Source organism: Lissotriton vulgaris, chromosome 7, assembly GCF_964263255.1.
Source record: "Lissotriton vulgaris chromosome 7, aLisVul1.2, whole genome shotgun sequence".
Classification (NCBI taxonomy): domain Eukaryota; kingdom Metazoa; phylum Chordata; class Amphibia; order Caudata; family Salamandridae; genus Lissotriton; species Lissotriton vulgaris.
Genome location: NC_141695.1, coordinates 868112008 through 868256186, shown reverse-complemented (window position 1 = coordinate 868256186; position 144179 = coordinate 868112008).

Below are 144179 nucleotides of genomic sequence, written 5' to 3'. Positions count from 1 at the left end.
GATTCAAAAGACTGGTAATCAGAATCAGGGATCAATTAGGCGTAAAGGTATTAATGCTTGCTTTATATGTGTTTTTCTAATAATGTTGGTTTGGTTAATATTAATTGTTGTTGAGACTTATTTTATGTTTCTTATTAAAATTAATACTACTAATGGCCTTGTGGATTTAAGGGTAAATGTGGGAGAAGATCTCAAAGAAGACCCACAGACTAAGATTAAGAAATTAAACGGAAATGGCTTACACCAAGATGATTCTATTAATGATTTTTCGTTGACTGTTTTTACTAATTTGTTAAATGAATAAGTTAACACTATGGATGTGAGAGATTGTTATGTGTGTATGCAATTACCATCTTCTGTGTAAGTTGGGGTGACCTACCATCACCTTCCCTTAACGCATGGAATTTTGTGTTGTGCACTAACAAGTTTGTTCTATGAAAAGGGTAAATTGCAATACTACTACTCAAATTTTTGATTTAGTGTTTCAGAACTTCCTGTTAGAAAGTATATGAAAACAGTAGTGCAAAGAATGCAGAATAGTTTTGAGAGTTTTCCCATACTACTAAACTGATAGATACTGTATATGCTCATCGAAATAACTTAATATGCAGTTTGCAGAGTGAGGAAATTGAATTCATAAATGTTTTGGAGGATAGATGAGAAAGTTTTAAGAAAAAAGCTCCTTGGGCTCATAGGGAAGGGGATTACAAGCATGGTGAGACATATGCGGCAATGACTCTGGATTGGTATCATAGAGGAAAGCTTTGCTTGCTAAGACAAAAAACTGATTTTAGAAATATTTTTATTGGTTCTAGTTAATGTGACCATCCCTTCCTAATTACGGGAGGTTGAGGACTAAAAGGTGGTACGGATCCTGTGTTTCCCGGAATTTATTATGTGTGTGGTAAAAATGCCTACTATAGGTTACCATCACGTTGCTATTGGTGTTGTTACATTGGAATTGTCTTCCCAAAAATATACCATGTATCTAAGAGTCATGGAACCAATAAAAAGAGTAATAGTGGACTAATTCAGATTAAAAGGGGAATTATTGCAGCTGAAAATGTGGGTGATATTTTTGGAGAATTTATTTCTTCAGTTGGGGTTATCCTAAATTCACACAACATTAGGCAATTGTCTACAGTGATTGATCGTTTATCAACAGACACTGCTGGTGGGTTTTTAATGATTGATACTGAAATGGTGGGTATAAGGTCTATGGTTTTGCAGAATAGACTTGCCCTTGATGTAGTATTGGAGAAAGAGAACAGAGTCTGTAGCATGTTGAAAATTCAACAATATTGTAAATATATCCCGGACAAAAGTTAGAATCTAAAGGGATATATTACTACTATTAGGCATTCACGAGAAGATTCAATGGAACTCAAGGTTGATGGTGCTTGGGAGAAACTTAGTAAGGGTTTCCGTTCTGTTCGAAATTGTTTTTTAACTTTTGGTAACAGTATTTAAGGAAAAATACTAACACCTGGTGTTGCTACTGCTACTGGAATACTAATGTTTTTTCTAATATATAAATGCTGTAAGTGTAAAGACAAGACACTAGAAAGAAAACAAAGCCAAGAGAAGAAATATAAATGGAAGATAGGAAAGGAAATTATTATGAAGTAATGAAAGACAAAGAAAGGGTTAAGTTGAAACAAATGAGAACTACTATTTTCTTGTCAAACCAGATTATATTCAGATTTTTGGATATATGATGGTTTAAGTCGCCATCAAAGGGGGGATTGATGGAGCATGATTTTCTCCAAATTAACCTGCTCAGATTAAACCTCCCTCTGTGTGTAAATTATCAATAAAAGTCATGAAATTAACCAAGAGAACTATTAACATGGTGTATTTATGAAGAGAATTGTGTAAATGTGCAGGAGAAAATGACAAATGAATCCTGTAGGCCGCAAATGATTTCTGCACAGGCAGTAGCAGAGAAAACTAAAGTTAGAGATTTGAATTTTCATGTTCTAATTATAAGGGGTTTGTTTCTCTTTATAATTATTAAAGCTGCACTAAAAATGTGAAGGGTACAAAGTAATTAGAATTTGTTATTAATAAAAGAACCTTATGTGAGTGATACTAATTGCATAAAACATTTGAGAGAGAATATTTGCATTCATATTAGAATAATACGAAACTAAAAGGAATAACGTAATGAAGCTTTTTTATGTGGACAAATAACTAGAGATATGTTTCTTTTTCTTAGACAAAATGGCACACTTTGCAGAGAAGGACTCATTCACTGTTAGAGTTTTTAACTTAGGCTTCAAAAAGAAACGTATTTGTCCTTCGTAATGATCGCAATGATTGTTGTTTTAGGATTTCTTGTCAATGCTATGTGGTGGAGATAACTGCGGAACTTCCTTGCAAACCAGGAAATGTTTAGTTTGTGAACAACTGTTCTAATAAAATGTTGCAAGGACTTACAAGATGTGCAAGAAATTCATAAGGAAGATATTGTAACTTCCTCTGCTGAAGGACGATGACAACAACATGTTTCTAACAAAGAACTTTTTAGAGTCAGGTGCAGTGGAAATGGTGTGACTTAACAACCTACATTTTTGGACCAATGAGAACTGTGAAATGCTTGGACTTTGCTACAAAGTTAGGGATGTACTTTAACAATTTAGGGTATAATTACTAGTGTCAGAATTTATTTGGAGGAAGCGCGATTGATAGACATTTTTTGGCGAGGTGATTGAGGAGATAGCTGTGTTGCTATTTCCATTTTGTATTTTGCTGGCTATTGCTGTCTGAATCCTGACTCTTTAATTTTGCTCCTCATTACTCTGTGAGGTTACCCCAGCTTTCCCTTATGCCCTGAGGGTTAGCTCTTTTGACTATTTGCATGCTGTGCTAATGTTCTTCTAGGTTAGTATGATTTCTCCATAATTGCATTGATCCTATTGCAATGCTATTTTGTCTCTTCTCCTATCCTCTCACTCATGATACGTTAAATTGGATGTTATTGTGAATTGCTTGTTCTCTCTCATGTGAAAATCTGGGATTCACAGCTGCATTGTTTGATTGATCATTCATATAGTTAAGAAATAGATAAAGCAAATTGATAAGTAATCAGAGTCTTTCATTTTATATAAATATGATTAATGCGATTTATATTTTCTATTTTAGTTGTTTGCAGAATATTCCCTTTGTTGTAGGTCCTCATAAGGGGGGGTATTATCTGTCCTAACAATAGTCAGTCTCTAACAACTCTCCAAAGATTCATCGGAGAACCAAGTTGTTCGAGGTATGAGCCAAATTTAGCCTTATCATGAGGGGTTTGAAATTGGTCATTGGCATAGAGAAAATGTTGCCCCTCTTCTAAGTCTCCTTTTATTTAAGAGCCCGCTGCTACTATCACCACTCCGCTATCCTCCCTCTTGCAGTGCCGCCCTCTTGTCTCAAATCTCCTCCTTTTGTCTTCTTCCCTGTATCAGAATCAGTGAGGCCAAGGGGCTCTTAGGTCCGGTAGAGCTCTTTCTTAACTCCATATGGACTTCTCTCAGCCTCTTTGGCCTGCAGCATCCATTGTCCATTTTTTATGGGACTAGGCCGTAGCTCTTTCTCCCACGTGCTTCTGCAAGACCCCAAAGACCACAGCTGTCCTGCATGTCCCCACTGCCTCTTGGCTAACCCTCAAATCAGTTACGCCCACTAGAAAAAGTCAATCCAGGCCCCCTGTAGCCCGAGGTCTCTGGAGACTTAGGAGCACCACTCCTGCTGTTGCTGGTACGCATCTTGATTGGCCTCTGCCCTGCATGGCCACTGACAGGTAACATCCATGCAGCCCTTCTAACCCAGTTGGGATACAAAGACATGGGCAGCTGTGGTGGGATTGATTCACCTAGGGTGTTCTCCCTATGCAAAAACAAGTCAATATTTAGAAAAGCCAATTACACTGCCTTTAACACTGAGGAAATCTTAGTAAGTAGATGAAATATCTGTAATAAATATAAAACTAATACAGAACTTCAAAATCATATAGAATCAGGCCGAAGGTAGGCATAGGAGTTTCAGGGAGAAGAAGAAGGATAGCAAATCCAAGCCCCACACACACATTCAAATGATGAGGTGACACAGTATTCTTGGCCATCACTTCCATGCATCATTATTTTGTGAGGTGTAACCATATAAGCAGCTATGGCGGTCATTTAAAAGTAAACATTTGCACCACCCAGTGACCTCGCAGTTTCCCCCACATGATTTAGCAGTGTGAGAAACACAGGGAGGATAGTCTCAAGAACGCGTGATAATCCTCGCCAAAATAGGCTAACGCAATTCTTCATATCGCCGTTATCATGAGAAAAAAACCCTATGTTAATGGCTTATTCACAACACGGCGGTCACATGCGATAGTTTCCCGATACAGTGTCAAATGTCCGCAATAAAATTACTGTGACTGCGATAAAAACCTAAAGCCGAAAGTGAAAAAAACTGGCGGTGGGCCCAACCGCAATAAAAAAAAATCTGAGATAAGCTGCGCCAGGCCTGCAAATCACACATGTCAGGCAGGAAAAATCACTATAAAAGCAGAAAAAAACCACAAACAAAACCAAAACAACTGCAAAGCAAGATGGAGGGAGCCGGAGCAAGTACGGAGAGCAACGAGAACCCCACAAGCCCCACGGAGAACCAGCCTCGGACCTCGGGGTCAGGGAAGCGCAAGGTGAAGAAGAAAAACAGGATTCTGATAATGGAGGTGATAGAACACCATCAACTACTGTTCGTCACCTCCAATTTGTCATTGGCAACAAAAAATGGAATTTGGCAGTCCATCATGGACAAGGTGAATACAGACGGAGTGCTGAGGAGGACGCCCACAAATGGTTCTCTGCTGAATTAAAAGAACAGAAACTAGAACTCCGCCAACTCGAACGGAAGTGGAGACATAGCTACCTAGCCTCTGACAGAGCACTGTATAAGACAGCCCGCAAAAAATACAAGGACTCAATCTTAGTGGCGAAATCTACCTTCTTTTCAGAAAAAAATTCCAACGCCAAAAACAAATCACGGGAAATCTTCAGAGTCGTCAACGACCTCTGCAATGACACCAGAACAGCCCCCTCCCAACCCGCATCTCAAACGCTGTGTAACCAACTCAACAACTTCTTCAAGGAGAAGATTGACAACATAAAAAACAGCATCCAAACCAACCACCCTGCAGACGAGTCAGACATCTGCAGAAATCCCAACTCCCTACAAGACTTCCCCCCCATTGACCCACCCAAACTAGTGGAACTTATGAACCGAGTAAAATCGGGCTCACCCAACGATTCTTGCCCTCCGCACATCCTGAAAGAGGTCTACACCAAACTCCCTCAGAGTATACTCCCCATCCTGAACACCTCCCTATCACAGGGTACGGTACCCGACTCCTTCAAAAACGCCACCCTGGTCCCTCTCATAAAAAAACCAGGTGCCGACCCCTCCAACCTCGCTAACTATCGCCCCATCTCCCTCCTCCCCTACTGCGCAAAACTTCTGGAAGCATATGTAACCAGCCATTTATCCAACTTCATCGAGATATCTGACTATTTCGAACCCAACCAAGCTGGATTCCGCCAGGCACATTCCACCGAGGCGGTGATCCTCGCCGTGCAGAACACCCTAAGGACCAATGCCGATAACGGAATCCACCAGGCCCTCGTACTACTCGACCTATCGGCCGCGTTCGACACGGTGGACCACACCATTCTATTACACCGTGTCGAACAAGCCGGCCTCAGTGGCACAGCCCTCTCTTGGGTTAAATCCTTTCTGACGGACAGATATCAGGCAGTAAAGCTGGAGAACTTCACAGCCCCCACTCTACCAACCACTTGCGGTGTCCCACAGGGCTCCTCACTGTCCCCCTACTGTTTAATCTTTATCTTAAACCCCTCCTGCACTCCTTGAAAAACAGAAAAGTAATCATTTTTAACTATGCTGATGATTTGCAGCTGATATTCCCCCTCAACTCCCCGGATTCCGTCGAGGAATTCCAAAAGACCATGCTGCACATCCAGAGCTGGATGGATCGGAACCACCTTAAGCTAAACCCAGGAAAGACTGAGTTAGTACTCCCCTGTGACAGCGCACTCAGCTGGGGACCTCACTTCTGGCCACCTTCCATGGGCACTCCCCCTTCACCATCCCAGACAGCGAAAAGCCTTGGGGTCACTCTCAGCGCCGATCTCTCTCTGAAAACCCAGATCGGAACAGTGATCTCCTCCTGCTTCTTTCAACTGAGAAAAATAAAAAAAATCGCTCATCTGTTGTCTCATTCCGCCCTCATCCAGGCAGTACTCGCGCTAGTCCTCTCGCGATTAGACTTCTCTAACTCGACCTACCTCGGCCTCCCCCTCACCATCTCTAAACGCCTGCAGATTGTGCAAAATCAGGCGGCCAGATTAATCTTCAGGAGCAACCGCAGGCAGTCAGCCAAACCTCTGCTGGCCTCTCTCCACTGGCTCCCCATCACTCATCGGATCATCTTTAAGACAGGCTGCATAATTTTCAAGGCTCTTCACGGAAAAAGCCCCAGATTCATCAACCAACTTATCATCAAACATATCCCGACCCGCAAGCTTCGGTCCGCCCACCTATCCCTTCTCAAGGTGCCGACCTTTAAAAAGAAAAGACTTGGCGGATCCAGCTTTGCACACCTCGCCCCAAAGACTTGGAACTCTCTGCCCTTGTCCATCAGGAGCTGCTCTAAGCTGATTGAGTTCAGACGTGCATTAAAGACCTGGCTATTTCAACAAGCGTACTGCTAGAACTCTACATCCTCCGAACCCTCTTCTCTGTTTCTTTAGCGCCATGAAACCCCTGGGTGTCCGTGCGCTTAACAAATTCCGCATAGAAATAGAAATAGAAATAGAAATAGACAATGGAAGAGGTCAAGAGGCGCTGGAATGATGTGAAGTGTAAAACCAAGCAGAAACTCGTCAATAACTAGAAGGCAGCAATGCATACTGGAGGTGGGAGTCCAGCGCTGCTTGAGAAGCTGGATGAGATGGAGAAAATGATGTCCACAGTCATCAGTATGGAGATGGTGGCAGGAGTTGGGGGACCGGACACTGCTCAACATGACCTGACACAACAGCAACAGGGTGAGTAACGACCAGGGACAGGAGGACGGGGAGATGGGCACAAAGGCACACATGCACAATTAAGTATAGCACAGTACACACCCACAATGACTCTGGATCATGTCACCTAGGAACAGCAAGTAGGCCCCCGTTGACTATGTGCAGAGAGGGGGCCCTTTGCACACATTACCAATCTCACAACCAACCCATGCATATGTGCCAAACCCAGCAAAGCTGCGCGTCAATGAGCCACACTGACAATGTAAGTGACACTGCATGACTAATAGCATGGCTGCAGTCAATATATCATGACATGTTGCACACCACAACACTGAGGTGGCTGAGTATGGACCACATCCATAAAGGAGCAGATCATACTCTGACACATCCACATGCACAAACAAACCCTGACGTCAACAACACATCTGTGAACAAACTATGCTCCAGACTCCCAACTCCCACCAAGAGCCCAATATACCCAAGTATGCAACATCTCAGCACTGTATAAGCACAGAAGTCAAAGGCACACCGCCTGATAGGAATAAGGGCCATCAAAATCAGAGCTGCAGGTGCGACTCCTCCACAATGCAGCACACACACATAGCATTCAAAGCACATCAACATTGACAACAATGTGTTAGCCATCATGACATATGCGACCTGTTAATGCTCCGTCCTTAGACCCCTAATTCTCCTGCAAGTTCTCCTTCAGAGGTGTTATCTGTGTCCATGCTGTGTGGAGTAGGTGTGGGGACGTGACGAGGGGCCCGTGGGACTCTGCAGTTTTCAGGTTGGAGCCGTGGCAGTGGAGATTGCAGACTGACTGAGGCAGAGCGGCCCAGATGGGCAAAGGCACGAAACGCACCCCGGGGTCAGGCGGCTGTTGGTGAGCCCCGTGCTGCTGTCTGAGCGCTGCTGAAGGGTGCCGAACATTGCTCTGGACCTGGGCAACCTGTGGATTTGACGAAGCAGTGCACCCTGAAGGATCGGCGGGCTCTGCAGTTCTGTGCTGCTGGAGGCCATCGCTGGGCGGTGTGAGGCGGGGTGAGGCCCAGAACAGATGGCAGATGGTGGACGGCAGCTGAGCGCCCGGGACGAGGCCTGAGCCCGTGGACTGGGCGGGCTGTCGCGCCTGGAGCGGTGGAGGCCGGGGACCTGCGTTTAAGTGCAGGGCGGTACCGGCGGAGGATATGGCGTCCCCTGAGGCCTAACAAAGGCGGGGCCTTGTGCCCTTTGGGACTGCGGTGCTCTCGGCCCTTGCGCGGTGAGGAGCGGGACCCGGGAGGTACAGAGAAGGGGGTGCCCTGACTGACGCCCCATGGCGCCCGGAGCAGTTGCGGTGGAGCCCAGAGGCCTCTTGCGGTAGGCCTGATGGTGTGGTGCTGGGGCCCGGAGTGAAGTTAGCAGTGGGCAGTAGCGGTGAGGTGAAGGCCGAGGGGCACAGCTGCTGTCCCTGCACTAGCCAGCTGGAGGGAGGCCCGGGCCCAGGACCCAGAGTCTGGCCTAACCTACTGTGGAGTTGTGCCCTGCGAGTGCTGCTGGTGCTGGTGGTTGGCGCGGCGGGGCCGTGGGGAGCAGCTAAGCAGACGGCTGGGACAACCTGCTGCGGCTACCCTTAAATACTGGACACGCCTCGGAGGCCTCATGGTTGCTAAGATAGTGGGGCGTCGCACTGTGCCGGGAGCAGCGACTGAGGGGGCAGCCCGCTAACGACAGCGTTTGAGACTGTGCTGTGTAGCCACCGCTTAGAGACACTGAGGCAAGGCCCGCTGGTGTGGGCTGAGTGGTTGTGGCCTGGCGCATTGGGACCTGGGCACCATTTTCGAGTTGCCGCCATTTTGGAGGCTACGGCAGTTGGAGCGGCCCACCCCCGGTGCGAGATCTACACTACACATAACATCCCAGGTGAGGAGCGAGGCCCCCGGGCCAGAAGGTGGACCTGGGGCGATGCTGCGGCACCGGCAAGGAGCTCCGCCCTGAGGCATGAGTGGCCTGCTGCTGGGACTGTGAGCTGCGGCAGCTGCCCCAGGCCGAGGTGTCGGTTGTGGCCTGTCTACTGGGAGCGAGCTGTGGCCTGGGGATATGGAGGTGCGCTTGAGAGCCCAATGGATGGCTGCTACTCCTGTGGCCTGGGACATCTGTGCCGGTGGGTCCTGGGAGTGCCCGGACCGTGTCTTTGAACTGACCTGCTGTGCAAACTGGAGGTGTCATACTGTGCCTAAAGAGGCACCCGAGGGGACAGCCTGCTAGAGCCAGATTTTGTGTCTTTTCCCCACTGGTGAGAACTTTTGTGACTGCGGCCTGATGCGTAGGGTCCTGGGCGCCATTTTAGTGGCAACTCCACTTTGAACAACACTGCAGCTAGAGTGCCATCCACCCGGTGCGAGAGACACGTCACACTCAGAGGGGGCACTGGGCAGCCGAGGAGGTCCAGGGAATACTGAGCTCCCCTTGTTGCAGTGCTGCTGTGCCCACTGGCCTGGGGCCCTGGTGGATCGACGAGACGACCCAAGCGGGGTGGCGCCTAGTGACTGTGGAGATAGCATAACACCCTTGGACTGTGCGGGGAAGGAAGAACTGCCGCTGGTGCAGTCCCTGGAGTTGATGCCCAGCGATTCATGGCACGGACCCTGACGGCGGCGGTGTCTGCCTCACGGAGGGAGCTCCTCCCCTTGTCGTTGGTGCGGCCCCCCGGACTGGTGCAGTGACCCCCTTCCCCTACTGCTGAGGAGAGGCCCGGTCACGGAAGGCCTGCAGCTGACTGCTCACGTCCGCCTGCACGAACACCTGTGGATGCCTACGGTGCAACAACTGGTGGGCCGGCTGCGGGTCAAATCTCAGAATAGACAGCAAAAGGTTGTTGGTCTTGGCACTCCCCAGGGGCATCAAAGTGGTGCCATGGAACCTCAGGCGGCGGACCTTGCGGCCAAAATGGACTCTGTGCTGGCAGCGGTGGAGCAGATTGGCACTACTCTGGAACAAACTAAAGCGTCGCTAGAAGCCCGGATTGATAAAGTTTCGTCAGACTTTACACTCCGCCATGCCGATCATCGTAAGTTGGCGGTGTCGGTTGCCATGCAGAATCAGACAATCCAGGAAATCCACCCGTGGTGCAAAACCACACTATAGTGCTCCAAGACATGATTGACCGGATTCACGTGCTTGAAGACTGCATGGAGGATGCGGAAGGGCGCTCCCGGCGCAACAAGGTCCGGGTGGTAGGCCTCCTGGAAAATGAGGAGGGGAAAAACCCAGAGCAGTGCATCGAGACCTGGTTGTGTGAGCTCCTGCCACGGAGGGTGCTGTAACCAAGCTTTGCGGTGGAAAGGGCGCACAGAGTACCTGCGCAGAGGCCCCTCTCGTTACTCTTCAAACTCCTTAACTACCGTGACCGCGATGTGGTGCTACATGAAACCAGGACCCTAGGGGACCTCACGGTGGGAAATAGCCGGGTGATGTTCTTCCCGGACTATACAGCAGCAGTCCAGAGACAGAGGAGCACCTACATGGCTGTGAAGCGACAACTGCGGGAACTGGAGTTGCCTTACTCCTTACTGTTCCCCTCTCGCTTTCGTGTAGTCTCGAAGGACGGTACCCGATTCTTTGATGCCCCATCAGATGTTTGGGACTGGCTGGGGGAGACAGGACAATGGAAAGGAACGCGACCCAAAGGTCAAGAGGAAAGGGGCTGGCAGGAGAGGAGATCAAAAACGCGCCGCCGGAGGGGGGCTCGCCAGGCCACAGGCCTTGGTCCAGTTGCACCTACCCCAGAGAAGATAAGAATGGAGCGGGAGGAACCTCTGGAGGCAGTGGCGACACTTGGCGCATTAAGCAATGTCCCTCGCCAGGAAACCCAGGCACGCAGTGACCGAGGAACAAGCGGATCGTCATCCCCGTCCACCGTGTTCTCCGAAGACTTGAACATGCCAGAAGTGACACCCCAAACAGCTGACCAGATCATGTGATTAAGCAGTGCCATGGGTGCTTCCTCAGGGCTCATGCCCCTGGGCAATCTGTACACTGTATATCTATAAGCTGCCCATACGCACGCTGTTGAATTGTGTCATGCGTTGAGCGCGTCATTCATTGCCTGATGTAATGTATGAGTATCTTTAAGGCTTGTCTTGCTGGCCTGAGGACAGGACGCACTGCACAGCTGCTGCGTCTGGGGGCCCCGTGGCTGTGATCCACGCCACATCTACATGACTGACCAACCTGAGTTACACTATGCACCTATTGCGAGTACGGGAAGCTACAGATAGGGGCAAAGCATAGATTAGTTGCTGACACCACATGCATCCCACTAGCCACTACGCTACACTAACACTTCATCACTGGTGATTCACCTTGAGGTTTGGACGTATGCCCTGTTGGGAATTCGCCCCACTAGTTGCACTGTTTGCAGTTGTTGTTATGTTTCTAAGGCGGCACACAGACACATCCCTTCCCGGATGGTACCTCTGGTCCCCCCCAAGGTGGCTCCCCTGCCCCCATGCAGATGCGACATACCCGGACACATGACACACACTAACATAGTGACTTGGAACATCCGTGGTATGCATACGCCGTCAAAGCGCTACTCCATCTTTTCCTACCTGCAGCGACACATGGTTGGGATTGCCCTTCTGCAAGAGACCCACATGACCCCAACGGAACTTGATAAACTCCGTAGGCGCTGGAGGGGGCAGATATATGTTACGGTCTTCTCTGCACATGCTCGGGGCACCCTGATATGGGTAAGGGTGGGTGTCCCCTTCACTTGCAAGGAAGCAAAGGTGGACCGGGAGGGCAGGTATTCCCTGGTGCGGGGGCAGCTGAATGGTCAGGAGGTCCTTCTAGGATCAATTTATGCCCCGAACAGAGACCAACCATCCTACCTAGCGCAGTTGACCCAGGTCCTCTATCCATACGCTGGTCTCCCCTGGCTACTTGGCGGAGATTTAATTATGATGCTGGATGTACAATTGGACAGGTCCTTCCCTCCCCTCTGAGCTGCTGCAGTAGCATCCAATACGCAGGGGTTCCAGAGCTGGCTGCGCCACTGGGAGTTGCATGACATATGGCGCGTACAGCACCCATTAGATAAGGTCTATTCCTACTACTCGACAGTCCACGATTTACATGTTCGGTTGGACAGAATGGTGGGCACCCACTCCCTGCTCCCACTTATTGTAAAATCAGAATATCTGGGGAGAACACATTCCGATCATAACCCCTTGTGGTTTCAGATTAGTTGGGAGGCAGACCGCCCCCCTGTCCCCACGTGGAGGTTGCAGCCTGTCGCGCTGGAGGATGCGGAATTCCGCTCCTCATTAGGAACGGCCATTCTCGCTAACTTTGATGCCAATGTGGGGACTGCGAGCAACGCATTGGTCTAGTGGGATGCACACAACGTAGCTGTCATGGGGCATTGCATGGGGGCCATGTGGAATATACGCAAATCGCTCTCTGCCTCCCTGGCGCGCCTGGAAGCTGAGCTCCTACAATATGAGCGGGAGGGGGAAGGTGTGGGTAGGCATTCAAGTATGCTAGGAGACTTTCGCACCAGGCACGCGGCGCTCCTGGAGAGATTACGGTGCCACAACTATGCAGCACACACAGCCAGAACACATGCCAGGGCGGACAGAGCGGGTCTACTATTGGCTTGGCTGATACAGTGGGAGGGGCGAGGTGTCCCGATAGGAGCCCTATGCACATCAAGGGGAAAGATGGTGTACACGCATCGTGAAATTCACAGAGCCTTGACTGATCACTATACGCAACTGTATAGGGCTCTGGGTATCGGCCCTAGGCATGTTTTGGAGGGGTTCCTAGACTATCCGCTTACCCGTGGCCTCTGAGGAGCAGAAGGACTCGCTTGGTGCACCCCTTGCACTAGAAGAGATTGGAAAGGCAATTTGTTCTATGGCATCAGGGAAGACTCCGGGGCCGGATGGACTGCCTGCCGAATACTATAAAACGCACAGGGAAATCCTGACACCACTACTCCACAAGGTAATGCTACGGCGATAGAAGAGGGCACATTCCCCCCTCTATGCAGGAGGCTTTTTTGGTTTCCCTGCCTAAGCTGGATAGAGACCCCACAGTCCTGGGCTCATATCGGCCACTGGCGATGCTCAGCGTGGACTATAAGGTCTTCGCTAAGATACTGGCGGAATGATTGGTGCCGGTGGTCCCTCATTTTATTCACACGGACCAAAACGGGTTTGTACCAGCGAGATCCATCTCCTTGAACCTCAGGAGATATTTCAGAGTGACAGCTGAGGCCTCGAGGGAATTGCCTAGGGCAGGGTGCCTGATATTAGACCTAGAGAAGGCGTTTGATTGCCTAGAGTGGGGTTATCTAGCGGCTGTCCTGATGCGTTATGAGCTTGACCTCGAATTTTTGCAAATGGTTGACCTTCTATACAAGAACCCCATAGTTCGAGTCCTTACATCTCAGAGGCAGTGGCGGGGCACCTGGCAGGGTTGTCCCCTGTCCCCGCTGCTGTTTGTGCTGGCTATCAAACCCCTGGCTGCCGCCATTCGGCAGACACTCGGCAATGGCATCCCGCTGGGAGATTCAGTCCATCAGGTATCGCCTTATATGGACGACCTGCTGGTGTTCGTGAAGGATGTGGGGTGCATACCAGACCAACTGGCTCAGCTGCTGCGCACGTTTGAGGATGTCTCGGGCTTCGAGTAAATGTGGGTAAATCCTGCCTTTACGCGTTCAGCGAAGGGTCCTCGACGGCACGCAAGTCCAATGGAAAGCGGACACCTTCCGGTATCTGGGGATCCAGATATACCGTCGCCTGCCCGACCTATTTGACGGGAATCTCGGGTGAGCGGTTGCAGCGCTCAGGTCTCAGATGCGCGTCTGGGCCACACTCCCGCTGACAACCACGGGCAGAGTGGCCCTTGCCAAAATGGTCATGCTTCCCCGATTCCTGTACTACTTCGTCAACCTGCCTCTGTTCACCCCGCTTCCTTTTTTTCCATGCTCAACAAGCTACTGCGGGATTTTATCTGGGGCACCTCCAGGCACAGGTTGCATTTGTAAAACTCTTCCTCCCAACAGATAAAGGGGGACTGGCTGCTCCCTGTTTTGAGCACTTCTACCTAGCTGCGCAGCTTCAATGGATTGCCCGCTGGTTGGCGGATAGAGGTAGGGAAGGCACGGCCACGACTATGTCAGCATACTCCTTGGCATGCATAACCGGGCTTTTCCATCCACTGGCGCCGATGGAGCGCCCCAATCCTCTTTTGCTGGCGGTGGCATATAAGTGCTACCGAAGAGCCATGCGCCTCACAAGCGGCACAATCCCCTACGTGCCGGCTATTCCGCTGGAGGGCTCTCCTGGCGGGGAGGGGGTGCTCACATCCTGCATGCTTACGGAGTGGCGGGAGAATGACATCCAGACGCTTGGCGATCTCTATAGAGATGGGGTCCCCCCTGGGGGGGTTCTTAATGCAATTTTCGCTGATAACAAAACTGTCCGCCAAATGGGGAGACATGGCGACAGAGCCTGAACAACATTTAACTATGCAGTACCTCCATGTCATGGGGAGGGGCAAACACTTGGTTCGCTGGTTTACAGCATCGCTACGGGCGCATGGGGCGACTGACTTGGGGCCTCTTAGAGGCGAGTGGGAGCTGGATCTGGGAAGGCCACTAACCGAAAAAGAATGGGAAAGGATCCTTAAAAACCCAGTGCGCATCCCCAGAAACATGCGATTCCGCCAGATTCAGCTCTTCATTGTCCACAGGGCTTACCTTACACCTGAGTTGATCAACAAGTACTTCCGTCGTACTGATGCGTTCTGCTCCAGATGCAATGAGATGGGGGCGGGATTTCTGCACACGCTGTGGAGCTGCCCTGGGTTGGGCACCTACTGGAGCGTCATTAGCGAGTTACTTTGAAGATGCAAAAACCGCACTATACCCTTTAATTGGGCAGAGTATATTTTGCATCATTTCATGAGGCCCCCAAAGACAAGGTGTTGTCCCGCTTCCTGGACCTGGGGCTGGTGGTTGCGAAGCGCCTCCTCACGAGGAGTTGGAAGGCACATGACCCGCCATGTGTGCGGGCGTGGACTTCCTCCCTCCAGGCGTGGGCCCGGGCTGAGTGGACCTCCATATGTAGGGAGGAGACGTTGGGGCTCCGGAAGGAGCCCATAGCAGAGCGATGGGAACACATGCTTACTACACTGCAGCGGCTTGCTGGGGAGGGAGGTGCAGGTGATACGGAGGGAACGGGGGACACGCATGGGGATGGGAGCATACCACAGGTCGTTCTCCTGCCAAGGTAATTAGCTATGTACAGTTTTTTGCACCTGCGAGGCACGAGGGCAAACATGCAAGCATACTTGAGGCCCGTGGGCGCGCAAACGTTCTGGAGATGGGGGCGGGGGGGTTAAGGATCCAGGAGGAGGGGGACAGAGGGAAGGAGGGGGGTGGAAGGTGGGTTGGAGTATAAATGGGGTTTGTCCGCTACAGTTAAAGCTTTCTCTTTTTTTTGGTTCATGAAATGCATTATCTGTTTGTAAGCTCAAGCCGGAGGGTTTTCCTTAAACCATGTGGTTAGGCAAGGATTCAGCATGCTGGTTATTGTACACAGTCCCAGTGAATGCATTTGGAAGAGAGTGTCATGGCTCCACTACCTTTGGGTGAATATTCAATGTCTTACTTGCCGCACGCCTTGAACATTGAATACATATCATAATATCTTGTTGTGCTCGTGCATGTATGACTAATATGCCCATACCATCGTGCCTGCATTGATAATGCCTCTACTGTGATATGTAACATAATCTTTTGAAAATGCTAATAAAACAGATTTGACAAAAAAAATACATTGACAACAATGTGGTACAAGCTGAAACACGTTCACAACAGAACAGAGGACACAACTGGTGTCGCTTGTCTGTAGAAAACAGGCGAATCACATTTGGCATAGCAGGGAAATATGAGATGATAATGTACAAGTACAAACACACATCTGTGATGTTGTCGAAATGTCCACTGTATTGCATCAAATAGGCTGCTCCCCCCAAAAAGTCACAATGTACATTGTCATGCAGTCTGTATGTAAACTTGTACAATGCGCAACATACATGTGAACACAATGTTAAACTGCCTCTCCCCTTCACATTACAGAGGGAACATCAACACCTAATTCAGAGCAGACCGAACATCTCTTCACTCATGACGAAGAGGACTTCCACACCTTCGATAATGATGCCCTCCAAGAGCTCATGGACAGCTTTGGCACCCCACCTCTATGAGCAGGGCAGCCAAGCTGCATCGAGGAGACCTCACCCCTGCACAGACCACACTCAGGAAGGACCCACTACCACAGCTGCCTCCCAGAACCCCCACGAACAACACATAACCTTCCAACGCCGTGTGTTGGGGTGCCAGGAGAAGATGGCTGATCAGGTGCGGGTGGGGTTCAAGCTTGTGGCAGCCAAACTAGATGCCATACGTGGGTGTCTAAGTCACATCAGGGGCCACTCACAGTCCCTAACGGACATCCACAGTCTGCTCAATGCTCTCCAATGATCCATTGCAGACATTACTGGAGTCCTGACTCTGGGACAAGAACAACTGTCGAGTCAGAGTGGCTCCACTGATGTCATCCAGGAGTTGGAACACATGCGGAAGATCAGGGAGAACATGGAGCGCACGCAGACCGAAAAAATGTCTGCCACAGCTGCACACCAGCGAGAGGTAGCTGGATTCTTCCATGCCCTGCAGTCCTCCATCATGGCAATGCTGCCACAAGGCCAGGCGTGGATGAATGCTGCTGCTACTACTCCATCAACATCTCCGCCCCCTGAAGTGTCAGTGACACACAGTGCTGCAGACAATCCACCCCGGCCACTGATGGGTCAATGCCACACAGTGATGCAGACAAAACAACATCACCCATATGTGAGGCACATAATATATCAGATAACTAAGATGAGGATGATTCTTACTTAGTGGTAAGAAGGACGCAGTAGCATTCATCTCTGCCATATGGCCTGTTTCTGCTTGGTTCTGTCCTCTGCATTATCACCTTCCAATGTTCCCCGATACACTCTTCGACACTGACCTTGGACCTCGACATGGACTTCCATATTCTGTTTGGTTACCAATGACACAGCAATCAGATTGCGGGCTGAACTCTTCCTCTATCGATGAACTTGTCATTCCCTAAAGGACTCTAGCTGGGCCTCCATGGTGCATAAATGTGAATTGGGGTTTGCATAACCCTGTACTGCTTCAGCTTTAACACTCCACTGAATGTGAATAAAACATTCAAATTCACACAGATATGTCATGTCTATGATCATTCAAGTATGAAAGTATGGATGTATGTAGGGTCAGTGATTCCCCCTTATGTCTATGTTGCTCATGTTGTGGGTCTTGGGTCACAGGGTGCAGCATTGCCGATTGCGGTCCGGGTGGTGGCGACACTACAACAGAAACACACTCAGTAGTTACTTACTTGTCTAGCCCAGAACTGAACCACGCCCAGAGCCCCAGGCTTATTGTTCACACCCCAACACTGGACTGGAATACACCAGCTCACTACGCTTCCACTTACAGGGGGGGGACACAGCTACATGTCCCAGGTCAGCCCGGTAGTGATCTGCTGATCACTGGTCTAGTTGTCAGCATGCCACAGCCACTCCCTGAGGGCTGGTTTACACCCACACCACAGCTACCCAGCACAGGCGTCACAGGACATGTGACCCTGCCAATAAAAGGGGCCTACCACATCATATTCCCCACTTCTGGAGGTGATATGATGGCGTCCGCACCACAAGACTCAATCATAAAGGGTCCATGACCTGTGGTGCACTGGGTTGGTGGCACCTGATGCACTGCAGCCAGCAGGGGCCTACCACCACAGGACGATGACTTGCGTGGCACAGAGTTGGTGGCACCCGATGCATTGTGGCCAGTATGGGCCTACCGCCACAGGACGATGACTTGCATTGCACAGAGTTGGTGGCACCCGATGCACTGCGGCTGGCAGGGGCCTGCTGCCACAGGATGATGACTTGCATTCCACTGAGGTTGGGGCACTGAAGAGCTGAGCTGGTATGCAGCATGTAATGATGGATAAATCTCAATACGCCATCAAGATTCGATTTGTATTGAGAGCCCTGCTGGACTGCCGTGTACACCGAAGGCAGCAGGCAGCACACACATGACTCCGCGGTGCGGTGCCGCAGAGTGAGCTGGGGGCCTGTGGCTAGGAATCCAATTATCGGCTGAGGAGATTGCACTGGCACATGGTGGGCCCTCTTGGAGACACGCGTAGAGGCAGGTGAGCATTGAGGCGTGGGTGCACAGGGGTGGCCAGACATCGCTGGGTGGGGACGGGTCTGAGGACCAAGACTGGGGTGCAGCAGGTGCACAGGATTGCACAGGCAGCACTGGTCACAGCGGTAGCCTCGTGGCTGTGTGGGGGGCGCCTCCCTGGCAGACAATACCCTGCATGCGATGACGAGATGTGCGTGGGTTGGCTAGGTATGTAGCCACCTCATCTCCAGTGTGAATCTGGCCGTTCAAGGTGGTAAGCCATGTGTGTGTAGGCCCATGGACAAGATATGGCAGACACAGAGACACATGTAGTATTTACTTTGGTGGCCATCCCTGAACTGAACCACGCCCATGGCCCCGGCTATTTATTCACGACATACGCCGGCCAAGGCCACTGTTATGAATGTGTTTTTCGCTAAAAGAACACACCGTAACCCAACACCCCCAAAAGGCAAGGCAAAATCCAGCAGTTCCTTAGGGCGAGGTAAGAAAACACACCCAAATAAAGGTAAAATAACATATACAAGTTTATTATTGCAACCTTTTAAAAAGACAGGCAGAATATATCAATCATGGATTCATGGCAGACTCCCACATATCAAGTAAGTAATTAAAATAAACGATTGAAATAGAATGCAATTTGTACAAAGGTAGCAAAGAATAGAAAATAAATAAAAGAGAGAGAGAAAGAGAGAGAGTGTGGTTAGCAACACCTCACCTACTGATTCTGCAACATCCTTGCCAACTCTAGCTGTAGGAAGTCTTTTTCAACAGCCCAGGAATGAGTTTGCTCGGGACCCAAGTTCCAGCACCAATCCACAGCAATACGTCTATTCTCTGGTGAACTTCCATCTGGCCTACGAAAGCTCCTAGCTTTAATATCATTATTCAATGTGGGTCAAAGCTTCTAGAAAACCCTGCCCCTAACTCATTGGAAAAAACTGAGCTGGCTGGTACCAGTCTGCGTCAAGGCCAAGACAGTGGCTGGCCAAGCCTCTGTATTTCGACTTCGGGGCAGAGTTGCACATGCTACAGATATTATCCAGTTCACTCTGGTCGGTGAGGTGCGAAAAACTAGTGAGGAGCAGAAAGACCTTGAAGCACTGCTGTGCATGCAAAAGTAAAGTCATAAAGCAAGATGACATGAGGCCATGTCAAAGCCTATAGTAAGCACTTCCGTGAAGCAAAGTAAAGTCAGAGCAAGATGACTTGAGGCCATGTCGAAGCCAATAGTAAGCACTTATGATATAATATACTGTTCTACTCTGTTATGACTCCCACTGATACAAGGCTGTCCTACATTAAGGCTAGGATATAATAACACACTAAAGTCAGTCTAAGATGGTGGTAGTCGACGGTCATCACAGGGTGCTCAACCACAAGAGTGGCTCTTTTACTACATTCCATCCCATGACCACAGACTATTACCATTAACATACATCAATAAATTGAACCTCCAACTAAAGAAATAACTACGAACAGAAATCTGCATTGAAGCAATAACTCATATGAAAGCACAAGTATGATACGGTGGAAAGCATGTAACATAAAATGAACTTATAACAGTCCATCCCTTGACCAAGGACTGCTATAACATATTGGCTCAAAATCAGCTACTTGGGGACGAAGCATAGATAAGAGATTAGGCACACACTGAATACAGCAACATGGAGATAGTAGAATACATATCGCTAATGCTATACCACCTAGAACAGAGCGAAGTTTACCAAAAATCTGGCAACCACCCAAACAACCAATCCCATCACCCCTTTTCTACATCCTGCTTGACATCCTTGGCTAACTTGTGTAAAGCATCAATGTGGGATTGAATTGACTTAGAATGATCTGAAAGATTGAAGCAACTCATTCTCTCAAAGTCTGAATATCCATGATCATGTTTCAAGAGCAAATAATCAATGGCGACTCTGTTCTGCAATATTGCTTTTCGTGCCCCCCGCACGTCTAATAAATAATCTGTTAAGGCAATCGATGTATGATTAATATTTTTCACCATAAGATATGCTAATTCACTAACAGCTCTAGAATTATAAATTGCTAGGAATGGAATGCCTACTATTCAAGCAGCCAAACTAATATATTCATACTTGTATAATAAAGGCACTTCTGATTTACAATGTTCATCAAGCTGAACAGCTTCTCTCATATTTCCAGCATGAGATGATGGATCTTACAGGAACATCATGAGACTTAACCTAGTAAAGGCACATGGCCCACCTGTGAAATTCACTGGAATATATGTACAAGTCACATTCCCACATGAGAATAGCCACCCTACAGACAACTTGACATGCCTGAAATGACTGACAGCAGATACCACATTTTTGCACTCCATGTTATTTTGCACATTTGCCCAAACATTGTCGTGTCTATGTTGACATAAATTATTTTCCTGCCAAGACATAGAGGATGTATTTTTGTCAAGATGAATCTCAGCACATTCACTGATGATATTAGGGTCGCAAGTTAAATTGTAACAAATGTCACCTTCAGTGATGTTAAATGTTATCACTTGAGTCACTTGTTCAGTTGATACCTAACTATGAGCAGTGCAGTTCCAAAGGTGCCATCCTGAAAGGGCTGGTTGGTGATGGACTTGCGGAAGATGTAGGAATCATGCGCACTGCCCGGGAAGTTTGCAACAACATTGGTGAACAGGCCCGGGTGGTCCAGTTTTGCCTGTACATTGATGGAATGCATGTGGTTTCTGGTGCGGTCATTATGTGCAGTGTCAGCAGGAGGCACAAGTAGTACATGTGTACAGTCAATTGCCCCCAACAGGTGCGTGAAGCCAGCTATGACATAGTTCCTTTGACTGGTCTCCAGTGTTGGAGAAGTGAAGGGGCAGGGCTATCAAGCTGATACAAACCGTGATGCTTACAGGTATGATAAATCCTGCATAATGAGACCGTAACAGAAGTTTGTGTGGGTGTAACCTTCCTTTTCTCTCCCACGAAGGTTACGACCACACAAACTTCTGTTACTGTCTTTTTTTTATGCAGGATTACTCATACCTGTAAGCATTACGGTTCGTCCAAGTGCAATACACTGTACCAGATTACGTTTGTGACTATACGGAGGCTTTACCATTGTCACCATTTCTCCAAGAGGTTTCTGAATACTGACTTTCGGAATATGGAATTGTATTGGGGTGTTGCCTCAGCATATGCAGCTAATTGAATCCGCACGTTGCCCTGATGAAGAGCCCCGTTGGAAATGGAACGCGTTGGCTGAGCTTTCCGTATTGTTGATTGATGTATTTGTAATAAAGAACTGTTTTTACACTCCTGTTGACTACTGGACTTCATGACCGGGCGCACCCCCATTTCAGTGACTACAATCTTGGATCTGGGGCACAGAGGCGTCAAGCAATGGCTGGCATTGGGGTTGGTTGTGCACAAACACTACGAATTTTAACTTGCGTGTGGTGCGGATACAGGGGCCCGCGTCTACTGTTGACTACTGGACTTCATGACCGGGCGCACCCCCATTTCAGTGGCTACAATCTTGGATCTGGGGCACAGAGGCGTCAAGCAATGGCTGGCATTGAGGTTGGTTGCGCACAAACACTGCGAATTTTAACTTGCGTGTGGTGTGGATACAGGGGCCCCCGTCTGCTTTTGTGGACATGCATCTAAGATGTGTGAGGAAGTTTGATAGGGCTGGCTGTGAGACTTCTCCGACTTTGGCAGTTGTTGGTTGGGAGGTACCAGAGGCCAACAGGTGCTGCACAGTCAGCAGCTTTGTCTGTTTAGGGATGTTGGTTCTCCGCTGTGTTGGTACCTTTGGCCTTGCAGTGGGCAATGGCCTCCTCTGGCGTTTAGTCTCTGAGGCTGGTGCGTTTTCAGAACTTCTATTGTCTTGTTCTGTGCTGCCTAGGTGGTAGTCTGGAGTAGCTGGTCCGGGGCGGGGTGAGGGAGGCCTGGGGGTGGTGGCGATGGGTGTAGTGGCCCCTCTTGGGTCTCAGAGCTGCATGATCAGTAGCTCCATGACATGTGTTGATCTTCAGATGTGGCTCTGGGCTGGGCTCCCTTTCATACTGCAGGTTGTCATCCTGCTTAACACCAGTAAAAGGATATTGATAGGGGGGTTATACCCAGATAGAGTTACGGGGACCTGGGTTATCAATTGAAGTATTGGAAGGGGTCCCAGTAATGTGAAGACAATAACCAAAGATATACAAACAATCAAACAGACATAGCTTCAGTCCACATTGTTTTATTCACAATGTGGTGATACGTTGCATATGTTATGCTAATTCACACGATCATTAGTCTGTGGTTATTTACAGTGCCCCAAGGGTGGGAGACAGGGAGGGAGGTGTGATAGTGTTGGGAATTAGGTGAAGGAGAAGGATTCTTAGGTGACAGTAAAATCAACGAATAAAACTTATTTCACAAAGTTACATATTTGTGTACCAAAAAACCGGACCAACAGGTTCATACGAATTCTTTTACACATAAATCATACTCCAAATGTACAATAAATGAGAACAATGGGGTGTGGAGTTGACGGCGAAGAACAATCTGTTGTCGACGTTTCGACCCTCGTACGCGCAGATATGAGTGTTAATCTTGCTGTGGGGTCTTCCTCAGGACGGGGGAGTAGGGGACACGTTACCACCGAGGTGGTATACACCGGACCCGAATAGATGAGGGTTCAGGGTTGATATCGAGAATGAATCGTAGTCTCACTTGAATGCGTGGTGTATTCAGATTCTACAAGGTCCGTTTTGTCATCGATGGTATATATACTCCGTAAGCCGTGATCAAAATACGTCCGGCGTGGGTCGCGTTCAATGGCGCTATGGCAGTGTTTGATTGAAGGGCGGTCGTGGAGTGAATCCTGTGCCGATCTCAGCTCGCCATTGCGACGTATTTTGATCACGGCTTACGGAGTATATATACCATCGATGACAAAACGGACCTTGTAGAATCTGAATACACCACGCATTCAAGTGAGACTACGATTCATTCTCGATATCAACCCTGAACCCTCATCTATTCGGGTCCGGTGTATACCACCTCGGTGGTAACGTGTCCCCTACTCCCCAGTCCTGAGGAAGACCCCACAGCAAGATTAACACTCATATCTGCGCGTACGAGGGTCGAAACGTCGACAACAGATTGTTCTTCGCCGTCAACTCCACACCCCATTGTTCTCATTTATTGTACATTTGGAGTATGATTTATGTGTAAAAGAATTCGTATGAACCTGTTGGTCCGGTTTTTTGGTACACAAATATGTAACTTTGTGAAATAAGTTTTATTCGTTGATTTTACTGTCACCTAAGAATCCTTCCCCTTCACCTAATTCCCAACACTATCACACCTCCCTCCCTGTCTCCCACCCTTGGGGCACTGTAAATAACCACAGACTAATGATCGTGTGAATTAGCATAACATATGCAACGTATCACCACATTGTGAATAAAATAATGTGGACTGAAGCTATGTCTGTTTGATTGTTTGTATATCTTTGGTTATTGTCTTCACATTACTGGGACCCCTTCCAATACTTTAACACCAGTAAAAGGCAGGTGTTAAATCCCTGCTGCTAACGCGCCTTATTGCCTGTCTTTGGATTACATCTCAGATCTGGCTGGACGTTGAGAATATCGCGAAGTGGTGTTTTCATTTGTTTTTGCACGGGAACACCTACTCTGCATATCATCAGAGTTAGTTGTCGCTTTCATCCATGGCGATGTTTTTGCGGCAGCTATCGCTGGAAAACTGGAGATATCGGCCGTTTGCACCAGTTTGAGAATAGGGCTATGACTCTATTGCCACATTTGCAGTGTAAAGTGCTGATAAATCGTCAATAAGTCCTTGAGAGTATGCCCGAGGGTTTCCACAGACAGGGCCTCACCTGGCTTCATCAGCACTGCAGTATTATAGGGTGTAGTTCTGGCTCACCAAGAACTCGTGAGTTACCTGTTCACATTTTTGGGTGGTGGCTGCAGAATATATATATCTTTTGGGCACGAGTCATATCACTTGCTCTATATATGCAGCTTTAGTACATCGTGTGACAGTTTGGTGGTTATAGAAACTGGGATTTTAAGGGTAGACTGGGGCATAAACAGATGGGATGACTTTTGAGTCTAATACAACGAGTGTCCATGGTTCTCATATATGAAATCTTCAAACTGTGTGTGGCTACAAAAATAACTAATACTAATTAAAGTAAAGAAAAAAGGATATCCTTCAAGTATGAAAGATGCCCATCATTGCTGTCCCTTACCGCCCTTGTCATCATCTGGGTCTTCTCACACCAAGGAGATAAGGGTTGTAGCTATCCTCATAAGATGTAAGGTGCTACAAACATAGTGATGCAAGGATGTAATATGCAGTATTGACAGTCAGCTAGTATAAACTGATTTGCAGAGGGATATCCTTTTTTTCTTTACTTTAATTAGTATTAGTTATTTTTGTAGCCACACACAGTTTGAAGATTTCATATAGGAGACCCATGGACACTCGTTGCTGTATTAGTATCATGTTGGGGGTTGTGTTCATGTGAAGTCTATAAATATACCCTAGGACCCTTGTTGTATCTGTATTGTTAATGACTTTTGAGTCACCTAGAAAGCCCATCAAGCTTTTCCATTGCATTACTATTCATTATTTGTGGTATAAGCCCTGTGTTGTAAACCTCACTCCCTCTTTGTGCAGTAGATCTACTAGCAGAAATGCTTTACCTGGCCAGCCCTCTCCAACTGGATTTCCAGGTGACAGAGATTTTTGTCCCACTGTATTTAGGCTTGAATGGTCATCGAAAAATGTATTTGTCAGCCTAGCGCAGGAAAGAACCCAATCTCAGTGACTCGCAGGGAAAAGAACTCACTCTGCGTCAAATTCATAGTTTTTTTGTTTTTGTTTTTCTAAAACAAACACCCAATTAAGAAGTTTGTTTTAGGAAAAAGGATGCACCGGGGCCAAACAAACCTGGTGCCACTAGGCGGAATATTCTTCTGGCAGTGCATTTCTCCCAGTTATATACACAGTTATGGAATCATTACTTTAAAGACCTTCATTGTGGCCCCGCTGCTTCTCTCATACCAGCTCCAGATGGTAAACAAAATACTGAAGGGGGAGTTGGGAGAGCAGCAACAGTACTAAATAAAACCAATGTGACATTATCAGCTCCAATATTACGGACAATCAGTTCCTCCTATTAAGTCAAAACATTCTGTTCAACTCATTGGCAGTGGCACACAAGGCTGTTAGGCAGCGAACTCGATGACACTTCCTACCCTTTGCCTGCTCAGAAAATATTCAGACAACTGTCATATGAGGTTTTTCATTCGGTCATATTTATTACAAATCAAACTGAAAAGTTATCTACTAGAATCATAAAATTAGAATGCAGCGTTAGAATTGATGTGACGTTTCACAAAGTAGGGCAGAAAGTTCAAGATGCTACACAAAAAGTGCCTGGTAATACTGAAAGCAAAATAAAAGCATCAGAAAATATGTGCTCAAGTCCTCATATCGCCTTTAAGCACCTGCTTTTGGGGACGAGAGATCCTTAGCCGAAATCTAGATACGAGGGCCCAGGCCATCCCCCGTTCTCCAATTTCACAAAAAACATTTACGGTTGAGTTTTTGGAGTGGTGAGTACCCGTAAAAATGAGGGGTGCAAAACGTGGAGCCTGCAGGTTGAAAAATATGCAAGTTATAAAATCCAATAACTAAAAATGACAAAGTATAAAGGAATGAAGGGATAATAAATATCTATTAATATGCCTATGAGCCATTCCACCAGTCATAGAAAGAGAGATAAAGGGAAGCATACTGGTTATTGCTTAGATGAACTAAGAAATTCCCTTAACAACTACCTAATTAGCGGGCTGGGTATACTTGGCCAACTAAGGGCCCGAGTGAAGGACAGCGTACTATGCCACAAATGTGGTGTCCGCCAAACAGTCAGTGCCCGCTCTATTGTGAATCAGGCGACAGTCTTGCTTCTGACCAGTGACGTGGGAAGTGGGGTGAGGTGGGTGGAGGTCGCCCCCGGTATCATCACTGATGGGGTGCCATAAATATGTATTTTAAACACATATTTTTGCCATTTTCTCGACCCGGGGGTGACAAGAAATTTTCCGCACCCGGTACCACCTGACCTTGCTACACCACTGCTTCTGATGGTGGTGTACCATCAGAAACCCTGTATTTGTTTGAAAATCTGTTTATTAGCATAGTAATTGGAGCAGTTACATACATATTCGGGCATAGTAATAATCAGTACGTCACATTCATATGTCTGCTCAGTATTCACAAGCGTGTAGTATCCTTGATTTTCCATTTTCGTCTGGAATCATAGCAACTGAACAATCCCCTAACATACTCATTCCCTCCCCCACCCGTTAAACTCCCTCCCGGCACTCCCCTCATATGCTAATAAATGTGTCATTTACATCCTGGTCACCTGTTGCTCCGTGGAGCATAGTGTTTCTGACTTTTCTTCTTTTCTCCCCACACACAGAGGCCGGTTGCCATAGAATTGTCAATGGTACGGGGTTCCCCGTACTCCAGTACAATGCACCATACATCATGAGTGTCCTAAGGGGCCGGACCCCATCATCCTGCCTGTATTGAGTCATCCGTGTCCCCCCCGTCCTCCTTCCCCCCAGTCTCGAAGGTCCCCAGCACCGTGTACCAGTCTAGGGAGGTCAGTGTTTTCCTGAGACCTCTGTGTTCTTCTCGTTGTAATGCCTCGCCCTCTGCCTTGCCCCATCTAATCACCTCTGCTTTCCATAAATCCGGGTCAGGGTGTCTGGGGGACTTCCACCTCATCGTGATTGCTCGCTTCGCTAGTAGTAGGGCCAGGTCTGTGAAACGTGCCGCCACGGTCCTTGTGCGTGTTGACGGTCCCAACCCTAGTAGTGTGTGCTCTATGGTGAGCGATCGGGACAGGGTGCCGGCACTCTCAAGCGAGTCAGCTACGGTGGCCCAGTCATGACCCAACTTGGGGCATTGCCAGAGCATGTGTATTAGTGATGCGTCGTCAGCGTCGCACCGGGGGCAGTTGCTGCTCGCGTCGGGGAACATCATATGCAGGCGATGTGGGGTCAGGTAGGCCCTATGCAGCAGCATCAGCTGAATAAACTTGTATTTGGGGTTTCTGGCTACCTTCTTGGGAAACTGGAGGATGCGTTCCCATTCTTTGTCCCTCAGTGGCCTACCAATGTCTCCTTCCCATGCTGACCTGAGTGTTGTTAGAGGGACCGCCCTCCCCGCCTTTATGCTAGCAGTGAGCCATTTGGTTAGGTGGCCGCCCGTGCCCATGAGGTAGTGCATTGTTATCAGGGGGTTGGTAGTTGGCTCCTGTCCCTCAGGCGCCCAGGTGTGTGTTATATAGTGCCGAAGGCCTGCGTGTAATAGGAATGAGCCTCTAGGGACGCTATGCACAGCCCTGTAGTCTGTAAAAGACAGTAGGCGCCCCTCCGCGAACAGGTCTCCCACACGGGTCACCCCTGCGTCCTGCCACGGCGTCAGCCTGTTCGTTGTCAGTGTACCCGAGCCCAGTGGGATGCCCAGAAGCGGGATCGTGGGGGCATAAGATGTCGTGGGGGAAGTGTATTTCACTGCCTTCCGCCAGTATGACACCGCCAGCCGGAGGAGTGGTGGGGCATTTCTCGGCATGTCCGAATGGGGTAGGAGCAACTTGTGTATGTCCCCTCTTTCATGTTCCCTCTCTGTCATGTTGAGCTCGTGAAGGTTGCGGCCCGCCACCCAGTAGGCCAGCCATTGTAGTTGGCACGCATAGTTGTACGCCCTAAAGTCTGGGAGGCCCACACCACCGGAGGCTGAGGGGAGCTGCAGTTTAGCGAGACCTATACGTCTGCGCCCGTGTCCCCACACAAGTTCCGTGAGCAGTGTGTCGAGATGCCGAAACGTCGCCGCTGGGATCAGGAATGGCAGGTTGGTGAAGTGATAAACTAGGCGGGGGAGCATTACCATCTTGGAGATGGCCACTCTGCCAGCAACAGAGAGGGGCAGTGTCAGCCAGAATTGAATTTGCGATTTCAGTGCTCTCATGGTCCTGCCGAGGTTGCCCTCAATCATCATGTCAGCTTCCCTGTAGATGTGCATCCCTAGATACCGGAAGGTAGTACCTGCTATCTGGAATTCGTGTGGAGCGAAGGGTAGGGGAGTGGAAGAGTCTGTATTCCTGAAAGTGAACCCATATGACTTGGGTTCACTTATAGTAAGGCCCGAGAGCTCCCTGAAGTCCTCAAACAATTGGGGTATAGGGCCCATGTCTCCCCGTATGTCTCGAAGGTACAGTATGATGTCGTCGGCATAGGCGGACACAATGTGTGCCGTCCCACGTCTCAGGATACCATAGCGGGGGGCTTTCGCCCTGAGACTGCAAAGCAAAGGTTCGAGGGCAAGGATAAATAGGAGAGGGGAGAGCGGGCAGCCCTGCCGGGTACCTCTCGCTATAGCTATAGGACCCGAAATATGTCTAGAAGTGCGCACTCTCGCTGTAGGGAGAGTGTACAGAAGCCTGACCCAGGCAACGAATTCGGGCGGTATCCCGAATCTCAAGAGCGTGGCAAACATGTAGTCCCATCTAAGGGAGTCGAACGCCTGCCTCAGGTCTAGTGAGATGCAGCCCTCCAGGCCCGCACCCTCCATGTTTCCTAACATCAGTTGGGCCAAGCGTCTGAGATTCATGGCCGTGCTCCGGCCCGGCACAAAACCACATTGGTCCGGATGGACCAACTGGGGTATATATTGAATTAGTCTCGTCGCCAGCACTTTACTCAAGATCTTCGAGTCAGTGTTTAGGAGGGACAGGGGTCTGTAGTCGGCCAGCTGGAGCCCCTCTTTACCCGGAGAGATGTGATCAATGCCTGCATGGACGATTGCGGCAGGGAGGCAGATCGTAAGGCTTCCAGATAGAGAGTATGTAAACGTGGGGCCAATAGATCTATGAACGTTGTGTAGAATTCGGCCGGGAGGCCGTCGGTCCCAGGGACCTTGTTCCTAGGGAGGGCCCGTATCGCTTGCCTGATTTCCGCTAGTGAGATGTTGCGCTGTAGGTCTTTGCTTTGCATGTCGGTAAGCTGGGGCAGGTCCAGGTCCCCCATAAAGGCCTCATAGGTGAACTCCGACTGGGGCGGGGGGGGGCTATATAGTGTGGTGTAATAGTCTCTGAACGCCGTATTAATCCCTATTTGTGTGGTAGCTGGATTGCCTGCTTGGTCCACAATTTCTAAGATTGGGTGGCATGGTGGGGAATCACGTAGTATCCGGGCCAGAAGGGCACCAGCTCGGTCTGCCTGCGTATGCTGCCTATTTGTGTGTTCTCTGTAATCCAGGAGCCTCAGGTCTTCTAGAAGCTCTGTGTGTCTGATGTGGGCATCCTGTAGTGGGGTGAAATGTGCATTGGTGCCCGCTGCCTCACTCTCCAGGGACGCTAGGGAATCCTCTACTTCCTTCAATTGGTTGATGACCTCTTTCTTTCAGCCCACTCGAGTGGCCATCGCCTCTCCCCTGAGACAGACTTTAAATGCGTCCCATTCGATCTGACGGGTGCTGGCTGTGTTCGCATTCGTGGTGAAGTATGTGTCTATGGCGTCGGAAAGGGACGATCTAAAAACTGTGTCTTCAAGCAGGTCAGGGGGTAGTCGCCAAGCCGGAATGGGGGGCGTAACCTGCCCCAGTGCCAGGTGAGTTCAACGGGGTTGTGGTCGGACAGGGTTTTCCCCATGTGTTGGGCCTGTACAATTGAGGTCGTCAGGGAGCGGGAGCAGAAGACATGGTCAATTCTCGTGTGGAGCTGGTGGGGCGGGGAGAAAAAGGTATATTCCCTCTCCTGTGCGTGTTTGCTGCGCCATGCATCTGCCAAGTCCCAGCCCTCAGCCCAACGTGCTAGAGATTCCGCCTGTTTTCTGCTCTCGGTGGCCAACAGGGGGGGTGTGACCTATCCAGTGTAAGATCGAGTACAGCATTGAAATCCCCCCCAATGATCCAATGGTGGTCAGCCCAGTCAGCCAGCATCCCATTCAGTGTAAGCAAGAATTCTGATTGGCCTGTGTTTGGGGAGTACACACATCCTAACACAATGGCATCCCCATCCAGTAAACCCCGCACAAATACATAACGCCCCTCCTTATCAATCTTCTGTTCTAATGCCTTGAAGGGGACAGAGTTGCGAAGCCAGATTGCCGCCCCCCTGGAGAACGCAGAATAGGAGGTAGCAAAGAGCTGTCCTCTCCATTTTTTGCGTATCTTCACAGTCTCAGCACTGTTCAAATGTGTCTCTTGCAGACAAGCTATCTGCGTCCCTCTACGGTTAAGTTGGGCCAGGATTCTGTGGCGTTTGTGTATCGAGCCCAGTCCGCGTACATTCCAGGTGCACAAATGATATACATTAAGAGGTCCCATAGCCATCTGTGTGAGTTTGTAGAGCGGAGCTTATGAGTGACCATGTTAGGTTCGTCGTGGTGCCAGGTGAGAGTGCCTTGTGAACATATAACCCCTGAACTAAAAGGTTCCCAGGCCAACGGGCTCGGGAGCCAAACAAGGGTGCCCAACGTGGGCACAAGTCAGTGTGTTCCATGTTCAAAACGGGGGAAGCAGGCCTCTGATGGCTATCTCTTGATGGTCTGCTTTGGCATGGTAGCCCTGGATAGGGTGAGCCCTTCTGCAACCCACCATGTATGAGGAAGAGGGGCTGGTTATACGTTACCACTTGGAGAGGATCAATCGTGTCGACAGTCAGAACTCCTCTGCCATCTGGGCCGTGATCTTGGGGAACAGCTGTAGACTGTCCACCGACCCGGAAACCTCAGTGTGGGTGTCGGTGGTGACGGTGCCCCCGTCCCCGGTTGCTCCCGCGTCGTGGGCGGCCAGCGCCTCCTCTGTTAATCGCATCCGTGATGTTGAAGTTGAAGTAGGACCCGCTGTCTGGTCCCCGGGCGGTTGAGTGTTCATCTGTGCGCCTCGCGTTGGGTGTTGTCCGGAAGTGGAAGGATTGCCTCGTCGTCCCTGTGATGTCCTGTGACCCCCACCGTGGTCGTCTGCGAATGGGTCTTGTGAGGCCGGAGGGGTGAGTGTGACTTCCATCCATTCCTCCGCCTCTTCCGGCGAGTCGAAGAAGTGGGATTTATTGCCGTGTAGTATCTTGAGTCTTGCAGGGAATAACAGCGCATATTTCATGTCTCTGTCTCTGAGTTTGCGCTTCACCCCCAGGAAAGTGGACCGGGCTCTCTGTACCGCGGGCGTGAAGTCGGGGTACACCGATATGTTTTTGTCTTCGAAGCGTATAGGTGCCTTCTCCCGTGCCGCTCTTAAGACAGTGTCCCGATCTTTGTAATGGAGTAGGCGCGCAATCAATGGTCGAGGGGGCGCTCCCGGTTGCGGGGGGCACAATGGCATCCTGTGCGCCCGCTCCACGCTGTACAGGGCCGTAAGGTCGTCTTGGCCCACCAGTTTCCGCAACCAGTCTTCGACGAATCGGGTGGGGTCCCTCCCCTCGCTTCACTCCGGAATACCCAGGATGCGGACGTTGTTGCGGCGGGCACGTCCCTCTGCATCGTCCACCCTGTCCCATAGCTGTTTAAGCTGCTTCTCCACGGCCTCCAGTTTCGTGGAATGCTCCGTCTGTTGGGGTATGAGGTCATTTAGTGCTATCTTCTGCTTCGAGACTCGCTCCGCCAGCTTGTGGTGGTCAGCCCGCAGTAGGGATAGGCCGGTCGCCATGCTGTCTATGCGTGATTCTAACGCTTCGCGTGTGGCGCGTATTTCATTGAGGATTAGGTCCAACTTGGAGTCCTGAGATCCTTTTCCGGTCGGCGGGATGATGTCCGCGTTCGAGGAGGCCAGGGGGTCTTCGGAGCCCGTGGACTGCATGTCTGCCGGAGCGCCTAAGTCCTGGTTCCTGCCCCTGTGTCTACACATTGACCTGGTAAGCAGGGCGACGCTGGAGTAGCCGCGGTCGCCGGTCTCCCCTACGCAAGTGTCCACGCAAGGACGCTGGGTTTAGAAAGCGGTGTACCCAGGTTCCACTGGATGCAGGTGATTTTGGCGCAGTCTCCGGGTCAGCCAGGAGTGTTCTAGGTCAGTTTGTGCAGGGGTGACGGCGGTCGGCGGGTCGCGGTGTTGTTACAAGGCGGAATGGGGTTCCGTTGGTGGTCTTGATAGCTGTGAAGTACCTGGCTGTGCAAGGTGTAGGGGGGAGTCCACAGGCCAGGGAAGGCGACGAGGAGGGACAGCTTCAATGGCCAGTATCGCGGTAGGCGCTAGGTTTGCAGGGTGGCGTCAGGGCTCCACAGCGCGAGTCTTCTTCCCCCCGTGTATCCGATGACCCCGGCTCTAATCCGTGAGGTCGCAGGTATAATCGCAATGCGAGCGGACACTGACCTTGGGAGTGGACAGCCTTGCGTACTCCCACTGTTGACTGTCCGCCCGCGCCGGTGTCTGGGGTGTGCCGGTTGCCGAGATCGAGTCCCCAATGTCCTGGACCCCGCTCCGGGGTGCAAACAAAATGGCGCCTGCAGTACCTTCTTGATGCCAGGCCGCCCCGCCTCCCGGCGCGCCGTGCCGTGAGCGGACTTTGCGTGTGCAGTGCCGATACCGGGCCCCGTATCTCACTGGACCCGTTCTCTACACCGGCAGGGGGTCCGGGGTTCAGGCGCTGCAGCTGCGTGGTGATTTGCTGTGGTAGGTCTAGGGTCCCGGCAGGCCAGCGGGTCCCGCAGCGGGGGAGACCAGCGGGTGACCAGAAGGCTGATGCAGGAGGCAATGGGGCCACAGGTGGCGCGGGGGGGCCCCCGCAGTATGTCCCGGTGCCGCGGTAAAGCGTCCGCCGTATCTCCGGGCTGAGGCCCCTTCCGGAGCTAGTCAGTGACCTAGGGTGGGTCGGGCAGTCCACAAATCGAGGCCGGGGCTTCACTCTATGCCACAGGCCGCAGCAGTCATCATGGTCACGGCGCTCTCTCAGTGCGAGCTGTGGAGGAGCAGCGCCCGTCCGCTGCACGCCGGTCGTTCCCGGGGCTTCTGGGCACCGAGTGCAGGTGAGTTGCAGGTCAGGATATCAGGATAATCAGCTAATGATTCGGGCTAAGGACGGAGCTCCGGAGCTACACGTCCACCATGATCGGCACTTGGCCACGCCCCCTCCAGAAACCCTGTATTGACGGCCCGTTGAAGCTGGGGCCATCGGTTTAGATACATCAGGCCATCTGCCCTATTAGATTGGATGGTCTAATGTGCTGTTTCCGTCGGGACCATCACTGCTTCTGTAGATAATTCTGATGGGGCCAGTGGCTTAATTTAGCGGCCCCATCAGAATTAATAAGCCACTTGTGGTGAAGCTCAATATGGTTAAAAGGAAAACAGAGGAAGATTATAAATAAAATTAGGATAACATAAGGGAAAAAAATAGACCAGAGAAAAGAAATAGCGAAAGAAAATCTCACAATTATGCCGTGGATGTTGTAGTAGAAAGTGCCCTGTATTAAATGAAAATTTCTACAAGTGTAAGCGGAGAGGTCATTTTGCAAAGATGTGCAGAGAGTAATTCAAAGAAACTGCTGCTACTTGTGCAAATGATGATACAGAATAATGTTGGTTGTGTATATAAATTATCATATTATGGCCTATTCATCAAGGTAAATCCACAGAGGTAGATTTACCACAATGAAATTTACTCAGAACACTTTTGAGTAACTTTACTACTTTTGGCTATTCGCCATTTAATCAATCAATCAATCAATCATCTCATTTATATAGCGCACTACTTACCCAGAGGGTCTCAAGGCGCTGGGGGGGGGGGGTCTGCTACTGCTCGAACAACCAGGTCTTGAGTTGCTTCCTGAAGGCGAGGTGGTTCTGGGTCAGGCGGAGGTGGGTGGGGAGGGAGTTCCATGTCTTGGCGGCGAGGTAGGAGAAGGACCGTCCCCCTGTGGTGGCTCTACGGATGCGGGGGACGGCGGCGAGGGCGAGGCTGGTCGATCGAAGCTGGCGTTTGGGACCGTAGAAGTTGAGGCGGCTGTTGAGGTATACTGGGCCTTGGCTGTGTAGGGATTTGTGTGCGTGGGTGAGGAGACGGAAGGTGATTCTCTTGTTGACCGGGAGCCAGTGCAGATCTCTCAGGTGTCCGGAGATGTGGCTGCGACGGGGGATGTCCAGGATGAGTCATGCTGAGGCGTTCTGGATCCGCTGGAGTCTCTTCTGGAGTTTGGCGGTGGTTCCGGCGTAGAGGGTGTTGCCGTAGTCCAGACGGCTGGTGACGAGGGCCTGGGTGACCGTCTTCCTGGTCTCGGTGGGGATCCACCGGAAGATCTTACATAGCATGCGCAGGATGTTGAAGCACGACGAGGAGACGGCGTTGACTTGTCTGGTCATGGAGAGGGAGGAGTACAGGATGAAGCCCAGGTTGCGTGCGTGGTCTGTTGGTTTGGGTGCGCTGCCTAGGGCGGGAGGCCACCAGGAGTCGTCCCAGGCAGAGGGTGAGGATCCCAGGATGAGGACTTCCGTCTTATCTGAGTTCAGTTTCAGGCGGCTGTTCTTCATCCATTCGGCTACCTCTTTCATCCCTTCGTGAAGGTTGGCTCTGGCAGTGGTGGGGTCATTGGTAAGGGAGAGGATCAGCTGGGTGTCGTCGGCGTAGGAGATGATGTTGAGGTTGTGCTGGCGTGCGATGTCTGCGAGGAGGCTCATGTAGATGTTGAAGAGGGTTGGACTGAGCGAGGAGCCTTGAGGGACGCCGCAGATGACCTCAGTGGCTTCTGATCTGAACGGAGGGAGGCGGACTCTCTGTGTCCTTCCGGCGAGGAAGGAGATGATCCACTCCAGTGCCTTCTCCTGGACTCCGACGTTGCTGAGGCGTTGTACTAGGGTACGATGGCAGACAGTGTCGAAGGCCGCGGAGAGGTCGAGGAGGATGAGGGCCGCTGTTTCTCCGTTGTCGAGCAGCGCTCGGATGTCATCGGTGACTGCGATCAGGGCGGTCTCGGTGCTGTGGTTGGCCCGGAAGCCAGACTGCGAGGGGTCGAGGGATCCGTTAGTCTCGGGGAAGGCGGCCATCTGCTTGTTGACGGTCTTCTTGATGACTTTTGCAGGAAACGGGAGCAGCGAGATGGGGCGGTAGTTTTTGAGGTCGGTGGGGTCAGCCGATGGCTTCTTGAGTAGAGCGCTGAGTTTGGCGTGTTTCCAGCTCTCCGGGAAGGTAGCAGTGTCGAAGGAGGTGTTGATGATGTCCCGCAGGTGGGGTGCGATGATAGCGTCGGCCTTGTTGAAGACGTGGTGAGGGCAGGGGTCGGTCGGAGATCCGGAGTGGATGGAGTTCATTGTGCGGACGGTGTCTTCGGTGCTGATCGGAGTCCAGGCGCGGAGGGTGGTGGTGGGGGGCGGTGGTTCGGTCGTGGTGATCGTCGGTTGAGTGCTGAAGCTGTTGTGTATGTCCGCGATCTTGTTGTGGAAGTAGGAGGCGAGGGAGTTGCAGAGGTCTTGCGAAGGGATGATGTAGTTGTTTCCGGCGTTGGGGTTGGAGAGCTCTTTGACGATGTTGAAGAGTTCCTTGCTGTTGTGGGCGTTGTTATCCAGTCGTTCCTTGAATGCAGTTTTCTTGGTAGCGCGGATGAGTTGGTGGTGTTTTCGGGTGGCGAGCTTGAGGGCAGTCATGTTGTCCGGTGTTGGGTCTCTGCGCCAGGTTCTCTCGAGGGCTCGGCAGTGCTTCTTGGAGCTCTTGAGTTCGTCGGTGAACCATGGGGCTTTCTTGCTACCGGGTCTGCTGGGCGGGGTCCTCAGGGGGGCGAGCTCGTCTGCGCAGTCGCTGATCCACTTCGTGAGGTTGGTGGCCGCCTGGCTAGGGTTCGTTGTGCTGGTGGGAGGGTTCATGCTCAGGGATGACGCGAGCTGGTCGGCTGTGATCTTGTTCCAGTTCCTGCGTGCAGCCTGTTGCTGGTGGTGGTGGATCGTGGTCCTTGCGAAGCTGAAGTGGACGCAGCTGTGGTCCGTCCAGTGGAGTCCGGTGGCGTGGCTGAAGGCGATGTCCTTGCTGGATGAGAAGACGGGGTCGAGAGTGTGTCCGGCGTAGTGGGTGGGGGTGGTCACCAGTTGCTTGAGTCCCAGGTTGGCGAGGTTGTCCAGCAGGGTGGTGGTGTTGCGGTCGTTGTTGTTCTCCAGGTGGAAGTCGAGGTCCCCTAGGAGGATGTAGTCAGCGGTGCAGAGGGCGTGTGGGCTGATGAAGTCGGCGATGTATTCGCTGAATTGTGTGCGTTGTCCTGGGGGTCTGTAGATGAGGGTGCCTCTGAGGGTGGTCTTGGGGTTGATGTGGACTTGGAAGTGCAGGTGCTCGGCGGTTGCGAGGGTGTCATCGGTGTTGGTCGTGATGCGGATGGTGTTCCTGTGGACAATGGCGATGCCTCCTCCGGTGTGGTTGACGCGGTCCCTTCGGATGATCTTGTAGCCGTCTGGGATGGCGATGGCGATGTCAGGCGCTGAGGAGGCGTTCTTGCATGTTTCCGTGAAGAAGGCGACGTCTGGGGCTGTGGTGTCGAGCAGGTTCCAGATCTCGATGGCGTGCCTGTGGACGGAGCGGGTGTTGAGCAGGATGCATTTCAGGTGGCTGCTGCTGTTGCTCGTCTTGGTTGGTGTAGGTGTAGTGCAGGTCCGGAGGCAGGTGAACTTGCAGGAGTTGCAGCAGAAGGGTCCGTGGGTGCGTCTCGGGGTGGCTCGGTAGCAGCCCGGGACTCTGCCCGCGTTGAGTGCGTTGAGGGTGGTGGCGTCGTACGTCCGGCGAGTGGGCTGGGGTCTGCGGGGGGCAGGGGTCCTGGCGCTGGGCGCGGTCCAGGCGCGGACTGGCGCAGACGGGCTCACCTTTGGCGCACCTTCGGCGCTCAATCGGTGCTCCCGCTGCGCGCGTCCGCTGCGCGGTCGCTGAGGGGGCGACATAAGAGGGGAGCCGGGAGGGCGGGTCAGCTGGGAGGCGGGGTCGCGTCCACCAATGGACTGGCGAGGGGGCGGGCCGCAGGCAGGAAGCGGCGGGAAAACGGGATCGGGTAGAGCGGGCGGCCCTGCGGCGGCTGGGGCGCCGCTCTCGGCATCGGAGAAGAACAGGCACAGCAAGGCGCCCTGGAGCAGGAGCGCGGAGGAAGCGAGGGGGCAACCAGGCCAGAGGCACGTGTACAATTACTCAAAAGTGTAGCTTACATGCCCCAACCCCTGAAATTGGTGGTGGAGTCAGTAAAAACATCAAATGCATCCGTAAAAGACCAGAAGGGATTTACAACTATGTTGGATGTTACGCACACTTGGCAGACACCTTGCAATAAGGGCAGAGAACACCCTATGGTAAAATGGTGGAAAAAAGATTAACGCTAATTATTATTCATTTATTTTATTTGAAAAAATATTTTTATTTTAAGCATTAATGTTAATGAATTTTATGCATTTATTTTAAATGTAGCACAATATAAAATATGGTACATGACTAATACCTTAATTTTAAATTAAAAAATGATTTTTTTGAAGATTAAATTAAATTAAAATACAAGTATAATTCTGACGTTTAATTGTTTAAAAAGCTCACTTAAAGTAAAGTACATTAAGCTACAAATTCAAATTCAGCTTTATTTGGTGCAAGTATAAGCCACCAAACAAGCATAGTATTTGAGCAAAACATTCCTACAACATCATAATTAGGATTATTAAGAATGACAGTTTGTATATATACAGACTAAAAAAATAACAAAACATGATACTAATGCATATACAATACATAAAATACACAATACTATTATAAAACAGACTTAAAGGATTGGAGACAAATCGAATTTCACGCTAACAGTTATGCAAAAAAATAATTCATTCTGATTAAAAGTGCTTGTGCTTATTAGTGTATAAGGGTACATAAAGTGCACAGTGCTGTGCTTGTCTTTATAAAATTTCTCTAGTCAATATGGTAGATTGGGAACTTGTCAGATTTTTGCAGAACGAGTATAAGGTGTTGATATGCTAAAAGATCATAAGTGCCTGAGTTTACATAAAGTGAAGGTGCCTTACCTTGTCAGGATAAATACTAAACGCAAGTGACTAACAGTTTTCACCACATTTTCATATTGCAATACATCCAGGTATGTGTAATCCTTTCTTTTTCTAATTGCAAGTTGCACATATCGGATTAGAGAGTTTATGATTTTCGGATTCCCCAGACAAATAAAATTAAAAGCTTGTTTAAAATTAAAAAGCATATTTGATAAGAAAAGGGGTTTTAAAATTCGTTTCCGGATGTCCCTAAAAAAACTACAAAACAGAATAAAATGCAGCGTGGATTGAGGAGTTTTTCCGTCACACGGGCAGTTTGGTAATTTATGATGCCACTTTTCCATTTTTGGGAATGCTACTAAAAGATGTAATGCACCCATCCTTAGCCTGGTCAGATAAAATCTGTTCTGGATGTTTCTTACCAGCACAAGATATCGCTGTAGGGTCGTCATGAGCAGACGTTCACAGTAAGAAACAACGCTGTATTTTTGGGTGGCAGCCCTATCTCTTTCATTTTCCATGACGTTTAAATATCTGAGCTTCAGGTCGCTTTTACCGAGCTCTTGAATAAATATAGGATTCTTTTTGTCAATGTCAACTTTACAACATGTTAGCAGATGAAAGATGTGCTCCAACCATGGTATTTTTCTGCTAAGGTCAAGCAGTAAACAATCCATTATTATATCTTTAGTAAACTTTGTTTCTTCTTTAGCCCATATCCCTCACCAGAAAGTCAGGCTAGCCATATTTATCGTGTAGCTCAGGTATGGGACCGACAATTCTTTATGGACTATATAGTTCCGCTGTTGCTCTAGGGACTGCCAACAGACTTTTAAAAAAGTTCTTTTCTTGAGTTTGTAGGGAGGCAGTGTTAGCACTCCCCCAAATCACAGCCCCATAATAGACCCCTGAGATGCATTTACTCCGGTACAAGGCTAGGATTTCTCAAATGGGTTTGTTTCCTAGTTTCGCGGAGAATCTAAAAATACTCTCTGTGATTCTTAAAAATGTCATGTTACATGATTCAATATGCGTGTTCCATGAGCCATTCCTGTTAAAAAGCATCCCCAAGTATGAAAAAGATAAAACTCTATTAAAAATAGCCCCGCCATCTGGTGTTGTCTATTCTTAGATCTGTTGCTCCCACATGTCATGACAAAAGTTTTTTTTTCATTTAGCTGTAAGTCTTTATCGGTCATGTATAATACAAAATTATCTATTAGGAGTTTCAAGCCATTTGCTGTCCTAGAAATTAGGATGGCATTGTCTGTGTATAATAATACAGGTGTGGGGTGCGTTCCAACTTTCGGGGCATCTGCAGTTAGATTTTGTAAAAAGGGGTCTATGTTATTCATATAAAGGGAAAATAAAAGGGGTGCTAACACGCATCCTTGTCTGACACCGCGCATGACTCTAAAATCCGGTGTACATTCCCCCATATTACCAAATCGTACCCTGGTAGTTAAGGAGGCAGATATATAATTATAGCAATGGGTGCGCCTAGTCCTTTCAGTGTTTGCCATAATTTATGGTGGTTGACTAGGTCAAAGGCGCTTGTGAGATCAACAAAGCATAGATGTAGCACCCCTTCCTTTGCTAATGTATACTTCCTGTAGGAGAGTAGGGTCTGCTATCCTATGGTCACCCCAATTTTTGCTTTTTTGCTTCACTGGTTTTCGACTTACTGAGGCTGTGGGCCTGCTAATCAGACCCCCAGCCTGCTGTTCTCTCTCTAAATTTGTAAAACATGTGCTATAGGTACATACCACAATTGGAAATGGACTCCTTGTCAGCCCCTGTACCATGCACTATAGGTGCTCAGGGCATAGGTGCCACCAAGGCCTACCAGGGGCTGAAGCATAGCTTTTGCCACCCCTGGCTGGTTCTTAAATTGACACAACTGGCTGATCACTCAGCTGGGGCAAGTGGGTGTAATCACCCCTTGCTTAGATATAGTATACCTATATCTAAACCTATATCTGGACACATATAAACCTGTGAGTCACTCCTATGGAAGGCCTTATCAATTCTGGAGGCAGAATGCGTGGTTTAATGTGAGATGGAGCTCTAGCATGAGCTGAGCCTGTCTGCAGCTGTCTGGAACAACTCCCTAAGCTGATCCGGGATAATGCCATACCATATACTATTAAGTGCCTTATAATCCTCGCGGTTATTTAGCAACTTTGGTTTGGCTTTATCAAAACATGTCGTGTAAGGTGTCATACGAATTGGAATACTACCCCCTCGCCAGTTCTGGTGACGGGGGTAGCATTCCACCCTTCTAGAGGGAGAAGACATGTTACTTTACTGAAACGCGGTTGATTTTAAAAGAGCCTCGGATCCACAAAATGGATGCCTCTGCCACAGACACGGGTCTGGCCTCCTGCTGCTGACCGAAACTCAGCAGATGGTGGCCTGGACAAAGGGTTTCCTGTCGCAGGGCGGTGTTACACCACCCCAGACAGGAGATAGTGGATTGTAGCAGGGAGGTTTTAAAGAAACCAGACACTGCCTGGGGAGCACAAGGCTGCCCCTTGCATAATCCGGCCAAACCGGTTCTGGGGCATACCAGCCCCAGTCCCAGCGCGGCCTGGATCAAAGAAAAGGGGTGTATCCACCCCCTTCCTAGGTCCCACCCATAGGAGGGGACCTAGCAGGTAATCCAGCCCACCAGATTCGAATAAGAGTGGGAGCAGTGCCAATGCAACTCAGATTATCCTGAAGAAACATAAGAAACGAAACTCTGGCCCCTTCGACATCCTACTCAACGTAGAAGACTGAAGAATCTCCCTTGTGGTCAAGGAGTGACCACCCTGTGCAAACAGGTACCATCCAGCACCTCGACCCTTGCTTTGTTGCAGTTCCCGCTGGAACTCGAGCAACAGAGATCAACGAGATCAAGCTTGCCTGCCTTCCTCCAGCCCGATCCACAGTCCCTGCAGAGCTGAGACCCGTGGAGGCGACCGGAAGCGTGGGGCACGCCATCTTGAAAAGGCCACAAGACGCTGACCGTGCAGCCCACGAGTGACCCTCGAAGCTGTACACCGGGGTTTGAGAAGCCCCAACCCTGAGCTAATCTTGCACCAAAGCTCATCCCTCCACACTCGACGAGTGCTGCATGGGGCCCTTCTGCTTGTGTAGGTTTGACGTATTGGCCCGGTCACTTGCCAGCTGGCTTGTGGCCCCTGCGCTGCTAAAAACCTTAAACCGACTTGCTTTTCTGGTTGCTCTAGATTTGCACCAGCTCCTGTGAAAAGGAGCCCCCACTCTGACCCTTCTGGTCTGAGTGAGAAGCAATCTCTCGGTTCCGCGTGGATTGCTTTTGCCAAGTGCTGTTTGCTCCAATCTTGAAGCCAACGGTGCTGATGGCGAGAGCCTTCGTGGGACAGATCGTGACCTGCTCCTGGACGTCGCAGATGCCCCAGAGCTCACGTGACAGCGAAGAGAAGCTCCTCGACAACCATCTGATTGCGCCCGACATTGCCTGGTTCCGTCCTGGTTCCACCCTGGTCACTGCTGAGTGATCCAGACTCTGTCCCCTCTGCTTTCAGATACTTCTCAACTTCGATCCACCCTTGGATCACACCGGACACTTCTGCTTCCCATCACCTGCAGCATCTTCAGCTCCAAGCACCAAGAGCTTGCGTGTCAAAACCCGACGCCACTTCGACCCTGTGCACCCGCTTCCTGTGGGTGAGGTAACATTGCAACACCGGTGTTCCCACACTGGTACACACCTCTAGGGTCTGTGTCTTAAGTTTGGTTCCTCTAGGTTCAGCGAAAGTATCCTTAAACTCTCTTTGTGTAACTTTTACGCACCATTGACATTGCATTGGTGCAAGCCGCACTTTACGTGCTGCACCCAAATCCCGCGGGCTTCTCCCGACTTCAGCATTGATAGTCCAGACTGCTCCCAGCGATTCCCTAGGCCCTAGGCCTAACCACTGTTCGATTGGTATCTCTTATACCACTTTTTTAATATATGGTTTGAGTGGCCACCCGCCCTCATCCATAATTGTGCAACTTTGTATGTTATACTGTGCTTTTGATTTAACGCTTGTGCTCCTTTGCTCATAAAGAGTACTAGGGATTATTTAAGAAATAAACACATATATTTTTATAATATATACTTGTGTGGTGTCCTTTCATTTGGTATTACAGGATTGTATGTGGTAAAACAGCTCGCTTAACACGACCTCTTAAGTTAAGCCTTTAACCTCTTCGCCGCTAATGACAAGGGTAACTCGTCATGGACTTTCCATTGATTTCAATGGAAAATGAATGGAAAGTGGCATCAGTACCTTAGCAGCCAAGTGGTTAAGGCTGCTTAGTCCATGCTACCCCTAGGATAGCTTGTCTAACAAGGTTGACTTACAACCAGACACCATAAGGGATTGTTTGGACTGATACAAGGTGGTTCCAGAATTGGAAACGTCACATATCAGGCCAACTTCTCACACTTCCCTATTAGTAATTCTAAATTTAAGCATTGTTCCACCGTCCCAATACCTCTTCTGAAACCATACTGTGACTCTGTTAGAATTTTTTGTTCACTGGCCCATATTTCAAGCCTTTCTAACATTATACGGCCCATCACTTTAGTAGTGGAATCAAGAAGAGATATAGGGCGGTATCAGTTTGCATTCCCTCTGTCCCATTTTTTAAAAATGGGTACGATGATGCTTTTGACCCAAGTGGCAGGTAATATGCTCTTCAGAGTGGCATTAAAAACATTCAATAAGATTGGAATCCAGAAATCTGTATTATGTTTAAAAACATCAATAGGGACCCCTTCCGGGCCCATGGCTTTACCGTTGGCACTTTTTTGCAACGCCAATTTAATTTCTTATGGTGTTATTGGTGAGGTTCCGACTGATTCTACTGTTAAAAAATTGCCCCTTTTACCATCATGCTACTTTTAAAGCATCTGGGTTAAAAATACTCCCAAAATGGGATACCCAGCCTTCTGGGGTTACCACTATGTCAATTTTTACTGCATTTTTCTCTCTAAAGTAGGGATGATTGATGGTTTTCCAAAAGAGAGCTTGATCGTTCAACTCTGCTGCTTGGATTAATTTTTTTCTCATGCCCCCTCACGTAGCTCCCTTTTACTTTCTTTCAAGGTGTTTTTATAGTCTTTCCACACAATACTGATCCTAACACTATCTCTAGGTTTTTGTTTTAGTGCCAATTTCAGTTCCCTATTCAGCCTAGAACATTCGTGGTTAAACCGTCTGGGGTAAAGATCACACGTTTTCTTTCTCCTTTTAGTTGGTAGATCACCTTCAATTGTAGTTGTAAGGTTATAGAAGGTTGTTATAATTGCCATGTCAGAGGAAGAACCATCCAGACAGATATCTATATCTCTTTGTGTTTTCCCCAAGAGGTTTTCCATGAATGTGGCTGTATTCACTCCCGACCACTTTATTAAGATAGCATTATTCCCTTGAGTATTGATTTCAGTGTCCATTGTATTCCCCCGTACTTTTGGTGTCAGGTTTAGTCTCAATGACACAATTAAGGGGTTATGATCACTAAAAAGGCTAATGTTACTTTGAATTTTTTCCACCAGATCACGACAGTTAGATGATACAATGAAATGGTCTATGTTTGAAGATGACCTTCTCCCTACAAAGGATTGTATTTTTATTTCACCATCTAAAAACTGGGGGTTTCTAGGGCTACTAGATCATATTTGTGCACAGCGTTATTGATTGCCTCCCCATACGTGTCATCTGAGAAATGCGGGATCCTGTTGCCAAATTGGTCACCATACCCACAGGGTTCTCCAGCTTCATTTGCACACTTAACACAGTTAAAATCACCCGCCCAAACTAAAATGTAATCCACTTCATGTCCCTTCAAAAAATTGTCCAAGTCGTTATCTAATAATTTGATTACATTACACTTAGTGTTATAAAAAATATTATTTTAAACGTTTATTACAACAATGGCCTGTTTTGCTTTCAAATAAAAATGCAAAAGCTGATAATATTGTGATGAAACACATGTATTCCTTAAAATCAAGGGTGAGTTGACTGCGATTAATGTAGCTAGGCCACCTTTCGCTCTACCCATCCTAGAGGGACTAGCATTTGTGCAAATGGTTTGATAGCCATTTACAAAAATAGGCTCAGTACACCATGTTTCTTGGATTAATACGACCACACACCCATTCAGCATTTTCATCCAGTCCTCATCGCTAACCTTATTTTTGATTCCAGCGACGTTCCACATCATGATATTTAAAAACTTACTGAGATACATGGTAGGACCATCTATCGTCAAGTTACTGGTGAGTGGGTGTTCATTATTACCAGTACTGGGCTTTCCAGAACCTCTGTGTTGGGAGGTGCAGTTGGATTAACATTTTCCAGATTAGAAGTTAAATTGATCATGTGGGCAGTGTCCTTAATACTATGCAAATGCTCTTCTATTCCATTCTCATCAATTTGTATTGTTAAATCAACATCTGGGGCCCTACGGTTTACAATATGGTCCATATTCTAAGACACATAATCAGCCCTGTCCCTTCTATGTCAATCTATTTCACTCCATCTTCTCAATGGTAGATACCTGTTATACAAGGGCACGTTTAACATGGAATTATAAATCATATTTGTGTTATTATTGCCTTCGGCAACTCACCCACCAGTTTGCTACTTCGAAAAGTTACCACTACACAGTCTCCAGGGCATGACTTTCTAGATTTACCCACCCAATTTACTCACCTTAACATGATAATGTCCTGATATAGAATATGTGCCCAACATTAGTGTTAGCCGAAATCCAGTGAACCACCTGTTTTTTTAATGTTTCATACGTTTCCCTCTGATTTGCAGCTAGTTTCGGGATGTTATCTATACTACTATTATAAAGGAAGAACTTTGAACCTTTGAGGCGGGTAAACTCGGGAACCACAGCACCAATCCAAACACCCGATACATCGTTGGAATTGGCAGGGTCTGTAGTTGGACATAGGCTATATAAAATAAAAAAATATATGTTATTTAAAATATTTACCTAAAAAAAAAAGTAGTTCCTTGGAAACAGCGCCGGCCGGCCGCGACGTGCGTGCTGACATAGGAGCCAGGGAGGAGCGGCGGACATCAGCGCGCGGAGGAGCGGCAGACAGGCGGGGAGGAGCGGCGAGGAGCGGCGGACAGGCGGGGAGGAGCGGTGATCGGCGGCTGAGGTAGGTGAAATACAAAAGCTACAGGCGGGGAGGAGCGGTGAGCGTAGGTGAAATACAGGCGGGGAAGAGCGGTCAGTGTACGTGAAATACAGGCGGGGAGGAGCGGTGAGCGTAGGTGAAATACAGGCGGGGAGGAGCGGTGAGCGTAGGTGAAATACAGGCGGGGAGGAGCGGTCAGCGTGGGTGAAATACAGGTGGGGAGGAGCGGTGAGCGTAGGTGAAATACAGGCGGGCAGGAGCGGTGAGCGTAGGTGAAATACAGGCGGGGAGGAGCGGTCGGCGTATGTGAAATACAGGCGGGGAGGAGCGGTGAGCGTAGGTGAAATACAGGTGGGGAGGAGCGGTCAGCATTAAATGAAGCAAAAGAGGTAGAAAACCGTGCATTACAAAAGTGAGAATCGTGAGCCAACAAAATACAAGAGCTAGCAAACGGTGCATTACATGAGGAAAAAGTGACACGTGCAGGTTACAAAAGCGTACAAACGAAACATAGAGGTATAATACTGCAATATATGAAGGAAGGCTCCGGGGTACCCACGGACATTACAAAAGTGAGTGCATTACAAAAGTGAGAATCATACAAAAGTTAGAATCGTGAGCCAACAACATACAAGAAGAGGTAACAAAGGTGCATTACATGAGGAAAAAGTGGCGGGGAGGAGCGGTGAGCGTAAGTGAAATACAGACGGGGAGGAGCAGTGAGCATTAAATGAAGCAAAAGAGGTAGCAAACCGTGCATTACAAAAGTGAGTGCATTACAAAAGTGAGAATCGTGAGCCAACAAAATACAACAGCTAGCAAACGGTGCATTGCATGAGCAAAATGTGACGTGTGCAGGTTACAAATGCGTACAAAGAAAACATAGAGGTATAATACTGCAATATATAAAGGAAGGATCCGGGCGACCCACGGACAATGCCGGGGCGGGCGGGGGTCCTGAAGCATGATTGCTACAGGACAAGGTCAGGACGGGCTGCTAGTTTAAGATAATGACGTATGGAGTTGCCTGGGGTGTTATTTTCTTCTTCAGCTGATCTGTTCCTCCTGATTGTTGGCAGAGTTTTAGGGACTCTTGTCGGGTGGCGAGTACCATCTTTATCTAACCAAAACCTTGTGTTTGCTGTATTGTCATGATTTCCTTTGATGTTATTACAGTATTGAGTGTCTCTCTCTGTGTAACTGTGCCAGTTATGGTGACGGGGTCTGTTTTTCCTTTTACGCTCTCTTTTATATTTTAAGCTGACAAGGTGAGTGAGGCAAGGTGTCTTGCTTGTGGATTTAGAAGGTCATGTTTTGATAACCATGTCTGTTAAAAACGCCATATCTTTTTGCAACAGCTTGATTTCAGACATTAAGCGTCTTTCAATGCTGTCCAGTTTACCATGCAGTTTCGTAAATAAAATCCCAAGATCTTGAGGCTTCTGGTTTTTAGAATTACATTCCCCTTTATTTGTCCCAGAGTTAATTCTTCCATTTTTTGTTAGTTTTTTTGGTTTAGTCTTTGATGTGGGCTTAGTTGACTGCCTCTCCACTGGGCTTTTGGCAATTAAGACCAGTTGTTTCTTATTTTTCGCCGGAGGGGATACCGGGGATGTATCATTAGTTAACACTGAAATCTCCAGAGATGAGTTTAAGACGCAAGGGTTAGAAGATCCAAGGGCATTTATGATATTAGTGTTGTTTATTATAAGTATTTCTGTCTCCTTGCCCTTTCCACTCATGTTGCACTGCAGGGCTCGAGGTTCAGTTTCACCTTCTGGTACATTCTCCCTTAAAGCAGCATTAAGTGCTGTTTTTGTTTCTGCCAATTGCTCATCTATATGCACGATTTCACTAGTAATTAGGCCCACAGCGTTTTTTAAGTACTTTGTTATGGGTGCGTTCTTTGGAGAAGAAGTGGGGAAGTGTGGCTCAGGGGTTAGAGGCGGCAGACCCAGAAGCTGAGATCGGCCCTGGACCAGGGTTCAATTCCCCGCCCCGACGGGGTTTGGGCTCAATAATTCCACGGACTTGATAATTCTCACTCCGGTGCCTACTCGGCTCACGGGTTCACACTCTGCGACTCTGGGCAATAGCTTGCTTAATCTCCACAATGGCCCCTAGCGGCGGGATACCTGGCTTTCACCTTGTGGATACCCTGCCGGGGTATCTCACAGGGGAATACCAGGACGGGTTCCCTAAGCAAGCGCATAGATGCCTGCGATGTGGGCGATTTGCGCTATATAAATACATGTACATTTACATTTGTGTGCATTTTCCCCCCTTCTAGTGGTAACTTCCTTTTACCCATGGTTCAATTATACTGCAAGCTAATGCAACGTAGGTTTCTCTTACCGGGTTTTTCGACTTCCACACAGCCAAGGGGGGTGGCCCTGCCCTGCCTCGCCCGGGCGCTGATGGGCACAGACAGCCCGCCCTTGGCCTGGGCTTTACCAGGGCACACCTACACCCGGCCCTGGCTGCGGGAGCTCTCACCAGATCTTAAGCACCTCCTGGCACATGCAATTCTGTCAGCGGAGAGCCCGCCACTAGGACTCCTGGGAAATGGAGTTTCCTTCTACCCAGGTCTCCGTGTCTGTTAGAAACGGGACCCTGGCCGGCCAAGACTCGCGTCGAGGTCAGTCAGGGATCACCGTTTCTAAAGTCAGGGCAGGGGAGTCACACACCAAGGCAACCCCCACTCGCCCTCTAGGTAGCGTGGCACGAGCAGTCTAGGCTAAACTTGGAGGCGGTATGAGTTAAGTATTTGCGCACGCACCCCAGCAACAACACCCAAGGCCCACCACAAAGAAAGACTCTACACAAGGATATATATCAAAAATAGCCTTTGTATTTATAATAAACAAAACACATTAGATAACACACGCAAACTGTACAATGTGCCAGAGGCACGGGCAGAATTTACAAGGGGAATTATGTACAGGACAGGGCCACATGGACCACTGTCCGGGGTAGGCACTTGTCAGAAAATAATACTGGTAGATATACACTTATGTCGTAAACATAGAATGATTAGCACCAAAATTATAAATGCAACACACATCCAGTAATCACTGGAAAAGTAAGGACCTCCTACGCAACCCTAAAACACTGTAGGAAATCACGCAGGTAACTAGGACCTAAGGAAGGAATACCAACGCCTAAGCAGTTTACTCTTAGCAAAGGGAAGGAAACCTAACATGAAATGAACCATCAACAATCTACTATGCAGGTCACATCTAGCATAATGGAATAAACATAAACAATCCTCTCTGCAGGTCACATTTAGCAAAAGGGGATAACCATAAGAATACCTAATGAGGTTACTTTTAGAAAAGGTAGGAGGAATCAACATTTCTCTATGCAGGTTACTTTCAGCAAAGAGGGATAACCATAAGAATACCTAATCAGGTTACTTTTAGAAAAGGTACAGGTTAGAACTCATGTGCAAGAATTACATAACAAGAAATTACAATGCGCGGGGTGCACAAAGCACAATACTCAAAAGTGTCCCTCAGGCCAACTGGCCTCGAAAGGGGCGGAATGCCCTGAGTCTCAATGTCAGGGAAGCTGTGCAGGCAGCACAGAACACAAAGCCTAAACGTGGCAACTGTCCACTAAGTGCTGGACAGTTGTTAAATAAGATGCCCAACGTTGGAGCCAGGAGGGCTCAAGAACAAGGTGGGGAGACACAGTGTGGGAGCCTCGGGGCTACAACCAGCTGACTGCCTGTGTCTCCCAAGAGCCTCTCTCAGGGCTCTACAACAATCCAAAATGGCACTTAAAAGCTCAGTGCTCTAAAACTCTGTGGGCTGGAGCCTCGCTAGGCTCAAAGAACAAATGTGGCCAATGAGCCTCTCAGGGCTCGTAAAACAATTGCCCTCTCGAGCCTCGGGGCTCGTCAACAAATGCGGCCGTCGTTGGAGTCCCTCACGGGGGACTCGGGATCCACACAAATGCCCCCTGAAGCCCTCGGGCTTCACAAAGTAGTGCGAGCCAAATCGCGCTACGGGGGAGGGGCGGACACCGACAATGTGTCCCGACGCCCCTCTCCCCTTTAGAGGCACTCACCGGGTCTGGCGGCTGGAGGCGTCTCCTCGGCGGCCGGCGCCAGGCTCTCCTTCACTCGGGGAGCCTCGAGGACAGAGCCGGCTGCTCCACTCGCGCTCCGCCTGGCCTCGTCTCCTTTCCCTCCGCCTGACTTCCGCCGGGGCCGCCAATGGCAGCGCGGCCCTGGGGGTCAGGAGGCGGGACTTCCGGGTCGCGGAAGGCAGCGGCCCGGCAACAGCTTTCGGTGCTCCTGGGCTGCGGCGGTGATTCCTTGGAAATGCCGGGTGGGCACCGGCTCGTAATTAAATAAATACCACGGGGCAATGCCGGGTGGCACCGGCCTTCTAATTAAAAATACAGCGAGGTGGCACTCGCTAATGCCGCAAAATCGGCAATCTCGGTCCCAATGCCGGGTGGGCACCGGCCATGCAAAATAAAGCGCTCCCAAGCGCTCGGGGACAAAGAAGAAGCGCGCTCAGCGCTGGAAAGCTAAGCAAAGCGCTATTGAGCGCTGGGGCACCAGAAAAGCGCGCCTAGCGCTACAAATCAAAGTCCGGGCGCCTCCAGGCACAGGAAAGCTCCAGCAGGGTCTGGAGGCAGGCAGAGGGGCAAGGCAGGGCCAGAGCCAGCACACTGGGTCTCCAGGCAGGGAGACAGCCAAGTGGCGGTCCTCTTGGCCCTTGCAGCAGCAGCAGCCCCCTCTGGCAGGATCCTGGAAGGAAACCACAGACAGGACAAATTGTATGGGGACACAGCCCCTTCTTATACAGGAAGACCCCTTTGTCTCAGGGTGCAGGGTGGGGGGAAAACCAGTCGCAGCTGGTTCTGAAGTACTCTGTTTACCTCAGCCACCCTCTCTATTCACTGGCAGGGCTAGGGCCATCAGTCGCACTACAGGGGGTGGAGCCAGCATTGTCCGGGGAAAGTCCAGGCCCATCAGGGACCAAGTGCACTCCTCCCAAGCCATCAAGCATGCTGATCTCACACTCACCACCGGGCAGACCCATCCAGCCTTCCTGGAGCCAGGCTCACCAGCCAGCTCCAGCCAATCACACTGCAGACATATTTTACAGCAATATGCCAAGTCCCAGAAATGGCATTTCTACACATGCCACATTCACGCAACATACATCATTGAAAAGCATTCATTCCCACGAACACGCACATACCAAATTCGAGCATGCACTCCCCACACATCAGGAATTACTAGGGACACAGACATTCCCCACGCATCCCTATGGGAGAGCAGGCCAGCCTAACTACATGCACGCACTTTACTCTGGGACACAGAGAAAAAGTGCGCACAGACCAGAAAATCATACATACATATCACAGATTAAATGCAAAAAGATTAGGGGTGAACCTGCCATAAGGGCCAAGTCCAACACAACCCCCTACCAGCCAAAACGCAGGGCAGACCAATCACCACCGGGATGGACTTACCTGCTTGGGGCGATAAAACACGGACGCGGGCCCGCAACTGCAGGGACACCCTCCTGTTTTACGCCACTGTGAACCCCTGGGGTTCTTTCTAAAACTATGGTAGGGACTCACTGGATTACCCCACTGGTACTCTCCAGCTGCCCTTGGCGAGGACCAGGCCCTAGGCCACCCAGGTGCCACTGGATCCTGCCAACTCACCAAGTGGGGGGTAGTAACCCCTGGCACATAACAGCCATGCTCCACTCTTCCTGTCTGCAAGACAGGGCTAGACTGCCACTGGTTCTCCAGCCTAGGGTCTACAACCTTAGGTGGACCAGGAGTCTCAGGGAAGGCTCTCCTCCCCTTACCTCTTCTCCTAGGGTTCCTCCTCCTCCTGCGAGGGGTACCCTCTAAACACCATTCTCCCAACCTAGGGTTTAACCCCTCAGGTGGTACCGGGGTCAGAGGTGGGCTTTCCCACCCTCTGCACCCCCTTCCAGAGTCCTGCTCCCTCCCAACCGGGGCGGCACCTCTGGAAAAAGAACTGGTCAGGACACTGATTACAGTGTTCCTACCCTTCAGGTCAGGCAAACCCTGAACCTGGACCTCCAACCTCCGGTCTAGAACCTTTGGTGGAATCACTGCCTGGCACTCCAGGACTTCTGAGGACTCACAGGTCACTCCCAAATCACTCATTTCACTGGACTTCTGTACTCTCCCTACTGGAGCAGTACTGCCAGACTCCACAACTACAGAAGCTCCGCTCACAGATGCTCCAGGTCCTCCACACACTAGGAGATCTCCCTCAAGTGGACTAACAGGAAAGCATAGGTCCTCACCCTGGTGTTCCCTAAAGAAACCATCCAGGCTCTGAGGCAGGGCTTCGGGCATCTGGGGACTCTCGGTCTCACACTCACCTCCGCTCCACTGAGACAGACAGCAAGCCCCTACACCCTCCTCACTATACTGAGACCTAGCTGGGCTACTCTCACCCTCCTCCACCACGCTGGGTTGGAGAAAACCTGACCCACTATTATTGGAATCACTCACTAGCGGCGCCAAGGAACCTCTTGCACTCTCCCAGCGCTTTGCTTCTCTTGCAAGCTCACAAGGCTTAACCAATCCACACCCCAACAGGTGTTGGCGCATCTCTTGACAAACAACACTGAGCAACTGCTCTTTGACAACTAGGTTAACCAGCCTATAATACTCAGGTTCCCCGTGAACCCTTAACCAATCGATCAGTGCATCCTCACAAGCATCTGAATACTCCTCCCAATCCTGGTGAGGCAGTCTCCTAAGGTTCCTAAACCTCAACCTATTCTCCTCCTCTGGAGAAACAGGAACCATACTCGGGGAACTGGGAGTGGGACTGTCAACACCAACACTTAAAAAGCTGCCACCACTGGACTCCACCCTCCCTGGGGAATCCAGACAATTACACATGCACTCAGGGGGTAACCTACTCTCTTGGGCTACCTTCTCCCTGAACAAGGCCCTCTCTTCCTTCCTATCCAACCACTCCTCTGGGGACAGGGAAAGGGATGGGGCGCTGGTACTGACACTGGACCCAGCAAGGGACTCCCTATCTATGGGGTCATCACTCTCTGCTGACATCCATCCACTGTCATCACCATCCAACTCACATTCATCAACAGAATCTTCTGGGCCCCCCCACAGACTCACCACCCTCATGGCGTGCGGCCCGGGCCCTATCTCTCTCACTGTGCTCAAGATCCCACTGATCCTTTTGCCACAGGATCAGGCTGTCCCTAAGCTGGGACTGAGTATCCAACTCACTCACCTCTATGCCTCCCTTTTCGCAGAATCTGACCAGCTCTAATCTACTGTACCTAAACAAACTACAGAGATCAAAAACTGGCTCCATTTTGGCGGACGTTCTCGGGAAAAGTTTGACACAGGGAACCTGGGGGTCTGAGCTAAACAGGAGAATACAATCACACAATTCAGCAAGATTCCTATCTCAGAGAACTTGCACTCCACTGTCCAGTTAACCACACACTCATTCACACACAACCCTCCCCTCGGACTGGTAAGGCAGTTTCTACCACCCCTGATTCTCTCAACCTGACCACTAGCGACACAGGTACCAGACTCTGGGAGCAGGGCGGGGAACAAGGTACTGGACAAAATACAAATGACACCTTTCAGGAGAAGCAAAACTGAACTTCCCTAAAAAACAATAATTCCCAAAATGCGGTTATCTAAAAATGTAGAGCTTTGAAGTGTGGCCTGTCGCCACTGTGGTACAGCGCAAACACAAATTCTTATCCTCACCGCTTGCCGCCAATGTTAGAAACGGGACCCTGGCCGGCCAAGACTCGCGTCGAGGTCAGTCAGGGATCACCATTTCTAAAGTCAGGGCAGGGGAGTCACACACCAAGGCAACCCCCACTCGCCCTCTAGGTAGCGTGGCGCGAGCAGTCTAGGCTAAACTTGGAGGCGGTATGAGTTAAGTATTTGCGCACGCACCCCAGCAACAACACCCAAGGCCCACCACAAAGAAAGACTCTACACAAGGATATATATCAAAAATAGCCTTTGTATTTATAATAAACAAAACACATTAGATAACACACGCAAACTGTACAATGTGCCAGAGGCACGGGCAGAATTTACAAGGGGAATTATGTACAGGACAGGGCCACATGGACCACTGTCCGGGGTAGGCACTTGTCAGAAAATAATACTGGTAGATATACACTTATGTCGTAAACATAGAATGATTAGCACCAAAATTATAAATGCAACACACATCCAGTAATCACTGGAAAAGTAAGGACCTCCTATGCAACCCTAAAACACTGTAGGAAATCACACAGGTAACTAGGACCTAAGGAAGGAATACCAACGCCTAAGCAGTTTACTCTTAGCAAAGGGAAGGAAACCTAACATGAAATGAACCATCAACAATCTACTATGCAGGTCACATCTAGCATAATGGAATAAACATAAACAATCCTCTCTGCAGGTCACATTTAGCAAAAGGGGATAACCATAAGAATACCTAATCAGGTTACTTTTAGAAAAGGTAGGAGGAATCAACATTTCTCTATGCAGGTTACTTTCAGCAAAGAGGGATAACCATAAGAATACCTAATCAGGTTACTTTTAGAAAAGGTACAGGTTAGAACTCATGCGCAAGAATTACATAACAAGAAATTACAATGCGCGGGGTGCACAAAGCACAATACTCAAAAGTGTCCCTCAGGCCAACTGGCCTCGAAAGGGGCGGAATGCCCTGAGTCTCAATGTCAGGGAAGCTGTGCAGGCAGCACAGAACACAAAGCCTAAACGTGGCAACTGTCCACTAAGTGCTGGACAGTTGTTAAATAAGATGCCCAACGTTGGAGCCAGGAGGGCTCAAGAACAAGGTGGGGAGACACAGTGTGGGAGCCTCGGGGCTACAACCAGCTGACTGCCTGTGTCCCCCAAGAGCCTCTCTCCGGGCTCTACAACAATCCAAAATGGCACTTAAAAGCTCAGTGCTCTAAAACGCTGTGGGCTGGAGCCTCGCTAGGCTCAAAGAACAAATGTGGCCAATGAGCCTCTCAGGGCTCGTAAAACAATTGCCCCCTCGAGCCTCGGGGCTCGTCAACAAATGCGGCCGTCGTTGGAGTCCCTCACGGGGGACTCGGGATCCACACAAATGCCCCCTGAAGCCCTCGGGCTTCACAAAGTAGTGCACGCCAAATCGCGCTACGGGGGAGGGGCGGACACCGACAATGTGTCCCGACGCCCCTCTCCCCTTTACAGGCACTCACCGGGTCTGGCGGCTGGAGGCGTCTCCTCGGCGGCCGGCGCGAGGCTCTCCTTCACTCGGGGAGCCTCGAGGACAGAGCCGGCTGCTCCTCTCGCGCTCCGCCTGGCCTCGTCTCCTTTCCCTCCGCCTGACTTCCGCCGGGGCCGCCAATGGCAGCGCGGCCCTGGGGGTCAGGAGGCGGGACTTCCGGGTCGCGGAAGGCAGCGGCCCGGCAACAGCTTTCGGTGCTCCTGGGCTGCGGCGGTGATTCCTTGGAAATGCCGGGTGGGCACCGGCTCGTAATTAAATAAATACCACGGGGCAATGCCGGGTGGCACCGGCCTTCTAATTAAAAATACAGCGAGGTGGCACTCGCTAATGCCGCAAAATCGGCAATCTCGGTCCCAATGCCGGGTGGGCACCGGCCATGCAAAATAAAGCGCTCCCAAGCGCTCGGGGACAAAGAAGAAGCGCGCTCAGCGCTGGAAAGCTAAGCAAAGCGCTATTGAGCGCTGGGGCACCAGAAAAGCGCGCCTAGCGCTACAAATCAAAGTCCGGGCGCCTCCAGGCACAGGAAAGCTCCAGCAGGGTCTGGAGGCAGGCAGAGGGGCAAGGCAGGGCCAGAGCCAGCACCCTGGGTCTCCAGGCAGGGAGACAGCCAAGTGGCGGTCCTCTTGGCCCCTGCAGCAGCAGCAGCCCCCTCTGGCAGGATCCTGGAAGGAAACCACAGACAGGACAAATTGTATGGGGACACAGCCCCTTCTTATACAGGAAGACCCCTTTGTCTCAGGGTGCAGGGTGGGGGGAAAACCAGTCGCAGCTGGTTCTGAAGTACTCTGTTTACCTCAGCCACCCTCTCTATTCACTGGCAGGGCTAGGGCCATCAGTCGCACTACAGGGGGTGGAGCCAGCATTGTCCGGGGAAAGTCCAGGCCCATCAGGGACCAAGTGCACTCCTCCCAAGCCATCAAGCATGCTGATCTCACACTCACCACCGTGCAGACCCATCCAGCCTTCCTGGAGCCAGGCTCACCAGCCAGCTCCAGCCAATCACACTGCAGACATATTTTACAGCAATATGCCAAGTCCCAGAAATGGCATTTCTACACATGCCACATTCACGCAACATACATCATTAAAAAGCATTCATTCCCACGAACACGCACATACCAAATTCGAGCATGCACTCCCCACACATCAGGAATTACTAGGGACACAGACATTCCCCACGCATCCCTATGGGAGAGCAGGCCAGCCTAACTACATGCACGCACTTTACTCTGGGACACAGAGAAAAAGTGCGCACAGACCAGAAAATCATACATACATATCACAGATTAAAAGCAAAAAGATTAGGGGTGAACCTGCCATAAGGGCCAAGTCCAACAGTGTCGATAACAGGCAGCGGTGGTGTGTCCCTCGTCAAGCCAGTAGGGTTCAAACAAGACCATGAGCTCCCATAAGATACATATTAAAACTAATAAAAGTGATATACAACATTATTTAAAAGTAATGTCTTTTTTGCTTCTGACCTCCTGTTTTTGACTGTGGGCTGCATTTTGTTTTTTTCTGGTTTTAGAACTGCTGATCAGTGCAAACGTGCAAGTGCTCCCTGGGTAAATTGTGATAATAATTGGTTATCCATCATTGGCATATTTGATTTACTGGTAAGACCCCAGTAAAGTGCACTCTGTTTGCCCAGGTCCTGCAGCTCTAATTGTGCCACCCACATGAGGAGCCCTGCAAATATGTCTCAGGCCTGCCACTGTAGTCTATGAGTGCAGATTGTTAACTGCGATGTCAACAAGTGGCAGGCCCAAACCGTACCTTTTACTACACCTAAGGTATCCCTACGGTAGGCCCAAGATGGTCCCCTGGGAAGTGTGCAGTGTATTTAAAAGGTAGGACATGTTCTGATGTGTTTTACATGTCCTGATAATGTAATACTGCTATTTCGTTTTTCACTATTGCAAGGGCTATCTCTCCCCAGGTTGTCGCAGAGGTGAGTTATACCCTCTTATAAGTGTAACTTTCAATTGGGAAGAGACAAAGACTTAGAGTTTGGGGTCCCTGATCACAACATTTAAAAATAAATGTTTTAGTGAAGTTGGTTTTTAAATTGTGTGTTTGAAAATGCCACACTCAGAAAGTGGGCATTCTCTTGCTTTACCATTCTGAGGTGTGCCCTGACGTCCCATCACCAGGCAGATGGGTCTTCTAGATCTAGAGTTGTGGGAGGAGAATGTGTCTGTAGCAAAGTCAGGGAAAGGTGGGGTCTTGTGCACTACATAGACTTTCCTGTGAAGTTTGACCACTTCCAAGGTAGAAACTGGTTTAAGTACTGAAGCTGTGACACCATAACTTCAGAACACTTCTGGACTAAAAGGACATTCAGCCAAGAAGAAGAGCTGGAGAAGCTGTAGGAGCGGAACTGTCACTCTCATTGTCGCTGTGTGGTGCTGGCCAACTGTTTGCTGGTTCTATCTTAATCAGTGAAAGGACTGGATTTTTGCTTTCTCTATTCTGCTTGCCAAGGTTCTCCAAGGGCACGGGTGTGCTTGCCTCCTGTTAAAAAGTCTCAGGTGTCAGGTCCTTGAATCCTCAGAGTCGTACGATGCTTAAATGGGTTCCACCTCCCGACAGCCCCAAGGTCTGAGTGAAACAACAGACACGTTGGAGTGATCAGGCGAGGGAAGGGGAAGGATGGGAACAGCAGGGAGGGAGACCTGTAACGAGAACAAGGCACCATGAGACAAAAATGTGCACACCAAAGTATATGTGTAAAACTCTTTTGAAATGTATAAAGTTCATTCACTAATAACACAAGGCTTAAATACCTGTAAAGGAAAATAATGCAGAGATACTTTGTAACAAGAATTTCCACAGCAGAGCAGGCACTAGCAACCTATGGGTGGAATACGATATGTCAGCCTGTCACACAATTGTATCATTGGTATACTACTGTAGTCCTGAAGCATAGTCAAACATACTATTTAAGTTCACCATGGCTTTTAACAGGGGGAGGGGAGGGGGGCAATTGGAGCTGGTCCAAGGTCATGCTCTACAAGCCCCTGTAGTGTAAAGATAAATAAACAAACATTGTTATAATCCCAGTTTATGAGCTAGAATACGACCCATCTTCCTCAGGGTTATTCTCACCTCAGAGAGAAATGATTGGAAAAGTGCAACAAGAGATGGTCCGGAGCCGGATACCGCAAATACCAATAGGTACAGGATAAGATAACAAAGTGCAAAGTTTGTACAAGTTATCCCTCCATTACCACACCGATCTGCGCCCCTTAGAAGGGTTACTAACAGAGGAACGCTTGTACAGTCCCGCAAGAACCTGTAAGAAGGTTCGTCCAACAGGACTAAACAGCACAAATCAAAAGGGCAGTAGTCCTAAATTAAATGTATATAGAATATTCCATGCAGGACAAGAAGTCGGAATGCAAACTATAATGGCAGCCCCTCAGAAATCGCTCAAACAGTCCTGCATGAACCGGAAATGGTGGTTCGTCCAACAGGACTGTGCAGCGACAAAATGACCCAGGTAGGCAGCCAACAATACCCAGAGAGCTATCCGATAAGAACAAAGGAAAGATTGGTGCATATGCACCCCTACCAGGAAACAGTCATATGCCGGTAACGCGCTGACGTCAGGCTCATACCTGGCCTAGCGGATCATGGGAAATTAAGTTCCTTTCCCAATTACCACTGATACGGCAATCCCTATGGCTCATGGCAGTGTTCTCAGGTGGCCCCCACCATGCGCTACAACAGTACATCCCTCTCCTGAAGAACACTGACAGAGACATGGTTTTAAAGGGTAACGTATGAAGAGTGTAGTGTGCCGAGGAGCATGAACTCCCTTAGCTGGCTCCCACAAATTCTCCTCGTTACCATACCCCTTTCAGGCCACTAGATACCACAACTTAGTTCGATAGATTTTGGAGTCCAGAATATCCCTTAACTCATACTCCTTTTCATCATTGACCAAGACAGGCACAGGGCCCTCCTTAAACTTGGAGCGAGATGGCTTAACGGATGACGTGTGAAAAGCAGGGTGAATCCGTAAACTAGAGGGCAGAGCCAGTTTGACCACCACTGGATTGATTAGCTTAACAACCTTATAAGGGGCCTATGTACTTAGGATTAAAGACACTATATCTTTTTAACCTGATATTTTTGGTTCAGAGCCATACATAGTCTCCTTTCCTGTATACCTGTCCTGGTTGCCTGTGTTTGTCAGTATATGCCTTTTACCTCGTTTTAGCCAACCTCAAATTGCTCTGTGCTTCCTTCAAGGTGTTGTGAATATGCGTAACCCTTTCATTTACCTCAGGGACTGACGTGGAAGGAGCGGGGTGCAAAAAGGGGGTAAAATTGGGATGAAACCCATAAGTGCAGTAAAAAGGGGCATGTTTCGTGGAGCTATGTGTAGAGCTATTATACGCTATTTCCGCTAACCGTAGTCTGGCTAGCCAATCTTCCGTAGTGACCTCCACGTAACACCTAAGATACTGTTTTAGAGTTTGATTCACTAGCTCCGTCTGGCTGTCTGGCTGGGGGTGGAAGCTGGTAGATGTGTTAGATTTTATTCCCAATGCGGAACACCACACCCTCCAGAAGTTGTCTGTGAATTGACCCCCCCTATCGGAGACTCAATCAATCAATCAATTAATCATTACATTTGTAATGTGCACCACATACCCGTGAGGGTCTCAAGGCGCTGGGGGCTGCTACTGATCGAAGAGCCATGTCTTGAGTAGTCTTCTGAAGGCCAGCAGGTCCTGGGTCTGCCGTAGTTCGGCAGGGAGCGGGTTCCAGGTTTTGGCAGCGAGGTAGGAGAAGGATCTGCCGCCGGCGGTGGTTTTCCGGATGCGTGGCACTGTGACGAGGGTGAGGTTGGCAGATCGGAGGCTGCAGGTGAGGGTGTAGAGGCTGACTCGGTTGTTAAGGTATGCCGGTCCGGCGTTGTGTATGGCTTTGTGTGCGTGGATGAGGAGTTTGAAAGTGATCCTCTTGTCAAGGGGGAGCCAGTGTAGGCCTCTTAGGTGGGGTGCGATGTGGTTGCGTCGGGGGCGTCGAGTATCAGTCGTGCAGTGGCGTTCTGGATGCGTTGCAGCCATCTCAGGAGCTTGGTTTTTGTTCCTGCGTAGAGTTCATTCCCGTAGTCAAGTCTGCTGGTGACAAGGGCCTGGGTGACGGTTTTCCTTGTGTCGGAGGGGATCCATTTAAAGATCCTGTGGAGCATTCGGAGGGTGTTGAAGCAGGACGCGGAGACGGCGTTGACTTGCTTGGTCATGGAGAGGGTGGAGTTGAGGATGACCCCCAGGTTGCGCGCGTGGTCGGTGGGTTCTGGGGCTGTTCCTAGCAATATAGGCCACAAAGAGTCGTCCCAGGCCGATGGGGTGGGGCCGAGGATGAGGACCTCTGTCTTGTCTGAATTCAGCTTCACCCTGCTGTCCTTCATCCATTTAGCGATGGCCTTCATTCCTCTGTGGGTGTTGGTTTTGGCTGTGTGGGGGTCTTTGGTGAGGGATATGATCAGCTGGGTGTCGTCGGCGTAGGAGATGATGTTGAGGCTGTGCTGTCGTGCGACGTGGGCGAGTGGAGCCAAGTAGAAATTGAACAGCGTCAGGCTGAGGGAGGATTCCTGTGGAACGCCGCAGATGATCTTGGTGGTCTCGGAGCGGAAGGGTGGGAGGCGGACACTCTGGGTTCTGCGGAGAGGAAGGATGTGGTCCTGGCCAGGGCCTTCTCTTGGATTCCGGCGTTAAGGAGGCCTGCTGTTAGGGTGCAGTGGCATACCGTGTCGAAGGCTGCTGATAGGTCCAGGAGGCTGAGGGCGGCTATCTCTCCTTTGTCCATGACGATCCTGATGTCATCAGTGGAGGCGATGGGCGGTCTCGGTGTTAGGGTTGCTGCGGAAGCCGGATTGGGATGGGTCCAGGATGTTGTTGTTTTCGAGGTATCGGGTCAGCTGTCTGTTGACGATCTTCTCCGTCACTTTTGCCGGGAAGGGGAGCAAGGAGATGGGCCGGAAGTTCTTGAGGTCTTTGGGGTCCGTATTGGGTTTCTTCAGTAGGCCTTTGATCTCGGCGTGCTTCCAGCTCTTTGGAAAGGTTGCTGTCTCGAAGGAGATGTTTATTGTTTTTTGCAGATGGGGTGCGATGGCTATGCTGGCTTTATTGAAGACGTGGTGAGGGCATGGGTCAGATGGGGATCCGGAGTGGATTGAGTTCATGATCTTGATGGTGTCTTCGTGGCTGATGTTGGGCCAGGCGGTCAGACGATTGATGCGGGAGGGGGTAGCAGGGGTGGTGGTCTCGGTGGTGGAGGTGGGGGTGTAGGTGTTGAAGCTGTTGTGGATGTCTGTGATCTTGCGTGAAAGAAGGTGGCCAGTGAGCCGCACAGGTCTTGTGATGGTGGAATGTTGCTGGTGTTCGAGCTGGGGTTGGAGAGTTCTTTCACAATGTTGATGAGCTCTTTGCTGTTGTGTGCATTGTTGTCTAGGTGGTCTCCAGCTTCTCCAGCTTCCGACAGGTGTGCTTGGAGGTCCGGAGGTCTTTGGTGAACCATGCGGCTTTCTTGTTAGTGTGATTGGTTGCGGAGGTCTTGAGTGGGTCTAGGGTGTTGGCGCAGTCGTTGATCCACTGTTTGAGGTTGATGGCGGCGGTGTCGGGGTCGGTGGGGTCTGTAGGTGGTTCCAGGGCAAGGGTGGTGGTCAGTTGGTCCTTGGTGATCTTGCTCCAGCGGCGGCGGCGTGGCAACTGTTGGGTGTGGTGGTATGTGGTGGGTTTCCTGAAGGTGAAGTGGACTATGACCTTTGGTAACCCATGTAGCCTGACAATGTGCATTAACAATAACTGGGCCAACATGCTAGCTGAGGGTATTTGTTTGCACTCAATGAAGTGGGCCATCTTAGTTAGAAAATCCACCACCACCAAGATGACAGTATGTCCATTATCAATGGGCATTCCCAGCACGAAGTCCATGGAGATGTGTTCCCAGGGTTGGTCCGGAGTAGGGAGGGGTTGTAGCAAACCCGCCTTTCTACCATGCATGGGTTTCATCTGGCTGCAAATAGCGCATTCCGACACCCATTTGGTTACATCTGCTTGTATGGTGGGCCACCAAAACTGGCATAGTATTCTTTCCAATGTCTTTTCCCTGCCATTGTGTCCTGCACAAGGCGCATAATGACACCACTTAAAGTCTTGTTTTCTTAGGGATAGGATGGGCAAAAAAAGTTGTTTTTTTCCTTATGGGAAGTCCCTTGATCATCTTCCAGTCAGTGTTTTTTCCAGCCAGACCTTACATTTGTCGTGGAGAACATTCTGAGCGATACTTCAAAGAAAGGTCTCCTTACAGGTCGCTCCAATCACGTTCTGGGGGCTAATGATAGCATTCCTAGTACTTTCTTCTGTTTTCACGGGTGTGGATTGACGGGATGGAGCATCCGCTTTCTTGTTCTCCTTTCCGGGGCGATATGTTACCAGAAAGTTGTATTCAGCAAAAAACAACATCCATCGAAAAAGGCGAGGTGTTAGGTGTCTTGCGGCAGTCATGAACTGGAGATTGAGATGGTCTGTATAAACTGTCACTATGTGCCGGGCCCCCAGGAGGAAGTGTCTCCAATCCAAAAAAGCCATCTTAATGGCTAGCAGTTCTTTCTCCGTCATAGCATAGTTTTGCTCTGCCGGATTGAGTTTCCTTGACATATAAGTTACCGGATGTAACTGACCGGTGTTAGTGTGACGTTGGGAGAGAACAGCTCCTACTACAGAATCAGAAGTGTCTGCTTCAACGATATACGGTTTTTCCGGGTCAGAATGTACTAGCACTGGTGCTGATACAAAGGCTTGTTACAAGGGCTCAAATCCTTTTTGGGTTTCTTCCGCCCACAAGAAGGCCACCTTCTTTCTCAATAAACGTGTCAGGGGTGCCCCCAGATCTGAGAAAGGATCAATAAACCTGCGAAAGAAATTGGCGAACCCAATAAAGCAGTGTACATCCCGGACATTTACAGGAGTCGGCCACTCCTTAACTGCGAGAATCTTTCGATCGGACATCTCCTGTCCCCACGGGGTTAGTATTACCCCTAAAAATTCCACTGACGTGACAATGAACTCGTATTTACTGATCTTGCAGTATAGGTGGTGTTCTAGCAGGGTCTGTAAGATGGTACGTACGTGTTGCGTGTGTAGTTCTCGGCTTGAAGAATAAATCAAAATATCATCGATATAGACTATGACGAACTGTTCCAGATACTCCAGCAGAACGTTATCTAAGAAGTATTGAAATGCCGCAGGGGTGTTACATGAACCAAATGGCATCACCATATATTCATATAACCCGGGGGTGCCGCTCGCAGAGGTTGCTTTTGCTCCTGGATTTTGACCCTGACTTTGTTGCTTCCACAGTATTAACCACGCTCAGCTGAGTGCCTCTTCCCGCCCCCTGCCTGATTGTCCTGAAGAGTTTTTTACCTCTCGCGGCCCCCGCTTCGCGGGAGCCGCTCGCAGAGGTTGCTTTTGCTCCTGGATTTTGACCCTGACTTTGTTGCTTCCATAGTATTTGCCAGCACTCGTGTCCTGAAGGCTTCAGCTTTGGGATTTTGCTGCAGTGAGAGGGACGGGACTGCAAGCATGCTCAGCTGAGTGCCTATTCCCGCCCCCTACCTGATTATATAAAACTAACTCAGATCTCCGCTGCGCTGGACACGCGCGGGCGCGCGCCAGGAGAAGCCCGGGATAAGGGCGGGACCGTCTGAGGCCATCCGAGGCCGATTGAGGCTGGGCTGGGCCACCCTCCTAAGCTCCAGATCTAATTTGTGAGACTTGAGGCTTTTTATGGTTTAATATTTTTATATATTACTGATTTTAGGGCAATTACATGTGGTTTATTATATATTATTTAATATTTAATATTTACTTGGTTAATACTTTTTATACCTGCTCATTTTAATCATTATCCTAATTTTTTGAGCACTTCGGCCAAATAGCGCTTCACTCCTGGAAAGGAAGAAAGGCTATGCCCAGCACTATTGGGGGGTCAGTGACTGGTACGCTCGACCAGTTTATTACTAGGGCGGCAGTTGTATTGAAACACGAGATTGCCTTAACTGAGAAACGCCTATCTCTAGACCCTATCTTTTCTAAACGCTCATCTTTGGGCACCATTAGGTCTGCGGTTACACAGGAGCAGCACTTAGCTAAGCAGGCCATGGGTGATGAGAGTCCCAGAACAAGTTTAATATTGGTAGGCTCTGAGGGATCTGTTGCTTCCACTCCTCTGAATAAATCTAAAGTGAATATTCCTTCTGTAGATAACAGGCAGGGGAATACAACAGTGCTACTTTCACCTAGACTTCCCAGTATAAACACAAATCAGACTGCTGAGCCAAAAGCGAGTAAAGGAATTAAGGCTCAGCAAACATTGGGGAAAAGAAAGCGAGGAGGAGGCCCCCAAAAGGGAAGAACAGCGAAAATAACCAACATTTCTAGACAGACTCCCTCCTTAACTAGTAATGAGTACCTCCCTAACTCCACTGTGGATAAAAGTTCCCAAAAGTCTGTTCAGCCAGTTGCTAAACGACCAAATGATGGTCTATTTGATCAAATTGAACAACTAGTGAAATCTTTGTTGTTACCACTTTTGGAGAGAATAAAGTTAATAAACGTGAATTTGGGAAAACTAGAAAAAGTTGTCACAGCGAATTCTAGCATGCTTGAAAAGGCCGTGGAGAGTTTCCAGGGCCCCAGTTCCATAATTCACCAAAACCAGGATCCCGGTCCAATGACGATCAATGCTAAGGACTGCCCCCCAAACGTAGTTAGCATTGTTGGTAGCGATAAAAATAGGAAAACTGATCTCAGTTCCGAGCGTCTCACCGAACTGAGCAATCCTTCTTATCCTATTAGGGTGGGTGATATAGTGTTGGGTAAAGAGGAAGGTAACCACTGTGTAATCAGAGAAAGGGCAGATGAGACAATGTCAAAAGGGATTAAAGCCCAAGGTAAAGAGGGTGGGAAAAAGCATCTCCCCGTATCAACCTACCTCCTGAATCCGTCCCGTATATGGTAATTTTGGCTGGAGTCCCGGGGATTAATGAAGACAAGGTGGAATCTCATAGAGAGCTGAAAAATAAGGTTATACACTGCCTCAACAGGAATAGGTCACTCCCAGCCTACACAAATGCAGAAATTGTACACGTAAGGAGGGTGAGTTGGGTGGGTTGTAGATCGAAAGATATAGAGGGGGGCTGCATAATTGTAAATTTTAGAGATCCTAGGGTGGTCAGGTTTATTTGCTATGAAGCAGGGTTAGGAGGGGTGGGGGAAATGCAATCAATAGGTTTAAATTATTTTTATACGCAAGTATCCCCTTCCCCAATAAGCTTCCCCAACTATAGTCAAGAAAAGAGACCATATAGACAGAATCTTGAAGGTAGAACTGAGTTCTACCCCCCCTGGCCAATTGCTATGAAACACTTGCGGGGTTGGAAGGGGTAGACTGACTTAAGATTAATACTAAAGGGTCTATAGAGGTCCTGCACCTGTGTAATAAAGGGTCGGGAGGAATAAAAAGTAGGGTGCAGGAAACTGATGCAGGACTGAGGACTCCTGATAGAGATCCCCTTATGGAGGGCATGGGTCTAATTTTGCCATCCGGACCCCCATTATCTCTAGGCGAAGGCGGTTTGGTGGATGTAGTGGGAGTTCGACTGGATGAACGAACACCAGAAAGGAGGGTTCCTGGGTCTCCGGGTTATGGAGCATCAAGTGGAGGAAGGATGCCCAACATGACCTTGACCCCGGTTAATAGTCATAAAAAGGTTAATCCCACAGATGACAAATATATATTAAAAAGTATCTCCTGCAATATTGCAGGCTTACAGAGTAAAACCTCAATAGCAGAATGGTCGGGACTAGTGGAAGATCATGATATCCTGATTTTCCAGGAGACTTGGGCTGTGGACTCCATCCACCGCCCTGGGTATTTACATTTTCACAAATCGGCGGTAAGAGCTAAAAAAGGTAGACCCTCTGGAGGACTATCCATTTGGGTTAGACAATCACTCCATTATAGAACACTCAAAGTACTGGTAGAAGGCCCTGATATTCTTGTTATTAAATTAAAACGGCCCAACCAATTAGATTTGCTTGTTATTAATGTGTATGTGAGAGGTCAACCTGGAGGGAGTGGTTCGGCAACCTTCTTGGAGCTTGACTCCTTTTATAATTCTGTGGGGTTGGACTGCCATGTGATCGTAGCAGGGAACCTTAACTGTTCGGTTGAACCCCTAAACCATGGAGGCGAGTCTCTCTTGGCAGAGGAAGATGCTCTTTGGAACATTCCCCACCTTGACTTGAAACCTATAAATAAGTAGACAGAAGCAGCCCTACAGCGTATGGGCTTCTGCCTGGAGTGAGGCTTGAGAGCAGTAAATGGACGTTCCACTTCCGACAGAATTGGTAGGGCTACCTTCGACAAAGGCATTTGTTCAAGTCGAATTGATTATATTTTATTAAGGATAGAGCATTGGTCTATACTTGATGATATGACAATACTTGATCGACCAGAGAGCGACCATAATCCACTTGCATTGAGTCTTAAACTAGATGGGGGGGACCAAGAACTATAAACAAATTGAGATAGCCACTGCTGATGCCCTGCTTATAAATGATAAGCGCAGGGTACGGTGGGCCAAGGTCATTAGTGACCCCATGACACTAGAAAAGATCATCCTGGAGGTATCACTTACTTTGGGTGCCCTGAGATCACTCCCCACACAGGAAGATAAAGTTGGGAAGACAATAGCATTCCATGAACAGCTCTTTATGGAATTGAAATCCCATTTTTCTAAAAGTTGTAAAGTTAGAAAATGTCCAACACAAAAGTCTGGGAAAGCGTGGTATAATAAACCATGCCGTGTAGCCTATGGCTCACTGATGTCAGCAATTAGGTCCCGAAATATCGTAGATATCAGGAAGGCCAGGTAAAATTATCGTAAAACCCAAAGCAAGGCCAAGAAAGACTGGGACGACCAGCACTGGCAAGAGCTTTTTGAGGCTAGCAGGTTGAAAAACCAGACTAAGTTTTGGCATATTGTGCAATTGGGAAATTCTGCGTACTTTGAAGTCCCAGAAAACCATGTGTAACCTTATGATTGGGTAGAGCATTACCAGACTCAGTTTAGGGGACTGGAACAGGAGAGCGAACCTACTTTTGGTGATATAGCTCCCTTGTCAATGCTATCTCCCCAAACTCTATTGTTTATAGAGAAAGATGTAGAGGACGCATTGAGAAAGGTGCAAGGTGGTAAAGCCCCGGGAATGGACTGTAATTTGGCCGACCTTTTTAAACATGATCTAACAAACTGGGTGTCTTATATTTCTTTTCTTGCTAATGCAATTGTGAGGGGTATTCCGGACTCTTGGCACGGGGCTGAGATCCTGCCTATATTTAAAAAGGGAGATCGCTCAATGCCAGGGAACTACCGTCCAATAAGTTTGATAGATGCCGTCCAGAAAATTATTGCAAGGATGGTGTTGGCAAGAATCCAGTCCTGGATGGAACTAGAGGAAGTGTTGTCTTCCCTTCAAGCTGGTTTTAGATCTTGTATTAGCATGATCGAGCAGGTTTTTAGATTTACTTTAATTTATTGGAGGGTTGTTTGGCTGGGTGGTGGCACTATTTTCGCTGCTTTCGTAGACCTTAAGTCTGCTTTTAACTTAGTCCCCAGAGTCAAGTTGTGGAGGGCCTTAAGAAATATGGGGATGCCACAGGAGCTTTTATATTTGGTAATTAAGTTGTATGAAGCAAATTTTGCACATGTTCGGTGGGGTAAACAAGGGCAGGTTACGGAGAGATTACCCGTGTCCCGGGGGGTACGTCAAGGGTGTGTACTAGCGCCGACCCTGTTTTTGTGGTTCATTAACAGGGTCGTGCAGTACTTTGAAGCTTGTCCAACTGATGCTCCCGCTTTGGGTGGCATGAAGTTTCCGTTACTTATGTTTGCGGATGACACCCTAATCCTGTCAAAAACTCAGAAGGGCTTGCAGGTAGCATTAAACAAATTTGAGGAATTTTGCAAAGACAATGACCTACAGGTTAATATAACAAAAACTAAATTCATGGTTTTAACAAAAAATAGATCCGTGAATGGGTATGTTACCATGAATGGATCACACCCAGAACAGGTAAATGTTATGACATACCTAGGGGTTGTCCTGGAGAGTAGGCTCAGATGGAAGCCTCAGGTGGATACCCTTTCTCTTAAATTTGCACAGTTAACAGGATGCCTAATCAAAGAACAGAGGCCCTTATTAACAAAAAGGATAGGTCCTGCCTTAAAAATTTATAACGGCAAAATAAGTTCAGCGATCCTGTACGGAGCAAACTTATGGGGTTTTGCAGACCTTTCCAAGTTAGTTAGACTTCAAAATAATTTTTTTAGGACTCTAGCAGGCCTCCCTAGCTCGAGTCCCATAAAGCCCCTTTATTGGATTTAGGGTGTCACGGAATTAATGATGTGGCACGCTTTAAGTCGGTGGCTTTATGGAGGAGAATTTGAAAAACCCCTGATCTGGCACTTTTTGCCAAAGAAATCCTGGATGTCAGATCAGTGGTGGGCTCAGGTAAAATTCCATGGTGTAAAAGAGTAAGATTATCATTAGAAAACATTGGTCTGAGCAACTTGAGGACCGATCCGGCAAATACTCCGTTTCCATCTAAAAAAGCTTATAAGGAAATATATTGGGTCACAGTCCGCCTGCAATACATTGACCAGATTAATACCTCTTCTCTGTCCGGCAAAATTTTGGAACATAAACTAGATCCATCCTTAGAAGAATACTGGGATACCATCACCAAGAGTAGTGATAGGAAGATATATCACCAGTTTAGGATTGGCTCCCTCCCAATAAGATCGTTTACAAAAAGTTGGAATGGGCAAGTGGATGAGCTCTGTCCTTGGTGTGCGGAACAAAGGGGGACAATTGGCCACATTTTCTTTGTATGTCCTGCCTATGTAGCCCCTCGAAATAAATGGCTCAAACCTATATGTAAAAACCTGGGTACGCGGGTGGGGCTAGAGGCCTTAAGGATCATGATGACAGACACAAGGGAACTCGTGGTAATCGCTGTAGCAAAATTCTTGGGCTGGATGTGGATTATTAGAGTCAAACCGCGATGTTAAGGGTTGAATTGGGTATTTATCGGACTTGTCCAAAGTTAATTGAATCCGAGGAAAGCTTTTCTGAATATTTAACTAAACTGCTGATTGATGCACCTTCTTTTCACTTTTGTATTTTAGTATCTTGTTATATTTTTGTGTAATCAAATTGTATTTTATGTATAAAATGCATCATCCAAATGTTTTTTAAACCATTATGAAGTGTTTTAGAGAATGGTGATTATTAATTTTAAGTGCTGTCTTTTATGATGAAATATTCAAAATAAAGACTCATGAATCATATAACCCGAAACGGGTTTTGAACGCCGTCTTCCACTCATCTCTGGGTTGCATGCGGACTAAATGGTAAGCTCCTTTTAGATCCAAACGCGTATATATCACAGCCTTTTTACCTGCTCCAGCAGTACATTAATCAAGGGCAGAGGATACCAGTTCTTTATCGTAATGGCATTCAAGGCTCTAAAGTTTACACATGCGCGTAACTCCCTATTGGCCTTAGGAATAAAAAACAACGGAGAGGCTGCCGGAGACTTGGAATCACGTATAAACCCTAACACCAAATGTTTATCCAGATAGGCACGTAGATGTTCATTTTCGGGTTCCGTGAGGGCATATATTCTTCCTGTTGGTATGCGAGCTACAGGTACCAGATCGATTTAACAGTCATAGGGGCGGTTGGGGCAGTAGGATTTCTGCCTTAGCTTCGCTGAATACTTCGGTGTATTCTTGGTATTCTTCCGGTAAGATTATATCTTGCTCCACTGCTGTAGCTACATGATGAAAACACGCTAGAGCTGAAGCAGGATTGTTGTTGGTAAGAACGAAAAGTTTTTGTCAGTAGTCTGAGGTAAAAAGAAGAGTCTGAGTTTCCCAAGCCACTGTGGAATTATGTTTTCTCAACCACAGAAGCCCTAAGATCACCCCGTACTGGGGGGCCTGGATGATGTTAAATATCAATGTCTCCTGATGAGTTCTACCCATTAACATCTCGAGGGATCCCGTTTGTAGGCGGATGGGTCCGGAATCTAATCGTCTTCCGTCCACTGCAAATACTGCCTAAGGTGTTTCTTTTTCTTGCAGGGTTATTCCCAGGGTCACCGCCTGCACCTTGTCCATGAAGCAACCGGTGGTTCCAGAATCTAACATGGCCTGAATCGAATGCCATTCTTCCTTAATAAATAGTCGAATTTCCACATAAAAGTTTTTCTTTCATGGCTTCACCTTCCAGTGAAGGGATATAGGCTCGACTTGAAGCGGTCCCTTCCTCTGTCTTCAAGCTCGCTCGTTTCCCGCTAGAGCATCTGAAGAGACCACAGACACCTTTCTAAAATCCAACCTAGGTTTAGGTCTCAGCATGCTTTCCTTTATGAAGTGACGCTTTTTTCCACAATAGATGCATAATCTTTTCTTGCGCCTGTAATATCTTTCTTCCGTGGTGAGAGGTGATCTCACCGCCCCTATCTTCATGGGTTCCGATTTCAGTGATGGGTTGTTCTTAGACAACCGGGATTGTTCAAGGCGAGGAGAGTATTGATCTCTCTTCTTATGCTCTCCTTTTCTTTCGCAAAGGTGATGGTCCAATCTGAGTACTAAACTTATGAGATCTTCGCAAGAGGTAGGTTGAGGATCAATCTGGGCCAGTATGTCATGTCTTCCCGCAATCCCTTATGGAATATAGCTGCTTGTTTCTCCTCCGGCCTTTCAGTTTCCGAGACCAACCTCCTGAAATCATTGAGGTATGAAATCAAATCTCTGTTCCCTTGTTTTAATTCCAGCAGTTCCCGATCTGCCGACATTGTGGCGGCTCTATGATTAAATGTCTCTCGAATTCTTTAATGAAGGAATCCCAGTCATGCAATAAGGGGTGATCTCTATTCACCAAAGGCACCGCCCAATGAGCAGTATCCCCAGCCAAATAAGACATCAGGAACGCTACCCTAGCGTGATTGGTGTTAAACACTTTTAGTTTACATGAAAAATGTAACAAAATTTGTGTATGGAACACCTGAACCTCACTACTGTCTCCATAAAATCTTTCTGGGGAAGCTAATGGTATGGGTGTGGGAACCTCCACTATTACGGGTGCTGTGTGTGATGCATGAGACGTTCCCATATCAAATGGATTTCCTGGCCATTTGATCTACCTGGGTCTGCAGGGCAGCCGTTTATGCCCTAGAAGCAATTAATTAGGCCTGCACTAAAGCCAAAGCAGCCATCACATCCTCCAAGGTGGCCATTATAATGTACGACCAGGAGGATAACAATTCTTGGGCCGTTGATTCTGTCAGGTCCTTGAATCCTCAGAGTCGTACGATGCTTAAATGGTTTCCACTCCCGACAGCCCCAAGGTCTGAGGGAAATAACAGACACGTTGGAGTGATCAGGAGAGGGAAGGAAGGATGGGAACAGCAGGGAGGGAGACCTGTAACAAGAGCAAGGCACCAAGAGACAAAAATGTACACACCAAAGTATATGTGTAAAACTCTTTTGAAATGTATAAAGTTCATTCACTAATAACACAAGGCTTAAATACCTGTAAAGAAAAATACTGCAGAGATACTTTGTAGCAAGAATTTCCACAGCAGAGCAGTCACTAGCAACTTATGGGTGGAATAAGATATGTCAGCCTGTCACTCAATTGTATCCTTAGTATACTACTGTAGTCCTGAAGAATAGCCAAATTTACCATTTAAGTTAACCGTGGATTTTAACAGGGGGGTTAATTGTAGCTGGTCCCAGGTCAAGCTCCACAAGCCCCTGTAGATTAAAGATAAATAAACAAACAATGTTATAATCCTAGCTTATAAGCTGGAATACGACCCATCTTCCTCAGGGTTAATCTCACAACAGAGAGAAACGATTGGAAAAGTGCAACAAGAGATGGTCCAGAGCCGGATACCGCAAATACCAATAGGTACCAGATAAGTTAACAAAGTGCAACGCTTGTGGTAATTATCCCTCCATTACCACACCCATCTGTGCCCCTTGGAAGGGTTACTAACAGAGGAACACTTGTACAGTTCCGCAAGAACCTGTAAGAAGGTTCGTCCAACGGGACTAAACAGCACAAATCAAAAGGGCAGTAGTCCTAAATTAAATGTATATAGAATATTCCATCTGGGACAAGAGGTCGTAATTCAAACTATAATGGCAGCCCCTCAGAGATCGCTCGAACAGTCCCGCATTAACCGGAGATGGTGTTTCGTCCAACTGGACTGCGCAGCGATGAAGTGACCTGGGTAGGCAGCCAACAATACCCAGACATCATTCCAATAAGAACAAAGGAAAGATTGGTGCTTATGCACCCCTACCAGTCCTCCTTGAAACTCGGTAGGCCTCAGAATCAACGGCACCCGGACGGCGCCCAGGAAACAGTCATATGCCGGTAACGCGCTGACGTCAGGTGCATACCTGACCCAGCACCTCATGGGAAATGAAGTTCCTTTCTCAATTACAGCTGATACTGCAATCCCTATGGCTCATGGCAGTGTTCTCAGGCGGCCGCCACCATGCACTACAACATCAGGGCCTTTAAAGACTTCAGCTGCAGCCCTAGAACTCCTCTGCTGGGAGTTCTGACCTTCAAAGTGGTGCCAATTCCAGTTCTAGGCTGTTGGAGGTAGCTTTGCTGTAAAGGACTGAAGAAAATCCTTGCTTCGAACCTTCAGCATCTATTTTTCCTGCCACTGCAACACTGTGCAGTTGAAAAACCAATGCATCACCACGGTGCAGTTGACGAATCGATGTCGTGCGGATAAGAGATCACCACAGCCTGAGTCCTGTGTCACCAACATCCATGGTACTCGCTCCGACTCTGACGCAGGCCCAGCTGTATGGCTAAAGAAATCAACACATCACCTGCTCGCGGGTGAAAATCAATGCAGCACCTGTTTCGCAGCTGCCGCACTGACCCAGTGCATCATGATTTTTGATGCATCGTCTCTGGGCGCCAAGTTCTTCATTGACATTTCCCAGCAGTAAGGAACCAAGGCCACTTGTCTGGATATCGATGCATCACCTCCCCTGACATTGAGGAACCGATGAATCACCTACCCCAAGTTGCAGTAAGGAACCGACACATCACCTTCCCTGGCAGTAAGGAACCGACCCATCACTTCCTCTGGGAGTATTAAACCAACGCACTGCTTTGCTTTTATGGTTCCTCAACTTCCCTGCGCCTATTTTTGTCTTTGATGTTGATGCATCCCAGGTACTTTGTGATAAAAGTGACTTATCCATAGTTTCCTATGGACTGAATTTTTAGGAATTGTTTAAAAGTGAAATCTTTACTTCTGTATGTTGGATTGTTGTCGTTTTGGTCTTGTGTTACTAAGATACATATTGGTTATTTCTCCAAACTGGTGTGATGTCCATTTGTAGTCTTTTCACTGTGCTTCTTTGTGTGTTTGTACAAATGCTTTATATATTGCCTCTGAGATAAGCCTGACTGCTCGTGCCAATCTACCAAGGGGGTGACAAGAGTTACCTTAGCTGTGTAATCCCTTACCCTGACTAGAATAAGGGTCTCTACTTGGACAGGGTGCAAGCCACAGCAAACTTGAGACCCCCCTTTCTAACAGTTACATTATTACACATTAAAACATTAATAATATTTTTACAACTAAAGTAATAATTATGTTTTGTTTACAGACAATCTAACAATATTAAATACTTTACTTTCTTATATAAATAGTTGAAATAATATAATTTATTTGAACAATAATTCCCCTGGGTTTTATTTTAAATCTCTACCTCTATTACTTTTATGGGAGTGGGTTACAGGACAAGTGCCTGCCCAGATGGGATGCTGAACTTACTGCAGCATTGAGCTGAAATACATTTATGACTGTTATGGGTCATTTTTGGCTGAAGTATGTATAGAAGGGCAGTTTGTGAATAGCAATAGGCTTACTCTTTTGTGGGTGGGTGCATGCCCTTCCCTCACCCCTTGTAGCCTTACCAAAGCACCTCCTTAATCACCCTCAGTGTCTCCCCTTTAGTTCTAAGTATTTCCCCTTTTCCAGCCATTCCCCTCTGTCCCTCTCACAGTAACTACTAAGAAGTATACTTATATGTGCAGAGATCTCTATTAAGGCTGGTAGCCCCAGAAGGAAAAGATAGGAGAAGCAGAGGTGTAGACCTGTGTACATAGGTATGTGGATAGCATTTTGTAGTGTGTTAGTACTATTATTGTAGCACTGCTAAACAACATACTACAAAATGCAGATTGAAAATAGTCCATATGCAAGGTAACTTGTATTATGAAATTCTGGAGGCATGGCATTTGCCACATATTTGTGGATTTGTTGAATTTGCCAAATAATCCATGATCTGCTGCATTATGTTAGGTTCTACCAAAAAAATGTGTTTCTTGCTCAAACGGATAACAAAAGATATGAGAAATGTGGTAACATGAGTCCTGCGCAGTGTAAGCCACTTCGCAAAGGTTGAATGGTCATCTTTCAAATGCTTATTGCTTTATGTGCCTGTTAGACTGGTTCTAATGTGGTTAAATATTTTCCCAGACAGAGCTAGCAGGTTCAACAAGCATTGTCAAAACCAATTGGTCTCACATTTGGGACCTTATAAGTGTTTAGCCAGAGTTATTGGCTTTGCTAATGTATTTAAGCTACGTTGCAGGGTAGTGTGGAGTGTGTGCAGCATGTAGCAAAGTTATATTTAAAAAAAGTATTATAAGCATTTTTGTTACCTTATCTATTATTAAGATGAGAATATGTCTAACTGAACGACCTTATTCAACAAGATTGACAAACTGTGACATTAATAATAAGCATTCAAATGAGTGACAAGGAAAGGCAGCTCCATTGGGAAGGGCGGGTTCCAAGTCTGTTTTTGATGAGCTACAATATGTCTTTCAAAAGGCAGCGCATACACTGTCTAGTAAGATTTAGCCGCTAGCTGGGTTATTACATGTCGGAACCCATGTAGCAGTTTCTAGGTGGGTGCACTTTGGAGCCGCATCCCATACACTCCACCTTCTCTGCAGAGTCCTGTAGTTTCATAGGTGTAAGCATGAGCAGCTCTATTATTTTTCTTTCCATGCTAACACTTGTAGTTCTCAAAAAGGCACAAATAGAGCAACTGATGCCAGAGTGCAGATTATTTTTTTTTAAGCTGGGCCGGATAAACTACTCACGCACGGGCCTGAAGAAAGCATGAATGTTTTGTGTTCGGTAAGCGATCCCAGCAGTCTGTGGTGTCAAGCTTAGGCTGCAATCACTAAGTTTGCAATGATTGTCAGGTTGACAGGTAACTTAGTGCTCGAAAAGCACTTTTGATTAGCGGGGTACAGTGCTGCAGAGAGGTGGTGGGGAAAAGCTCCTAGACACATAGGTGTAAGGCAGCCTGGGTTTTCCTCCCAACCTCCCGTCCACGGCTTGTTATCCCGTTAAAGGCGTTTGACTTGTATAACTGCTACTGCTGACAGCATTAGTGAGCAACAAACATAAAGAAGGGACTTGTAACAAGAGCACCTGGTCACCATCTTGGATAAGAGCAGTGGCGGCTGGTGACATTTGAAAGTCGTGAGCCAGAAAATTATTGGTGTAGCACACCGTCAAGCGAGCGCAGCGAGTGAGTCCAAACCACCTAAGGAGGATTCGGGGGGAGTTCTCACCACGAGAAAATTTAGAAAAATTAGCAGGCAAATGGTGGATTTTCAAGAATTTCGGAAGCCATTGTGCTTAACAGAAACAGGCCACTGCCTCCCCTAAAACTATCATCAGTTCCAAGGCCTCATGAATAAACCATTCTAAATTGCAAAAAAGCCACAATTAATTTTAATAATGTTGCATAAATAGGTTGGATCTGTCTACTGACCCAGAGCGTACATGAGATAAAGTGGCATTCAAGCTAGCCCATCAAGGTAAAATGCCTACTTTTTCCACATAGAATAGAATATCATATTGGTTAGTTTTCATTTTTTGAAACTCAATATCATGCATAAAGGCACAACACCTTAAATACCGTCAAACTCATCTATCTAATCTTTTAATACACCCAGCACATGCCCTGCCACTTGTATTTTGGAGATTAGTGGGCCTTTCTGAGCGCAGTTTAGTTGGAAGAAGGGACAATCACAGCATCTAGGATAAAGTTAAACCTACAGCAATATACTCGGCCACATTAATTACAACCCAGACTGTGCCAACAAGGCCCCAAGAGAGGCCTGGGTTGTCAGATGCATTAACGCTTACACGTGCCCAGTACCTCACAAACCAGATCCAAAACAGGGTATTAGAAAGCTTTTAAAACGTGTCAGAGCATTATTAAGCAGCAGCCGAGGTGGTGGTTTTTAAGGTGCCTCATTAAAAACGCTTTCCTTTTAACAGTGTAAAAAATCAAGTATGTGTTGTATTCCTCACGTTTCCCTACATTTCTACTAAAAAAGACAAATAATAATAATTAAGAACAAGCAATGGCATAGCCAAGAGGTCTCGCCTTTGGGACCATATAAGTGTTTAGCCATGCAACAGTTGATGTTGTTGCACCAGGGATATTGTGCTGGATAACTAAACACTTATAAAGTCCCAAAGGTGAGACCTAATAGCTATGCCAATGCTTGTGTGTAATGTCTTTGTTGTTGTTTAGATACATAAACAGCAAACACATTCATGTAGCACTTTAAGCATCGTACCCAGAAGCATATACAGACAAAATGTAGAGAGATATGCAGTGAGACAATACACAAAAGGCAACATGCAAACACAGGTGGTTGTCAATGGATGCGCTGATGGCTGTTAAGAGGAATACATAGTTAAAGAGACTGTTGGATGACTGTATGTGCATATTATGGTGGATCGGTGTTAATCACATAACTAGCTTGATGCACATGCGAACATATGGGTGAACAGCCGGGTGTTAGAGGATGGATCAATGCGCAGGTAAGAGTGGATGGATATGTGCTTGGTTGAAGGTGGTTTAGGGATGAATAGGTATGGGTGGATATATAACTTTACGCAGATCCATGTGGATAACTGAGCAGGATAAGTGTGCGTTCAAGGGTGGTTGGGCCAAAGATTAAGTGAGTGCATAGCTGGGGGCATGGGTAAGGGTAGTCAATTCAAGTCAAGTCAAATAATTTGTATAGCGCACTACATACCCAGAGGGTTTCAAGGCGCTTAGGAAGGGGAGGAGGATTATTTGTCAAATATCCACGTTTTAAGCTGCTTTCTGAACGCTAGGTGGTTCTGGGTGAGGCGAAGGTAAGCGGGGAGTGAGTTCCATGTTTTAGCAGCCAGGTATGAAAAGGATCTGCCTCCCATGGTGGTCTTGTTGATGCGAGGTACAGTGGCGAGGGCTTGGCTGGAAGAACGTAGTTGGCGGGAGGGGGTGTAGAAGGACAGTCGAGAGTTGAGGCAATCTGGTCCGATGTCGTAGAGTGATTTGTGTGCGTGGGTAAGCAGTCGGAAAGTGATCCTCTTATTGACGGGTAGCCAGTGGAGGTCTTTAAGGTGACCAGAGATGTGTTCGTTACGTGGGATGTCTAATATGAGCCTGGCTGAGGCGTTTTGGATTCGTTGGAGTTTCTTCTGGAGTTTAGCGGTGGTACCTGCGTAGAGGGTGTTTCCGTAGTCCAGTCGGCTCGTGACCAGAGCGTGGGTGACTGTTTTCCTTGTTTCGGAGGGGATCCAGCGGAATGTTTTTCTGAGCATGCGAAGAACGTTGAAGCAGGATGAGGATACGGCGCTGACTTGTCTGTTCATTGAGAGTGAAGAATCCAGGATGACGCCAAGGTTCCGTGCGTGTTCTGTCGGGATGGGTGCTTTTCCGAGGGCTTCCGGCCAACAGGAGTCGTCCCAGGCAGAGGGGGATGTACCTAGGATGAGGACTTCTGTTTTGTCTGAGTTCAGTTTCAGACGGCTTTGTTTCATCCATTCGGCGACTTTTTTCATTCCTTCGTGTAGGTTAGTTTTGGCGGTGCAGGGGTCCTTGGTGAGAGAAAGGATCAGTTGAGTGTCATCCGCGTAAGAGATGATGTTGAGGTTGTGTTGGCGGGCGATGGCCGCGAGGGGGCTCATGTATACGTTGAAGAGGGTGGGACTGAGTGAGGATCCTTGAGGTACGCCGCAGATGACTTCAGAGGCCTCGGACTTGAATGGAGGAAGGCGTACTCTTTGGGTTCTTCCGGTGAGGAACGAGGTGATCCATTCAAGTGCTTTTCCTTGGATTCCGATGTTATTGAGGCGTTGTAGAAGGGTGCTGTGGCAGACTGTGTCGAATGCTGCGGAGAGGTCGAGGAGGATGAGGGCGACTGTGTCTCCATTGTCCAGTAGAGTTCGAATGTCGTCTGTTGCTGCGATGAGGGCGGTCTCGGTGCTGTGTTTTGCTCGGAAGCCAGATTGTGAGGGGTCGAGGGATTTGTTGGCTTCGAGGAAGGCGGCGAGCTGGTTGTTGACGGCTTTCTCGATGACTTTTGCCGGGAATGGAAGGAGCGAGATGGGGCGGTAATTTTTGAGTTCGGTGGGGTCCGCTGTTGGTTTTTTCAGAAGGGCGGTGAGTTCAGCGTGTTTCCAGTCTTCTGGGAAGGTAGCGGAGTTGAAGGAGCAGTTGATGACGTCTCGGAGGTGAGGTGCTATGACGGAGTCTGCTTTGTTGAAGATGTGGTGAGGGCATGGGTCTGTGGGGGATCCAGAGTGGATGGAATTCATCAGGCGGATGGTGTCCTCAGTGGAGATTGGGTTCCAGGCGTTAAGGGTGTTTACGGGGGGAAGATGGTCAGCAGCTGGTAGGGTGGGTTGGTTTCCGGGTTGGTTGTCAAAGCTGTTGTGGATGTCTGCAATCTTGTTGTGGAAAAAAGAGGCTAGGGAGTCGCAGAGGGTTTGAGAGGGGGTGATGTCGTTGGAGTTGGCCGAGGGGTTGGAAAATTCCTTGACGATGTTGAAAAGTTCCTTGCTGTTGTGGGCGTTGTTGTCAAGTCGATCTTTGAATGCTGTTTTCTTGGCTTTACGGATCAGTTGGTGGTGAGTGCGGGTGGCGCTTTTGAAGGCGTCCTTGGTGCTGGTGGTTGGGTCTTTTTTCCAGGCTTTTTCAAGGGAGCGGCAGAGTTTCTTGGATTTCTTAAGATCATCGTTGAACCATGAGGCCTTCTTGCTGCCAGGTTTGCTTTGACGTTTTTTCAGTGGTGCTAAGGTGTCGGCGATGTTGGATAACCATAGGGTGAGGTTGGCGGCGGCTTCGTTGGCGTTAGAGGAGAGGGCTGGGGAGTTTCGAAGGAGCGAAGCGGAGATTTGGTCCGTGGTGATTTTGTTCCAGTTTCTTTGCAGGGTAGGTTGGGAGTGGTTGATGGGTTTCGGCTTGTTGTAGGTGAAGTGGACGCAGCTGTGGTCGGTCCATAGGAGATCCGTAGTGTGGCTGAAGGAGACATGATTGCTGGAAGTGAAGATGGGGTCGAGTGTGTGACCTGCGATGTGGGTGGGGGAGGTGACTAGTTGTTTAAGTCCGAGGTTGGCGAGGTTGTCCACGAGGGTGGCGGTGTTGCGGTCGTTGATCTTCTCAAGGTGAAAGTTGAGGTCTCCCAGAAGGATGTAGTCTTTGGAGGGGAGCGCGTGTGGAGTGATGAAGTCTGTGATGTCTTCACTGAATTTAGCGCGGGTCCTGGTGGTCTGTAGAGGAGGGTGCCTCTGAGTGTGGTTTTGGGGTCGGTGTGGATCTGGAAGTGAAGGTGTTCGGAGTTGGCGAGGTTGGCGTCAGAGCTGGTTGAGATGCGGATTGATTTCTTGTGGACGATAGCGATTCCTCCTCCTGTGTGGTCGGTGCGGTCTTTGCGAGTGATCTTGTAGTCTTCAGGGATGGCAATGGTGATGTCTGGAGCGGAGGAAGCATTCATCCATGTTTCCGTGAGGAAGGCGACGTCTGGAGAGAGGGTGTCTAGTAGGTTCCATAGGTCAATGGCGTGCCTGTGCACCGATCGGGTGTTGAGAAGGATGCATTGTAGGTGGTTGGGGTCGGGAATCTGTGGTGTAGTCGTGGCGGAGATGTTGTCGGTGCCGCTGAATTTGCAGGAGTAGCAGGAGAAAGGTCCATGAGTGTGTCCGGGAGCGGCTTGGACGCAGTTGGGGGCGCGACCGGGGTTGAGGGCTAGGAGGGTGGCGGCATCGTAGGTAATGCGGGGGGGCTGGGCAGCGTGAGGGGCAGGGGGTCTGGCGCTGGGCGCGGTCCAGGCGCGGACGGGCGTAGACGGGCTTACCTTTGGCGCACCTTCGGCGCGGATTGGGCGCGGCCGCTGCGCGTGGACGCTGCGCGCGGGAACTACTGTCATATATGGATAGTGGAGGGGGAGGGGCGAGGGCTGCTCAGCTGGGAGGCGGGGCGGGCTCCAGGGATCACAAACAACAACAAAATGGAGGCGGAGGGGGGAGCACAGCGTCGCGCTAGTCAGAGCGCGCAAATATAGTGAAAAGCGGCACTATAATTATTTAAATAGCTAAGAGAACAACTCGGCAGACAGGCACACAGCAGGCTAATGCAATTAGGCAGAAAACAATGGCAAAAGCGGTACAACGCTACCGAGTGCGGTGAAAGCGGCACGATTAATTAATTAATTAACTAATACAGCAGCTCGGCAGGCAGGCACACAGCAGGTAAATGCAGTTAGGTAGAAATCACGGTAAAAGCAGCACAACGATACCGAGTGTCACGAGGGGACACTGGGGAGCGACCACTCAGCCTGAGGGACAGGAGCGAGTCACGGCGCTCTAAGGTTCTGCAGCGCTAATCAGGTCTGTGGGAGGGCTGCTCAGCTGGGAGGCGGGGCGGGCTCCAGGGATCACAAACAACAACAAAATGGAGGCGGAGGGGGGAGCACAGCGTCGCGCTAGTCAGAGCACGCAAATATAGTGAAAAGCGGCACTATAATTATTTAAATAGCTAAGAGAACAACTCGGCAGACAGGCACACAGCAGGCTAATGCAATTAGGCAGAAAACAATGGCAAAAGCGGTACAACGCTACCGAGTGCGGTGAAAGCGGCACGATTAATTAATTAATTAACTAATACAGCAGCTCGGCAGGCAGGCACACAGCAGGTAAATGCAGTTAGGTAGAAATCACGGTAAAAGCAGCACAACGATACCGAGTGTCACGAGGGGACACTGGGGAGCGACCACTCAGCCTGAGGGACAGGAGCGAGTCAGCGGTAGGATGTGTGGATGTAATTGCATAGGTGAATGGAGGAATGCATAACAGTGGGAGTGGATGCCTCCATCAACATTTAAATTAAATGAGTCATGGTTTGCTCATTACATTCTAAACATAAAACATTGCATGACTAAGCACTCCATTGATGAAAATGTCTATTAAATGATACCTTTCTGTTCACATAGATAACCATAGACAGAACAGATTTTGCTAAACGTTCAAATGCGTACAATTGGGGTTTCTTGATACAGGTGCCAGCGAACCTGTCAACACAGCAGTGCGGGCCGATTTTTGAAACAGCTGATTTTATGGTGGCATGGTCAGATTTTTGTGTTGGTTTGTGGATGGTTGAAGGGGTGTAGACAAAAATGCTGGTACAGGCCGGGTTTCTTCTCGGTTTGTGAAAGAGGTAGGGCTTTGAATTACTGTAACACACACAACACATAAGTATCATTAAAACAAATAAAAAGAATAGTGAGAAAAAAACATTGGGACCCATAGAGGATTAGTGTTGAATCAGTATAGTGAAACATGCAAGTACATTTTAAGAAAGTGGATAGGTTAGTCAGTTATTTGGATTTGGAATAATAGCGTTTTACCAGTTAATCTATGTATTCCATTCGTGTAGGCACTAAACATATTGTGACAGAAATTTCAATTAAAAAATCTTTCATTTCCATTTTACTTTTGTGTTCAGATGGTGCATGGACTGTGATTCAGAGACGCATAGACAGATCACTAGATTTTAAACAGACCTGGACAAGATGCGTGAATGGCTTTGGTCACCTAAATGGTAAAAACAAAACATTTGTTTCCTCCTTACAAGTGCACAGAAACAAATACAATCATATTCATAAAAAATACTCAACCTTTATAGGCTAAATATTTTTGGCAAGAAACTAAACACAATTTTTATAATTCAAGTTCCATATTACATGGACACTATTGAATAACGAGGTGTTAACTAATCACTTTTGATTGCGTATATATTTTGCAAAGTATCTTTCCTGATAAATATATAGACACACATTCATGCTCTTGCTCAAAATGGCCATTCTTATTTTGGACACTGATTTTGAAAGGAGTGTTCTCAAACAAATAGGCACACTGCGTCCAGTAAAGAGTAAATATGGGCATGTTAGGGCTTGACCTGTGTTGTAAAACATCTACTTACCCAACTGATCTTCCTATTATTTGCTATTAATCACAGCCCAACGCACCCTGACTGCCTGACAACACCTAGATTTATACGGGTTAATCATATACCATTGCCAAGAAAAACACCTCATAACAAATAACTGAACAGCTGAAGACAGCACCTTCCAATCAGTAGACCACACCCATTCCACCGAAAGTTTAACTTGACATTGAATTTAGATTCATGTGGATAAAATATCTTCCGAACAAAATGTGTAAGATATTTGAAAAGAAAATACAAACATTTTAATCAGTACACAAAATCTAAAATAACAGAGAAACTACAAAAGGCTTCATAGAGATTTTCCTAACACAAAATCTTACAAATAATATCGATTGACAGTATTTCACTGCATCAGAAAACAATTTCTGTAACAGAAGAAATGTGTAAGTCTAATTTTGGCTAAGGGTTCAGGCTGAGGGTTCTGGACAACCATGTAAACATTCCCCTCGTTTTTTGTGCCCTTCTGCCCTCTGTTCCACTAGTTTATTTGTGCCTTACTGCTGCCCTATGTTGCACTCGTTTTTTGTGCAATTCTGCCCTCTGTTCCACTCGTTTTTTTGTGCCTTTCTTCTGCCCTCTCTCCCACTCGTTTTTTGTGCCTTACTGCCCTCTGTTCCACTCGTTTTCCCCTCGATTTTTGTGCCCTTCTGCCCTCTGTTCCACTCATTTTTGTTGTGCCTTTCTGCTGCCCTCTGACTGTTCCACTCTTGTTTTGTGCCTTTCTGCCCTCTGTTCCACTTTATGATTTTCCCCTTGTTTTTTGTCCCCTTCTGCCCTCTGTTCTACTCGTGTTTTGTGCCTTTCTGCCCTCTGTTGCAAACTAAACTAGCTCCCTTTATTCCTCCGCTCCACCATGGAATAACACTAGTCTACACTACACAAACATAACACACGCAGTGCAGCAGGCCTATAATAAGTTAAAAACTGCCCGCCTGGGGGGCCCTACCTGCTACCTGCCCGAGTAGGTCACATTCTAATAAGTGACTATTGGAGCGGATCGTGGCTCAGCTTCCGTGACGGAGGCCTGTGGTGTGTGGTGGACTGCGAGGCTGCCTTCCAAAATGACAGCTTGCCGGTGTATTCTCCTGGCGATGGACAGAGAACGGTTCAGGTTGTGTGTGTGGAACGGATTTAGTAGAGGAGACGGTAGGCCCTGCTGCGAGTGAGCACCTACTGTGACCGGAGGCTGGCAGCACTGATGAGGTGAGAGACCGACATCAGTGGATGTCCAGGGCAGTCTCCCCTTCTCCTTCCTCTGTCACCCCCAGGGTGATGCTGCAGACCGCGATGAGAACTAACTGTATGTTTACGAATATTGGGGAGCTGGCGGGAAGGAGATTGGGAGATTAGCAGGCTGCCCGGGGGGCATCAAGCGCTGAGGGCCTGGTATGGAAGAGAGCACTAGTGCAGAGCAAGTGATCCCCCCCAGGGGGAGGCGGGGACAACATGATGCAGCAGTAAAGAAGTGAAACTGTGCACGATAAAGCGAGCATGCCACATTTGCTGCCTCCGCCTCACAGAAAGTATTGAACCGACGCACATGGTGCTGTGTGAACCCTGAATCAAGTGAATAAAACACCAGGTTGGGGGGCACAATGAACTGCCCAATATGACCACTTCAGACCAGCACCACCAGGCTACATGTGATTGAGTGCTTGTAATTGTGGAGACTCTACTGTACTCCGGTCCGGACAGCAACCGTTACCTGGCAGCCTGCAACCAAAATGGATGGACTCGACTAGGCCTTCCCTTCTGCCCTCTGTTCAACTCGTGTTTTGTGCCTCTCTGCATTCAAACTAAACTAGCTCCCTTTATTCCTCCACTCCACCATGAAGGAATAACACTACCAGTACACTAACATAACACACGCAGTGCAGCAGAAGTTAAAAACTGCCCACCTGGGGGGCCCTACCTGCCCGAGTAGTTCACAAGTCTCTACTGAATAAAATGGCTGCTACTTCTCCTCCAAGGCTCCAACTGCAAAAGCATACGCGGCAAGAAGTGTCTGAGTCTGCGCAGATGGTCCCTATCCCAACTCGTCACAGGGTTGGTCTCACCACGCCCTGTGAAGAGTTGGGAGGGGGTGGGGTGACACGACAGCAAGCTCTCCTCCACTCTCTGATTGACGTGGAGACGTTAGCAATCCCGGGCTTGTGTTAAAATTGCCAGGGCCGAACTTAATCTCCACGCCATCAGGGGGTGGAGACTGGGCCTCCAGGCTATGTCTTTGCCTACCTGATGACATCACAGCCTTCAGGGCTGTGAGGTTCTCAGCCGGCAAAGACAGAGCAGCAAATCAATCAGTGGACGTCAGGTAACGTAATCGTAATGTATCATAAACTTGGTGCGGCGGTATTGGTGACTGGGGCTGGGCAGCAGACTCAGAGACAGTGCCCCGTGTTCTTTGGAATTCATTTTTAACAGAAATAAATAAACGTGATCTTCTAAATCCTATTGAACATAAACTGTGCAAATTACCTGGGGCAGAGGCCCGACGCCCGCAAAGAAAAACCGCCACTGGATAAGAGTGTGTACAATAATGTAGACTATGAATGATAATGAACGGTCGCACTCCTTCTGTTAATGCATTGGTGGATCCCGAGGAGGAACGCTCTTACCTGGATATTTGATAAGTAAACCTCCCCCCCCCTCCTCAAGCGCCTTGAGACCCTCTGGGTATGTAGTGCGCTATATAAACTCTGACTTGACTTGACTTGTCTTACCTCACTTTCAATGTGTAAAGAGACACCATATTACATGGAACGCTCTTTTTGGCGTATAGTTTTGTGTACATTTATATACGACTTGATTTCTGCATTGCGAACCCACTGGGATCGTATGAGCGGATATCATTTTAATTGTGAGTGACTTTCAGATATATAAAGTGCCCTGACGAAGGGCAAGTCCTGAAATGCATTGGGCATATAAGGAAATGATTATGATATAAATATTCTTTATGATGAAGAACCAAACATTACAATAAAACAAGAACAAAAGAAAAAAAGCGCATTTTGAATTTTTTTTTGAATTGGAAGAACTCTATTGAAAAACACTTCCTGAGTGCAGCCAGGTTACGTTGCCCACGGTTGGGATAACGCTTCCACAGAGTACAATAATGTAGACACAGACATAGTCAGACGTTCAAGAAACACTTAACCGCACCGCTGCGGCGGCTTTTCCCGCTGTGTGCGGCAATTTTTAAAAAGCCGCGTTACGTGACGAGCTCAGCTCGTCATCCGCACACGACCACCGTGGCTGATGACCAGCTCAGCTCGTCATCAGGAGCGAAGGGGTTAAAGACTTCCATACTTAACAGTTAAAATTACATTAATTACATATTTCTGCTGTTTCTGAAACATGAGCAATGTTTCTAAACTTGATAATAGTGTTTAAGATGGCATGGTAGTGCTGGTGCTGGTGCTCCTACGGCTTGGGCTGCACTGGGTGCTATACCTGGGCAGTGGTAACGGGCGTGGGTGGGGTCTCGTCATCAGCTCTCCCATATATTTATTGTTAACTCAAGCAATGCTGTGTTTGTGAAAATAAAATAATGCCATCAGTGGTGAGTGCTTGTTTCTGAGCCAAGGAAATGAAAGCAACCATTGTGTTTCTCAATTTAAAAACAATGCGTGGTTAAAAACATCAGCTGCGCGCATAGCTGAGTTATCTTCCAGTCAGAGAGCGCTGAAGGTTGAGCTTTAAACATTCCACCACCTGCGGCGGTCGCATGAGGGGCTTGGAAGAAGGTCCATGCTCCAATAAATGCGGGAAAAATAACAAGAAGAAACCAGGGGATCCAGAGAGCTGAAGAAGAAAAGAGAGAGCTGGCCAGCAAACAGCAGAGGAAGCACGGCAGCCATGAATCCCACCTGTACATTGTTAAGCGCTTTTCAGAACAAACAAATAGTTCCTGAGCAGAAAGTGAAATAGAAACAAGCATTCGCACATGTCAAGAGCAGCTGTTAAAAAGAAATAAGTCCCTAACTAGAAAGTAAAAAAAGTGGAAGCAAACAAGTTCTACAGCAATACTCCAGAGCCCACAAAGTGCATCCTACAGGTCATCCTGCAGTGCAAGCGCTGTAGGCTCGACCTAAAAGTGACTAAAGAATGAAGTAATACTATAACAAAATGTACCTCATTACTCTGCATAATTTGCCTTTTTGGCCTAATCAATTCATTCATTTTTTGGTCCTTCCTGTCACATAATTTGGTCATCCGCTGCTGCATAATTTCAGTGTCCCACGCTATGATAAAGCAATGGTGGTGATGGTCTAGCTGCTACCAGTGACACATCATTCTTCTAAATCAGGTTTCTTACTGGTGTTTGGGTGAGATGAAGTTGCTTTGACTGGCATGTGATAACACGTACCAGTGGGAATGAAGCAGTGGTTTGTTGGATCTCAGCAGAGGCCTCAGTGGTGGGCTTCTGGTATATGCCATGGCCATTGGTCCTTACGCCCCACTTGAGTAAGTGGTGGGCAACTGTAAAACTGGCCTTTTTATGCTATATGAGGGGGTTTTGTAGGGAAGAGGCTATGGAATGATTTGTGGTCGCCAGGGTAAAATCCCATGGCTGGCCTATGCCTTAGTTATGAGGTGCTACATGCAAGGTCTGGAAGGTCATGACAAAACGTGGGCAGCTGGAGAATGGTGCTATAAGTAACCTGCTTCTTTATAACTGTCGAGCCGTTGAGCCAATGGAAAAGCCAGTGCAGGCATGGACGGACAAGTGTATGTGCCCACCTACTAATCATTTTTTAGTTCCTTAGCTACAGGGGGCATGTTGACCCGTCAGGTGAGGAAGACCGGACGTCATTAGGAGAACTTTAGGGAATTTCCCACTAACCCTTTTCACTATGGGGGCTTTGGGCAGAGGTGTTTTACCTTGTGACAAAGTGGTAGGACGAGTGCAAACGTTCCGCTCTGTGCAGTAGATGTGTGTTGTAAATAAGGTCTTTAATGTAACTTGAATGTGTATTGATTTAGTTTATGCTGCAATAAATAGGCTCACACGTAGGACACACATAAAAATGGTTTTCCTCTAAATTCAGTAATGGCATTGAGAACACTAAAACTCAGAAAATTAATATCGGTAATCTCCGAAATTGTGCCTTAAGTGAACCAGGTTAATTTAGCCTCTGTTGTCCATCTTTAACATTATGTTGTACTACACCACGTGATTAACTTTGCTGTTTCATTCTCTGCTAAAATAAAGAACTACTGGGCTCCAAGGAGCAGGTTAAAGACTTTGCTGACAGTACTGAACGAAATGTGATTTCACAAGGTTGAGTTTACCTGTCCCAGACTGAATAACATACTATATAACAGTTCTATCCCCAGGTACCCGATGCTGTGAGCACAGAATCCCATGTAGTGCAACAGTGAGAACATCTTCCAAATGTATTCTGTTGCAAATGTTTCTCGTTGTTTGTTTCTATTGGTCAAAAAACTGAGAATCCTGTACCATTGTAGTGAATATAAGCCCCTTTTGTCTAAAAACCTGTAACAGTGTGTAATTTTACAATTAAGTAAGTCCTTCCCCATTCTTAGAAGTTGAATCTCTTTCAGTTTTGTCTCTGTACTCTCCTGAGTTCATGATTCTTTGTATTTCGGGCGTAGCACTTTGACTGAATTTCTATTTGACTGACATCAATTTGTGGATTTGTACTTTAACTCCCATTTGCGAAGATCTTTGCACTTAAAACATCGGCCCAGATTTACTAATTCCTAATTTAGCCATTGTGTCACGCAAGGTGACGCAAGGCGACTCAAGTGCTAAAGTGATATTTACAAAGCCACGAAAAGCCACCTTGCGTGGCAGTATGTGGCGTAGTAAATCCAGAGTAAAGAAAGCAAGCACAAATCGCTGCTTGCATCGCACTGCACCGGGAAGGTATTCCATGGGCGGAGTGGGCGTTCCCGCCCATCCACCCATGGATTTTGACGCATTCCCAGATGTAATAAGGTTAGTAAACCTGGGAATGCGTCAAAACGCTAGGCCAGCCCAACAGAGGCACAACGAGGAGAAATATGTTTATAGGAAAACGCCTTCGAGGATTGTTTTTGTGCAAGAAGGTGCCCCTTCCTGAGCAAAAACAATCCTGTTGGTATTTCAGACACCCTTACAGAATGAGGCAAGTGTGCCTGCATTGGTGTTAAGCAGCACTCAGAGCACCAGCGCAAAGCGAAAGCAGGAAACCTTAGTTAATATGGCACCTTCCTGCTCTCTTCATTTGACTCAGCACAGTAAGTTGCATTGCTTCAAATATTAGTAAAGCTGGGCTGGCCTTCATGTCTCTGATTCTGAAAGACTCCAATGTGATTAAGAGACAAGGCATACATATTTATATTGCAGGAAAGACAGGTCCATGCGGACACCAAATCCAGATACAGACTACACTCGGAGTGCACAGGAGTAAAAGAAAAGTATGGGTCTGCGCGCTGACAGCCTTGTCGTCATTGCACAGCAGAAGGGCATGTATATTCTTAAGATCATGTTTGAAAACCGCCACTTTTAACAAATACCTCTCAATGCAGTGATGTAATGTGATGTACTAAGTTGCAAAAACGTCCACGTGTTAAAGAAATACACTTTGCTGAACCTTGAACAGTCTAAATCATATTTTATATGTTTTTTGTTACACTACTTACGTGCCAAACATTTTCAGGGCGTGTCTCGTGCATGGACTCTAAGAGCCCAATGACACCATTGGCTCGACTCTGGCTCAGCTTCCTCTGTTATTGTGTTGGCTTCCCACCTTCAGAGCACAGCGGTATCTTGGCTGCCCTCCAAAAACAGGTCTCTATCTGGGACCGGGGGTCATAGTATGAGGTCAGCTGGTCCATTATACATGAGGTAATACAAAAAAAATCCAGTAATACATCCCACGAATCAGGCATGACCCATCCATCTTGGACCACCCTCTCCTGCTTTCATTCATTTAGCACTAGTGTGAACAAATCCTCCGTTTGATAAGCCGGTTACCCTTCAAGCATTAATGTTTATCCTCCATTTGCTTATTAATACTGCATACAGGGGTGATATCTTTCTTCATGAGTGGTTCAATGCGGGTCTGGGTAGCCAAAAGCAGCCCTCGCAAGAATGCTCAAACTTGCTCCCTGCATTTCCTCACACACTCTCTCACTTTGCATCCATCTCCTCTCCTCCCCTCCCCTCTCCTCTGCTCTCTCATAGATTTCTGTCTACCCCCTATCTTTCTCTCGCTCTAGTCGCCTGCAATAACTTCAGGAAGCTGGGGGTCGTTACAAAGGGACCAGGAGCTGCCATGGGCTTCCAAACTCGGACTTCAAGGGCTCTATCCCAGCGGATGAATGCCGGTGGAATAAAAGGCCACTCCGGCCCTGAGTGGATTTAAGCACGGCCATTACCAAAGTATGCTGCTGAGGGGGACGCCGTGGGAGAGAAAAGCTTGGGGTAGGGCAGCTCAACCTGTTCCATCACAGCGACACCAGCGGGTCAGGCTTGGGCTTGCAAGTCCGCTCACTTGAACAGACCTGCAGCAATCTTAACATCTCCATCTCAACAGCAGGAGGTCCTGTCTTGTGAGTTTTTATCACTTGCATTTCAAAACTTAAATTCTTCACTTTCCCCTTTAAATGCAGGATCACAAGTTCAAGCGATTTGTGCTAAAAAGTCAGCACATGCTGAACTTCTCAGCCGTGGTGACGTGAAGCAACGTGAGATCTCTACCAGCTGACTCAGCTCAGAGCTCTCTTCTGTAAAACTGCATTGGCTCCCTTCCCTGGCTCTTGAAACAGAACACAAATAAAAGAGCACATTCAATTTCAGGGCGCTATCTGAAATGAGTTCTGCTGGTAATTAGAGCTTCTGTGACCCACTGTGTCTGATGCTATCGCTCTTGTTTCATTTCCGAAGCTTTCCTAGACTCGACTCCCTATCAGCTGGCATGGCTGCTAATTGAATCCTATCCTCCAAAGAAGGAGCGCCAGCATCTGTGGTTCCCTGCCCCTCCATCCCTTCTCAAGGCTTTCTAGGCTGCGGCGGCAGCCATGTTGAATAATCTAGCACAGAAGAGGTTGGTTGCCCATGCGTCGATACACAGGAGGCGATATATAAATGTGCCCTTCGTTCAATATCATTTAGCACTGTGCAAGGCGACCTCTCAAAAATAACAAGTTTTACTAATTGTGCACATTGAAAGCACCCAGAGCCACCCGCCAAAACAACACAACCCTAGGATAAACGCAATATACACCACACTCACTCAACTGGGTCAGGACTAGTTTGCGGGCACCTCTCAAATAGTGCCTCGCCTCCCTTGACTAAACCCACAACCGCAGATATATGTACACCAATGAAAAGCACTAAAGGGCATATCTATGACATTAGTGTTGCAGGGCAGCCCAGCAAGTTACCTTGTTGGCTCCACTGCTTTACTGGATAAAGGCAAGAATGCACAGTATTTATCCAATACGGCGCATTCCTGTCCTTTCCCCTTGCACTGGATTGTTTGGATTGTTGGATTGTTTTTGTGCAGGAATAGGCAACAACCTACACAAAAACAATCCTGAGAGGCTTTCTATGTGTGCTACAGAATGCAGCATATATAGAAGGAGGAAAAAACTAGGAGAAAGAAACATATTTCTTCTCGCTTTGCATATCTTTTTGGCACATTCTGAGGTTTACCAAGTTTGGTAAATCTGGGAATGTGTCTAAAACCATGGGCCTTATTTATGAAGGCCTTGCGCCACCGGTGCGTCACTTTTTCCCATTTTAAAAGTGACGCACGGGCGGCGCAAGACCTTCATAAATAAGGCCCCATGGGAGTTGCGTGGGAACGCCCACCGCACTGCACATGGAACGCGTAGAGTAATGCAACGCAGTGATTTGTGCTGCGCTGCAATACTCCATATTTTTGAAGCCATTCAAAGACACGCAAAGTGGCTTAAAAAAATGACTTAGATGTGTGCATCACGCATGTGCCATGATGCGTTGTATAATGATGACGCAAAGCCCTCATATATATGCCCCTAACAGTCTAGGGGCCTGATTTACTATCCTGCTGTATGTCACTCCATACATCAGGATGGTGCAGGACATTACCTCAGACATTCTTATGGACTACCATCTGTCACATTTAGAGATGGCTGCAGGCCAGTAGTCACCTGTGTACATTGAAAAGATGTGCTGTCGAGGATGTTCAATTCAATGTACAAAAAGTCTGATTAACAGCCACTGTCAATTTTGACTTCCATTCACCAACTTTTAGATTTTTTTTGTTTTTCAGAAACAAACTCCCAAAGCTCAAGATTGTTTCGGAAAAAAAATACTTCTGGTTCACACTCCCACGGATTTTTCTCACAGGCTGTGGTGGTCATTATTTTTTCTCTCTCTCACTGCCAGGTTTCTTTTTGCGGTGACAGAGAGGAAAAATAGACCTCACACTGCCAACCCTAAATAAGGTGGGAAGTGTAATGTCCTTCCTCTGATTACTCCCTACTCCATTGGAGGTTTTAAGTCTATGGAGCCAATGGGGACTCTGTCAATGGAACACGTAAGATCTATCCATCTAAAAATAAGCCAGGCAGAATGAAGGTTTCAGCAGACATAGTGATCAATCACCTTTGCGATGGAGTAGCCTATCCAACAAACTCTAATTCTAACAGTAGGTAGGGCGAGAATCGGAGTCAAAAGCAGTCCTGGCCCTGGCATAACTTTAAAAATCCATGCTCCTGATGCAATGATAAAGCATGTCACTTAGTGGATAAGGGTCAGTGCATCCTATAAAAGATGCCCTCATTGTCTGTTTAGAATTCCATTCACATCAGTGTAGAGTGTGGATCAGTGGAACAGCACACTTTTGTTAATTATTATCAGTCATTGTGTGGAGGGCGTGTGCAGGACCACTCAAATTCCTTCCATCCCCTCCTGTGTTTAGGTACTGTAGAATTACCTACAAGACTCAAGGCAAGTGTTAACCTCATCTTTGTTGCTGTCCTTGGGGGCATCAGCACGATGGGTTAATCTGCTGTGAATAGTAATTATATGATCTAGCAAGTAATGGGTAATGAGTTATTGTGAGTAGGGTCATTAAATAGAAAGCAATGGAAGGATCAGAACCCATGGCATGTGTGAGCAGAGCTCACCATTCCGTCACCTTGCTATCACGGATAACTAAGGAGGAGCCATGGTTCCTTTATCACTGTCTGGATGCATTTATGTTAAGTCCTGATTAGAGAAAATTATGGCAAATGAGGATTTCTCTCCCAAACAACCACCCCATAAAATCAGGGTTTCTAAGGAAAGGGTCCAATATGAACAGGTGCCTAGACAGAAGCTGGAGGACAGGCTGAGCCTGACTAGAGCGCGTCTCTAGCACGGCTCTATCAGAGTCTTCAAGCTAAAAAAATGTGGTTGCATGTGATTTGAAATAAATCAAATCAAGCCAGGTGAACCTTAAAGGGGCAGAAGATGGCATGGAGATGTCACAGTGTGTAGAAAAGGAAACCAATATCTGGGTTCAGGGACCTGTCTTGTGTAGTGGCTACCTTAAAATGGTGTATTAGTGTAGCTCGTAAAGAAAGAAAAAAATGTTCTTTCTTGTTTTCCCCTCACTCACCGGAGTTTCCTCACGGTGACATGCTTCATCATTGGGGTCATCCCAGTTCTCTACGAAAAGGGGCGTGCTACGACTTGCGAACTACGTAGGAGCACTGTTAAAGTGAAGGACTATGTGTGGTGTGAAGAGAGTGGAGTGGATGTGTGTGTGAGTGTTAAAAATACCGTGCCTCATTGTTTTATTCTGCTCCTAGACCGGTATGTTAAAAGTGGGGTTTATACTGTGTACCAACCAGTGATGTAGGTGGGTTCAGAATATGGTCAACATGTTTCACGCTACCCCTAGCGTTTCGTCAGGACCATACAGGGACCAGCCCTGTATAATACCACTCCTAAAAAACTTAGATTTAGGATTAAAGAATTTATTAGTGCGAAAATATTTACAGTGGATGACGCTGTTCCTACTTGGTACATGCGTGGTTCAGAGTACATACGCTTGGCTTTTTAGGCGGATGTATTGCTCAATGGTGAACCTGTAAAAGAGATGAATAGAACAAAGTTAAGAAACACCTTGCCCCTATCTCAGCCGTGATTGGGGACTATTCGTCCTTCAAGACGTATGTTATCAATACACGTACATACATGCACATGGTCTATATGGTGTTGTTTCACCATATTGGTGTGTGCACGCTTTCAAAGTCCGATGTCTGATCGTTAGTTTACACCGGAAGTGAAAATAACGTGAAAAATCGTGACAGACATACAAGGTGACTATGCAGAAAACAGTGAACACACAGTTTGACACACAACCAGAGAAAAAATTCCGAATATTTACATTTGTAAGTGCTTAATGGCACATCATGGTCTCTTAGGGGGGCGGTATCGCCTCGATGGAAACAATGCTAAAAAGGTTTGTGGAGTTGTAAAACACGTAATTAGTTTTCGAGCGTATTTTACCTTAAATAATGTGTAGGAAACTCGATCTTGTGTTCCCAAGCTTATGGGCCCAGAAGGTTTAAACTTACTTCCTAGTCAGCAATGCCGCGTGGAATTACCTAGCTGCTTCCCCTCGGACCGCATCTTGCAGAGTGGTCCGTGGGTTCGGTTTTAGTATGCTTTGGTTTCCGGGTTCGGAGACTAGACTGTGACGATCCGGCGGCCATCTTTGGTGGTTAATGAGCCTGGCGTGGGTCTTTCTACTATTCCCTTTGTTTTGGTTGGTGTAAGTGGGCCTGATCACACAAAGGTTATCACAATATGCATTGTTTTACAGAGGACATAAGGGATTCATCATTCAAAAGTAGGAACATTTTAAAAGTATGTAGTTGAGGAACTATTGAGCTACATAATCAGATCGTCAAATGTCATTGGCTGAGAGCACCCCAAGGGTTTTTCATCGTTCAGCCCTCTTGTATCTGTCTGTAGTCTAAAAACCCAGCGTTGTTCGGGCTCATGAAGGATTTTCTCAAGGTTTTCCTTGTTCTTGACACATTCTAAGACTACCCATCTCAAGTCGTTTGGTGTATGTTTTTTTTCGATGAAGTGGTTAGTCATGCGTGTTGTTGAGCGTATATTGCTCCTGTGCTCCACAATTTGAGTGCTTACCTTTCTAGAGGTCATGCCCACATAGTGCAAATTGTACGTACATGTGATTAGGTACACCACCCCACTCGTATTACAGTTGGAGAAATGTTTGAGTTGCCATGTGGTATTGTTATTGAATGTGACTGTTTTTGTCACTGAGGTAAGGTGGCAAACACTACAATTGTTACACGGGTAATGTCAGTTAGGTAATGGCTGAAGTCTATTGGTGTTCTCTACTAGTTTTGGTCGGGTGTGTACCAGGTAGTCCTTCAGGTTCCTTCCTCTTCGATGGCTAAACATCGGCTTTGGGATGTTTAGTTCTCCACTGTTCAGTATGGTCCAGTGTTTCTTGACAATTTTGCTGACTTGGTCAGACACTTTGTCAAAAGTTGTAATGCCGATGGGTCTGTCATTAATCAGAGGTTGTTCTACTTTTGGTTCCAAAACAGCCTCCCTGTTGTTGTTGCTTGCTCTTTTACAGACTTTTTTTACCATTCTGTTTGGGTAGTCCCGTTGTTGCAATTTTTTGCTCAGTTCTTCCGCTTGTGATGGGTAGTCTGATGTGTTGGAGCAGTTTCTTCTTAGTCGAAGGAATTGTCCAAACGGGAGGTTTTGCTTCAGGTGCCTCGGGTGGAAACTGTTATAGGTAAGGAGGCAATTCCTCGAGGTTGGTTTGTGGTGAGTGGTGGTTACTAAGACTCCGTCTCTTGCCCAAATATTTAGATCCAGGAACACCAGATGACTTCTGCTCATGGTGTTTGTGAATTTCAAAAAGGGGTCTTGTTCATTTAACCAGGCGCAGAATCTGATTGCTTCTTCCTCGTTGCCGTTCCAAATCTCCAAAATATCGTCGATATAACGTTTCCACATTATTATGTGATTGGTGTATGGGTTATTGGTAGTCAAGATTTTCTTTTTCTCCAGGTGGTGGACATATAATCCAGCTACGCTCAGCGCGAAAGTGCTGCCCATACTAGTCCCATGTTGTTGGCGGCACAGTGTCTCCTCAAACCGAAAGAAGTTTTCTGTGAGGGCTAACCGACAGCATTCAAGAACCACATGTCTTGGTGTGCGATATGACCACTCCTCTTCAAAAAGCACTTCCTCCAGAATATCCAATGTTTCTTTGTGTGGTAGACTAGTATAAAGACTCTCCACATCTAGGCTTATCAAAACGCTAGATGTGGGGTCAAAAGTTGTGTCTTTTAGAAGGCATAGTACATCCTTCGTATCTTTGAGATAAGTAGCTGTTTTCTGGACTATTGGGCGAAGGAATGCATCAGCGTATTTTGATACTGGCTCCAAAATAGACCCTATCCCTCAGACTATTGGTCTCCCAGGTGGATGTTCCATGTGTTTATGGATCTTCGGAATCGTATAGAAGTAGGGGATGACTGGTTTGGGATTGACTAGGAATTCCGATTCTTTTTTATCCATCCAGTCATTGACCAAGCTCTCCTCAATAAGGTGTGCAGTGAAGACCCTTAGTCTTTCCGTCGGGTCTTCTTTGATAATGATGTAGTTCCTTGTGTCTGCAAGGAGGCGTAGACACTCTTGTCTGTATTTTTCAGTATACTGCAGGACAATTGCTCCTCCTTTGTCCGCAGGTTTTATAGTGATGGTGTTGTTATTTGATAGATCATGGATTGCTTCAAACTCCAAGTTACTTGTGTTCTTGAAAACCCTTATGGCATTCGGATCCAGGTCCTTGACATCCTTCATCACTGCTTTCTCGAAGGCTAGCAATTCGACTGGTAAGTTGTGGGGGGGTGGGACAAAAGTTGATTTCTTCTTAAGGCCCGTATCCGTGTCTCTGGTCGTTATCGGGTCTTTGTCTTTGAAAAAGACCTGGAGTTTTAATTTTCTCAAAAACTCCTTTAGCTCTATGCACAATTTGAATTTGTCAGTTGTTGGGGTGGGGACAAAACCTAGTCCTTTGTTGAGAACCCGTGTCGGAACTTCTGTTAGGGTTAAGGACGATAGGTTGACAACTAGATCTGGGGGTTGCTTGTTGATGGTTCCGGTGGCCCCTTGCTGCGTGTGTGGCGTCCCGTTATTTCCACGGGTTGGGCCCATTGTACCTGTTGGCCGGTTTTGTTTTTCGCTCTTTGAGTTGTTTGGCCTCTCCCTAAAAAAGGACGGTTCGGGTTACTTTGGCTGGTTTTCCAATTTTAGAAAGGTTGTTGGGGGTACATCGGGGGAAATTGTTGTGGTCCATAGAAAAACTGGTGGTGGGGGGCCGTATGGCGGCTGGTTGGGGGGCCACATTTGTGGTTGGTTACCTCGGTATCTTCCTGAGTTTCCTCTACCTCTTCTTTGTTTTCTATTTGTAGGGTAGTTGTAAAATTTGGGGGAATTTGACTTTTCAGACCCGCTGTCAGATCCATCGCTGTCTGTATTGTAACCAGGATTTCTGTTGCTAGGTTTGTAGTCATCACATATATATGGATAGACCGTCTCATGGATTTATGCTAATCTCGAATTCTGTCATGCTTTTGTTCAATTCATCTAGTCTTTTCTTAAGCTCAGCAGGTGCTATGAAAGATTTTAGGCTGACCTCTAAAGTGTGTATTTCTTCTTTCAATGTTTCAGACAGGCGAGCTGCTGTCTTGATGATCAGGACTAGCCAGTCCCTGGTGCAGTGCCATGATATCAATGACCAGTCTTTTTTGAATTGCTTATCATTTTGAAAGATGAAGGGTTCATTTCTGACTATTAAGCCTCTTGGTGCAGCACTGATTTTAAGATATTCTGCCATCATTACTCCGTGTATTAAGGTCTGTATTTGCAATCTTTTTAGTTCCGTTAGTTCATCCCAGTCTTGACTGGAATCCCCATTGTCTTTATTTGGTGCCCCAGTGTGTGGTAAAATGGAGGCCATTACTCTTTCGATCTCTTCCTCCGAAAAGGAGAGGCCAGTGATCTCTGCCATTCTCTCGGTAGGGGATAATTCCTCAGGGATGTGTTTATGGTGTGTGTCACTGTTCTCATGGGACAGGTATCAGAGACCTGTCCAAAGTTCAGTTTTATTCTCGCAGTCTGGAGGCTGCTTAAATCATGCCAAATAAGACGGAAATGGAGGTGCTAAAGAGCAGGTCGTCCTCCTAAAGAGATAAATGTAGAAAAGGGAACCAATATCTGGGTTCAGGGACCTGTCTTGTGTAGTGGCTACCTTAAAATGGTGTATTAGTGTAGCTCTTAAAGAAAGACAAGAATGTTCTTTCTTGTTTTCCCCTCACTCACCGGAGTTTCCTCACGGTGACATGCTTCATCATTGGGGTCATCCCAGTTCTCTACGAAAAGGGGCGTGCTACGACCTGCGAACTACGTAGGAGCACTGTTAAAGTGAAGGACTATCCGCCTGATTCATCATTCATATTTGCGCTCGCAAAGGGCCAGATTCTGAGAATCTGGCCCTTTGCAAGTGTGATTTTTGCATTTGGGATTCAACATCCCAAATGCAAAAATCGCTATTTGCTAATTCGCATATTTGCGAGGATTTACATTTAAGGAATCTTTATTTGAGATTCCTTAAATGTAATTCATCATCCATTTTACAATTGCGAAATCGCAATTTCGGGCCGCAATTTACCGCGAGGTCAAACCTCGTGGTAAATTGCGAAAACTCAGAAAAATGCATTTAAATGCATTTTTCTGAGTTGCACGTTACACACACACATGTCCTTTGGACATGTGTGTGTGCAACACCTGTGTTAATTTCCATTGCAGGGGTGCTACAGGGTGTCCTTTGGACACCCCTGGCACCCTTGTATTCGCAATCTCATTTGCGATTAGCTAATTGCTAATCGCAAATGAGGAATGACTCCCCATGCATTCCTATGGGCCTTTTGGCCCATAGGAATGCATGGGGAGTTATTCCCTATTTGCGATTAGCAATTAGCTAATCGCAAATAAGGAATCAGTGGGAATCGCAATTAATATTGCAATTCCTACATGAATACCGTTTTGCGAGTCTCAAATAGCGATTCCTTATGATTCGCTATTTGAGCCTCGCAAAACGGCCCATTCATGAATCAGGCTGTATGTGTGGTGTGAAGAGAGTGGAGTGGATGTGTGTGTGAGTGTTAAAAATACCTTGCTAGTGGGCCTCACTGTTTTATTCTGCTCCTAGACCGGTATGTTAAAAGTGGGGTTTATACTGTGTACCAACCAGTGATGTAGGTGGGTTCAGTATATGGTCAACATGTTTCACGCTACCCCTAGCGTTTCGTCAGGACCATACAGGGACCAGCCCTGTATAATACCACTCCTAAAAAACCTAGATTTAGGATTAAAGAATTTGTTAGTGCGAAAATATTTACAGTGGATGACGCTGTTCCTACTTGGTACACGCGTGGTTCAGAGTACATACGCTTGGCTTTTTAGGCGGATGTATTGCTCAATAGTGAACCTGTAAAAGAGATGAATAGAACAAAGTTAGGAAACACCTTGCCCCTATCTCAGCCGAGATTGGGGGCTATTCGTCCTTCAAGACGTATGTTATCAATATACGTACATACATGCACATGGTCTATATGGTGTTGTTTCACCATATTGGTGCGTGCACGCTTTCAAAGTCCGATGTCTGATCGTTAGTTTACACTGGAAGTGAAAATAACGTGAAAAATCGTGACAGACATACAAGGTGACTATACAGAAAACAGTGAACATACAGTTTGACACACAACCAGAGAAAAAATTCCGAATATTTACATTTGTAGGTGCTTAATGGCACATCATGGTCTGTTAGGGGGGCGGTATCGCCTCGATGGAAACAATGCTAAAAAGGTTTGTGGAGTTGTAAAACACGTAATTAGTTTTCGAGCGTATTTTACCTTAAATAATGTGTAGGAAACTCGATCTTGTGTTCCCAAGCTTATGGGCCCAGAAGGTTTAAACTTACTTCCTAGTCAGCAATGCCGCGTGGTATTACCTAGCTGCTTCCCCTCGGACCGCATCTTGCAGAGTGGTCCGTGGGTTCCTTTTTTTGTATGCTTTGGTTTCCGGGTTCGGAGACTAGACTGTGACGATCCGGCGGCCTTCTTTGGTGGATGTTAATGAGCCTGGCGTGGGTCTTTCTACTATTCCCTTTGTTTTGGTTGGTGTAAGTGGGCCTGATCACACAAAGGTTATCGCAATATGCATTGTTTTACAGAGGACATAAGGGATTCATCATTCAAAAGTAGGAACGTTTTAAAAGTATGTACTTGAGGAACAATCGAGCCATATAGTCAAATGTCATTGGCTGAGAGCACCCCAGGGCATGTCATCGTTCAGCCCTCTTGTATCTCTCTGTAGTCTAAAAACCCAGCGTTGTTCGCGCTCTTGAAGGATTTTCTCAAGGTTTTCCTTGTTCTTGACACATTCAAAGACTACCCATCTCAAGTCGTTTGGTGTATGGTTTTTTCGATGAAGTGGTTAGTCATGCGTGTTGTTGACTTCTAGCAGCGTATATTGCTCCTGTGCTCCACAATTCGAGTGCTTACCTTTCTAGAGGTCATGCCCACATAGTGCAAATTGCAAGTACATGTGATTAGGTATACCACCCCACTCGTATTACAGTTGGAGAAATGTTTGAGTTGCCATGTGGTATTGCTATTGAATGTGACTGTTTTTGTCACTGAGGTAAGGTGGCAAACACTACAATTGTTACACGGGTAACGTCCATTAGGTAATGGCTGAAGTCTATTGGTGTTCTCTACTGGTTTTGGTCGGGTGTGTACCAGGTAGTCCTTCAGGTTCCTTCCTCTTCGATGGGTAAACATCGGCTTTGGGATGTTTAGTTCTCCACTGTTCAGTATGTTCCTGGGGTCGTATACCTAATCACATGTACGTGCAATTTGCACTATGTGGGCATGACCTCTAGAAAGGTAAGCACTCGAATTGTGGAGCACAGGAGCAATATACGCTGCAAGAAGTCAACAACACGCATGACTAACCACTTCATCGAAAAAAAACATACATCAAACGACTTGAGATGGGTAGTCTTAGAATGTGTCAAGAACAAGGAAAACCTTGAGAAAATCCTTCATGACATTTGACGATCTGATTATGTCGCTCAATAGTTCCTCAACTACATACTTTTAAAACGTTCCTACTTTTGAATGATGAATCCCTTATGTCCTCTGTAAAACAATGCATATTGCGATAACCTTTGTGTGATCAGGCCCACTTACACCAACCAAAACAAAGGGAATAGTAGAAAGACCCACGCCAGGCTCATTAACATCCACCAAAGATGGCCGCCAGATCGTCACAGTCTAGTCTCCGAACCCGGAAACCAAAGCATACAAAATCCGAACCCACGGACCACTCTGCAAGATGCGGTCCGAGGGGAAGCAGCAAGGTAATACCACGCGGCATTGCTGACTAGGAAGTAAGTTTAAACCTTCTGGGCCCATAAGCTTGGGAACACAAGATCGAGTTTCCTACACATTATTTAAGGTAAAATACGCTCGAAAACTAATTACGTGTTTTACAACTCCACAAACCTTTTTAGCATTGTTTCCATCGAGGCGATACCGCCCCCCTATGAGACCATGATGTGCCATTAAACACCTACAAATGTAAATATTCTGAATTTTTTCTCTGGTTGCGTGTCAAACTGTGTATTCACTGTTTTCTGTATAGTCACCTTGTATGTCTGTCACGATTTTTCACGTTATTTTCACTTCCAGTGTAAACTAACGATCAGACATCGGACTTTGAAAGCGTGCACGCACCAATATGGTGAAACAACACCATATAGACCATGTGCATGTATGTACGTGTATTGATAACATACGTTTTGAAGGACGAATAGTCCCCAATCTCGGCTGAGATAGGGGCAAGGTGTTTCTTAACTTTGTTCTATTCATCTCTTTTACAGGTTCACCATTGAGTAATACATCCGCCTAAAAAGCCAGGCGTATGTACTCTGAACCACGCGTGTACCAAGTAGGAACAGCGTCATCCACTGTAAATATTTTCGCACTAATACATTCTTTAATCCTAAAACAAGAAAGAACATTTTTTTCTTTCTTTAAGAGCTACACTAATACACAATTTTAAGGTAGCCACTACACAAGACAGGTCCCTGAACCCAGATATTGGTTTCCTTTTCTACATTTATCTCTTTAGGAGGACGACCTGCTCTTTAGCACCTCCATTTCCCTCTTATTTGGCATGATTTAAGCAGCCTCCAGACTGCGGGAATAAAACTGAACTTTGGACAGGTCTCTGATACCTGTCCCATGAGAACAGTGACACACACCATAAACACATCCCTGAGGAATTATCCCCTATCAAGAGAATGGCAGAGATCACTGGCCTCTCCTTTTCGGAGGAAGAGATCGAAAGAGTAATGGCCTCCATTTTACCACACACTGGGGCACCAAATAAAGACAATGGGGATTCCAGTCAAGACTGGGATGAACTAACGGAACTAAAAAGATTGCAAATACAGACCTTAATACACGGAGTAATGATGGCAGAATATCTTAAAATCAGTGCTGCACCAAGAGGCTTAATAGTCAGAAATGAACCCTTCATCTTTCAAAATGATAAGCAATTCAAAAAAGACTGGTCATTGATATCATGGCACTGCACCAGGGACTGGCTAGTCCTGATCATCAAGACAGCAGCTCACCTGTCTGAAACATTGAAAGAAGAAATACACACTTTAGAGGTCAGCCTAAAATCTTTCATAGCACCTGCTGAGCTTAAGAAAAGACTAGATGAATTGAACAAAAGCATGACAGAATTCGAGATTAGCCTAAATCCATGAGACGGTCTATCCATATATACGTGATGACTACAAACCTAGCAACAGAAATCCTGGTTACAATACAGACAGCGATGGATCTGACAGCGGGTCTGAAAAGTCAAATTCCCCCAAATTTTACAACTACCCTACAAATAGAAAACAAAGAAGAGGTAGAGGAAACTCAGGAAGATAACGAGGTAACCAACCACAAATGTGGCCCCCCTACCAGCCGCCATACGGCCCCCCACCACCATTTTTCTATTGACCACAACAATTTCCCCCGATGTACCCCCAACAACCTTTCCAAAATTGGAATACCAGCCAAAGTAACCCGAACCGTCCTTTTTTAGGGAGAGGCCAAACAACTCAAAGAGCGAAAAACAAAACCGGCCAATAGGTACAATGGGCCCAACCCGTGGAAATAACGGGACGCCACACACGCAGCAAGGGGCCACCGGAACCATCAACAAGCAACCCCCAGATCTAGTTGTCAACCTATCCTCCTTAACCCTAACAGAAGTTCAGACACGGGTTCTGAACAAAGGACTAGGTTTTTTCCCCACCCCAACAACTGACAAATTCAAATTGTGCATAGAGCTAAAGGAGTTTTTGAGAAAATTAAAACTCCAGGTCTTTTTCAAAGACAAAGACCCAATAACGACCAGAGACACGGATACGGGCCTTAAGAAGAAATCAACTTTTGTCCCACCCACCCCCCCCACAACTTACCAGTCGAATTGCTAGCCTTCGAGAAAGCAGTGATGAAGGATGTCAAGGACCTGGATCCGAATGCCATAAGGGTTTTCAAGAACACAAGTAACTTGGAGTTTGAAGCAATCCATGATCTATCAAATAACAACATCATCACTATAAAACCTGCGGACAAAGGAGGAGCAATTGTCCTGCAGTATACTGAAAAATACAGACAAGAGTGTCTACGCCTCCTTGCAGACACAAGGAACTACATCATTATCAAAGAAGACCCGACGGAAAGACTAAGGGTCTTCACTGCACACCTTATGGAGGAGAGCTTGGTCAATGACTGGATGGATAAAAAAGAATCGGAATTCCTAGTCAACCCCAAACCAGTCATCCCCTACTTCTATACGATTCCGAAGATCCATAAACACATGGAACATCCACCTGGGAGACCAATAGTCTCAGGGATAGGGTCTATTTTGGAGCCAGTATCAAAATACGCTGATGCATTCCTTCGCCCAATAGTCCAGAAAACAGATACTTATCGCAAAGATACGAAGGATGTACTATGCCTTCTAAAAGACACAACTTTTGACCCCACATCTAGCGTTTTGATAAGCCTAGATGTGGAGAGTCTTTATACTAGTTTACCACACAAAGAAACATTGGATATTCTGGAGGAAGTGCTTTTTGAAGAGGAGTGGTCATATCACACACCAAGACATGTGGTTCTTGAATGCTGTCGGTTAGCCCTCACAGAAAACTTCTTTCGGTTTGAGGAGACACTGTACCGCCAACAACATGGGACTAGTATGGGCAACACTTTCGCGCTGAGCGTAGCTGGATTATATGTCCACCACCTGGAGAAAAAGAAAATCTTGACTACCAATAACCCATACACCAATCACATAATAATGTGGAAACATTATATCGACGATATTTTGGTGATTTGGAACGGCAACGAGGAAGAAGCAATGAGATTCTGCGCCTGGTTAAATGAACAAGACCCCTTTTTGAAATTCACAAACACCATGAGCAGAAGTCATCTGGTATTCCTGGATCTAAATATTTGGGCAAGAGACGGAGTCTTAGTAACCACCACTCACCACAAACCAACCTCGAGGAATTGCCTCCTTGCCTATAACAGTTTCCACCCGAGGCACCTGAAGCAAAACCTCCCGTTTGGACAATTCCTTCGACTAAGAAGAAACTGCTCCAACACATCAGACTACCTATCACAAGCGGAAGAACTGAGCAAAAATTTGCAACAACGGGACTACCCAAACAGAATGGTAAAAAAAGCCTGTAAAAGAGCAAGCAACAACAACAGGGAGGCTGTTTTGGAACCAAAAGTAGAACAACCTCTGACTAATGACAGACCCATCTGCATTACAACTTTTGACAAAGTGTCTGACCAAGTCAGCAAAATTGTCAAGAAACACTGGACCATACTGAACAGTGGAGAACTAAACATCCCAAAGCCGATGTTTAGCCATCGAAGAGGAAGGAACCTGAAGGACTACCTGGTACACACCCGACCAAAACCAGTAGAGAACACCAATAGACTTCAGCCATTACCTAACGGACATTACCCGTGTAACAATTGTAGTGTTTGCCACCTTACCTCAGTGACAAAAAACAGTCACATTCAATAACAATACCACATGGCAACTCAAACATTTCTCCAACTGTAATACGAGTGGGGTGGTATACCTAATCACATGTACGTGCAATTTGCACTATGTGGGCATGACCTCTAGACAGGTAAGCACTCGAATTGTGGAGCACAGGAGCAATATATGCTGCAAGAAGTCAACAACACGCATGACTAACCACTTCATCGAAAATAACCATACACCAAACGACTTGAGATGGGTAGTCTTAGAATGTGTCAAGTACAAGGAAAACCTTGAGAAAATCCTTCAAGAGCGCGAACAACGCTGGGTTTTTAGACTACAGACAGATACAAGAGGGCTGAACGATGACATACCTTGGGGTGCTCTCAGCCAATGACATTTGACGATCTGATTATATGGCTCAATTGTTCCTCAACTACATACTTTTAAAACGTTCCTACTTTTGAATGATGAATCCCTTATGTCCTCTGTAAAACAATGCATATTGCGATAACCTTTGTGTGATCAGGCCCACTTACACCAACCAAAACAAAGGGAATAGTAGAAAGATCCACACCAGGCTCATTAACATCCACCAAAGAAGGCCGCCGGATCGTCACAGTCTAGTCTCCGAACCCGGAAACCAAAGCATACAAAAACCGAACCCACGGACCACTCTGCAAGATGCGGTCCGAGGGGAAGCAGCTAGGTAATACCACGCGGCATTGCTGACTAGGAAGTAAGTTTAAACCTTCTCGGCCCATAAGCTTGGGAACACAAGATAGAGTTTCCTACACATTATTTAAGGTTAAATACGCTCAAATACTAATTACGTGTTTTACAACTCCACACAAAAGTTTTTAGCATTGTTTCCATCGAGGCGGTACCGCCCCCCTAAGAGACCATGATGTGCCATTAAGCACCTACAAATGTAAATATTCGGAATTTTTTCTCTGGTTGTGTGTCAAACTGTGTGTTCACTGTTTTCTGTATAGTCACCTCTGTCACGATTTGTCACGTTATTTTCACTTCCAGTGTAAACTAACGATCAGACATCGGACTTTGAACGTGTGCACGCACCAATATGGTGAAACAACACCATATAGACCATGTGCATGTATGTACGTGTATTGATAACATACGTCTTGAAGGACGAATAGTCCCCAATCTCGGCTGAGATAGGGGCAAGGTGTTTCTTAACTTTGTTCTATTCATCTCTTTTACAGGTTCACCATTGAGCAATACATCCGCCTAAAAAGCCAAGCGTATGTACTCTGAACCACGCGTGTACCAAGTAGGAACAGCGTCATCCACTGTAAATATTTTCACACTAATAAATTCTTTAATCCTAAATCTAGGTTTTTTAGGAGTGGTATTATACAGGGCTGGTCCCTGTATGGTCCTGACGAAACGCTAGGGGTAGCGTGAAACATGTTGACCATATACTGAACCCACCTACATCACTGGTTGGTACACAGTATAAACCCCACTTTTAACATACCGGTCTAGGAGCAGAATAAAACATTGAGGCCCACTAGCACAGTATTTTTAACACTCACACACACATCCACTCCACTCTCTTCACACCACACATAGTCCTTCACTTTAACAGTGCTCCTACGTAGTTCGCAAGTCGTAGCACGCCCCTTTTGGTAGAGAACTGGGATGACCCCAATGATGAAGCATGTCACCGTGAGGAAACTCCGGTGAGTGAGGGGAAAACAAGAAAGAACATTTTTTTCTTTCTTTAAGAGCTACACTAATACATCATTTTAAGGTAGCCACTACACAAGACAGGTCCCTGAACCCAGATATTGGTTTCCTTTTCTACATTTATCTCTTTAGGAGGACGACCTGCTCTTTAGCACCTCCATTTCCCTCTTATTTGGCATGATGTCACAGTGTGACCAGTGTAAGTCATACAGGAAATGAAGATGCCAAGGACAAGACCAGGGTGCTGCCTCGTGTTCTCTTGTGCTGTAGTTTAATCAGCTGGGAGTGGAGTAGGCAAGGCTCTTGGCAGCATGAAACCACTCATACAGTTTAGTGATTGCCAGAGTTTTCCTCTGTGTGATGACATCAGAGAAGAGGCTATCTGTTGTGACTCCTGCTTTTGTCATTAAAGTCGAATGCTTGGAAAGGTTTGCCAAGATTCCCTCAGGTTGCTTGACTTTCCAGTTCTAGCTGAGGCTGCGCAGCAACATATGCTTCCTAGAGGACAATAGACGAAAAGCTCACTAAAGAAGGTTTGCCGCTTGGTCAAATGCCGCGGTGTAGACATGAGTCCCTGACAGAGGGAAACCAAACATCATGTACCTGGGCCCAGTCTTGGGGGTGCAATTCAAGTCAAAAAAAGTAAAGTTGAGGGGGGATTATGTGTCAGGAGAGGGCCAAATTGGGAGGCAGGGTTGAGCCAATTATGCGTGAAGAAGAGACAAATTATGCTGCGTTATTCAGCACATTTTGTAATAGTATTACTTCATTATTTCAGCATTTTTTAACTTGGTAACACTGTCTAACCATTGATTGCACCTCATTAGTCCAAGTTTAACACCGAAATATAACACTAAGTAACAGAAAGATGATCAGTTGAGCTAGAAAACAAATTGTTTTTTTTGTGGTAAAATCTACAGATTATGCAGCAGATAAGGGATTATGTGGGAAATGCGGCAAACATATAATTATGCAAAATTCTGTGCAGAAGCAACAATCATATAATTCCAGTGGCTCTGACTATAGAGCACTTTTGAAGCACACCTGGAAGATATATTGTGTGTATATGGCTGGGGTTGGTCTGAAAAGCTTAGTACATGAATGGCATTTTTGGATGTTGTCTACATCAGTGGTGATTGTCAAAGATTACTGCACAGTCTGAATGCTTGAATCATATGTGTATCCACAGTTAGGGCAATTTGCTCAGATAGTACCTTGGTGGAACCAAATTTGAGCCCCCTCTTATGCCCATCTACAGGTTGTGGATGCTGCAGTAGTCAGTGGGGGATCCCTTGTGTTCACAGGTTAGTCCCAAATGACTATCTCAGAGCAGTGACCTCCTTTAAATACTCATTTCTGTCCATCTCACTTACTTGATTAACATATGGCATACTAAGCCCTTTTTCATCAGTGCCAAATTGGGGGTGAGAGGCCAGGTGGACGGTGGAGGTCAGATGAGAGGAAGGCGGGAGGTGACAGTGAAACAGACGGGGGCATGAATAGTATGTGTGAGCACTCTCCAAAGTTGGACAGTGACAAGACAAAAGCTCTGCGGCAACTCTTCTGCCTTGTGGTACAAAAGCTGGGGGCCACCGGGAACTCAGCCTCCTCCCACACTCCACCTCTGATGCCAAAAACCTCAAGACCATTCTGGACTGAAATCTCAAAATGGCTGACCAGATCACATTAGCATCAACCACCTGTTTATTCATCTTTAAGATGATCAAGAACATTTTTCAGTGGTTTCCTGTCAGCTCACCCAAGTCTGTAATGCTGGCTAGACTATGGCCTATACATAAGCACCTCCAACTACCTCACCAGCAGACTCCAGGTCACCCAGAATGCGACTGCTCACCTGGTCATGTATTCCTCAGCCCGGGCACCCATGACCCAGCTTCATAAAGCCCTCCATTGGCTGTCCATGCACAAAAAGGCTCTATAAAAGCATACTTGCAGACCCCTGCATCTTAGCGCCCCACGTTGTCTCTGCAATATAGTCTCTTGTGCATGAGCTCTGCGATGCCTTGATTCTTTGGCTACCCACATAGCCTACATTTACCACATCCTACACTCTAGATCTGGTGGCTGCTCCTTCTCCTATTTGGATGACTATGACTCGAACAGTCTACTCCGTCAATCCGTTGTACAAGCCCCTACCCCTTATTAATTAACAGCTAAAAACCTTGCTTTTCTTAAATCCTCTGTCGCCCAATGGCAGTCGACAACCAGGCCTGGGAAAAATCCACATACTACCGACATATTTGAGGGGCGTAGGAAGGGGGTGGTGGGTGCGGTCCCCCCTGGGTGTCATCACTCAGATGGGGGTGACAAAAATATGTGTTTTTGAAATAAAATAAAAATTGGGGGGTTCACAACACTCTAAACAAATATTAATATTATTGAAAACGAGTTTAATAACTTTGTCTGACAATTAATTATCCTTCAAAGTGGTGGGGGGGTTGACACAAAATGTTCTGCACCGGGTACCACATAACCTTGCTACACCACTGGCATAATTTACATAATTTCAGAAATTTTGCATTGTGCTTGTTATGCAAAATTCCTGAAATTACGCCATTAAGCCACTCTCCGTAATTACATGCAGTTCAATGTCAAAATTTACTGTGAATGCATCATTCATGGTAAAAAGTTGAGATAATTTAAAGGAACAATAGAATGTAAGTGGCTATTGATCATGGTGCTTTTTTTAAATGTGTCCTTGAGCCAGAAACTTGAGGTGAGGATGCAATTTACATAAAAATATAGCGTGAAATAACAGATTTACATGTCTTGTTATTTTGCTGAAACTTTGGGTAACTACGCAAAAGCAAAGTACACAAATGTTGCACACCCCTGCTCTTCATAAAGGGTTGAGGTACCCATATGGGTGACACAGCAGGCTATACATCTTAATGGCATAACATGAAAAATTATGGAGACCCAGAAAAAATAAACAGGCGAAGCAGCCAGGAATAAAATAAAACGATTAAAGCAATTCACTAGGTCAGTTCCGTGTGTGCCCCTCTGAATCCAGGTATCCGGGGCCTGGGCCCAACTCCCCCATGCCCAAGGCCAGCACCGGCCTTAGTTGTGTGTGAGTTATGGGCTTGTGTGTGATTCATACAGGTTTATAGTTGGTGCGAGTGTATAAATGGGATGTGAGTATGAGGAGAGTTTGCAAATGATGTCAGTGTGCATTGTTTGAAAGGTATGTGTGAACATTATAGCATCAAATGGTGAGAGCATGCTAATGGGTTATCAATCAATCAATCAATCAGAGTACTTGTAGAGCGCGCTACTTACCCGTGAGGGTCTCCAGGCGCTGGGGGAAAGGGGGGAGGGGGGTTGCTGCTGCTACTGCTCGAAGAGCCAGGTCTTGAGGAGTCTTCTGAAGGCGAGTAGGTCTTGGGTCTTTATACAATTTCGCTTCTTGCATTAAGGCACATGATGACACCCTTGCTTGCTGGGCCATGTGTACTAAGGCCTAGCCCAGCAGTGTCCGGCCTCTGACACTGGGCACTGGCACTGTGAGCTTCCCTCTGTAGTGTTCGTGAAGGAAGTCCTGTAGAATTCACCTCACCGATGTCTTCTCATACTCAATGGCACACAGACAAGAAATAAGGTGTACGCAGCATGAAGTAAGACTGTTAGCATCTCTTGCTTTACTTTCCCCCCTCTCTTTCTGTGACTGTCTCCCCTCTAGTGCGCTCTCTCTCTCTTTCTCTCTCCCTCTCTCTCCATCTGCCCCTCTTTATCGTGCATTCATTCCCTAACCCTTCCTATGTCTACCCGTCGCTGTCTCACTGTCCCCTCTCTTTCCCTTTTTTCCCTCTTCCCGTTCGTTTCTCAACTGAATACATTTTCAGCACACGACCTACAACTAGAAATATCGAACAGTTAGAACGAAGCGCAACTGTGAAAGCCAAGAATAGAAATTACAGCTCTGCAAGATGTAAACCGAAATGATTTACATGATACAAGTTACAGTACAGACTAGGCACAGGGGCGGCTATTGCTCCCTTTGAGCAAGGCCTTTTCCCAAAGCAGTCAAGGTAAAACGACCAATTACCTGTATCAAAGGTGGGACAATGTGTGCCCCATACTGCCCAAGGTACTGGCTACTCAATCTCAGATAGAAATATGGCCCCGCCCCCTCCTCGACGTCCCAAGCTAGCTTAGTAGCTTATTGTCGCCCAGAAAAATAAGAATACTTAGTTATATAACCAGGGCCACTGGAATTATGCTTTAAAGTCAATGCATCAATTTCCGCGTAATCGGTCATTTGCAATATTTGCCACATAATCTGTCACCTGCTGCATAATTTGCAGATTTTAAAAAAGAAAATACTTATAGCTCAAATAGATCGAAATGTACGAAATATGGCGCAACACGTGTTGCAGAGCCATGGACGACCAATCATCAAGTTTGACTGGTCATCTTTGACTTGCCCTTCGCTGTATTTGGGTGGACTGGGGCCCTCGCAAGGCAGCTCCTGCAGCCCGAGCCCCAGTAGTTTGAATCAGGGTGTTGAGATTGGGCAACCTAAATCAAGTAAACCTCCTGAGGATGGGCTGGAGAAGAGGGGGTGAAAGGCCGTTTTTTTGCCTGAGTCTCTAGACACATCTAACTTGCTGATACCTGCAATATACTGGTAAATATTAAGCAAGCTAGTTTCCCAACAAGTGTTAATGTCAGCCCATTAGCAGGAGACGCTTTCATTTGCACCTGAAAGGCTATCTTTACCCTCTCATCCACTGGGAGGCACAACCCATGATTGACTGCTAGAAAAACAGGCAAAACGTGTGGAACTAAATTTTATTTTACATTTCACAAATCTGCCCTTTGGCATCATAACGTAGAATACCAATATCTTTTTAATTTCAGCCAAAAGTATGATGCATCGTTGGGAATGGAGTTTAGCTTTTAACAGTTTCATTATTGGACCATAACCACAGCATGCACAGGGCTGTTGGGTAAAACGCCACAGTTGTCTGGAGTTGTTTTACATAACATGGAGCTACTAATCAGCTACATCTTAAAATTATACAGAGCTGCCTTCTCCATTTAAAACAAGCATTTGCAATGCAATAGGTCTCGCATTTACGCGAGTTTGAGCAGGTGACATTGCAAATAACAAAGCCTTTTATTTTTGTTTTCGCTTTTAAAACAGAAATTAAAGGCATTGTCATTTACAATGCCAATAGCTTAAACTCGTGTAAATGCGAGACCTATTGCATTGCAAATGCTTGTTTTTCTTTCTTTTTTTCCCCCATTGATGGCACAACCTTTGACAGTATTTCAAAGAACAGCTGATGGCAGATGAGTGCCAGGGCGTCCGGCTAGAAATATGTTTAAAACAGATTGTTCTGTTTATTCTCCGACTAATGGTGTCACGCCGTGCAGCGTTGAAGTGTTGTTAGGCATAGGCACCTGTCCTTTCCTTGTTGATGCTGAAGCTCGGGCACGTAAGTGCCGGGCACGTGCTGGCTTCACGCGGTAACCTAGCTCTTCTCGTGAGCTTCGCTGCCTTCTGCGCGTCGCCTCCCAAAAATTATGCCCGAAAGTTACACCAGCCACCGTTGCCTACAAGATTATGGAAAATCTGTTTCCGCTGTCAAGTTGGGCATTCCATTGCACCTCGTCTTGTTTGACTCATCCGTTTTGCTATTTCGTTTTCCAAAAATTGGATCAATGTTGACAGAATCAGCGCCGACTTCTTTCTTGCCTCTCCTCCCAGCCGATATGGGTTCGATAACATATTACCAGTGAAGCAAATACAGTGGCGAGCTAAGTGGAAGACTTTTTTCCTTTATTAGATGCACACCCGACTGAGATGGCGACTGGCAGCAACTGTAACCCCAAGGCTCCCTTCCATTACATTTTTGAAACCCCGCATGCAGGATGCACCAGCTATTTCACTGGCGCAGTTTCTGACTGGATTCAATCTCAGACGGTGGTGTTACCTCCGTTTTCCTCTGAAGAGAATACCTCATGCTGAGGTAGCTTGCGAGGGGCCATCTTTTAGCCTTATCTTTTCAAGTCTTGATATGTGATCTCGTGCATTCCTATTCAATCAAGCAGGGGCTCAATGTGTAAAGGGATGACGCCGAGGACTAAAAACAAGTTCCCGCTGGGCCGCCGCGCTGCCTGCGACGACCCGGAAGCGGTTGGGCAGCCGGCCAATCGCAGCGCGGCCCCAACCGGAAGTCCCGCCCCCATCGCGGCGCAAAGAGAAGAGACTGTTGCGGAGGAGGAGAGGTGAGTGGGGGTGGGGTGTGCGCGTGTGTCTGTTGTAGTGTGTCTGTGCGTGCGTGTGTCTGTCTGCGCGTGTGTCTGTTAAAGGGGGGTGCGTGTGTGTGTATGCAGTGTGTGTATGTGCGCATGCGTGCGGGAGCCTTTGTGTGAATGCGAATAGCAGGCAGGGCGACGCGACGTGCGCGCTCACGAGCTGCAATCTCCAGGAGGACAGGCTCGTCACAGTCTGATGTCCACAATATTCCCAGAAAAGCGGCAACATAAGTTGTCTCGCATAGACAGCAAAAGCTTCGCTTTTGCTTTCGTCTAGGCGAGACCTAAAAATGCTTGTTCCACAGGTAAAACCAAAAGTAAACACCGCTCACATATTTTGTGAGATTCATTCTTCCACTCATATCATGCATTAAAACAATCATTGAACATATAGATCTTTTTTTACTATGTGAAGTGGAAAGTTTTATGCCGAGCTCCACATTGTAGAAAAGGTAGAACATGGACAGCTGCAGCACAACCTTCCCTAAACAAATAATATGTGATGGGCAAGTGGCAGTTTCAGAAAGAACATGGCATAATTCTCTCATACACAGCACAGGTACAACACAGGAAGCTAAAACACTAAACAGTGAGCAAGAGGTGTTAAAGTATTGTTGTACAATTTGGATAAACAGACAGGAGCAAATAGGAAGTGCAAAGGTCCTGCAAGAAAGAACCGAACCTGTTGTACAATTAACATGCATTCAATTACTAATTTAGTATGAAAGCTCACCTACCTAATATGATATGTGTTACTAGAGGGTTAATATCTTGTACTAGGAAGCTTTCACGAATACTAGTGTCCACTGGTTTTGCAGTCTCCCATTCCCTAGTTTGGGTGAAGTTATGTCGCTTATGTCAACATTTATATACTCCCTTCATTAAAGTGTCAGACCTATTGTAAAATTCTTTAAAATGATGTAGCTGAGTCCAGTTGCAAGTAGAGCAGAGTTTAATGGAAAGGGCACAGTACTGCAACAGCTGAACTCCACGATAGAATAACTTGAAACACCATTCTAAATGAAGTCTTAACAACTGTATGGCAGGTGCATGAATTAAATATACACAGAATAATTAAAAGGGAAAGATATAATTAAAAGGGAAAGGTAAGATAAACTAACATGCAATGTAACCCATTTCCCTCCTTAGAAACATTATGAAGGCATGATAGTACATTTTGAAACATATTTTATATTTAAAAGAAATCCGTCTTGAGTAACTACACTGTTGCGATTAACTTTGACAATTTTAATAGGCCTTCTAAACTTCACATCATCTTTGAGAAGAATACCAGGCATACGTAATCTTACCCACTCTCCAACCACAAAATGAGGTACCTTAACTTTCATGCGGAGATCATAAAGATGTTAACTTCTTTTTTGTTTTTCATTCACTTTGTGAGCTACTTCATTTTGATCTAATACTGGAGTCTGAACTTTATTGGTCTTTCTGAACCACCAAGGGCACAATTTGGACAGGCGCTTTTTTCCTTGAGTAAACAAAAAGGTGAAACTTCAGTAGTTGAGTGGGGTGTTATGCGATATAACCATAACTTCTCCCTCAACTTATCCTTCCACCTGGCACCAAAGTTACGTGCCCAAATAACGTCTTGTTTGAGGACTCTATTGTACCTTTCCCCATGACCATTACCCTGAGGTTCATATAGAGCTCGGGTAACATGACGAATGTTACACAATTTTAAAAAGTCAGTCATTTCACGAGATTTCAACTGCACACCATTATCTGAAATGAGTACTTCAGGGTAACCTTCTCTGGCAAAAACTTCTTTTAAGAATGAGACAACACTATCAGTAGTAGCATGCAGAACCAACTTTACTTCTGGCCACTTGGAATGATAATCCACCATTACTAAGGCAAATCTGCAGTCCTGAGGCAGAAAATTAAAAGGACCTGCAATGTCTAAACCAACCTTTTGCCATGGGTAATCAGGCCACTGAACAGGAATGAGGGGAGCAGGATCGCACTTGAGCATTTTTTCGCTACAAACACATTCTAGACATTCTCTGACTATTCTATCCACATATCTGTCTAATCCAGGCCACCACAATACAGACCTGATAAGTCTTTTCATGGAGGACATACTCAAATGGCTTTCATGAGTCATGGACAAAATACAATCACAAAGGGACAAAGGTGGAATACATTTTCCTTGTCTAAAAATAAATGTTCCTTCTATAACTAATTTATCAGAAATCTTCCAATAAGGAAATAACTCATCTGATATTTCTGTCTTAGAAGGCCAACCTATTCTAGTATAATTAATTACTTGATGCAACAGATCATCGTCATCCATGGCCTTTTTCCACATTTCCTCAAAATGGAACCAAACTTGTCAGACAAAACCTCAGAAATATTTGCAATAACTTCTTCATTGTCACACATATCATTTTCACTACAGGGAAGTCTTGACAAACAGTCAGCAGTAACATTTACTTTTCCTGGAACATACTCCACAGAAAAACTGTACTCTTGTAACCAAGACATTAACCTGGCAATTCTGGCAGTAACATTAAGATCTCCACAGGGGGACAAAATAGGAACCAAAGGCTTGTGAACCGTCTTCAAGAAAAAACGTGCACCCCAAATGTAGTTCTGAAAGCACTCCACCCCCCAGAAGAATGCTAACAATTCCCTTTCAATCACTGCATAGCGTCTCTCTGTAGCATTTAGGGTATGGGAGGCGAAAGCTACATTCCATTCATCTTTACCTGCACATCGAGACAAAACACAACCTAGTCCATAAAGATTGGAATCCACAGTGAGTTTACAGGTTTTACCAATACAATAAGGTTTGAGTGTGGGCGCAGCAATCATTTGTGCCTTAATGTGTTCAAAAGCTTCCTGTTGGTTTTCACCCCAAACAAATTCAGAATTTCCCAGTATAGATGTAAACAAGCTCTAGAGTCACACAGGCAATATGAATCCAAAAAAGGTTTTCAAAGGGACGCGATCCTTATAATCTTGGTCACTTGATCCTATTGATATAGAGCATGAAACGACGTCCAAGTTATCGTTCAATGTTTAAAGTAGTAGACTTAGTCAATTCAAAAGTCTTGCTGCGTGGAGGTGGATTCGTTATTCTTAAGTTTGTAGGGGGACCATGATAAGTCACTCCTTTAGCGCATCGTAACAGGAAAAACCTCCACTGCTGTCAGCTACATTATATAGATTATAAGGATCATATTATTAACCTTTGGGACCACGACTTGATTCTACAGGAGGCCCGATTTGCCCCCCCCCCCACTCTGCAAAGACAACAGTACCATAGCAACTTTCCCGAACTATACGGCGAAGTGTCAATGCAATGATGCGGATTTCTAGAGATTAAAAAGGAGCTGCGTGACTGTGAACTTAAATACTCAATGTTATTCCCAGCAAGACTCCGAGTGGAGACAGAGGGGAAGACGTGGTTGTTTATGACACCGGACGAGGCCAAAGAGTGGCTCGAGGGCTGGCGCCAGGCCCCGGGCTCGAGACGAACCGGCAGGAGAGGGACACAGCATTCGCAAGGCGAAACACCAATGGAACTAGGAGCGACAGGAGGGCAAGATGGCGCATCACATGCAAGCAGAAAAGAGTGAAAACACCAACAGGCAAGGACTATCAGCTCGAGTCGACGCACTGGTGGAAATAGATGCGGCGACTATACACAGTGGACACAATCATGACAATGTACATTGGTGACCGGTGAATACACCCCTGGAGACACTATGGCAGTCTCATACACTGAAAAGGAGACAAGAAGAAAAAACATCTTGATACCTTAAGGCTGCCAGGGACAGATTTGGCACGCCAGATTGTTCCCCACTCTCCGATGTAACAAGCTAAGAATTATATTATGCCAACAACTTTCACTGCAGGGACGGGATGTTTGGTGGGGTTAACGGACACATCTCCCCCATACAGGTACAAGGGATGGGAATTAAGCACTGTGCGCATTTGGGGTGGCGGGTAGTTTTAAGTCCGTCATGTGGGGAGGCAGGGAGGGGGGTGGGTAAGGGGACAGAAGGTTTTGGTTTTATGTTCTTATGTAGTTTTGATATTGCACACTTGACGCTTAGGACTAACTATTTGTGATGTAGACTTTCTCCAAAGAACATGCACACATCCCCTTTGGCACACATAAGTTATGACAAGGGGTGAAATACCAGTAGATGGGGCGTCCGATTCCACACCAGTACCCTTAGCACTTGGTCTCCCCTTGACGATTTTATCAAGGAATGTCAACGGGCTGGAGGATAAAATAAAAAGAGGTCTGGTTTTACAATATTTGAAACAGCATTCGCCGGAAGTGGCCCTTCTTCAGGAAACACATTTGGTGGGTAATACATGCAAAGCTTTGAACAGATGGGGTTACCCTATGGTGGCACACTCTGAGTTCACGTCTGGCTCCCGGGGGTGGCATCCTAATTCGGAAGCAGTTCCCAATTATAGTTTTGCAAACATGGACGGAAGATCAGGGACGTTTCACAGCTGTTACATGCCAATGGGAAGGAGGTATATGTAATATAGTTTCAGTGTATATCCCACAGGCACTTCACACACTGGTGCTTCCAGCCCTCAGCGCATTCCTCAACACACTCCCTGAAGTAGAGCTCCTTATAGGCGTGGATTTTAATGCCACGATTAGCAATAGGCTTGACCGTGTGCCACCTAGGGAGCAGCGTAGGGTAAGCTCCCGATTTTCCGAGTTCCTTGAGGCACTGGGCCTCATGTGTGGCAGTACAAAAAACCTTCAGAATGGAAATATACATTTCACTCTGGGGCACACAATCGCTTATCTAGGATATACTACATACTTACGCTGGCAGACAGTCTTGGGTGGATGGAGGGAGCAAATCATCCATCCAGGGGTATTTCCGATCATTTCCCAGTCGTAGTGAAGTACGTGTGTCCACCTAAAATTCCACGCCGAATCTTTCCTATGATAATAATAATTATTATAAATTTTATAAAGCGCGTGGTTACACTGGGAGCAGTGTGTCCCCGCGCTAAGAGTGACTGGCCTAGGCAACAGACGGATCATCCCCACCCTGTTCTCCCCTATTAACCTCCTCAGTCTCTAGCCAGAGGGAAGAGGTAGGTTTTAAGTTGTTTCCGGAAGATACGTTCCGAGACTTCTGATCGCATTACGTATGGGAGTTTATTCCAATGTTGAGCAGCTTGTACTCGGAAGGAGCGTCCACCCGTCCAAGCTCTTCTGAACCTAGGGACCTTCACCAGCCCTTTCCCGGAAGATCTCAGGTCCCGGCCCGGGATATACGGATTCAATAGATCCAGCAGGTAAGATGGCCCCTTTCCCTGCATGATACGATGGCTGAACAGTAGGGTCTTATAAAGCACCCGTTCTTTAATCGGAAGCCAGTGGAGGGATTCCAGGGCTTTCTTAGATGATGCTCTTCTGGGTAATTTCAGGATCATGCGGGCCGCCATATTCTGTACCTGCTGAAACCTAGTGATACATCTGTTGTTGGCTCCTAAGTACAGGACGTTCCCATAGTCCAATCTCAAGGTAACCAGAGCATGGACTATGGTCTTCCTGGCTGTCGTGGGGAGTAGGTCCAATGTTTTCCGCATAGTTCTCAAAATGCCAAAGCATTGGCCGGCCACCCGAGTGGTATGCTGCTCGAAGGAGATCTTGCTTCACTTGTTCACTAGGTGAGGGTAAAGGCCCCAGCTCTTGCGGCCAAAATGCAGATGTCCACACCGATGGTGCCTGTCCCACCACCAGCACCTCTGTCTTACTGCCATTTAATTTCAAGCAGTTATTAGCCATCCAAACTGCTGTGGCTTGAAGGCACATTGAGAAGTTGTTGGCTGCTGCCCCGTCTTACTGTGCAAGAGACACCACCAATTGGGTGTCATCTGCATAGGTTACTACTTGAACCCCAAACCTCTCCGTGATCTCTGCTATAGGTGATACATAGAGATTGAAGAGGGTGGGGCTCAAGCTAGACCCTTGGGGCACTCCCTGATTAAGCATAATACTCCTAGACCGATGAGGGCCTTGGGCGACTTGAAAGCTCCGATCCCGTAGGAACGATTCTAGCCACTCCAAAGCTCTACCCCTTACTCCTCCTTTTTTCAGACACTGCAGCAAGATGTGATGTGCTACAGTGTCGAAGGCCGCGCTCAGGTCTAACAGGATCAGCCCTGTGGTATGGCCTTTGTCCACCAACTTACGTATGGTTTCAGTGGACAGGAGTAGGGCAGATTCGGTCGAGTAAGACGCCCGAAAATCTGATTGGGTGGGATGTAAAAGTTTACAGGTTTCAATGTGCTCTGTCAGTTGTTTATTGACAACTTTCTCTGTGATCTTAGAGAAATAAGGGAGGAGGGAGATTGGTCGTAGATTGTCTAATTGCTCCGCACTGATGTTGTTTTTTTTTTTGCGGAATTACCACTGCCTCTTTCCATACTAACGGAACACTCCCTGAGCCAAAAGACAGATCCAGCAGGTGGCGTATGTGAGGTTCCAGTATGTTAATACTTTCTCTAAGTATTTTGGCAGGTGCTGGATCCTTAGGGGAGCCTGATTTAATTTTGGAGGCTATGTCAATTAGAATGTCCTCTTGGGGAGTACGGAAGGATACTAGTAACTCAGTTCCTTCACAGTAGCTGGTTGCATCTTCTGTCCTAAGCTTTGTTCTAGCTTCCACTGGGAATGAGGAATAGATTTTCCCCACTTTATCAGCAAAATATTGTGCCACTCGGTCGCAGGATTCCGCCGAGCAATCCAATGGGCCAGCGCTACTTGAAAGGGAACCCACTTCCTTGAATACCGCAAACAGTTCTTTAGTTGAGTTCTCCGCACCCGCTATCCTATCTTTGTAGTATGCCGTCCGGTGCTTCCTAATTGAAGCATGATAGCCCTTAAGCTTAGTTTTATAGGCCAGCCTGTCTACCACCGAATAGCCTTTCCTCCAACTTCTCTCGAGCTGTTTACAAGCCGCCTTTTCCTTGACAAGCTCAGGCCCAAACCAAGGTGCTGATTTAGATTGCCTCCATGGTCTATTATTTGTCCAAGGGGCTGTGTAATCAAGAGCTTGCAGGACGCAATTGTCCAGTATTTCGCAGGCTGCCCCTATCTCTTGACCTGCTGGGGGTCCACCCAATTTCATAAGGTCATTAAATTTAGCTCTGGAAAAACCTACCCACTTCCTGCGTTTAGTTATGTCATTGGTCTTGTATGCTTTCCCTTTTCGTACCACGATCTGAAAGGGGATCAGGTAATAGTCCGACCATACCACAGGAACTGGAGTATCTATGCTCAACAGTTCCCAGTTGGAAAAAATTGGATCCAATAAATGCCCACGATCATGGGTAGGGAGTTCAGATTTAAGCATCATTTGCATAGCTGCAAGCTCATTGCGAAACTCCCGGGCTTCTTTATTAGAGGGATCATTAAGATGAAAATTTAGATCCCCTAAAAGCAGCAGCCTCTCATATTTTAAGGCAGGTTGTATCAGTTGTTCTATCAGGTTTTCCATAAATCTGGTCCCTGGACCTGGGGGCCTATAGATCAGAAATCCTTTCAGAATCTGACTATCTTGACCTACGATAGAGAAAAAACCTGCTTCGCTTTCTTTAATATCCACTGGCTCCAGAGTGCAACGTCTTTCTACTTTAGTGATTATAGCTAGTCCACCTCCACGCCCCAAGGGTCTATCAATCCTCTTAATATCATACCCTGGTGGTAATGCATCTATTATGTCTGGTGCAGAATCTTCATTAAGCCACGCTTCTGTTAAGAACAAGGCATCCAACTGTCCATCTATTAATAGATCATGGACCTCCATTTTGTGCTTCCCCAGGGAGCGACAGTTAATAAGGGACAGTTTCATTCTCTTCCCAGCACTCGCCACATATCGCTGCTGAGCCAGAGTGAAGGGACAGTAATGACATCGCTCTTGTTTAGAGACCAATGCAATACTATGTCTACAGTCCTCCTCCACTCCCTGCCTTAGTGCCTTGAGTTGATTGGCACTGTATGTCAGAGTGACAGGGGTATCGGCCAGGGGTCCGGCCCCTAGCCCCCGTCGGCCGCGGACGGGCACAGACGGGCTTGTCTTTGGCGCATCTTCGGCGCAAAGACGGCACGCCCGCTGAGCGCGTCCGCTGCGCGTTCGCTGGGGCATGGCTCCTTAAACCTAAAGTGCTCCTAACAACTAGAGCGCTAATCTCTGCAACCGGAAGTGCCTGGCTCTACCTGCCCGCCCTCCGCGCAACGGTACTGGCTACCGCGTCGGACCAGGGCGGGGAGGAAGGAACGCCGAGCTCAGGCCTCCGGATAAGTGTTGTCTGCTCCCCAGTACCCTATATATCCAGGATTTCTAAAAAATACCCAAATTGGGAAAATTCTGACAAAGATGACAAAACACTATTTCCAGGAGAACGACAACTGTGTGGCCTCTCCAGCAGTTCTATGGGAAGCATATAAGATGGTCCTCTGAGGGCAGGTCATTCTGGCAATAGCTTTCCACAAAAAGGAATGGAAAAAACAAGTAGAAGCCTTAGAACAAGAGACGAGCCAGGCAGAAAGAGCACACGCCATGAACCCCACAGCAGACACTGCCCATGACCTTCATTTAAGAAAGCAGGGTTACAGAGAATACTTATGGGAGAACACAAAGTCTAAACTGTTAGCCACCCAACATAAAATATACGAAGTGGGTAATAAAGAGGGGAAAATGTTGGCTTGGCTGGATAAAAGGGAGCACGCTAGTCGATGGGTAACACAGTTGCAGTTGGATGAAGGTGGCCCCATACTGACTCCCAGAAAATAGCTAACATGCTGGCAGCACACTACGAGCACGTATACATCCCAGAAGCCACTACAACAGTCAGGGAGGCACAGGAATTTCTTAAAGACATCACTATGTCCACTTTTATGGCAGAGGAAGCCCAAGACCTTAAAACAGACCTCACTACAGATGAGTTAGCATTGGCCATAGGTTCTATACAATCAGGGAAGGCCATGGGTCCCAATGGAATACCCATTGAATTGTACAAAGAAAAATGCCATTACAATCACTCCATATTTATTGAAGATGTATGTAGATAGCCAGACACTTGGAGAGCTCCCCAGAGACCAACGTATAGCTACAAAAATACCCATTCACAAACCTGGTAAGCCCTCCACAGACTGTGCGTCATATCGGCCGATTTTGCTGATCAACGCAGAGGCCAAAATACTAGTCAAAACCCTAGTGGCCAGACTCACATCCCAACTCACCAAGCTGATCCATCCAGCTCAATCCGGCTTTATGCTGGGTAGAAACACAGCTCTTAACCTGCGGCGTCTGCACAGCGTGCTCGCTCGTGCTCCCACCATCCAAGATCCAGCAGCTGTTCTCTCTCTGGACGCACGCATGGCTTTTGACATGGTGGAATGTCCCTTCTTGTTTGCCGTCCTGAAGCATATGGGCTTTGGACCTAAATTTTGCGCATGGATCCAGCTGAACCCTATTACACGTGGTGGTAAATGGACACATCTCAGCTGATTTTTCCCTGGGACGTGGCATGCGTCAAGGCTGCCCCATCACCACTTTTATTTGCACTAGTGTTGGAACCATTGGCAGCCTGGATAAGGTGGGACCCTACTATTCGTGGCCTCAAATGGGTCGGATGGGTGGGAAGACCACATCTCCTGTACGCTGATGATATTCTACTTTATGCAGCCTCCTCTAGGCACTCCATCGGTAGCCTCCTAGACATCTGTGAAGCATATGGAAAATGTTCCGGATATACCATTAATTGGGCCAAATCAATTCTCTACCTCCTACACGGTCTCCCACCACAGTTACCAAGGGGATGCACACTACAAATCACAGCTGGCTGCTTTAAGTACTTGGGCATTGATATCACGTCACTACCAAAAGATTTTCTGCAAAAAAACCTCATGACACCCCTGCAAAGATTGCGACGAGACACAAGACACTGGCGCTCTTTACGGCTGACCATGCCCGGGAGGGCGGCATTTTTTTAAATGATGGCACTCCCGAGATTCCTGTACGCCCTTCAAAACACCCCATTCCCAGTCCGCACATCTTATTTTAGGGTGATTGAGGCAGAAGTAACTACCCTGCTATGAGATGGCAAACCTGCCTGAATTGCCATGAAGAAATTGGTAAAGGGTGGGTACGATGGTGGAATAGCCCTCCCAAATATACAAATGTACTACTGGGCCTCACAGTTGATTGCTGTAAATAAATGCTTCATGCCCCACAAACGGACCCTTCATTTCATGCTGACAGAAATAACCTGGGAGAGGGAGGAGTCATGAGGCATCTATATAATAAATACAATACGCATTTGGTACATGGCACTCAAACAGTTGGGATGGAAAGACCGGGTAACGCAAATGACTCCTCTTTGGGAAACTCAGTGACTAGACAGGCTGAGCACCAGTAAGGGCTTTACACACTGGGACTCAATTGGAATAGCAACGGTGGGGGACCCTTGGAAGAAGGGAGAAGTAGTTACTTTTCTGCAACTCCAAGAACACTACGAGATGGCATCAACAGAACGGGTTCGCTATATACCCTCAAGAGGTGGCATTATCCTCCAAATTGAGGCTAGTGCAACTGAAAATACTCCATCGTATTTATCATACTAGAGTAACCCTTCCCAAGATAGGGAAAATTAACAACCAACTCTGTCTTAGACAATGCGGGAGGGAAGGCACCTTCTATCATATACTGTGGGAATGCCCAATAATAGTGTCCTATTGGGGAAAAATTATGAGTGTACTTACACGGGTGGGTGGAGTGACGATCATCCCGGAACCCAAGAGATGTATTCTAAACATATGGGATCCAACAGATCTCAACTGAACTGGCCGACAGTAGGAATGATGTTGGCGAAACGCAACATAGCTAATCATTGCGGGGCTCAATCCGCTACAACGTATCAAGAGTGGCGAGTGGACATGGATAGGGCAATGGTGGCTGAGAGGGTGGAGTATATACACCGGGATGCCCCAAGAAGTGGGAAAGACTATGGGACAAGTGGAACACCTACAGAGGGAACATTTGTGCTCCACCCCCAAGAGGGGCGTCGGTGGACTCGAGTTTAATGTTAAGAATATAGAATTGTATTATTACCACTATGATAATACAGTGTGGAATATCTATGTACCTATAACTACTGAACCAGATGTTATTGGGAGCCTGCTCAATGTAAAGATTGGTCCTGTACTGTCAAATTGTTATTCTTATATCATATGCAATAAAAAGAATTTAAAAAAATACTCCACCCAAGTGAGAGAGTCTTGTTTGAGAACAACATAATTCAGAAATAAACAAACATGACTTGCATGACAGCAAAAATAATGAACAGTGAATAGGCACAGTGAGACATCCATTTTGAACAAGATGACAACAAGGCCTAGCTGAGGGGCACTTAAAAGTGTTCGACCTGTCATCCTTAGGGTGGTCTAGCACTAAAACATCAAAATTTAGCTTGTATAAGTTTATGTCAAACAATACAATGTAAAAATTAAAAAAATTACCCCACAAAGTGTCCATGCGTGAATCTCAAAAAACGTGAAATGTGCCAAATGTGTGTTGGTGCCTCAAAACAAACTCCGTAACCAAAAAACATTGCATAAAATCTACTTATATGATCCTATCTTACGTCCTCACAATCTGTGTCAATGCAAACAAGACTCGTAAAGGTCAATTCAAAATAAACTCGCATTGTCTCAATTGTATGCCAATCTAAATCATATTCTGGTCACCAACCTTAAAATGAAAGCTCATTATCTTCTGCTGCAGTTAGAAACGACTCTCAGTAGCGTCACATGATCGCGCTCGCCATAGAACTAGAAAAAAGCCTTTAAGTCAAATGAGCTTAAAAAAAACTTCTGAGAGGGGACTACAGTATCATCCGAGTAATTTCTTAAAAATATGGAATCGTGCAATAATCGCTATGTTTAAACCATCAGTACCCCAACATAAAATTACGGCTATGTGTATCAAAACATGCGCTCGCCAAGTAAAAAAATCCGAAACAAAACAAAACGATGTGAACAGGATGTCAAAAGCAAATGTGAGTGATGTGTGAAACAGCTCATGTACATCATCACCAGAGTGTCCATAAAAGTATCAAGGGGGACTTCCAAAAGAGTTCTGTAAAGGCCCCCAAAACAACTCACAGGGGAAAGGGTCTGGTTCATATTCCCAATCTGGCCATCGGAAGAAAATTCCGACAGACAAAAGTCAGCAGCCCAAGCCCATCAAGTGCTCTGAGTACTACAAGTATGGACACTACCAGGGGGTTCCAAATGTCCACCTCGCACTGGAATAAATAATCCAGGAGTGGCTAGCGTGGTGCTGGGGGAGGAGTTTGTACCAGTTAATGTGGGGAAGTTTACATGGGTTAACCTAATGTCCCTAGGTGACAGTGAGATGGCTCCTAAGATCAATGTGTTCTCGAATACTACTAAGTACAGGCAATCGTCAAGGAGTGGAGGCTCGGAGGGATTTAGAAGCCAGTACGATTATGGTAAGGAGTCAGCTGGTTTCCTCGAGCAGGTAATTCCTAATGCATTCCACCGGGTGTGGTAGCTGACAACAGAGAGAGTCACTATCCTGTGGCCCTTATTCCATTTGAGTTGGGGGGAGTTCAGGTCTTCAAAGGAAGTACCCAAACCTTGCGGGCATGAGGCAAAAGGCTGAAGCACAAGACGCAAGTGATGCCTCTGGTAGTCACCACATTTACTGGGAGGACAACCTCCTGTACAGTGAGCCTAAGGCTCCTGGACATGCGACATCAGGGGCCCTGGTGGTCCCTTACTGCTACAAGTCCTTCCTACTGGAGCTGGCTTACGAAGTTTCCCTGGCAGGACAGCTAGGCCAAGACAAGACCTTTGCAAGGCGTGTCTCCTGCTTTTATTGGCCTAGGATCAACAATTCTTCAAATGCGTTCTGTACTCTTGTGTGACCTCCCAGGCCAGCGGGACGATAAGGAAAAAACTTAAAGCCCCCTGAGGGCACCAACATTGTATGGCCTATGGATCCACAGACTGTATCAGGCAACAGGTTTATAATGGTTCTGGTGGTCCAAGCAACTATGTACCCATAGGAAATCCCTCCGAGGACTACTACTGCACCCGTAGGGACATAGGCCCTGGTGGAGATTTTTACTCGAGTGGGTTTTCTCCTAGGAACTTGTGTCTGACAAGTGCACAGACTTCATATCTGCTTATATGCAGCCAAAGTGGAAGGAGTGTGGGTTAACGATGTACAGATTCTCCACCACTTATCATCCACAAACCAATAAGCTTGTTGAGAGGTTCAACAAGACTCTATAAGGCATGAACAGAGGCCTGCCTGAGGGCAGGCTTTGCAGAAAAAGTGGGATTTCCTCTTACCATGCCTGTTGTTCACCTACAAAGAGTTGCCACAGAGAAGAGTGGTTTTCAGCCCCTTTGAACCGTTGCATGAGCACCCCATCAGAGGACCTCTGAGTCTGTTGAAAGAAGGAAGGAGCAAGCTCCCAGGAGGTACCCCAGGATATAGTCAGCTACATGCTGGCCTTCAGTAGCCCGATGGCTTAGTTATGGAGGCAAGCTTCCAGTAATCTTGAAGCCAGCCAGGAACTCATGAAGCAGTGGTATGACAAACACTCTACCACTGTGGAATTTCAACCTAGTCAGAAACTGTGGGAGAAGGAGCCAGTAGAGCACAGGGCCCTCCAGGAACACTGGAATAGGCCCCATGCAATAATTAAAAGAAGGGTGAGGCCACATATCCGGTGGACCTCAAGACACCCTAGGCAGCCCCAAATGGCATCCTGTACTCTTGTGGGACCTCCCAGGCCAGCAGGATGATAGGGCAAAGACTTAAAGCCCCCTTTACTATCTTGCCTGCTGTTAGCACCCCCTTAAAGAGGGTGGGCATCAACATTGTATGGCCTATGGATCCCCAGACTGTATCAGGCAACAGGTTTATCATGGTTCTGGTGGTCCATGCAACTCTCTCTGAGGATTACTGCACCCGCAGTGACTTAGGTCCTGGTGGAGATTTTTACTCGAGTAGTTTTCTTTTAGGAACTTGGGTCTGACAGGTGCACAAACTTCATATCTGCTTATATGCAGCCAACATGGAAGGAGTGGGGTTAACTAACAGATTCTCCACCCCTTACCATCCACAAACCAATAAGCTTGTTGAGAGGTTCACTAAGACTCTATAAGGCATGAACAGAGGCCTGCCTGAGGCATTGCGGAAAAGTGGGATATCCTCTTACCATGCCTGTTGTTCACCTACAGAGAGTTGCCACAGAGAAGAGTGGTTTTCAGCCCCTTTGAACCGTTGTATGAGCGCCCCATCAGAGGACCTCTCAGTCTGTTGAAAGAAGGAAGGAGCAAGCTCCAAGGAGGTACCCCAGGATGTAGTCAGCTACATGCTGGCCTTCAGTAGCCAGATGGCTAAGTTATGGAGACAAGCTTCCAGTAATCTTGAAGCCAGCCAGGAACTCAAGAAGCAGTGGTATGACAAACACTCTACCACTGTGGAATTTCAACCTAGTCAGAAAGTGTGGGAGAAGGAGCCAGTAGAGCACAGGGCCCTCCAGGACCACTGGAATGGGCCATATGCAATAATTGAAAGAAAGGGTGAGGCCACATACCTGGTGGAACTTAAGACACCCTAGGCAGCCCCACAGGGTGATGCATGTAAAATGCCTCAAACCACACTTTGAGAGGTCTGAAGTCACCATGCCATTGGTGACTAATGGAGAAGGCGAAGAGGAGAATGAGCCCCTTCCTGACCTCTTGGATTCCAAAGAGAAGCATGGGTTTGTGGAAGGGACTCTAACTCCTGAACAGCAGAGAAACTGCCACCACGTGTTGTCCCAGGGACTACACACCTGTGTACCCATGATGTGGACACAGAGGACAAACTCCCTGTTAAGAATACATCTTACAGGTTGTCAGGAAAGGTGATGTCCAGCATTAAGGATGAAGTGCCCAAAAGGCTGGAATTGGGGGTGATAGAACCCTCCAGTAGTAACTGGTCGAGTCCCGTGGTTCTGGTAACAAAAGCTGCCCCACCGGGCACCACATCTGAAATTAGGTCTGTATGGATTACAGAGGGCTAAATTCTGTAACTAAGACTGATGCTCGCCCATTCCTCGGGAGGATGAGCTGATTGATCAGTTAGGGGCTGCCTTGTATCTCAGTTCCTTTGATCTTACATCAGGGTATTGGCAGATCACCCTAACAGAGGGAGCAAATGAGAGGTCAATCTTCTCCACTCCAGAGGACCACCATCTGTTTAGAGTGATGCTCTTTGGATTAAAGAATGCCCCTGCCCCCTTCCAGAGACTGGTGAACCAGGTCTTTGGTGGTATGGAGGCCTTCTCTGTTGCTTATCTGGATGACATAGCTGTCTTCAGTTGTAGCTGGAAGTACCACTTTTCACCTCCAAGAAGTGCTTTAGGCTCTGCAACAGACAGGCCTGACTATCACAGCAAGTAAGTTTCGGATAGGGCCGGAGTGTGTGGGGTACTTGGGATGCCTGGTGGGCAGGGAGACTGTGCAATCCATTCAGGCCAAGAGGGAAAACATCATGGTCTGGCTGCCCCAAAACCCAGAATGAGATCAGAGCATTATTAGGCCTCACTGTGTACTATAGGAGGTTTGTCAATGGATATGGCACCATTGTTGCCCCCTTGACTGAACTACCTTCCAAGAAGCTGTCCAGAAATATGATTTGGACAGTGGCATGTCAAACTGCATTTGACTCCCTGAAGCAAGCCCTGGACACATCTCCTGTGCTCAAGGTCCCTGATTTATCTCAGGAGTTTATTGTTCAAACAGATGCCTCAGTGAATGGCATAGGGGCAGTACTATCCCAAATTAATGAGGAGGGCCTAGACAAACCTGTAGCCTTCATCTCCAGGAGGTTACTCTCCAGGGAACAGAGGTGCTCTTGAGAGAAAAGCTTGGGCGCGGAAGAAATTGAGACCATACCTTTTGTCACTCACTTCCTGATTCAGACTGACTACAGGCCCCTCAGGTGGCTCATGCAAATGTGAGGTGAGAATCCACACCTGTTGAGGTGCTCCATTTCCCTACAGGGTATGGATTTCAGGGTGGAACATAGACGTGTGGTAGACCACGCCAATGCTGATGGTCTATCTAGGGCTTTCTTCCTTAATGATGAGAACTCCCTAGTGGTTTGGGTAGATCTCCCCACTCTCAGCTGGGGGGAACAATTGTTAGATCTGACATCCTTAGGGTGGTCTTTCCCTAGAATTGTTGCCTTTTGCCTCTCATTTTTGCTGATTAATTTATTTGGAGTTAGGGCTCTGAGCACTTTACCACTGCTAACTAGTGCTAAATTTAATTTAATTTAATTTTGCGGGTTTCTAACGAGCTAGAATTGACTCCCGAAGGAGTATCTCTGCGCAATAGATCGCTGGGGAACCCGTCCTGGCTTTCCCTGTGAGAGGGTCCCTACTGGGTATCTCCAAGGTGAAACCAGGCATCCCCGGCGTATGTGGGGGCCGTTGTGGAGATGAGGCAAGCTAATGCCCAGAGTTGCCGAGTGTGATCTCTGGGTAGAGTAGGCACCGAGGTGAGAATTATCGAGTCCGCTGACCCTGGTCCACGACCCTGCCGTGTCGGGAATTGAACCCCGGTCCCGGGCCGTCCTCTGCTCTCGGGTCTGCCGCCTCTAACCAGTGAGCCACACCACTCCACTAAAGTGCATGTGCTTTTCCTCTAAGCATGATGACATTGGTTTATATCTGATTGGCATATTTGTTGTACTGGTAAGTCCTTTGTAAAGTGGTATACCACATACCCAGGGCTTGTACTTAAATGCAACTAGTGGGCTGCAGCATTGATTGTGCCACCCACGGAAGTGGTCTCTCAAACCTGTCTCAGGTCTGCCACTGCAGTGACTTTGTGTGCAGTTTATTGCCACCTCCATTTGGCATTTAAAACCACTTGCCAAGCCTTAAACTCCCATTTAGTTACATACACCGCCTTCCCACTGCCTTCCCGCTTCCCCAGTCTTCCCGCTGCTGCCTCCCGTGCAGCCCGCCCCCCCTGCTCCCATTGGTTTCTCCCTCCCGCCTCCCAGCTGACCCCTCCTCCCCTCCCTCCCTCTTCCCCCCCCTCCCTCCCTTATGGCGACGGCTGAGAGACCGCGCCAAAGGCAGGCCCGTCTGGGCCTGTCCACGCCTGGACTGCGTCCAGTGCCAGGAACCCTGGATCTCGATGTTGCCAACGCACCCGACGAACCTACGACGTTGCCACCCTCCACGCACTCAACACTGACCAAACCACGCCTGCTACCTGGCCACCCCGAAACGCACACACAGACCCTTCACCTGCCAAGACTGCAAATTCACCTGCATCCGTCCCGGGCCAGCACCCGCCAAGCCTACCACCAGCAAGAATCACCTCAAGTGCATCCTGCTCAACACCGGCTCCGTCCACAGACATGCAGTAGAACTCTGGAACCTCCTAGACACAACAGCACCCGACGCCGCCTTCCTCAGGGAAACCTGGATGAACGCCTCCTCAGCCCCCGACATCGCCATAGCCATCCCGGACGGCTACAAGATCACCCGGAGAGACCGCACCAACCAAACCTTAGGAGGCATCGCCATCGTCCACAGAAACACCATCCACATCACGACCAACTCACAGCCGCCGAACACCTGCACTTCCAGATACATACCGACCCCAGGACTACCCTCAGAGGCACCCTAATCTACAGACCCCCAGGACCACGCACTCAATTCAGCGAAGGCATCGCAGACTTCGTAAGCCCGCACGCCCTCACCTCCCCAGACTACATCCTCCTAGGAGAACTCAACTTCCACCTGGAGAACAACAATGACAGCAACACCACCACCCTGCTGAACAACCTCGCCAACCTCGGACTCAAGCAACTGGTGACCACCCCCACGCACTATGCCGGCCACACACTTGACCCCGTCTTCTCCTGCAGCAAGTACATCTCCTTCAGCCACTCCACCGGACTCCACTGGACAGACCACAGCTGCGTCCACTTCTCCTTCAGAAAAACCACGACCCACCACCACCCGCAACAGGCTCCCTGCAGAAGCTGGAGCAAGATCACCACCAACCAGCTCACCACCTCCCTCAGCCAGAACCCTCCCACCATCATGACGGACCCCAACGAAGCAGCCCGCAACCTCGCACAATGGCTCGCCAACTGCGCCGACGAACTCGCACCACTGAAGAAACCACCCAGCAGACCCCACAGCAAGAAAGCCTCACGGTTCACCGACAACCTCATAATCTCAAAGAAAACCTGCCGCTCCCTGGAGAAAACCTGGCGCCAGGACCAGACAAAAGAGAACATGACAGCCCTCAAGAACGCCACCCGCAAGCACCACCAACTGATCCGCACCACCAAGAGAACTACATACAAACAACGTCTGGACAACAACACCCACAACAGCAAGGAGCTCTTCAGCATCGTTAAAGGCCTCTCCAACCCCAGCGCCTGCAACAACGACACTACACCCTCGCAAGACCACTGCGACTCACTCGCCTGGTTCTTTCACCGCAAGATCGCCGACATACACAACAGCTTCGGCTCACAGACCACCCACCCTACCACTGAACCAGCGCACCCAACCACCACCCTCTGCACCTGAACACCGGTCAGCACCGAAGACACCTCCCGCACAATGAGCACCATCCACTCCGGCTCCCCTACCGACCCATGCCCACACCACATCTTTAACAAAGCCGACTCCATCATCGCACCCCAACTCTGGGACGTCATCAACAGCTCCTTCGCTTCCGCCACCTTCCCGGAGAGCTGGAAGCATGCCGAGCTCAACGTTCTCCTGAAAAAACCCACCACGGACCCCACGGACCTCAAGAAATTTCGACCCATCTCGCTCCTCCCATTTCCTGCCAAAGTCATTGAGAAGACGGTCAACAAACAACTCTCCGCCTTCCTCGAGACAAACAGATCCCTCGACCCGTCACAGTACGGCTTCCGAGCAAACCACAGCACAGAGACCGCCCTCATCGCAGCTACCAACGACATCAGGTCAATGCTCGACAACAGGGAAACCACCCCCCTCATCCTCCTGGACCTCTCAGCAGCCTTCGACATGGTATGCCACCACACCCTGATACAACGCCTCAGCGACACCGGAATCCAAGGCGCGGCCCTGGAGTGGATCATCTCGTTCCTCGCCTGGAAGAACCCAGAGAGTCCGCCTCCCCCTGTTCCGGTCTGCGGCCACCGAAGTCATGTGCGGCGTCCCGCAAGGATCCTCGCTCAGCCCCACCCTCTTCAACGTCTACATGAGCCCCCTCGCAGCCATCGCACGCAAACACAACCTCAACATCATCTCCTACGCCGACGACACCCAGCTGATTCTCTCCCTCACCAACGACCCGGACACCGCCAGAGCCAGCCTCCAGGAAGGAATGAATGACGTCGCGGAATGGATGAAGCTCAACCGTCTGAAACTGAACTCAGACAAGACAGAAGTCCTCATCCTGGGACCATCCCCCTCTGCCTGGGACGACTGCTGGTGGCCACCTGCCCTGGGCACCGCCCCCAAACCCACAGACCACACACGCAACCTGGGCTTCATCCTGGAGTCCTCCCTCATGATGACCAAGCAAGTCAACGCCGTTTCATCATCCTGTTTCAACACCCTGCGCATGCTACGAAAAATCTTCCGATGGATCCCCACCGCAACCAGGAAGACGGTCACCCAGGCCCTTGTCACCAGCCGCCTGGACTACGGAAACACCCTCTACGCCGGAACCACAGCCAAGCTCCGGAAAAGACTACAGCACACACAGAACCCCTCGGCAAGACTTATCCTGGACATCGCCCGCCACAGCCACATCTCTGCCCATCTGAAAGATCTGCACTGGCTCCCCGTCAGCAAGAGAATCACATTCTGACTCACCTGGGAGCTTTTGGAGGTTGCTGCTTGTCCCTCCGACCTCGGGACCGACTGCTGTGCTGCCGCTGCATCTCGCCGCACCCGCTCTGCGGGTGCCGCTTCGCGGCTGCAAAACGTGGGAGAGCCACCTGTAATGCGCTGGTCACTGGGAGACGCTTGAGGAGAACACCAAGACGGTGCTGTAGCAGGGACTCGGAAGTCCAGGAGTCCCTGCTTCCCCAGGTGCGCGCGGACGCGCCCACCAACAGACACGCCCCCCGCCTGGCCAGAGTGAAAAGGCGCGTGTTTCCCTTCCTTGTTGGGACACACCTGGGAGCTTTTGGAGGTTGCTGCTTGTCCCTCCGACCTCGGGACCGACTGCTGTGCTGCCGCTGCATCTCGCCGCACCCGCTCCGCGGGTGCCACTTCGCGGCTGCAAAACGTGGGAGAGCCGCCTGTAAAGCGCTGGTCATTGGGAGACGCTTGAGGAGAACACCAAGACGGCGCTGTAGCAGGGACTCGGAAGTCCAGGAGTCCCTGCTTTCCCAGGTGCGCGCGGACGCGCCCACCAACAGACACGCCCCCCGCCTGCAACGTGCCTACTTGACGTTCTGCTCGACGCTCAGCGGGACGCGAGCGGGACGCCGAGCGAAGCCCGAGCAAAGGGCGGGCAGTCTGTGGCAGTCAGGGGCTGTCAAGGCTGGGCTGTGCCATGTCCCTTTCCGCCAGCGCCGAGCACAGGTGGGCCGTGTGTGACTCCCTAGGGTCTACCCCTAACCATGTCAACCCATTCTGGCAAATTGCTCAGGAGTGAGGGCGAAAGGGGAGTTGTTGGTGGGAGCCCAGTGATTGGAACTATGGACCGCTTTATCACCAGGGTGGCGGCAGTAATAGAAAAGGAGATTGCTATGTCCGAACGCCGCCTATCCGAGGTCTTTCTCCCTTCCAGACGCTCATCTTTGGGGGCCGTTGCACAGGCCCTGACACCGGCTTGTGAGCGGGCCCAATCTGCCCCCCCTGTTGATGTCCCGGGCTGCTCTATAGACCCCCCCAGCTGCTAGAAATAGGGCAAAACATAGACAGGTTGGAACATCTGGCCGCGCTTCTTCCTAGTGGCATTGAGGAAGAGGGTGGCCCAAGTACACCACCTCCACCTGCACCTCACACGCCCCTAAACAAAGCTATAACTCAGCCACTATTGCCAATACCGCCCACCCCCACTACAGTAAACCCAGATGGGGTGCCTTCTGTAACTGTAACTGACGCAAGTAGGCAGAATAAAAGGGCTAAAAGCAAAAAGGCAGGTAACCATAAAAAGGGCAGGCTGGTGAGACAGGCCGTGCTCTACAAAAGAACAAGAAAGTCCCTTGGCCAAGGCGGGAAAGACGCAAAGGGCCTGCTCCCAGAGGATAAGGCTGAGGAGGAGGGGGATGCTGTGGTCTCTCACATGGGTTTAAATAACTGCCCACCCACTAGTAATAGTACTGATAATGTCCCCAAGCTTATCGATCCCGTGACTATTGATACCATTTTGGAGAGGGTAAATAGTCTCTTGATGCCCTTACTGACTCAGGTTAAGTGCCTGGGGGCTAGAATAGATAAACTAGAGCAATCAACCCTCGATGGGTTCTACTCACTTAAAACTACATTTAAACAGCTAAAAAGAGTGAGTGATAATCAGGACATGGGACCAAAGGGGAGTGCGCCCCCAGTAGCTTCCTTACCACCACAGGTAGATTCCATTCCCCCAAAAAGGTCAAATAAGGTTGAAACTAGTTGAGTGCAAGCTCTAGCACCTAAAATTCCTTCCCCACCTAAAGTAGGGCCCCAACCCAAGGGAACGCCAACACCCATAGAGGCTGCCAAAACTACACCCAAGCCACTTCCACAAGTGCAGCCCCTGGCAAGCAGAGGTAAAGCAAAAGCTAGCCAAACACCTGGCTTACAAGATAAAGCTCAGGGACAGGAATGGTCACCAAAACTGCTCCCCAATCTATAGCCCCAGCTGTTACCACAGTGGCCTCTCGAAATTTCACACGCCGGATCCCCCCTGTAAACCTCCCGCCAGTCAAGTCAAGTCAAGTCATAGGATTTGTATAGCGCACTACATACCCAGAGGGTTTCAAGGCGCTTAGGAAGGGGAGGAGGATTACTTGTCAAATATCCACGTTTTAAGTTGCTTTCTGAACGCTAGGTGGTTCTGGGTAAGGCGAAGGTAAGCGGGGAGTGAGTTCCATGTTTTAGCAGCCAGGTATAAAAAGGATCTGCCTCCCATGGTGGTCTTGTTGATGCGAGGTACAGTGGCGAGGGCTTGGTTGGAAGAACGTAGTTGGCGGGAGGGGGTGTAGAAGGACAGTCGTGAGTTGAGGCAATCTGGTCCGATGTCGTAGAGTGATTTGTGTGCGTGGTTAAGCAGTCGGAAAGTGATCCTCTTATTGACGGGTAGCCAGTGGAGGTCTTTAAGGTGACCAGAGATGTGTTCGTTGCGTGGGAGGTCTAATATGAGCCTGGCTGAGGCGTTTTGGATTCGTTGGAGTTTCTTCTGGAGTTTTGCGGTAGTACCCGCGTAGAGGGTGTTTCCGTAGTCCAGTCGGCTCGTGACCAGAGCGTGGGTGACTGTTTTCCTTTTATCGGAGGGGATCCAGCGAAATGTTTTTCTGAGCATGCGAAGAATGTTGAAGCAGGAAGAGGATACGGCGCTGACTTGTCTGTTCATTGAGAGTGAAGAATCCAGGATGACGCCTAGGTTCCGTGCGTGGTCTGTCGGGATGGGTGCTTTTCCGAGGGCTTCCGGCCACCAGGAGTCGTCCCATGCAGAGGGGGATGTACCTAAGATGAGGACTTCTGTTTTGTCTGAGTTCAGTTTCAGACGGCTTTGTTTCATCCATTCGGCAACTTCTTTCATTCCTTCGTGTAGGTTAGTTTTGGCGGTGCTGGGGTCATTGGTGAGAGAAAGGATCAGTTGAGTGTCGTCCGCGTAAGAGATGATGTTGAGGTTGTGTTGGCATGCGATGGCCGCGAGGGGGCTCATGTATACGTTGAAGAGGGTGGGACTGAGTGAGGATCCTTGTGGTACGCCGCAGATGACTTCAGAGGCCTCGGACTTGAATGGAGGAAGGCGGACTCTCTGGGTTCTTCCGGTGAGGAACGAGGTGATCCATTCAAGTGCTTTTCCTTGGATTCCGATGTTATAGAGGCGTTGTAAGAGGGTGCTGTGGCAGACTGTGTCAAAGGCTGCGGAGAGGTCGAGGAGGATGAGGGCGACTGTGTCTCCATTGTCTAGTAGAGTTCGAATGTCGTCTGTTGCTGCGATGAGGGCGGTCTCAGTGCTGTGTTTTGCTCGGAAGCCAGATTGTGAGGGGTCGAGGGATTTGTTGGCTTTGAGGAAGGTGGCGAGCTGGTTGTTGACAGCTTTCTCGATGACTTTGGCCGGGAATGGGAGAAGCGAGATGGGGCGGTAATTTTTGAGTTCGGTGGGGTCCGCTGTTGGTTTTTTCAGAAGGGCGGTGAGTTCAGCGTGTTTCCAGTCTTCCGGGAAGGTGGCGGAGTTGAAGGAGCAGTTGATGACGTCTCTGAGGTGCGGAGCTATGACGGAGTCTGCTTTGTTGAAGATGTGGTGAGGGCATGGGTCTGTGGGGGATCCTGAGTGGATTGAATTCATCAGGCGGATGGTGTCCTCAGTGGAGATTGGGTTCCAGTCGTTGAGAATGTTCACGGGGGGAAGATGATCAGCAAATGGTAGGGTGGGTTGATTTCCGGGTTGGTTGTCAAAGCTGTTGTGGATGTCTGCAATCTTGTTGTGGAAAAATGATGCTAGGGAGTCGCAGAGGGTTTGAGAGGGGGTGATGTCGTTGGAGTTGGCCGAGGGATTGGAAAATTCCTTGATGATGTTGAAAAGTTCCTTGCTGTTGTGGGCGTTGTTGTCAAGTCGATCCTTGATTGCTGTTTTCTTGGCTTTTCGGATCAGTTGGTGGTGAGTGCGGGTGGCGTTTTTGAAGGCGTCCTTGGTGCTGGTGGTTGGGTCTTTTTTCCAGGCCTTTTCAAGGGAGCGGCAGAGTTTCTTGGACTTCTTGAGATCATCGTTGAACCATGAGGCCTTCTTGCTGCCAGGTTTGCTTTGCCGTTTTTTCAGTGGTGCTAAGGTGTCGGCGGTGTTGGATAACCATAGGGTGAGGTTGGCGGCGGCTTCGTTAGCGTTAGAAGAGGGGGCTGGGGAGTTTTGAAGGAGCGATGCGGAGATTTGGTCCGTGGTGATTTTGTTCCAGTTTCTTTGCAGGGTAGGTTGGAGGTGGATGTTGGGTTTTGGTTTGTTGTAGGTGAAGTGAACGCAGCTGTGGTCAGTCCAGAGGAGGTCCGTGGTGTGGCTGAAGGAGACATGATTGCTGGATGTGAAGAAGGGGTCGAGTGTGTGACCTGCGATGTGGGTGGGGGAAGTGACTAGTTGTTTAAGTCCGAGGTTGGCGAGGTTGTCCACGAGGGTGGCGGTGTTGCGGTCGTTGATATTTTCAAGGTGAAAGTTGAGGTCTCCCAGAAGGGTGTATTCTTTGGAGGGGAGCGCGTGTGGAGTGATGAAGTTCGTGATGTCTTCACTGAATTTTGCGCGGGGTCCTGGTGGTCTGTAGAGGAGAGTGCCTCGGAGTGTGGTTTTGGGGTCGATGTGGATCTGGAAGTGAAGGTGTTCGGAGTTGGCGAGGTTGGCGTCAGAGCTGGTTGAGATGCGGATGGATTTCTTATGGACGATAGCGATTCCTCCTCCTGTGTGGCTGGTACGGTCTTTGCGAGTGATCTTATAGTCTTCAGGGATGGCAATGGTGATGTCTGGGGCGGAGGAAGCGTTCATCCATGTTTCCGTAAGGAAGGCGATGTCCGGAGAAATGGTGTCTAGTAGATTCCATAGGTCAATGGCGTGCCTGTGGACCGATCGGGTGTTGAGAAGGATGCATTGTAAGTGGTTGGGGTGGTGAGTCTGATGTGTGGTTGTAGCGGAGATGTTGTCGGTGCCGCTGAATTTGCAGGAGTAGCATGAGAAAGGTCCATGGGTGCGTCCAGGAGCGGCTTGGACGCAGTTGGGGGCGCGACCGGGGTTAAGGGCTAGGAGGGTGGCGGCATCGTAGGTAATGCGGGAGGGCTGGGCAGCGGGAGGGGCAGGGGGTCTGGCGCTGGGCGCGGTCCAGGCGCGGACGGGCGTAGACGGGCTTACCTTTGGCGCACCTTCGGCACGAATGGGGCGCGGTCGCTGCGCGTGAACGCTGCACGCGGGAACTCCTGTCATATATGGATGGTGGAGGGGGAGGGGCGAGGGCGTCACAGCTGGGAGGCGGGGCGGGCACACGAGGACAACAACAAACAAAATGGAGGCGGAGGGGGGAGCACAGCGTAGCGCTAGAGTCAAACGCGCTAACAGGACTGAAAGCAGTGGGAAAATAATTAATAAAGCGCTAGCGAGGCAAAGCGGCAATATGCAACACAGCAGTCGAAATGTAGCTAAATGAAATTGCACAATTAAAGCAGTTCCAGCAAGGCAGCGCTACGAAATAATTAACACAGCAGGCGAAATGTAACAAAGCAGTTCAAGCAAGGCAGCGCTATGAAATAATTAACACAGCAGGCGGAATGTAACCAAATGGAAAGGCGCTTATTAAAATCAATTCTAGCAATGCAGCGCAATAATACCAGATGCCTGCAAGAGACACTGGGAGCGACCACTCAGCCTGTAAGCGAGGAGCCAGACTGCCAACCATTTGTCGCTGTTTTGGTAAATGTTCCCCCTCTGAAGGAAGGCCAGTTGGAGAACCACCAATCTCTTAAGAATAAGTGCATCCACTGGCTAAAGTCAAATAAGCCAATTCTGACTGGTGTGGACGGGCTTATTCTAAGTGTTCGCAGAGTAGGGTGGGTAGGGCAGGGGAAAAAAACTCAGGAGGGGGACTGTATAATAATAAACTTCCAAGACCCCAGAGTAGTGAGCTCCATCTGTAGTTCTATAAAAAACATGGATTCAGCAGGGGTTAAAGTAGTGGACCTAACCTATTTCTACCCAAGGCAAATTGTTATGTCGCCATGGGAGGGTCCTAGTACCCCTGGTTTTTGTCAAAACTGGGATACACGCTGGGCTGGGGGCCTTGGGGGCAATGGGCTGAACCCTCCGTGGGTGCCAGGGAGCTGCTGACTGGAGGAGGGCGATTCAAGGGAATTTACAGATGCAGTTACAGTTAAAGCAATTGTGAATAGAATAGACCCAATGGTAGCATCACCATCCCGAACTACCTCACCCTCAACTGTAAGCGCTAGTGGGTTGGTAGCCTCTCTGCCCATTCCTCTAGATTGTTATTTGCAAGTTCCTTCTGTGAGGCCTACAGACAGTAGTGTTCTCGCGACCAGTGACACATCAGCTGTGACGGACCTAGTTTTTAAGGTTTTCAGCTGGAATGTCGCAGGGATCGCAAGAAAGTTGGCCCTCCCAGATTGGAATGCCTTGGTTGATGAGCACTCCTTATGCATCTTCCAAGAGACCTGGAGTTTGGAGTCAGTACATAGGGTGGGATTCTCCTCCTACTCTGTACCTGCGCTAACCTCGGAAACAGGGAGAGGACGCCCCTCGGGCGGCCTGCTCATATGGGTAGCAGCCTCCTTAGACTGCAGAATAGAGGAGCCACAGACAGGTTGCCCGGATATCCAAAATATTATTTTAAGAGACCAAAGGGGAAGAATAGTATTAAATGTCTATAATGTCTACGCCAGAGGGACTAAGGGCGGGGAGAAGTCCTCTGTATTATCTCTCCTAGAGACCCTTTTGAATAAAACTCCACACAAGTCATGTATCCTGGTCGCGGGTGACATGAATTGTACGTTCGAGCCCTTGGGCTCGGACGTTGCTCTTGACCAGGACGAGGAGGACACTAGGATAGGGATCCCTGTATTAGAGATTCCACCCATTAGGAGATGGTCAGAAGTGGCGTTACAGCTATACTCCCTGAGCCTTGAACTAAACCTAAGGGCAGTGAATGGAAGGACAATTTCGGACAGGGGGGGGCCCACACTTATAATAGACCAGGACACACCTCTAGAATAGACTATATCTTACTAGATGTATGTCTCTGGAACCATGTGAGGGATATGGTTGTGGTCCCGACGATTGAAAGTGACCACAACCCACTTTCCTTAACCATGGCCCAGTGGTGGTGCCTTGCAAAAAAGGGTCCCATTAACCCCGTATTAGCTCCCCCCGATGAGTCTGTAGTCTCTCTCTGTGGAAGACGTCTAAAATGGGCTAAATTGGTCCTCTCTGAGGAAAGGGTTGGAGAAATCTCAACCCTCTTAAACCAAGCAGTGACAACTCTGGGGTCTCTCTCGGAAGGGGTGGGTAGGGTGAGTGGGCTCTTTGTCTCTATAGTAGAGGCTTTGACAAATGTGTTTACCATCCCTTCTAGCAAGTCAGGAAATAACCGAAGTAAAAAGCAAGGTAATGGTTGGTATACTCAAACATGTAGGGTACATAAAACAAGGCTTGTCGAGGCAGTGAAGCACAAATCCCATAGCGGTATACTGGAAGCAAGGAAGGCTTACAATAGATCCCTTAAAACTGCCAGGATGGAGTGGGAAGAGAAATGTTGGGAGGACCTACTCCATGCCAGCAAAAGTAAAGATTCAAGGGGCTTTTGGAACCTTGTAGGCTCCCGGAACAGGCCCGAGGAAACCATGAGACCCTGTAATATCCCCCCACAAAGCTGGGTAAAACACTTTGGGGCTTTATACCTCCCGGCAGATGGGGAACTAAATGTTAGGGTGACCTCCCCACTAGTATCCGAACCCCATACCTATAATCTCTTTACACCTTTAGAGATCGAAAAGGTAATTGGGTGGGTAGCCCCCCGCAAGGCAGCAGGTCCAGATGGCCTACCGGGGGATCTCATGCGGGCACACCCAGTGGAGTGGGGAAGGGTTATTGCAGCTCTCCTTAATGACATTATGATGGGAGGGCCAGTGCCCGATTCCTGGAAGGGGGCGGTGGTGGTCCCGATCTATAAAAAAGGATGCAGAGAAATCCCGGGGAACTACCGCCCCATAAGCCTGATAGACTCCACCCAAAAGATAGCAGGAAAAGCTATACTTGGTAGGATTCTTCATTGGGTGGAGGAAAATAAAATATTATCAGACTTCCAGGCAGGTTTTCGGGCAGGAATGGGGACGATAGAGCAGGTGTTTAGGTTGGCACTTCTGGGGTGGAAGGTGGTGGAGCTAGGCAAGGGAAGTCTATATCTGGCCTTTATAGACCTGAGGACTGCCTTTGACCTAGTCCCCCGGGAGGAGTTATGGAGGGTGCTTTATGGGCTGGGATTGCCTCCTTACATCTTCTCCCTCCTTATTAGCCTCCACGCCCATACCTCCGCTCAGGTCCGCTGGGGAAGAAATGGAGAGCTAACAGAGAAAATACCAGTGTCTAGGGGTGTGAGGCAGGGATGCGTTCTGGCGCCCACCCTTTTCTCATTATATGTGAATGGGGTGGTGGAATATCTCCAGCAAGAACCAGCCGACGCCCCCTGTCTCGGAGGAGTGCGGATCCCCACCCTGCTTTTTGCGGACGACACGCTCTTGATGTCTAAGACTCCGCAAGGCCTCCAGAAACTGTTAACCCGTTTCCAGAAATTCTGTGTTGCAAAGGGCCTAGTAATCAACGTGGATAAAACTAAGTTCTTAGTCCTAAATCCTCCAAGGAAACTGGGCCGCCCTCCTATTCTTAACTCTGTTGCCTTGGAGAAAGTATCCGAATTTGACTACCTCGGAATTCGGATTACGGATAGCATGAACTGGTCACCTCACATTGCTAAGATGGTCCTCAACCACAAGAGAGTAGGAGGTGCCCTCCTGAGGGAATTACGGTCATCACCGAGAAGGTCGCTTACCCCAGTAATTGACATCTACAAGGCTAAGGTAGTAACATCAGCCTTGTATGGGGCCGAACTGTGGGGGCATTGCTGTCTGGACGCCTTGGCAACAGCAGAGAGTAAGCTCCTAAAATCCATAATTGCCATCCCTCCAAGCACCCCAACAGTACCTGTGCTGTTGGACACAGGCTGTAAGAACATTAAAGACCAAGCCCGGCTTCTCCCACTCCTTCTATGGACACGTATCTGGAGGGGTGAAGAGTTAAAATCGTATGCTGATGGGTTGGCGGAGATAATGAGCCTGGGCGGTTGGGCAAAAATTAGATGGTTGAGAGATACCAAAAAACTTTTGGAGGAAATCGGACTGGGGGACTGTAGGTTATCAAGATCGGCTCCACCAAAAGAGGTTCTGAAGAGACTATACTGGAATTGGGTTGCGGAACAGCTAGTTATAAACTCGGAACATTGCAAGTCCACAGCTGCCTTTTTAACAGTAAAAGATGCAGTAGTTTTCGAGCCTTATCTGGACCTAATTACTCTTCCAGTTGACCGAGCACTGTATTTTAAATTTGGAGTGGGCTCCCTTCCACTTGGGGCTCTGGTATCAAAGTGGAAATCAGGTGCTCACACGTCCCCTTATTGTGCATGTTGTCCCACTAGGATAGAGACCATTACGCATATCCTATTCGAATGCCCGGACTATGCAAAGCCCAGGAGCTTTTGGCTTAAACCCCTTTGCCGCAATATGGGCACACGTAGTTATCTAGTAGCCCTGCGCATCCTAATGACGGATACTTCCCCCCCTATTGTATGTGGTATAGCCAAATTTTTAAAACAGTTTTGGTTGATTCGATGCAAGAGACTGTCAGTAGCTGTTTAATTCACTTTTAGCTAATTTATTTTTGCATCACATGTCCTTTTATCTTTTTAAATGTGCATTTAATATTGCTTTTTTAAATGATGTTTTTTGTAGATTGTAAATGGCTGTATTCTGTGTACGCTTACAAGATATCTTGCATATCGAATAAAAGCTTATCAAACCATTCCGACTCCTCACCCACGCACACAAGGCTCTCCACGACGTGGGCCCCATGTACCTCAACAACCACCTCGCATTCTACACACCAACCCGCCAACTCCGCTCCGCCAGCCTCCCCCTCGCCACGAATTCGCAAAGCCACCGCTGGAGGAAGATCCTTCTCCTACCTGGCAGCCAAGACATGGAACTCCCTCCCCATCCCACCTCCGGCTGACCCAGGACCATCTCGCCTTCAGGAAACAACTCAAGACCTGGCTGTTCGAGCAGTAGCGTTCCCCCACCCCCCCAACCCCAGCGCCTTGAGACCGGGTGAGTAGCGCGCTTTACAAATTCCTGATTGATTGATTGATTGATATAAGTCACCCATAAGGTAGATCTTAAGGGCAAAGTGATATTTAAGTAAAAGGTATGACATGTACTTTTATGTGCTGCAGGTCCTGGTATTGACAAATAGCTGTTTCATTTTTCACTACTATTAGGTCTGCTCCTCTCATAGGGTAGCATTGGGTATTTCATTAATACACTTTTAAGCTGTAATTTCTGATCAGAGAGGAGTAGCTTTTACATGTTTCATGTCTTGGAATGATAATGATAAATCATCCTTACTGGAAAAGTTGGATTTAACATTACTGTTTTAGAAATGCCACTTTTAGAAAACTGCCCTTACTGCTCTTTGTACCTTACAGCCTGTCTCCAATACAGGCCTGGATTGGATGACAGCTATACTTTGTGCATTCCCTCTCACAGCCACAAACACAAGAAGGGGAAGCTCATCTGCATTCTGAGCACTTGTCTGCATTCATCTGCATTCTGATGGGTCTTCCTGGGCAGGGAGGAATGGGAGGGACTAACACTTACACTTCAATAGGTAGTGATCTGTAAACATGCAAAGCACTGATTTACCACCCACAAATAGCCTCACTGACAGGAAAGGGTTTAAAGGGATATGTGTGCAGTTCAGAGCGCTGCTTTGAAGTCACCCCTACATCAAAGGTACATTTGGATATAACTACTGGGTCTCTGACCCCTAAAATCATACGCTTCTGGATCTTGAACTGAACCTCTGTCGGAAGGACTGCTGTGCTGATTAAAGGACTTGACTGGACTGGTTTTCGGGAAGGACTGTGTTTATGCTTCTTGCCCAGCTTCCTGCTGCTCCTGCCTCTGCTGAAGGAGAGTTAGACTCTTCCTTCCCTCCAAGTGATCTCCAAGGGCTTGCTGGCTGCCTCCTGTTTTCTGAAGTCTCATGGACACATAAGACTTTTTGCAATTCTCCTGGTGCTGCTGCACTCTGCCTTTTGTGGATCTTACCCTTGTCTGAGGTGCCCACTACACGTTTTGGGCCTCAAAAGTGGGTTCTGCAGCTGCTTTACTACAAAACCGGCATATCCCCACCTTTGCGCCAATCGGAACAGACACATCCACCTTTGATGCTGATGCAGAGTCTGTTCGACCACAGCAGTTCTACAGCCTGCACGATCCAACGATGAAGCACTGCGCATCTCAAAGACGACGATGACCCTGCGTGGGTCATGTAGCCGGCCTGCCCTCCATCGCGGTGAACTGAACTTTCGATTTGCACTGGTACCTTGCGACCTCAAGTAACCTTTTGACCACTAGTGACTTCTACGCCTTGTTTTTGAATTTATTCTTTAAAAATAATATCTTGACTTCTCCTGATTGGATGTTTCTCAATTTGGTCTTGTTTTACTCAGATAGATATTGTCTAATTTTCTAAACCTGTGTCGCATCTTTTTGTAGTG